The 144,179-nt window shown below is 37.6% G+C and overlaps 1 long non-coding RNA gene across 2 annotated transcripts; it reads right to left on the bottom strand.

Annotated features, from left to right (window-relative positions):
* Positions 1–39,403: 39,403 nt before the first annotated feature.
* LOC116411550 lies at positions 39,404–135,184 on the bottom strand. Of its 2 annotated transcripts, XR_004223192.1 has the most exons (4): positions 134,865–135,184; positions 113,621–113,653; positions 40,606–40,660; positions 39,404–40,142 (listed from the first exon to the last, which is right to left on the bottom strand). It is a non-coding gene; the product is annotated as an uncharacterized LOC116411550 (long non-coding RNA). The 2 variants fall into 2 exon arrangements; XR_004223191.1 differs by lacking the exon at positions 113,621–113,653.
* Between the last annotated feature and the right edge of the window lie 8,995 nt (positions 135,185–144,179).

The raw sequence follows: 144,179 nt of genomic DNA, 5'->3' as shown, positions 1-144,179 counted from the left end.
CTTCTTAAATGTGTATAACCATGTAAATTCATGGCCCAGTCACATTTTTCAACCCACCAGGTCTCAGTGACACCAATTAAATCATAATTTTCCCCTAATTTACCCGACAAGCTTTGCGCATTAGCCAGCATGCAGCAGAGATTACTACCTCTCCCTCTGATGTTTACATTAGCTAAAGGAGAGTTAGAGCTAAGGTGAAAATAAGTCTGTTTCCCTTGTAACAACGGAATGATAATTTAGTTACCTTGTTGATTCATTTGGCCCTGTTTGGCTTTTCACACTTCACAGTCGCCTAGCCAGACAGTCCGTCTCAGTGTCTTTGTGAATTACCCCTTACTGTGAAGGGTTTTCCTCAAATGTGGATTCCAAGCAGACTTTCTAACTTGAAAACTTGACCCTTTACTGCTCCAACATGACACTGGGGTTTTCCGGATAAGGGATCTTTCTGTAATTTGGATCTCCATAACATGTCTCGTAAAAATCATTTAAATATTGCATAAACCCAATAGTATTATTTTGCCCCCCAATAAGGGTTAATTATATCTTAGTTGGGATCAAGTACAAGGTTCTGTTTTATTACTACAGAGAAAAAGGAAATCATTTTTAAAAATTAGAACTATTTGCTTAAAATGGAATCTATAGGAGATGTAATTTCCGTAATTCAGAACTTTCTGGATAAGGGATCCCATACCTGTACATGTAAATACTTTATCCAGTATTATTATTATTACTGGATGCCAAAAGCAGTTTGGGAGAAGGTTGTGTGTTTTGCAAATCATGCACATCTTGCATATCAGTGTTTCTCAGAATAAACTACAATGCTATGTAATGTTTTTTTTAGAGATTTAAATACCGGTAAGTTAAAAAGTGAAATCTAAAAGGAAGCTACTGTGAGGACAAAGACCTAAGTATTGCTAAAACAAAGACCAGAATTGGCCTCTGAAATGTACATACTCTGTACTAGGCAGGAACTGGCATACGTTTACTCAGAGATGCAGCGATACAACTGACAGATCCTAGAAGTCAGTCTTGTTTGCAGGAAGAAATGATGACCAAAATAAAGAGGGTGTAGGTATAATTCTTCAAAAATATATTGAAATCCTCTGATGGAGTAAACTAATTAACAGCAGGCTAGTTATGGCAAGACTGAAAGGGAGATATTTCAACATATCCCTTATCCAGAGTTATGCACCAACCAGTGACAGCAAAGAAAATGAACAAAGACACAATCTCTGAACTGCTACAAAAAACAGTTGATGAGAAAACCCCTTGGCATGATCATGGTGAGTAACTTATATAAGATTCAAACCACAATTAATATGATTACAAAAAGACTCCATATTGCAATGCACCAACAGAAAAAAAGGGAAAATGAAGGATCCACTGCTGTATAAAAACATAACTTTTATTTGAATCGTTTAAAACTGGTAACTTCCCAAATAAAATAAAAGTAGTATTGGTAAATAATGTCACTCCATCTAGGTCCCTCACAAAAAGGCAGGGTATCAAAGAAATGCTCACAGGCCCGGATTTGTGGAGAGGCCACAAAGGCCCGGACCTTGGGAAGTACAAATTTGGGGGCGGCATGCCGCCCTGCCTCCCCAGAATGTTCAACTTTTGCTCCCATACAGAGCAATGGGGACCTCTCCCCCCACTGTTAAGTATCCAAGTGTAAAGTCCCACGCATGTGCACGCCCTCAGGGGGGGAAGGGAGGGATGGGGGGGAAGGGGGGGATGGGGGGGAAGGGGGGGATGGGTGGGTGCTGTCTGTGTGGTCGCGAGAGGGGGGAGGGGGCACGATTGAACGGGGGCGACCTCGAGGCAACCGGATTACAAATCCGGCGCTGGATGCTCAGCATCTTACTTTCCCTTATACTGTATTTAGAGACGTATAATACCAAGTAGACAAAAAGTAATAAGAGAATGTAATCTCTGCCTTTTAGGTATATTTAAGGATTCGGATTCGGTTTGGCCAGGATCGTGGATCCAAATCCTGCCGAAAAAGGCCGCCTTCCAAACCAAATCCTGGATTCGGTGCATCCATAATAATAACTCCTAACAGCTTAAAGACCTGTAAAGAAGGAAGTAGTATTCTGGCTATTATTTTAGATATCTGCCCAATCCAGCCTTAATAGATTACATTTTTGCCTAACTAACTATATTTAAAACATTTTTTATTCTGTGCAGTCTATCTATTTTTCCCAGTTTCATTTTTACACGGGAATGTGACCCAGTATGCTTGCAATGGGAGAGACAGAAACCAGACTCTACCAGACACTACCTAAGACACTTGCTACTTCAGGCCAAAGTGAGAAGAAGGGCTAGCATTGGCAGTGGCCATTACATTGACTCTGCTTGTGTGAAACTGAAAGAATTCAACAAAAAATTCAGGACACAGAGGATTTGAGGATGGGATATTAAGGTAAAATATTTATTTATTAGGTTAAAAAATAGGTTCAAAGCACTTCAGGACCCAGACACAGAGCCATGTCATAGGCTGCTATTATATTAATAGCAAATGGCACAGTACTGTCTACATTTACGGAACCAAGAGCATCAAGGAATGCTTGAGATACAAGCAAAAATGAAAACTAAGGAGTGGATTACAACTGAAAAATGAAAGACTACTGAAATTATCTAAGTCTGTGGCTGAAGCTGAATAATGCAAATTCCGTCACTACAAGAAAAACTTAACTGAAAAAGAACGAAAATCCACCAAATTAAACCAGGAAGCTGAAACCACTTTAAAATCAGCACAACACCACCAGAAAAAGAGTAGATTATAGTAACTGCGAAACCTTGAAAAGGTAAAGGCTCCTGGATATGATAATATTAATATTATTAAGTTTCTCAAAGCAGATACTTTGCTTGAATCCTCCATTTTATAAACCCCATTTCACCTAACATCTGGAAAGAAGTACAAGTGTCTGAGTAATGGAATAAAGGACTAATTAGCATAAAAACAGTCCCTTGGTGATTGTAACTATTGGCATGTTTCCAGCAAGATATTGGAAAAAATGATCATGCAAAGCAATACTGTATCTGAGACAGTGAATGGAAATTTAAAAAGATAGCAAGCTGAATTCCTCAGAGGAAGGTTGTGCTTGTATCAGATTTTCACTTTAAGTAGTAACATGATAGAGTAGTGCATGAAATGGCAAAGGTAGCTTTATATAAGTTTTGTTGATTTTAAGAAAGCATTAAATAGCATTCAGAGGGACAGTCATTTGCCTATCCTGAGAGCTTACGGCATATTACAACATTTGGCACAGTTTATTAAAAGCTTCTACAAGAACTTTACCTGTAGTTTGTGCTATAGCAATCAACACTTTGAAGTAAATTCTGGTGTCATATAGGGATGAATGATATATGCAGTCCTTTTAACCTTGTAATCAGCTGGGTTATGTGGCAGACAACTGATAATGTACCCAGAGGTATAAAGTAGTCTGTCCTTACAACATTGAAGGACATGCACAGAAAAGTTTATTTTCTAGCCAAAGAAGATTTTAAACCACTTCTTACTCATTGTCGCCTTGAGGATATGGCCACCATAATAATGCAAAGGTAGTTGCGGTGGATTGGACATGTAATAAGGCTTAATACAGACTCAACTGCCAACATTTCTCTTCACTAGACCCCAGATGGGAAGATGAGGAGAGGCCTGTACAGTTGAAGCAAAACATGGGGCACAAATCAATCAATTGCTCAATGCACACCTATTTAAACCTCAGGAAAAAGGCAAATGGTATTTTTAACATATAATGATCTTTATATAGTAGATGTTCACAAAACAATTAGCACAATTCCAATGCATAATATACATACCACCAATTGGCCTAAATACAATGAAGCAGAAAAGCAGACATGTATGGTTTCAGAAAACCCCAACGTTTCAAAACCCAGTCCTTTGTCAAGGGGATTCTAAAAACATGGGGCACAGTTATGAAATTAGCTAAAGATAGATAGAAGTGGTCTGTTCTTTGTTGTGGCCTTACACGCCAGTGGGTATAATAAGTGATGCTGAGTAACAACTAGATATTTTATCCCCATTTCCAACAGCTTTTTTTTTTTACTCGTTGCGGATGATAGTGGGTGAAACGGACCTAAAGAGTAGGGATGTAACGAACCTAAAAAAAAAAGTTTGCGAACATGTTCGCGAACTTACGCCAAAACCCGCGAATATTCGCGAACTTTGCGAACCCCATAGACTTCAATGGGAAGGCGAACTTTAAAACCTAGAAAAGCCATTTCTGGCCAGAAAACTGATTTTAAAGTTGTTTAAAGGGTGCCACGACCTGGACAGTGGCATGCAGGAGGGGGATCAAGGGCAAAAACTTCTCTGAAAAATACTTTGTTGGCACAGTGTTGCGCAAAAAACGCAAGCTATTCTAGCAAAAATACGCAGCTTTTTTGCTATGTCGCGCTAAACACCTTGAAAACGGGATTTGCGGAAAAACGGCATGTGTGACTTGTGCGGCGTATTGTACAATACTTTTGCGACGATAAAAAACGCTGCGGAGAACGCCGCGCGAACCCAAACTGCGAACATACGCTGAAAGTTTGCGAACATACGCGTTCGCGAACACCCGATGTTCGCGCGAATTTGTTCGCCGGCGAACAGTTCGCTACATCTCTACTAAAGAGAGTTTGTTAGGTGGTCACTCTATTATAACAACAGAACTGCATGAATAAGAGTGCACTGCACAGCAGGAATAAGTAGATATTATGCTATATACTTTATAATCATCTTTGTCACACACCTGTGTTTTATGCTAAATAAATAACAAAACATATTACATGTACTTCATTTTAAAATCATCAGGCCATGAAAACTTTAGAAATGTTGAATCATTTTGGGTAAACATGTCTACAAAAATGTGGAATATTCAAAGGGCATTTGAGAGGAAAATATATATCATATTAGCTTCTACTTGTCAAGATATGATAAGCAGCAATGCTATAAACTAAATATAAACAGTCTGAGAATGAGAACTTCAAAGGTTAGAGATACCATGGCAGGTCATGAATATATAAACATCATTTAATTTGTTTACCCCAAGCAAAACATAAGGAAGCGTATTGAGCATAAAGAAATTAAGTTAACATAGAAATGGGATTTGGTAACAATTCATTGAACAGAGCATAATTAGCTGAATGCACAAGTGTAATTTCTAGCAATGATACTTCTTAAGGCCAAATATCAGGTCATAAGATGTTGTGCTATTTTAAGAGCTAATACAAAATGTCACACCTTGGGTTCTGGCTGCAAAAGTTAAAATAAAAAGGTTTATTAGATGAAAGAGAGACATAAAATGTAGAGTACAGCTGGAAATTCTAAAATATAAATGACAAATTTATGCAGGATCCATTGTGTGAACTAATATAGCGTTAGAGAATGAGTATATATTCAGCAGCAGGGTGCTTCTCTACAACTGAAGTAAATTTACATCTTTCTCATTATGTAAATTTTCTTTTAATATACCCCTTGGAGTTCAAGATATTAGAACTTTTGTAGCCATATGTACAGGGTTTGCTAAGTGCATTGCAAACAAATAGTGCTTTGCTGTTCACGTCCTTTAAACTTTCATGCATTAATGTAAACAAATAATAATGGTTGTAGTCTCTAACCTTTACGCTGGAAAACAACATTTCACACAACATAGAAAATGTTACTAGCAGTTTGTTTTCCTATTTATGTTATACATTAGCAAGTTTTTATTGAAACAAACCTTTCCTACAACTAACTGTTATGTATTTGCATAAGCTGTCTTGTGTTTAATAAAGTTAACTGGAAAATGTTGCTGCCTTGGGAAATAGTGGGAGGAGACTAGGAAGTCAGTCTGTGTGTGTAAGAAAAATACTGTTAACAGTCTGTCTGTATTACTGTGAAATAACACTGATTTTTTTTGCGCCCCTTGCATCCTAAACTTAATTATAGATACAAGAGGATACTCCAGTAGAAATCATCCCTGCCAGTGCTACAACCATCATGCCATTGCTATCTAACATGTCAATATATATATATATATATATATATATATAGATAGATAGACAGAGTACCGCACACATAGAGACTTTGTGAAAAACAAAAAAGATTTATTGAAAAAGATCCGACGTTTCGAGCACCAAACTGTGCTCTTCCTCAGGGACAAACCAAAAGACTAAGATCATACACACCCCTTAAATACCCTAGTGTACAAAAATGGCGCCAAAATGTGCAGGTCGTCACCATAGTAACCAATATAAACAAATAGACATGTAGTAATACACAAAGGGAAAACATAAGTGAAGGAACAAAAAAGACATAATCAAATATAAAGCTGGTTACCAGGTGTAAAAGTAGACAGGAGGGAATGAAACAAATAAGATACATGTGGTCGATTTTCACAGTGGAAGTATCAAGTTAAATCAGATACCGTGTTGCAAAGCAGTGAAATAAGAAAGTTCCCACCACCAACAGGAGCAGCTTGCCATTTAGGAATAGCCAGAGAAGTGAATCCGTTAGTCGTTACTAAGAAGCAGTGAAGAGATCAGTAGTTCTGAGCACAGTAAAATCGCTGCTGAGCATAGGAGTTATTGCCGCCCAATACACTATCATTGTCTCAGTGGTATGAGACGTCATCATGTGGAGTCAGGTACGGCGCCGTTGCCATGGCAACGGCTAAAGCAGAATCGAGTGGGGGGACTAGCGCACCTCTATCAAAGAAAGCATGCGCAAATCATTAAGTCCAAAACAAGAAAAAAATATGGGAAAAAAAGGCAAATAGAATAGAAGTAAAAATAACGAAAAAAAGAAAGAGAATAAGCAAAAAAGAAAAAAAGGGTTAAAAGGTTAATGAGCTATTAATTGGGCAGAGTATAGGTCGCAAATAAGGTGCCAACAAGGGAGCTGATTATCTCCACAATTTCACTCGCACCGTGCAGGGAGCCCCAAGAAGGGACCATACATTGCCAAGGTTGCCAATAGGGAGTGCCACTACGGGCACGACTAGTACCTAGGTAAGTATAACAGGCTCGCACCACTATGGGCGCTAATCAATTGCACCACTGCGGGTGCTGAACAGTAATGATTCAGAGGGCGCTAGTAGCTGCACCGCAATAGGTGCTGCTCCATGCCACCTCATTTAGAGACTGTTCGTATTGGCACTATGTGCGTCGGGTAATTGCACCATTATAGGTGCTAACTCCACAACACCACTGCGGGCGTTGCTAATTGGACAACCAGGGGTGACAGGACTGGCACATGGTGCATGCATCAGAGTAGACTTTGTTAGAAGGCAACTGTACGGGCAGTGAGTATAAAAAAAGAACATTACGCAAAAATCTTTTTTGTTTTTCACAAAGTCCCTATGTGTGCGGTACTCTGTCTATCTATTGAATTTTTTGACCAGCACCGAGGGCATTTGCCTCTGCTTGATGGGTGTGCTCCTTTCTGTTTCTTTATATATATATATATATATATATATATATATATATATATATATATACTGTATATAACATGTATGTGTGCTTGATAAATACATATTATATGAAATATAACTCCTGGGCTGACTTGGATAAAGTACAACAATACCTATTAAGACTACCTATCCCAAAAGAAATTGTAATATAATGAACATATAGGTCAGTAAAAAAAATAGAAAACGATATGCAACAAGATATCAAAGCACTGGGAGAATCTTACTTTGATATCTGGTGGCACACTGTATACTCTATATTATTCATGCAATTAGAAGCAGTGGTGTACCAAGAATGCCCCAGGCCCGCTGCAAAAAAATGTTGTAAGGGCCCGGTGCACACAGGTACTTGTTTTTATGGGTTAGGATGATTTTAACCATTAGTCAATGTGATAATAATTGGTATAATTTTTGTATTTTTGATTTTTATAATATTAGCATTTCTATTGTGGTAGGGACCTCCATCCTCTTGTGTCTTTGACTCTTAACTTATTGCAACTGTAACTGTATCTTGTATTTATTTGTATTTATTGTTATACTTTGTATTTATCTATTATCTTATTAACCCCCTGTTTGTATTAATGTATTCTACTGTACAGCGCTGCATACATAAGTAGCGCTTTATAAATAAAATTATACATACATACATACTGTACATACATTTGGCCTTTATGGGTATAGTGGTATTTTATATCGATATTACTTTTCATATTTGCTTGCAAGTATTACAATGGAATCAAACTTCAGATGGGCATATACTGTATATTACTGGTAGGTGTTTAATGCCTCCAACGATGATCACATGATATGATATAATATCACCAGAGCAGGCAGGATTTTCACTGAAGGATTCTCACTGGAGAACTGCATGGATTGGGCCACTGAACATGATGGAATTACAACTGTAGACTAAAAACTCATTCTCAACCACTTTAGTTATTTACTGGTGGATTATAAATTCTCGTATACTGTCAAATAGTAAAAGAATGTGGGAGCTACAAGGTCCAGTGGTTCCATTAAAATACAATAGACTTTAGTGTGAATGTTACAGGCCCACAGTGAGGCTCTAGCAACAGTAATTCTGTAAAAGAAAATGAATTGAGACACAGAGCCAAAGTTACTGGTTTGCTGCTTCTTTCAACTGAAAGAATCATGGCTCTCTGTGTCTAACCTACATCCTGGTATGGGTTTATAAGCGACCTCTCTGGTGAGAGTGGAAATACTGTAGATACCTAAGATATACAGAACTGTCCTATGGTCTGATGCACATTAACTTTACTTCTTTTGTTTTGCTTGAAAAAAATAAATAAAAAACAAAGATGAAAAAAGAAGAGACAGAGCAAAATAAAGTAAACCTCATCCAACTCAGCGGACATTCACCAATCTTTCTCTAGTGAAGCCATGGAGTACTGCCATTACATGACATGCCTGCCCACATTAGGACAGTATCTGATTATTAAGCCATACCGAGGTAGCTGTGGGTGTGCCTATTGCGCACCAAGGGGCTTATTTATTATGCTGTGTAAAATGAAATTCGCTGAAAAAACGGTGTAAAAAGCTGTGTAAAATAAATGGAGAAGTTTTCCGTCCGAACACCAGATTTACGTTGTTATTTTACACAAGTTCTGGTGGAAGAAAAAACACGTAAAACAATTACACCAATTTTACATAAGTTCTGGTGGAAGAAAGAACACGTATGATAAGGAAATCGGTGCTGAGTTGATTATGTTGCAAGAAACCCACCTTGTGGGCTGTGCATCATGCTGAGTTCTTCACCTACTCCCATGGGGTGGTGATACTGATTAGAAAGTCACTTGACTTACATTTTAACCAGCTCATCTTGGACCAGGGGGCAGATACCTAAACCTTAAACCCCGCTTAAACAGCCAGATCTTTAAATTTGTTAATGTCTATCTCCCGCCCCCAGCCGATATGCAGCATATAAATACTATAACACAGAAGGTGGCGACTATGGACCAGTTTCCTACTATGTGGTGCAGTGATTTTAATATGGTCTTAGACCCCCATAAGGACCGTCTTCAGCCCCACGCCAAGGATATCCACGTATTAGTCCAGTGGTGGTTGCAGTGGGCCTCATTGATTCCTGGAGATGGTTGCACCTCAACAAGGTGTGCAGTTTTCCTGCTATATGGTAGCATACTCAGCACTATATCACAATGACATCTCTAGCCCCTAAGTGGATCCATAACAAAGGGGTGAAACAGATACTGGACCCTAAATTAGCACATTTCTGGGAGACTAATACGGGGTCAGCAGATCCATCAATGGTCTGGGATGCCAGTAAGGCATACCTTAGAGGGGCCTATGGGCCCGATTCACTAAAGTGCGAAATAACGTGCACTATTTTTAGCGTGCGCTAAAAATTTTACCGCTTCTTAATTTTGGCGACTTTTCGGACGATTCACTAATAGTACACTTGCGCTATTTTACGGGCGGTATTACATGCGATATCCATGTCGCGATAAATAGCGTGCACGGTATTTTCCGCATGCACGCTATTTATCGCATGCGATAATTGTCGCGACATTACGCACGCGACAATCGGCAGCATAAAAATGGCGACATTTTGCCCTGGGAGAGCACAGAGTGCAAGAGAGGTGCTGTATAAAAGTTTATTTGCAAAAAAACCCCCCCAAAAAATATAAGTAAGAAAAAAAAAGAAGTGTTAGAGATAATAAAATGGGGGGGGGGGGCATTTAAGAATATTTAGCCAAATACTTAGGGGTCCGTTTGCTAAAGTGCTAAAGTGGAGATTTTAGACACATAATAAATGGCAAATATGTTATGGGCACTTTATTAAACGGGGGCAAATATAATATTGCAATTATTCTGGCAACAAAACATTGGATTGGCAGTTATCACACTCGCCAGAAAATACGCTACGTACTAATTAACGCAAGTTTTACTATTCAGCAAAATGGGCTAAAGACAAAATTGTTGGCAGAATATTTGCAATCATTTAACCCAGTGCTGTCCAACTTCTACGGTGCCGAGGGCTGGAATTTCTCTAGCATACATGGTGGAGGGCCGCTAATGGAAGCCAGTTTTTACCACTCCCCTTTTTGAAACCACACCCACTTCAAACCACACCTATTTTATCACAATGGTGGTAGCACAGCAAAATCCCAAATGCTTGGTCCTTACTGTGGGGATATCAACCATCATTCATATGTGAAAGAATTATGTCATATTAATATATACCCTTAAATTCCATATGCCTCCTCCTCCCCTGTGGATAGCAGAGCAACCCCCAGTACATAATTACACACCTTAGGGACCATTTAATGGCTATTTCCAACTGCTAACAAACTCCCACAACAAACCCCTGCCAGGTTCACCTCCCACAAGCAGCATAGGGCAAGCAGTGTATGGCACACACAGGCAGCACTCTGCCTGTCCTATGCTGTCTGTGTGTGCCATACTCTGCCTGTCCTACCCTGCCTGTGTGTGCCATACTCTGCCTGTCCTACCCTGCCTGTGTGTGCCATACTCTGCCTTCTCTATGCTGCCTCTGTGTGCCATACTCTGCCTGCCCTACCCTGCCTGTGTGTGCCATACTCTGCCTGCCCTACCCTGACTGTGTGTGCCATACTCTGCCTGCCCTACCCTGACTGTGTGTGCCATACTCTGCCTGACCTACCCTGACTGTGTGTGCCATACCCTCCCTGACCTATGCTGGCTGTGTGTGCCATACTCTACCTGCCCAAGCTGGCTGTATGTGCCATACTCTGCCTAAAGTACCTATGTCTGAGGTGTGAAGAAGTGAACAATGGGAGTGATTACAGCCTGAGCCTGAGGTGTGAACACTGCAGGGGGTGAACAATGCAGTTATTAAAAGGTGTGAAAAACACAGGGGATTACATTTTTAAACAATACAGAGGGATTACAGCCTAAATCTGAGGTGAGAACCATGCAGGGGGCCAGTTAATCTCAGTACTGATACCATTTAATGCTTACTCAAAGGTAAGCCATCAAAGCAGCCAGACAGGTGGGGGGCCACACAGAGGGGGGTCGCGGGCCGCCAGTTGGACAGCACTGATTTAACCCATATAGCATATTGATGCTGTTACTGATAAATGTAAGAGTGTAGGGGAAACTACATGAAAGTATAGAATACCATATCAAGGAAGGATAAATAATGAGACATTACTCAGTTCAAAAGTTTAAAATCTGAAATTTTACTATAACAATAAAATATGAAAATAAAAATAAAAAAGGGGGAAGGAAAAAAAAACTTAGGGCTTGCTGCCCTTGAGTTCCTCAAAGTCCCTCCTCAGTTCAGCAACTTCCCCCCGGAGCTGGGGAGCTGGGCCAGCTCAGCCCTCATATTGTCCAGGTCCTCCTGCATGGACCGATGTGCTGGGCCAGGAGAACCTGGTGGCTGGCATCCGGGGGGCTTTGGGGGGAACTCAAGGGCCGGGGAAAATGGGGGCAAACTGGGGGAGGAGTAAAGGGGGGAGGTGTCCGGGGCCTCCATGGCCTCCATGGCCTCGGCGGCCTCCTCCGCCTCCTCATCCTCTGGGGCCTTGGGGCCTGGATCAGTCCTGGGGCCTCAGGGGCCTTGCTGGGTCCTGGAGCCTTGCTGGGTCCTGGGGCCTGGCTGGGTCCTGGGGCCTCTGGGGCCGGTGGATGGGCCTCGGGGGCCGCAGGTCGGGCTGCTGGGGCCGGAGGAGGTCGGGCCTCGGGGGCCGGTAGAGCCTGCTGTGCCACAGGAGCCTGGAGGGCCTGGGGTTGGGCCTGGGGAGGAGGCACCAGCTGAAGTTCTGTGAAATAGTATTGCAAGATGTTATTTTGTGTAATATATTATATATATATACATTCATACACCATCATAAATAACGGGGCCCCTCACAACAACATTTTTTGGGGCCCCCTCCTCCCACGCCCCCAATGGCCCCTCCCCCTGTGAACCCTCACATCAATACAAAGGACAAACAGACATTGTTAGCCAGGGCCCCCTAAAACATTCGTGGCCCTTCCCCAAATGACTCACACTATGGGCCGCTCCCTGCTGCTTCCCCCCTGCTTTAAACTTATTTATGCATATGTATTTGAAAATAGATGTGTATATATATATATATATATATATATATATACATATATATATATATATATACAATAGGAAGTGCTGGGAAGCTGCACACCATAAGGAACAAAAATACCTGGGTGACTGTGGCAAAACAAAATCTAGACAGGCATGGGGTGACAGCACACACAGGATTTTCACAAGGAGTCACAAAGATGTGAAATAATATTCAGAGGTTTATTGTGACCAACGTTTCAGTTCCTCACTGGCATTATGGTTGAACGTGATGGACGTATGTCTTTTTTCAACCCAACTTACTATGTTACTATGTTACTTTCATCATCCCTGACATTTCTTACATTTGTACCTTTAGTTCAAATTACTTGCTAAATCTTTTACTGAACGTATACTGTAAAAGCATAATAAAGTACAATAATTACCTTCCGCAATTTCAGCAACCAGTTCTGGGCTCCTGCGCTTCAGGTCAGACCACAGCCGCTGGAGCTGGTGGGGGTCCACATCAATTTGGAAGCCCTCACGCAACCCGGCTTGGAGGTCGCGCAGGATGGCTCTCTTCCTTTCGTGGACCCCTAAGTCCCCCAGGGGCGGGTCGTCATATCCTGCACGCAGAAGCATGCTGATGATATAGCGCCTCTCCCCTGGTAGCAAGTCAGAAACCCCAGGCATGTCCTCTCAGTTTGGTGGCTGCAGGCTCAATGACACAAAATGGCCCCAAGTCGCACATGTCACGAGATTACAAAATCGCCACAAAATGTCCGCAAGTCGCGAAATTACAAAATCGCGATAAAAAAAATTGCCAAAATATACATAGTAATGTATTTTGCGCGACAAAATATTCACCGCTATAGTACTGTATATTTTGGCGACAACATATTCACCACTATAGTACTGTATATTAGTAGCGAAATTCCATACATGCCAAGACTTTAGTAAAATTGAGTAAAAAGACCATATTTTATTGCCAAAAACTAATTTACTGTACTTTTCTATAATTTTTCGCCTGCCTGTAGTAGGTGTTAATTTTGAGTAAAATTGAGTAAAAAGACACATACTTGAATAATTACTATATCTCAGAAATAAAGGAAGTTATGCCGGTGGGGGATGAACAATTAACCACCGCAGCACAAACCTTATTGTAGGCTGAACAGATATTTTCAAATGACCCTTCGGACTGCAATCAGGCCAAATTAGCAGAAGCACAGCAAAATGTGGAACTCCTTAATGTACAAAAAACCTCCCAAAGTGAGCTTTACAGAGCAGCCAGATGGTATGAAAAAAGGGGACAAAAATGGTAAACTGTTGGCCCTGCTGTTCAGGGATGAATCCCCTCCTCATGTTATTTGTGAAATTCAGAAGGAGGACCAAACTATAACCTCCAACAGAGTAGAAATAAGTACTTTGGATGATACTACAGAAACTCTATAGTGTACCACAGGACTTAAACTTCCAAACTATGCCTGTTTTCTTAAATGGCTTATTATTTTATATACATTCAATGTCAAACTATAAAAGTTAATAGTGAAAATATATGGGGGGAGATGAATACAGTAGAGGGGAGAAGCCAAGTGGGAGTTTGTATTTGATTTTTTTACAGAGCAGTTAACATGCTGAATCTTAATGTGATCTATTTTATTCATAAATCCTAGTTTAACTGGTACAGGTATGGGACCTGTTGTCCAGAATACTTGGGACCTGGCGTTTTTCGGATAAGGGATCTTTCCATTCGGACCTCCTACCTTAAGTCTACTGAAAAAATGTAAACAGTAATTAAACCCAATAGGATTGTTTTGGCTCCAGTAAGGATTAATTTATATCTTAGTTGGGATCAAGTACAAGGTACTGTTTTATTATTACAGAGAAAAAGGAAATAATTTTTAAAAATGTGAATTATTTGATTACAATGGAGTCTATGATGACCTTTCTGTAATTTTGAACTTTCTAAATAATGGGTTTCCGGATAAGGGGTCTGATACCTGTATATCAGATTTTGCTTTTGGGGGTATACAAACTATTTTGGATATAATAATGAATTTGTGCACATCCATACATAGTTAGATGGTTAAATTCATAGAGAAATTATCAAGGGTTGTCAATTTACAAAACCTGTCAGGATCAGGATAATTGGGGAAATTGCTATTGCATTATTTTTAAAACTAGAAACAACAGTAAAGTCAGGAATAATTTCTGGGTATTGTGACTAAAAATATTAGTTTGGTAAGCAGCATGGTGTCATCACAATAGAATGCCTAGTTATGGGCTCTTGTGTGTGTGTGTGTGTGTGTGTGTGTGTGTATGTGTGTGTGTAAACATTGAATAATAAAAAGATTAAGGATTATAGATAATGGTAGATAGTGACAGCTATAGAAGAAGCTTGCAATAAACTTCCATACTTCCATTAAGGGCTCTGGTACACGGGGAGATTAGTCGCCCGCGAGCAGGGAGTTTTGCCGTGGGCGACTAATCTCCCCGTGTACCAGAGCCCTAAGAATTGGGTAAAAGGGGCAGACCTAGCACTGTAGACACAGGAAGGCTAATTTACAAATTTTCAAGATCTAAGGAAAAAAGTGAGTTGTTTGAGACAATTCCCATTGACTTCTATAAAAACTTGCCAGTTTTATTTTATATCAGTTTTTTAAAATAAATCTTGACAATTTAACTATTTTTCTGCAAGCAGAAGGAGGAAACTTGACTCTGTAGGCAAAAGTCAATAGTTTAGTATCCAAAAGAATAATCAGAAGCAAATTTGGTGATCAATAAAAGGTACGGGCTCATAGTGAATAGAATAGTCAGGAGGAACTGGTAAATCAGTAAATAATAATAAGAAATTTAGCTCAGCCATGATGAACTCAGGACCTATTGTTGGGCATTCAACCCATGTCATTGGTGTCTTTTTATTTTGAATTTGGTGCCAAGCCACAGCACTATAACATCAGCATTGTGTGTCCTTAAATCCGCCCTGAGGACGGTAGAATTTTAAATTGCACTTGGTATAAAATATAGAATACGTTAACTGCCATCACCAATTTAGTAAGCAAGGTTCACTATATGTAGAAAACATCCGGTACAGCCCTTGTACTATAGTAAATAATGAGATAAGTGTTTGTTGAAGCAAAAATAGTACTACAAAAATAAACATTATAACAATCAAAGACAGTAACAGAAAGATGCATAGAAATAATGGAAATGTTTACGCATGCCTTTTATTTTTATTAATAGCAATCCTAAAATGTACTTATTTACTTGACATGCCACTGTAAATGGAAATCATTAATCTGAGGAAAAAGTAATTATAACCTAGAACATTAAATATCACATTATTATACTGGCATCATTCTTTGTCTGGATTGATTACTTACATTAATGTATCATTTCTTACTGACATACAGTGGTACCTATGTGCAATCAGAATGTAATGGACAGTTGAAGAATGAATTAATAATTTGATATAATCATTCAAAATACTTCTGTTGAATTGCTTTCAGAGGAAAAAATGAATTGAAAAACAGCTTGATAGCATAGTTTTCACATCAGTGAGCTAAACAGCAAGCTCTGACCATTATTATTGGAGGAATTTATAATAATAACATTTTGATGAAACAGATAAACAGTCTTAAATAACATAAAGTGGTTTAAGTACATATGGCCTATCACATGCAATATAAAGTGCCAGGTTATTAAAAAATGACTGTTATTTTAGTAGAGGGGCTTTAAGGTGCCCAGAATATCCAAATTGTGATGCAGAGCTTTTGGATTAAAACTGTCACAGCAGTAGATAAGGGGAAGACATGTAGAGTAACTATTATCTTTCAAGAAGATGCTAGACAAATTCAGCATTTAAGAGATATAAAGAGATATAAACCCCCTCACAAAAAAATATAAGCAGTGAACAACCTTTTGGAAATCTTTAAATACCTGCCACTCCGGTTGTTCAAAGGTTAATAATAAGGCTGCAGCATCCCTTAATCACTTGGGATTCCTTCTGCTCCTCTAACCCACTCGGACCCCTTTTTTAGGAATTGACATGGCTGTTGGCTAACAGAGCATGCTTAATGGGAAGCGTAGACAGCACTTTTAATAAAGAATAAATGAGACCACACAAACTTATTGGTGGGGATAAAAGGCCGCAGCAGCTTTATTGATTTAAATGTATATTCACAAAGAATATAACTAGGTAATCGTTACCATATCAACCATCTATTGAACCAGCCAGCTCCTGATAACCAATAAACACAGCAGGCCGCCTTGACATATGAAAAGTTTCCTTCCACGCCAAGGCCAATTAACCCATTATATTGGCCTTGGCCCTACTCCACAAAAATAATGCCTTCTCAAGCGCATCCTGAATACCCATGTTAAATACAGTATGTCCAAGCCAATATTGGACAAATGTATTTTTAAACTTAATTCTACTAGATACTGACAAATGTATCCTATCGTCTGCATACAGGCCTTCCCCACCATTTTCCAATTCATGGTGCCTATGAACCAAAAGCTTAAGATTCTTAGCAAATTTCGCCAAGGCAAAATTTACCTTTCTGCGGCACTTCTCAAGTGGCCGTAGATATCCCTCCTGTAACCATAACAATCTCGGAATAACTTCAGACCAAACTAAGACACTGTGTGGGATCATGAAATAAATTTGGGCAAAATCTCGCTTCATGACCCTTATTAGGTCAATAATTCGGCACTTACCTATGTCATTGCCACCCAGGTGAATGACAATAACCGCTGGAAAGCCCCATTTTGCTTTCATCTGTAAAGTAATTGGAACCAAGTCCACCCATTTCAAACCACGGATACCCATCCAAACTATCTTAACATTGTGTAAGCCCAAATTAACTGAGTAATTGCGGGATTCAGCTCTGTTCTTCACCCAGTGGACAAATGAATGGCCAATCAACCAAATTAAAGGCGGCGAGACTGGAAAAGAGAATACAATTATTGATCAACTAAAGCTGGCCTAACATAGCACTGGAAACACCTAGAAGTCCACCTACCCAACTTCTGTATAGAAACATGACTAAATCCAAGAATGGAGGCTTGGGTAGCAGCACCAATACGAAAGGAATGAGTTTTGAACTCAGCGGGTGACAATCCAATAAAACTAATGCAATCATGTAAGACTTTGGAAAACTGATACTTAGTAAGGTAAGAGTCATCGGCATGAATAAAAAATGGGCCCTGAAAAGATGAATGAACTGCTAAGAAAGCCTCAAAAGCTTGAACTGGGCATATACTCTCGACCCTGCTCCTACCCAACCAAATAATCATGCCTTTCCCAGACTGGTCCGTTTTTTACTTCCTAATCAATAATCAAAAGTTTTTCTTTGACCATCTTGACATCATCTAAATAAAGGCCTGGCACCTTTTTACTGTTAGAAACAGCTTCACTGACTCTTAAAGCTGCAAAATAGGAAACAACAAACACAGTTCTAAAAAGAACCTGTTCATAAAATGAATAACATATTTGTGGCAATGCAGCAACTAACCGACATAGTTTCAATAGAGTAATTAGTTTTTTGTCATCGGCAGGTCTTCTGACCAATACCCTTAACAATTTGTTTTACCAAAAAAGATTTTGTGACATCTCTCTTGCTAAACAACTTAAGCCAAAACGAAATTCCTGACAACCTTTTCTGTATGGCTCCAGCCGACTGCTGAGCTTGACCTTGTTCCAACACATACCATAAAATGATTTGCTCATCATCCAAGCCAAATTCCTGGTAAATGTACTCCCTGAATGCCATCCAATCGCTCCAACTGAGTATATAGGACTGCCAAGTTTTCTCTGCTAATGAACAGCTCAACCATTACTGAACTCTGGCAGTGCAAGGTCCCATAAATAACCAGGACAGGCAGTCCCCTAACGGTCCAGGTTGCTGTACAATTCCCATAGCCTGTGAAACTGGAAACGAGACAATGCATTAGAAACATAGTTCAATTTTCCAGGGATATGCTTAGCCTTAACCCATATGTTCCATTTCAGTGCTCTAAAAACAACCTGCCTGAGCAAGCGCAAAACTGGTGGAGAGTCAGAGGAAAGGTTGTTAATAACCCTGACCACTCCCAAATTGTCACAATTCCAAAGAATTCTTTGGTTGGCCAATTGTTCACCCCATACTTCAAAGATAACCAGCAATGGAAAAAACTCTAAGGGGGCACATTTACTAATCCACGAATCCGAATCTGAATGGGAAAAATTCGGATTGGAAACGAACATTTTGTGACTTTTTCGTATTTTTTGCGATTTTTTCGTTGCCGTTACGACTTTTTCGGAAATTGTCACAACTTTTTCGTAGCCGTTACGACTTGCGCGAATTGTCGCGACTTTTCCGTAGCTGTTACGATTTGCTCGTATATTGTCGCAACTTTTTTGTATTGAGCGCTCGTAAACGGCGGGCAAACCTTTCAGACTTTGCATGATTTTGGAAGTCTCCCATAGGATTCAATGGCACTCTGCAGCTCCAACCTGGCCCAAGGAAAGTCACAATACTGAAGCTTGAAATAATCCGAAACTTTCGTACTCGGCGCAACGGCTACGAAAAAGTTGCGACAATTCGCGCAAGTCGTAACGCTACGAAAAAGTTGTGACAATTTACGAAAAAGTCGCAACGGCTACGAAAAAGTCGCGACAATTTACAAAAAAATCGCAAAATACCGATCATTACGAAAAAACGCATTCGGACACTTTTCGGACGTTTGTGGATTAGTAAATGTGCCCCTAAAAGTACTAAGTTTTTTGTAAGACCCTGCTTGACTCAACTAGCAGGCCAAGAATCAGCACACCATTGATTATTCAAACCTGCACCAAAACCCGCAGTAGCTGCTGCATCTGTGTGTAGTTGCAGCACACTGCTATCCCGAAACTCACCTTGCCAATAGGTAAAACCGTTAAAATCCGAAAGAAACTGATCCCATATTCTTAAATCGTTTTTAATCTCAACTGGCACCCTAAGGTGCCAGCTAGGGTTAGAAACTCCCGCAATGATAGAGACCAAACGCCTCATGAAAACCCTACCAATTGGGATGACCCTGGTAGTAAAATTTAGATGACCAATAAGAGATTGTACATGTTTCAGTTTCACCTTTTTAGCCGCAATTGTCGTTGAAATCAAGCTCCTCAATTTACTAAGCTTATCGTCTGGCAACTAAACTCTCTATGTACAGAGTCAATTTCTATACCAAGAAACTGTAACACTGTCGTTGGACTGACAGTTTTGGTAGCGGATAAGGGAATACTGAATTTTTGCGCCAACCAAATAAAATTCTGCACATAAACTGACAACAATCAGAGTTGGCTGTGCCAACAAAAAAAAAGTCATCTAAATAATGTACCATTGAGGTGCAACCAGTATCAAATTCCACTACCCATTGTAAAAAACTAGCAAATGCTTCAAAATAAAAACAAGACAGCGAACATCCCATCGGAAGGCAACGATCAAGGTAGAAATGCCCATTAAAATGAAACCCCAACAATTTATAACATTCAGGATAAATGAGCAAAAGCCTGAAGGCAGCCTCAATATCGCTTTTAGCCATTAAAGCTCCCTGACCACAGCTTTGAACAATGTCAATAGCACTGCCAATACCGTCATTGACCGAGCCTCCCGATGAGAAAGACAAATGGGGAATTAACCTATAAGATCCGACTTCCTTTTTGGGAACCAATCCCAAAGGTGACACCCTGAAATCTGAAAAGGGGGGTTTAGTGAACGGACCAACTACCCTGCCCAAAGCGACTTCTTTTTGGATTTTTTTAGCACCCAATTGTGGGTTTACCCTAATAGATATCAAGTTATCTGGAAAAGGATGAACATCCAACCAATCAACCGAAGGAATTCAAAAACCATACTTAAATCCCTTCTCTAACAAAACTGCTATCTGCCACTTTGGGTATGATCTTAGGTAGGGAAGCATTACGGCTAACCTCACTGGTGTTATCTGATCTATTACTGGGGTCCTTGGGAGATGACTTGGCTTGACCTGACACAAATCGCTTGACACACCGAAAGGCAGGATGCCCACCCCCACAATGTGCACATTCATGCTTAAACCGACAGTTGGCTTGCCAATGACATATCGACTCATTAAAGACCCAGCAAGTATTGTATTTCACAGGAGCTTTGGCTCCTGTAGGAGGGCCCTGCCCTTGAGGCCTGGGGACCAACATGCCCATCCAAAGGTCAATGTCCCTGGTCCCCCAAGGAATGGATCTTTGGATGGCCATTGTCCCTTCCCAGGCAGCTTCATCAGTGGAGGAGTTGGTACAGGAGCCTGCTTCCCAGAACAGGTGGTGGTGGCTGCAGGCATGGAGGCAGCTACAGATCTAATGGTGCCTGTACTGCTGGTGGAAGCTGTGGCAGGGGGAGGGGTGTTACAGCTCAAAGGTGCAAGGGCCCCCCTAGAGCTACTTGCAGCAGCAGCCGATGGGGTCCCATGCACTGGGGGGGACATAGATGGCCAGATTCCTGCTGCCTCCTCTGGATCCGACAGCACTTTCTTTGCTGGCGCCAGATTCAACGCTGGCGGCTTCCTCTTCACAGTCTTCTTAGACTGCGGTGCAGAGTGACGCATTGCCATGGCAACCCGACAAGCAGGCTTCCCTCTGCTGGCTCCGGTCGCGCTGCTCCTGCTTGATGATGTCATCGCGCGAGGGGGGAAAGTTGCTTCTTCTGAAGGCGGGCTTGGAGATCCCGGCTCTGCTGCCGCTTCCGCTGCTGAACGACACTGGGACCACAGGGACTGGATATCATCGGCGTCGGCTTTGGTCTGGATCCAGCGAATAATCTCCTGCAGCTTGCTGCTCTCCATCGCCGCTTGGTCTTGGACACCTCTCCGTCTCTTCACCAGGCTGTCCCACGCAGAATGCCAGGTATCCTACCGGAATTCTCCTTATATACCCCTGCTATTTCTGGGCTTTCTCCGTTGCTAATCAACTGACCCCCATAACTACCAATCACTTAACTGCAAATAGCGTGCCCTTGACACTAAGCTCCCCCTTCCCTAAACTACACAACACTGTAAACTTCACATTAACCCTTAACTAGCTGTCACTTTCCCATGCACCTGCAGGCTTATGGCCCCCAGATTCCATTCTTATCAACTTCTTACCAAACACACCCTCCAGTCTAGCAGCCAATGAAGAGATGACAATGCTGGTTTCCATAGAAACTCTACTCTAGCTGTGCACTCTGCTGGAGAAACATGTTTTGTCTCCTAACATCCTGTCCTGAGCTTAGTTTAATTATTACAGGGCACAATCCAAGCAGGATATTTTATCAAAGTACGTTGTGCCTGTACAAGCCTGCATGATTGCATGCACTTTATAGTGCACATGTGCTGTTTGCAGGTAAATGTCACTGAATATGTGGGAAAATGGGCGCCAGTTGAAAACTGTTATTTGTTTTAGGAAAATTTGATGGTGCTGTTGAATGGAGGGGATACTGTATATGCAATGCAATATTGTGCCCAACTTATACACATGGTAGGAAAATGTAGGGTTTACATGTCTTAGCCTATTCCAGTAGAATGAGTAGATCATGCATCCCAGCATTGTCTTTTAACACTTCCATTACATTGTAGTTCTTGGTAATTGCTGTTTTTCAGATTTTAATTTAAACACCCTTTGACTCATTTATAAATGCAAATGCAGTGCATTTCCCACAATTCTCACAATTCCGACTTTCCCGCAAGTAATTTCAGAATTGGGCCTGATGCGCCAAAATGCAATGTTGTTGATGAGGCTGTTATGTTTCTAGTACTGTTTCATTGTGCCACCTACTGGTTTAACTAATGTTTATAATTGTAATTGTTTTGGGAAATGTCCTTTCTAACCTACTTTAACATGTGACCATGTGTAATCCAGGTAAAGGATCACTATAGCTGCCATCTCTATACTGTTTGAAGCTAGAGATATTCAGTCTGCGATAATCCTACCCCATCCAGCCCCATGGTAGCATCATTAGTAGGCATAATCTTTTCCCAGTTCTGGTGCATCAATATATAGTTTATAAATGTTCATATGCCACAACCTCTTGGCACACTTATATAAATAATTGTCCAGGCATTAGGCCTTATTCTTTTACAGATGCATTTGTAAATGTTCCTTTGTTTAATAAACTTTGCAGTATTTGCTGCTCTATGTTATGCTGTATAGTAAGCACTGTCATTTTTCTATTCCCCAGTTTCACCTTCCCTTTTGTTAATAAACTGAAGCTCACCAATCTGTCTCAGTGACTTGATGAAGGAAGGAGTTTAGCAGCATGTCAAGCTACACACTACCTTAAGGTAACACATAGTGAGGCCAAAACAGGGGCTTTAGATTTATATTTTGCCCAGATTCCTGCAATAGGTGTTCTCTGGGCTTTATGGAGGGGTGAGTTCTTCAGTCCAGTGTACCACTTTCCCAGTCAGGAAGCTGTAACTGTGTGTGGGTTGGTTACCCAAATAAATGAGCTTTCAGTGTAGAAAGAGAAAGCAGGATATGCAAATCCTAACAATGTGTAACTTGGTGGGGAGGGGGGCTTAAATAAACTGGCTATGGACCAGATAATTATCTGCTCCTCTGTTATGGGTTTCTACAACAGTGCACAACGATCTACCCCCAAGAGACCACAATCCCTCTGCCTGAAATTGCTAAATGCAAAAACCCTGCAGAAGCAGGAAGAATAAAACTGCAAGCTTTTTTAATTTCAAAGGCTTCTAGAATTCTTTATAAACTGCATGGAAGGCTATTTAATTGTGCAAATGCTTTTTAATTAAAATGGATAACTGTACTATGAGGTAATAACCCAAGAAAATATTCTACAGTGGTTTCCCCATTTAGAGTAGTTGATCTGTTAGAAATGTAATACGTTTTTATTACACAATATCACAGCAAAATACCTATTTTGCCCTTTCCTTGAACTTGTAAACTTCTGCACTCTTGATAAATATAGAAGAGAAGGGGAACAAAATTCACATAAGACATTTATTTAGCAGGTATTGTTTTACAGAAACACTACTGTAAAATTCTCTAATCCATTAAAAACTCTTTATGGTTGAATGTAAAAATGTAATTTAGTTAACCTATTAACAAAGCACCAAAATGACTTTCAGTCTGCAATATCTTTGTAAGCCGACAAATTTTTCCGGTTACTGTGTATCAACATTTTCAGCGAAACGTGGGAATGATTTAGAGATATGGCTCACAATGCTTGCTGATTTCTTTATAAACCGATTTCAGGGGAGCATAACATTACATCCACACTTTTTTTTTTCATAAGGCATTTTCAGAAAACATTTTTATTTCATTTATTACTTTAATAATTTCTCCAGCATGTATAATGAAACCCTTTGATTGAGCACCTTTGTCAGATTTCCATGAAATATTAGAAGTTAGAAGGTATATAATATAATATAATGCAAAGTTCAAAAGAGCCATGCTTACTGAAACCTAGCCCAACAATAACAATATTTCTAATAGGAAATACCACAGGTATGGATAATGGACACTATGTTTGTGCAAAACTAAAAATACTAGAACATTAATCATTTGTAAATAGGCAACATAGTTTTTCAGATTCCCTGTTATTGTATCTTGCATAAATACATCTCAGTTAGGTAGAATGTAATAAATTCCTCATTAAGCTTTTATTTTGTTACTTCTTTCATTGCCATTCAGTTATAGAAAAAACATACATGATGAGTAAGATTAGGTCTTTGCAATGCCTGACTTACTGTACAGTTAATTTGCATCACAAAAATAGGTGGAAAGGTAAAACCGAGTATTGTTTATACAACCACCAGTGAAATCGCAGAAACATAAATGTAATTAAAGCTGCATCAAATTAGATTAGTGTTTTGTTAGAATTTTCTCATTACTAGTGAACTTAATGGACTTTACTGCAAATGCATAATGATAATGCTTTCAAGTGTACTATTATAGGGACAGTAAAATTATATAATGTAAAGCAGAATTTTACTGGTATGAGGTACATGTAAATGTTTTCATGCTCTGTTATAGATCTAGTTTACAGCAGGTTGTAGGGGCAAATTACACGTCATACTTCTCATTTAACAATCACTGAAATATCTAATTATGATCATGGGAAGGCCTATTTATCAACATTCTTATTTTTGTAGTTTTATGGGGGTATGTAATAAAAGTGTGCCCATGCCCAGTAACCTATAGCAACCAATCAGCAGGTAGAATTTTCTGGTCACATTTTTGTGTTTTTTAAAATTACAAAATAATTATTCTAAAACTATGAATGGCATGTGATTTATAGCCTTTAAAATAGAGCACAAATTAATTATTGTTACACAAATAAAAGCATAAAAAACACTGAAAATCACTAAAGCAGGGATCCCCAACCTTTGTTCCTTATGAGCCACAGTCAAATGAAAAAAGACTTGGGGGCCCATTTACTTACTCACGAACCGGCCGAATGCGTCCGATTGCGTTTTTTCCGTAATGATCGGTATTTGGCGTTTTTTTCGGAAAATTATCACGACTTTTTCGTTGCCATCCGAATGTTGGGCAAAATCTGGCGATTTTTTCGTAGCGTTAAAACTTGCGCGAAAAGTCGCGCCTTTTTCGTAGCCATTCCGAAAGTTGCGCAAAATGTTGAGATTTTTTCGTAGCGTTCGGATTCATTCAAGCTTCAGTATGGTGACTTTTCTTGGGCCAGGTTGGAGCTGCAGGGTGCCATTGAGTCCTATGGGAGGCTTCCAAAATCATGCTAAGTCTGAAAGTTTCGGCCGCCGCTTACGAGCGCTTAATACGAAAAAGTCGCGACAAGATACGAGTGAATCGTAATGGCTACGAAAAACTCACGTTTTTTCGCGAAAATCGTATTGGTAATGAAAAAGTTGCAAAAAATGTTCGTTTGCCAATCAGAATTTTTCCAATTCGAATTCGTGTCTTAGTAAATCAGCCCCTTGGAGAGCAACACAAGCATCATAAAAGTTCATGAACGTGCCAAATAAGGGCTAAGATTGGCTATTAGGTAGCCTCTATACACACTATCAGCTTACAGGAGCTTTATTTGGTAGTAAATCTTGTTTTTATTCAACCAAAACTTGCCCCCAAGTCAGGAATTCAAAAATAACTACCTGGTTTGGGGTCACTGAGAGCAACATTCAAGGGCCATGAGTCACTGGTTGGGGATCACTGCTCTAAAGTCAAAAAACAATGAAAGATCTTCCAGTTTTAAATAGAACACCTGCCATTGACTTCTTAGCTTCTTCTAAGCTTTTAGATAGCATAGTTTTACTTTCAGATTTGTTACCGTTTTGATGCATAATAAATGTTGAAAAAAAACACTGTTTGTAAATGCAAACTTTTAATTTGACATAATAGGATATCACACATCTATTTCAATAGAAAAGGTGTGATGTTAAAAATGTAAATGGAATAACACAATAACACAGTGAGACATTTAAACAAGATTTTTAGATAATGTTCGCTGTATCAGTATCTTCAGTAGTTTTCAATGATATACTGTACTTCATTAGCTTCACTGATTAAATATGAGCATCCTGCAAAATACAGAAAATTAGTGCAAAGCCTGCCTGGTTTTGTGGGTTTTTTTTTTTCATTTCTCACATTGTCCCATTTCTGATGTGCAGGTAATTGTTCTCCTAGAATTGATGGGCAGAAGCTGTGACTTACACTGTATGAAGCAGCATCAAAACTGGGCAGTAGGTGGATAGTACATAGGAATCCCTTGAAACACGCTATTATCATGGCATGATAATTCTATTATCAACCATGCAAGCTAGTAAATGCTGGGAAAGCAAAGGCCAGTACTGTTTACGGCAGGCATTAAGTACTGGGTTCCCTCTTACCTGACAATGATTTTGACTTCAAGCATGGCATTAAGTTGACACTGAGCTTACATCCAAAAATATAGAATTTCAAGGGAGATAAAATGGGGCGCATTTATAAACACTGTGCAAATTTGCACATGGGCAGTAACCAATCAGTAATTTTTTTTTTCAGCCAGCTGCAGGCTGAAAAACAAAAGCAAACATTTGATCAGTGGCCATGAGTTACTGACACATGCCTTCTTATGTCTTTGCAGAGTATGGGATTGTTAACAATACATATATAATCTTTTAGGAATATTATAGTTGTCATTGGGGACACAATCGCAGGAATGTGTAAAACATTGGGTACAATTAAATAAAGAAGAGGTGGTTTTGTGTGATACCATCCATAAACTTTCGATTTACAGTAGACTCTCAAGAAATTTCTTCCAGTCCAGTTGTTGTCACTTTTGACATTAACTGTCAAAAAGACATTTACAGTAGTTGCAAGTCTGTTGTATCAATTGACAGTCTGTACTAGGAACCCTGTACTGGATTTTACAGCTGTACTACCAATAAATTATGTCCCTCTTTAGATAGTAGACATGGCTTAAATATAAACATTTAAAAAGAAAAAACACATGCACCCATAAAATTCCACAATTAATACTCATTTAATAATGTATATGATCTTAAGTACTTTTAGTGGATGTAGATGCAGCAGCTAAATGTAGATGATTTCTTTGGATATCACATTCTGATATTCTACACTGCATCTCTAAGGGGCACATTCATGAAAACACGAGTTTGAATCCCGAATGGGATAAATTCGGATTGGATACGATAATTTCTTAAGATCGCAAATATCACGAATATGCTTGCAAAAAAATCGTATTAGTCACGATAATATCGTATTGGTGACCCGAAAGTCACAAAATTTTCATACCGAACGATTGTAAAATGCAGGAAAACCTTTCCGACTTTGATCCTTCTGTGCATGATTTTGGAAGCCTCCCATAGGAATCAATGGCACTCTGCAGCTCCAACCTGGCCCAAGGAAAGTCACGATAATGAAGCTTGAATGAATCTGAAACTTTCGTACTCAGCGCGACAATACAATTTTTTTCGCACAAATTTTGTCGCAAAGTCGCAAAAGTCCGAAAAAGTTGCGCAAGGTATGAAAAAGTCACCGAAAATACTCTCGGAGTGTCCGAACAAACGCTCGGAACATTCGTGGATTAGTAAATGTCCCCCTAAGAGTTCATCTTAAAAATTGAAATAGGATAAACCTAGAAATCGTTCATAGCCAGCCCTCCATTTGTATGCTTAACATACTAAGGGGAATATGCATTTTCATTTAATTAGAACATATAATCTATATTTCTCATTATTAATGGTAGTGTTCAGTTGTTTTCCTATACATTTTCTGTAACACCTTAACCCATTTAGAATCAACATAATTGCATGCATTTTTATTTCAAAACAAATGACTGGGACAACATTCCTACTGTACTTTTATTTTTTTATGTTAAACAGCATCAGTCTTCCTGGATGAAATAATTTTTGAGATGTCAAAATAAGCTTTCTTGCTGAGGGAAAATAGAGAAAAGGTCAATTCATCAATTAGTTATTCCCCTGACAAATTGTTTCCAAATGTCACATTTACTCTTCAGCCATGGATTAGCTGTTTAAAACAGTGAATCCCCTTGTGCTATTCTTAAAGACACATGAACTGAATCATTTCTTTTTAGATAAGGCATTGCTTAAAAGTTTGGAAAATGTATTTGAGATTTTCCAAATACCTGTATAAAGTTTTGACTATAATAAAATATACAATTAATAGTCTAATACAATTATGATTTCAGGTAGGCATTGTCCTCTCCACCCTTATTAAAATAATTTTTTTTTAATTTAATTCCATGGAGTACTGGCACCAAATGGTATTTAAGCTGTGCATTTAATGCAAAGAAGAAAACAAGACAGAACTAATCTACATTAAACAAGTTAATTTGTGTAACTTTGGGTAAGAAAGGGTAGTAAAAAAATAGAAAGGATAGGAAGTCAAATGTATATAGAAAAGGGGGTGTAAAGAAAGCAAAGGAAGAAAAAGAGAACTGTCTTTAGTTATTAAGGCATTTGCCTTAATAACTAAAGGCAGTTCTCTTTTCATTCCTTTGTTTTCTTTAATATTTTCATGGGCAAAAAAATAAATATAAATAAGGGAAAGCAAGAAATGGGAAAAATGTTACTATCGTTGTTACACCTGTTTGACACACGTAAGCGCTAACCTTTTACATGTGCCCATTTGGAAAAAGTGTTTATACTAGATGATGAAATGCTAGTGTTAACTTAGGGCATTAGAATACAGATGGTCGTGGGTATCTGTCCCATTTCTACCGTGTAATGGATATAATGGATTGTGGACTCCACAATATTATATTTAATTTAACATTTCACATGATATGTTCTTTAGGTTTGTATTATAGCTATCTGACCCTCTTGTTTTATAAGACATTCACACCTCCTTTATTATTTGAGTGTAATATTGTATAAAACCCATTGCACATTTGACTTTAAAAAGCATCATTCTTCAGTTTCCATCAGCCAATAATGCTAATCTTTATTAGAATGTGTGAGTGAGCAGTCTCTCTGCTGTCAATGATCTTCTCTCTTTCATGAATATTCTGTGCTTTAAACATTCCAAGATAGTGTCTATTTAGCTACACTTTATCAAGCTAGATACATTATATCACATACATTATATGCAACACATGCCTTTGAATATCTTTGCAGCAATTTGGGGTTACATACATAGTTACATAGGGTTGTAAAAAGACCAAAGTCCATCAAGTTCAACCTCTCAACGTGTACCCAGCACACATAATTTATCCTGACCTATCTATACACTCTGCACTATACAAACTGTGTATAAACTATATATACCAACATTGATACTACAGGTATGGGATCCCTTATCCAGAAACCCATTATCCAGAAAGTTCCGAATTACAGAAAGGCCATCTCCCACAGACTCCATTATAAGCAAATAATTCTAATTTTTAAAAATGATTTCCTTTTTCCCCATAATAATACCATCGCCCACCCAAATGTTAGAGATGTGTTTAGTATTATTAAATATCACCAGGTCCAAAAGAGAATCATTCCTAGCAGGTTCTTAAACTGCCTGAAATAGTCGTCATTTAGAAAAAATAAAAGTTGTCATTTAGCATATTTACAAACCTGCTAGCTTTTTCTGACTTGGCCACCCCATTACTCCAGTCAATGTCTCTACAGGTATGGAATCCCTTATCCGGAAACCTGATATCCAGAAAGCTCCAAATTATGGAAAGCCTCCCATAGTCTCCCATAGACCCAATTTTAATCAAATAATTCAGATTTTTAAAATTGATTTCTTTTTTATCTGTAAAAATAAAACAGTGCTTTGTATTTAAAGGAGAAGGAAAGGTAAAGTCACTTGGGGGTGCCAAAATGTTAGGCACCCCCAAGTGACTTAAATCGCCTACCTTTTACCCCGGGCTGGTGCCCCTGTTCGGAGAGAACAGCACCAGCCCGGGGTACCTGCAGCGCTTCCTCCTTCCTGCTTCACTAGCGCATGCATGCGCAGTAGAGTGAAAAGCTGAACTTTAACAGAGAAGTCGGCTTTTCACTCTACTGCGCATGCTCCTGTCGTGTAGTCCTTGCAAAACGAAGCCGGAAGGAGGAAGTGCTCCGCTACAGGTACCCTGGGTACAAGGTAAGCGATTAAAGTCACTTGGGGGTGCCTAACATTTTGGCACCCCCAAGTGACTTAGCCTTTCCTTGTCCTTTAATCCCAACTAAGATATAATTAATCCTTACTGGATGTGAAATAATCCTATTGGGTTTAATTAATGTTTTATTGATTTCTTAGTAGACTTAAGGTGTGAAGATCCAAATTACGGAAAGACCGCTTATCCGGAATACCCTTGGTCCCAAGCATTCTGGATAACAGGTCCTATACCTGTATAATTAAAGTCCCCCATGATAATAACTTGTTAAAAGAATAATCCACACATAGGGGCCGATACACTAAAGGTCAATAATGCTTACCGCCTACTGTTTTGCATTAAAAAGCATGCAATAAATAAGTACCGATTCATCAACGTTATTTCGCATGCGTTATCACTCATATTGAATGCGTTAAAAAGCGCATTATCGCAATGCATCATTTTTATTGCATTGCGGTAAATATAGAATAGAAAGAATACTAACGCATGATTCACAAACGCATATGAAGCGTTAAACGGGCAAAATATCTCGATAATCTGTGCTAATATTTACATATATATTTATATTAACACCTACTTGGGGTAGGCGGTACTTTAACAACATTGCGATTTTTGAGCGTTTGTGAAGAAAAGATGGCGTGTGCAGTCAGATTCTTGATGGAGTTGGAAAAAGAGGAAAAAGTATGTTAATATCCTAGAGTGATGCATCCTAGAGGTTTCAGGGAAAGGTCAACTCTAGAGGACTTAACAGAGGAGGAAATAGTGAGGCGCTACAGGCTAAATAGAGCAGAAATATACAGCCAGGCAGTTCTATGGTGTGAGTGGCATCCCCAATGTGTTAGGTACCATAGATTGCACCCACATGGCTTTAAATCCCCCCCCCAAGATAGGGAGCATGTAATTAGGAACCACAAAAGTTATATTCACTCAACATACAAGTGGTCTGTGATGCTAACATGAATATCAGGAGCATTGTGTCCAGATTTCCAGGCTCCTCACACGATGCTTACATCCTAAGGCAGTCTGGACTTTATGATGTTTTTCAAACCAGACAAATGCCTCACAGGTGGCTTTTAGGTAAGTACTTGTGTCATGTCTAGCACAACTTTGCCACATTTGCTTTCTGTCTCCCACTGTCAAACCAGGGCCTGCCTGTCATAAGCATGGTTTGCAATTGCAAAAGGGCCCTCTTTTGACAGTGGGAGAGTCAAAGCAGCTACTTGTAGTGTCAGCTATCAGCCTCACACTGTTACATCTGTTGCAAAAGGGTCCTCTTTTCACAGTGGGAGACTGGAAGCAGCTTATTTTATTCATCAACTTATTCCATCTTATTTTATTTCAGGAGATGCTGGCTACCCTTGCTCTAAGTGGCTGCTGACCCCCATTCCCAGGCCGCGTACAAGGGCTGAATGGGCTTTTAACGAAGCACATGTCAGAGCACGGTCTGTGATTGAGAGAACATTTGGGGTTCTTAAAAGCCTCTTCCGCTGCCTGGACAAGTCGGGAGGCAGTCTCATGTACAGCCCCACTAAAGTTGGCCAGATAATTGTAGCCTGTGCTGTACTGCACAATAAAGCTAACCAGCATGACTTACCTATTTTTGTGGCTGAGGACCTGGATGACCCAATTCATCCCATACATCCTGTCCAAAGTGCTGGTGACAGAGGCAATCAAGTACGGGCAGAAATTGTTACCATTACTTTCCCTGTAATTATCTACAATCTTTAATACCATAAAAAAGAACCAAAAAACAACAGTAAAAATAGTTGCACGCTTACAAAAGAAATGCTCATTTATTTTATTTCTCACAGCAGTAGTGAGTGGCAACTAAGGCTCATGTCCCTTTGAGCGGGTGATTCCCCCCCCCAACCACAACAAATAGCAAAAAGACAAATGTTTATTTAGATAGCACCATAAGCACATAGAACTAATGTGTATTAATATTATTGCTTAATTCCAAATTTGCCCCTGAAAAATATAAAATTCAAAGATTTCTTACAAATTGTAAAATAACACTTTTCTTTCAAATGGACAGTGAGGAAGTATAATTAAACAATTTAAACAAATCTGTCCCTCAGCACATCAAGAAAACATGGACATTTATTTTTTTTACGCAGCTGTTGGAGCTGCAGAAGTGCTTGCTGAACAATCTGCATGCACTAGCTTTAGTACCGAAGCGTGTTGGCAATACTCGACTGGTTTCTAGAACACTTGGGAAGTTTTTGTTTATTTCCTGTTGTGAATGACTCATATTCTCTAAAATGGAATTTTGTTTTTCCAACAAAGCAATTTTTTCCCCTGTACCTTTAACTGTTGCTTATGCAGATTTAACATAGCTGCCTCATATGAGGCTTGTCGTGCCTGACTGTCGTTGTAAGCTGTTGTGGCAACACACAAATCTAGGTGTACAATGTGCATTTTTTTATGAGTAACTTGTGATACTGTATAAGTGACTTGTGGAAACAATTTTTTTCAGCTTCCATTATTTGGGTGGGAAGCTGAGATATTGGGGTTTTGGCCTTATGTATAAAAAGTGGTTGTTGGGGAGATTCTGAGGGCTCATCATCTGAAAAAGGAGCATCATCACTTAAACATTCAGCAGACTGTCTTGCACCACTAAACATTCTTTTTTCAATTTCAGGAGCCTGCCAGTGTTGCGATTGGAGCTGACTTGAGGAGTGTCCAGCCGAGTGTCTTTTTCCATCCTTTTTTTTTTTTTTTTAAAAGTTAATTTCAATGTTTGTTCATGATGCCAGGAAAACTTTATGGACAATAATGTTTATCATTTCTTTTACAACATTATAAAGTTGATTTTGAAAAATGTATTTGTGGACATTGATTTTTTACAAATGAGCAAAAAAGGTAAAATGTTTGGCCATACAGAGTGCAAGGGAAAAAACAAGTTGGAAAGATTGAGTGGCCAAAAGTACAAGATGAACTGACTGCACCTAACCCAGGACGACACACTTGTCCAATAACACACCTAGCTTATTAACAATACACTGCACTTCTGTAATGGAAACACCTGCAATATACACGGACACAATTCACTCTCATGCCATTGCACAAGCCTGACACAAAACACATGTCCTCCAAAATTAGGAAACTATATTACCTGAAATGGTAGAAACTGAGGATTGTCTGCCTTTGCTTCTGACAGGTCATGGTAAGAATTGTATTCCATTAATATTAAGCTTCTCTGCAAGAGAAAATACACTTGTATTAATGTCATTACACCTACCTTTGCTGACATTTCTGTCCGAATCAAAGATCCCTGAGACACCAGTCATGCAGTCTCTATGTATAATTGACATAAGCTGCTCCTCGTAGCTGGTGTAGTAAACCTTTTTGGAAGGATGTCCTCCAGTTCCAGACCTAAATAAAATATATGAATGCTTTTATTGCGTTGCCTACAATAAGCAATCCCATAACAACGCAGTCACTTTTTGTTGTTGCCCCAATCAATCCCCTTTCTTTCAAGTGTAACAATACTAAGGCATGCTCTGACACAAACCCTACTAAAATGCTGCAAGTTGCTACTAAGTGGCTTCACTAACTCCCATGGATCTCCTTTATATTCTGTATTAAACAATGCTTCCACAATAATCCTACTTCATAAAGGAGAGTACAGGGCATTAACTATTTTGGGAAATATTATGTTAATGACCCCCCCTATTTACTGTCTTAATTTGTTGTTGTACTCAACAGCTTTTGGTACATAAGTAGCGCACATAATGATAGGCGTGTGTACGCACGTACGTACGTACGTACGTACGTACGTACGTACGTACGTACGTACGTAAGTACGTACATACATACATACATACACACATACATACAAGTAAAGAAAGGCGGAAAGAAGCAAATAAAGGAAGGAAAGACAGTAAGCCAAAAGGAAAAGCAGATTGAGGAGAAAAGCAGATGAGCAAGTGTTAAATAGAAATATGAATGTAAGATATTTACCTATATCTTGATTCTTCGGCAAGTTTTTTCTTTAGGACCCTTTTGATGTCCTGATATCGTTTTTTACAATGCTGCACACTCCTGAGACAGACCCCGACACTGTTCACATGGTCAGTATGTTTTTGCAGCATATTTTCCGATTATTCGGTCGTACACAGGCACTAGTTTCTCGTTTAGAGCCTCATTTTCAAATTCTGAAAATTTCTGCTGTCCTGCTTTTGTTTCTTGCTTGGTTTGGGTGTGGAGGGGGGGTAAAGTTCCTCACTTTCCCCTTCACTTGCTTCCACATCGCAAGATAAATAACGCAAAGAACATTGCTTCTTAATTATAAAAAGTGTCCTTTTAGTGAATCGATTGTTAAGTCACAAAAAATCGGCCCCATAGTATTTTAAGCATATGACAGGATATTTACAGTGCGCAAGTGCAATTTTTGAGGAAATTACAGGAATGCATATATATATTGACACAAATCAGATTTTGCTGAATAAAGAAGTGGGGTTTCAGTATGTTTACTGAACTTTTGATTTTTATTGTAGACCCTCAAGACAGTGTACCAAACACATATCTGAAGATTAACATTCAAACCACTATTAGCCTAGCCAAATCCTTTCATAAAGAAAATATTGTATTTTGGTGTTTCAGTTCTGTGTTAGTGTACCTAAATATATACATAACAGGTGACGTAATAGATCAGTTTTTTTAGCAGTTAGCAGCCAGCCCTTACAGGAAAAAAATCATCACTTTTACTAAATAATCTCAACACAAAATAAATGCTTAGTATAAAAATTACATTAAATAATTTGGATTATAATACAGTAAGTAGGAATGTATCCATCAACAACAATTTTCTTTGACTTTCTTGAAAGACCCCTTATCTGAAAAACCCAAGCATTCTGAATAACAGGTCTCATACCTGGACCATCTATCCCCATATGTATGATTCCCATATGTATGATTAAAAAAATATGAATAGGAATTATCATAGTGTGACTACATACATATGTAATAAATTTCAATGCAGGCTTCAGTGTGGTCCAGCATGCAGCACCCCAGGAACTGGTTCCTTTTTTTAGCTGAGCTAGTGTTTCAGTCATGCTTTATGATGATCCACATTTTTCTAAATAAGTACAATCCCTCAGAGTAAGACATAAAACCCTTCAAATCTCATATGCACAATCCTGAAAAGAAAGTACTGGGTCCAAACATTAATACAGCAGAATTAAGTCAGTCACTTTATTTTTTATCTGATTAAAACTGGGCAGAACTGGCAATGTCAATAATCTAAAAGACTCACTGGAGAAGTGCACTGACCAATGATCACTTTCTCTTCATTAGTTATATAACAGTGTGAGCAAGTCCATCACCCATCTTGTTGATGCATAGCTACACACATTGGGTCACATCTGTGCACAAAAAGCTATTACCCTGCTTGACTCGTGGTGAAACGATGGGTTGGTAAACTTGCAAACAAACCACAGTAACATATATTTGTTCTTCTTGCTAATGACTGAACAAAGCTAATTACTAACTAGTTGCTATTGGTTTCTGCCACTTACACAATTGCCCAGTGTTAATAGAAGGCCTATCTATGTTTAATTGTTCAATGTTAGAAAAGCAGTGCTAAATGCTTCTAGCTCCAATACTCATTGGAGAATCCTCTTGAATTCATTACACTTCAAAAGTTTTGGAGGGAAATTTTGCTTTAATAATGTAACCTTGATGTTATTAGATTAGAGCTCCCAGCATGCTTTAACCCTTCACGACATATTAGAATGTGTTGGAAGTTGTAGATCCCCTTGAATGCCTCTGGTGAGTGTTGCATGAACAAAAGACAGATTTCCTTGTGTACACTGAGTAGGTGAAATTTTTACTGGCAGAATGACTTGCATTAACTGAGCACTTGGTCTACAGATCTGGGAAAAACTGTTATTGAGCAGCATTGATTTTAGGGAATGTAAACGTGCCTGAAACTAATGGGCTGATTTATCAAAACACGAGTTCGAATCCCGAATGGGAAAAATTCGGATTGGAAACGAAAATTTCTGAAAAGAAAATTTTTGTACCGAACGATTGTAAACAGCGGCAAAACCAATCCGACTGTTTCGCGCAAAAAATCCGAAAAAGTTGTGCAAGCATTTAAAAAGTTGCGAAAGCTCCGAAAAAGTCGCACAAGGTACGAAAAAGTCACAGAAAATATGATTGGACTGATTGAATGAACGCTCAGAGCGTTCATGGATAAGTAAATGTGCCCCTAAATGTGCTATTTAACAGAAGCATCCTAAATTACTTACAGACGGTACCTACTAGTGCTACATCAGGCACATTATTCCAGACATGTAGATATTACCTATCATTACTGCTTCCCAATTTGATACTGTAAGGGAGTTCTGTACCTCTGTTCAGGAGTGAAAACCTTGCCTGATGCAGGGAAGCTGACGACTGGAGGCAGGTATGTAAGGAGAAGGCAGGAGAAAATTATGTCACACCATGCCTTCTGTTTCCTCTTGCCTGGAAACAGGAGCACCCTCCCCACTTTTTTTCCTTGTTATTTTTTATTTCAACCCTTGTTTAGGCTCTAATTGTTGCCACAGCTTTTCAGTCGAATGCTTGCAATGGAGGGCCCAGGGCTGAGATAGCTGCAAGTCAGTAGTGACTGTTTTATTGGGACTCTTCAGGGCTGGATCCTGAGAGTTGGGTGGGGATAAGTGGCCTTCTAACACATGCCCATCTAAAGCAGCTTGCTTGATATGGTTGCAAGCATTCCAGGGTGTTTAAATTACCCTTATGGTGTTAATTTGAGATATAAAATTCATACATTCAAATATATTTATAAATGAATAGTTATTTTGTGTTACAATTTGCTTTGTTTGGTAACAAAGCTTTGGCTTTTCCATATCAAAAATCCGGAGTGTTTATTTAAGGGTGTACACAATGAAACAGGATGCCAACAGAAAAGAAGGGTATAATAAGTAGCAGGCAGCTTGAGCCTGCACCAGACATTGAGCTTATTAGAAATTGTGTTGTATGAGCCCATGAAAAGAGAATGTTATGTCTTAACAGAGAGGGCAGGATTGTAACTGGCTTAGCCTTAGACTAAAAAAAAACTCAATAGTACAGTATTGCTTTAACAAGTGTTTTCTGTTCTTGATTTATCACTGCAAAACTACAGCTTTTTTAAATATTTGATTTACTAGAATAAAGAGTACAGAGAACTTTGTCTCTTGACACATTATAAGATCAGAAGGAAATTGGGGATTAAATAAAGTGAGAGTTGTAATAATTAAATGCAGATGCTTAAAACCTGTCTAAAAATCCTGCTATGTCTGAAGGACAGATAATCTCTTTCATTCCTGATTTGCAAGTTAACCTTTCATGTTTATTATTCATGTTCTTATTAGTAAGATAAGTAAATCCAGATGAGTAACCTTATTAACCTCTTTATTTTATTAGGAGGATCAATACAGTAATCACATCTTTATTATGATCTTTTCACATTCATCACATTACTAACATGTACTAAATGGCAAAATGTATAGAAAATGCATTTCATGCAGAAAAAAATGTAATCTGTTGTAAATGGATTAGGGAAAAAGGCTAATTTGACGATTATGGTTTTACACTCCAGATCATAAGTACACATTACTTATTTGACTGAGCCATACATTAAATGAAATAGCTTGCTATTACACTTTTTAGTCTTACACTATATTACACTGTGGATTGGTATCAGCACCCTGCTTAAAAATTCTGCTAAATCTAGGCTTCAACCATGGCAAAGTATGAGGCTGATGCCACACGGGCGTATTCTCTGCAACTCGAACAACCCTTGCAGAGAATACGCCCTGCTACTGTAGGTTTACCCTAACTTGTGCCTGCACCTGAATTAATGGAATACGCTTGGGTGCAGGCACATGTAGCCGATATCAGCCAAAAAACGTGAGACTTCACATCCTAAGCTCATATCAACTACATGTGCCTGAACCCGAACGTATTCCATTCATTCAGGTACAGACACAGGTAGGAGCGTATGGTGCTATTTTCGGCAAGCGATTTTCGGCTTGCCGAAAATATGCGCTATACACTTGTGGCATCAGCCTAAGGCTAATTTACAAATAAAATTGCATTGTACAAGGATAGATGATGCAATTTGTCATATATTTTAACTGCAATGCAGTGATTTTCTCCAGAATCTCAGTGTAAGGCGTTGCAACTTGAGCAATTGTTAAAGGGAATGTTCACCTTTAAAACACTTTAATGGAATAAACATATTTTCCCATTTAAATAATATTTGTAATTTGTTGTCATTAACAAAAATTAATTGTGAAATATTTATGTAGAAAGGTAGGGCTGAATCAACTTCAAAATCCCTCTCTGAGGCTTCATCGCCTCCTTTCCGGTTGTTCCTCCTGTTGTGACACAGTGTTCAGAGTCAAAGATTCTTGCAGCTATCCTGAACCAGTGCCACCTCAGTTTAGGGAATTTATATCCCTGGTTATTTGCATTGACACCAGATTAAAGGAGAGACAATCTCAGAAGTCACACACCCACAAACTTGTAGTTCCATCTCCTGCTATGTCTGAGTCCACTTCGATCCCATGTGGTCATCCTTAATAGTGATGTGCGAATACCTGTGACAGGCATGGATTTGCCCCAATTTGCTGTGAAAAATAAAAAAAAGAGCGTTTTCGTCAAAAAAGTCATGCGTGTCAAAAAGTAAAGCGGTAGCCGCGTTTCTCACATTTTTCACCATTTCACAATTTTTTTCTCAGTTTTGCAAATTTTTCTTCGAAGCAAAACGGGACAGATTTGGTCATCACTACTCTTTAAGTCTTGTCCTGGGAGACCTAAGCACCAGGGAAACGCTCCTGCCTAGGAGTGAGTAGCGAGTCTCCCATTATTCCCCCTGAGTGAGTGGGAGCGCCTGTGGCTCTAGTCCAGCCTACTTCTGAATTCCTCCGGAATGTCCTACTGGTAAGACTTTTGTACTTTGGGCGGCGGAGCTAACTGCCGAACGAGATGGAAGCAGGGTGACAGAGCTCCTGAACTGAAAACTCTGAACGGGACCCAGAAATATAAAAATCTAATGGGAAAACACAATAAACCAAGAGAACAAAGTGGAGAGGAGGGTAGGAAACACAAACCTTCAGAATCACAACTAATTGTGAAGCAGTTCTTCAAATCGGCAGAAAAGGAGCAGGCGTCACAAGGGACCAAGATAGAGCCGCATCCCGCCAAAGGCTCTGCGATGCAATCAGACAATGGGTCAGTGAGTTCAGATTTATCTACTCTCACATACCTTAAGTCACTCCCGACCAAATCTGATATGCTAGACATGATGACACAAATCCAAAGCACAGTAAAGGAAGAAGTTGTGGGCATTAAGGCAGAAATCGCTTAATTACTCGAGTCACAGATATTGAAAGCAGAGGCGACTCAACAGATAATGTAATAGAAGCACTGACACAAGCAAATGTCTACCATGTTAAAACTATAAATACCCTGCAACGCAGATTAGACAACATAGATAACAGAGGGAGAAGGAACAACCTCCGCATTAGAGTCCTACCCGAACTGCCAGATGGAAGTAGCCTGCACGATACTATAATAGAACTTTTTCAACAAATATTAAACCTACCCTCCACCCACACGATAGAAGTAGAAAGAGTGCACAGAGCCCTCAAACCTAAAAGCCTTCCCACAAATAACCCCAGGGATGTTATATGCTGTTTGGCACGCTTCAAAGTAAAAGAGGAGATATTGGCCAAAGCGAGGAAACAACAGACAATTAGATTTGCGGAAGCAGACATTATTATTTTACAAGACCTCTCATGGCATACACTATAGCAAAGACGAATGGTCAAACCCATCCTACAGCTACTTAAAGAGAAAAAGCTTATGTTTCGCTGGACATTCCCTTTTGGAATACAAATTACCAAAGATGCAAACAACACACTTTAACTAATCCAGATGACATCCCGACATTCTGTAAAGTCTGTGGTATAGAGGAACCCAACGTGGAGGAATGGAGAAGATATTATCAATCACTGCAAATCCCAGATCTTCCAAAGAAGGACTAATGGTCACTGGTTGCCACACCTAAAAACAAAAGGAAAAAACTCAGACAAACTTCTGAAAAAACAATGCTACTAATACCTGAATTTTAAAACATAAACGGGAAACTAAGCAATATACCCACTGATAAGTATGAAAATATACGGTTACTGGTAAATGTTGTATAACTTTAACTTGATAATGCTACAGTTCAGAGTTGTACCACTTATGAGTTTCTATCAATCCGTACTGCTCCCCCCCACCCAGGAGTACCGACAGGTTTATCCTGACGAAAATTGGTTCCACTTTGGTCCCAATCTATATAATCCCATATGTCTGAATAACGGTACAAACAATAACTTGCTATACAAGTGCTTTTTGACTGTTTTCATGTATATAGTTCAAGCCCTACAGGAACTGGTCTATCTCTTTGATCGATCTAAAGGTAATCTACTAAGTATGCACAGTAACTGCCTTAATTCACTAGCTAATATGAAACTATACTTACCTTTACCATGCCAAATGTAATTAATGATCAGTCTCTTAATGCCAATGGGTTAAACCTGCCAGAGAAAAGAAATAAAATCATTAGAGAAATCTCTAGAAATAAAGGGTATATAGCTATGCTTCAAGAAACGCATTTTAAAGGTTCTGATTTCTTTCTTCAGAAATTCGGTGAATTCAGTAATGACCCCGTTAATAAGGTCAGAGGAGTAGCAATAGGTCTGCATAAATCAATAGACTTCCAACTATTGGAAGAAATAAAAGATACAGAAGGAAGATATGTGATCGTTAAAGGTTTATTATGCCATACCAAGTGTACGATAGGATGTCTGTACCTACCAAATACTTACCGATATCTTACTAAACTTCTAAACAAAATAGAGACTTTTGCAGAAGGAGTGCTGTTTTTGGGAGGAGGCCTAAATCTGTCTCTAAACCCGACCATAGATAACTCTAAGGGCCATACTTATGTACCCTACTCAGCACTTAAAAAGGTTAAAAAAAAAAACACCATTGTCAATTAGTAGACACCTGGAGATACCTACACAATTCAGAGAAAGTCTGCCCAGCGACCACCCAAAGTGGGGGGTGGTGGGCCATGGCTGCCGGCCAGTGGGCAGGGAGCGTTCCTGGTTACTAGGCAACCCCCTGAACCTATCACCATCCCTTCTCTAGTACCTCGTGCCAGAAGAAAGTGATTCCTGTCAGGGAAAATGCAGCAGAACGGAGCCCCGAGGGTCTTGCTGGCCTACCCGAACTATCTATGGCTCAGGGTTGGGGTGACAGCGGGGGTAACACTGCAGACAACAACATTCAACACATGCTTTGCATGATTTTGGATAGGTTGCACACAGACCAGGGCAGTGGCACGTCTTCTGACCTTAGCTGGGAACCCCAGGCTTCTACCTTAAGTTCTGCTCTGTCCACACATACTAACATAGTCTATCCGGGGACGCGGAACCTCTATCAGTTATGCGAGGTCGCACTTTTGGGGATCCATTTAGATCAAGCGACAAAAGAAAAAATCTGGGCAGGTCAGTTCATTGATTTCTTTGCTATTTTACCACCTGAAAGGATTCGCTAGATAAACCATTCCGCAAAGACTACACTACCTAAAACCTTTGGGAATTGGCTGCAAGCCTTCACTATATACGCTAGCGTGTTGTGTGAAAAGTTCCTTGAACACGGGGCCCCGCTGTTCTGCTACCTTGACCTTATTTGGTCAGCATGTAAGATTTATAGCAGCAACTGCTGGTTGTGATATGATAAGCAGTTTACGCATAGGATGGCAGCGAGGTCACACATGCATTGGGATTGTCAAGACATGAACTTATGGCGTCTGAGCCATTTCCCGTGCACCCATTTCCCCATAGCACGCAGGTGCCATTTGATGCTTCAGGAGCAGCAGCTGCCGCTGCCAATAAAAGAGGCCTATGTTGGCTATACAATGAAAGCCAGCTACCGGTAAAGGCGAGGACGCCAGTGAGCATACTAAGGATGGAGCGGTGGCTAAAACACTACCCCAATTAGAGAGAGGCCCTGATCCTTAGGGAGAGTTTCCTTAGAGGATTCTGGATCCCCTTCACCCCTTCAGACCTACCTTCCAGTGCTGACAACTTGAGGTCCGTGCAGGATAGCGAGCACATTGTTTGGGAAAAACTCAGGAGGTTCAACTCAGCTGCATGGCTGGCCCCTTCCCAGATCCTCCCTTTCATAACCTCAGGGTCTCCCCGTTGGGTCTGGTTCCCAAGAGGGAACCAGGCAAGTTCCGCATGATCCATCACCTGTCATTGACAGGGATGAATCCAGGGTCCAGTAAACCTCATTTGACAAGGCCCTGGAGTTGGTCAGGGAGGCTGGAAAGGGGGCAATCATGGCAAAGTCTGATACTGAGCCGGCCTTCCGCTTGCTACCGTTGCATCCTGACTGCTCTCACTGGTTAGGATGTTTGGTGGCTATTACTTCTTCGACATCTGTTTACCAATGGGATGCTCCATATCCTGTTATTATTTTGAGTTATTTAGCACCTTCCTGGAATGGATGGTTGCACAAGAAAAAGGCCTGCAGGCACAAAGGGGCAGATTTACTAAAATTTAATTTGAAAATTTGAAAAAACTTGTTTCCATAGTCTTACAATTACTTAAAAGTCTGAACTGAAAAAGACAGTGTGGGAAAAGTCGCAAAAATCAGAAACATCTAAAGTTTTGAAGCAAAAGAAGGATCCTCCAGGGAAGTGACATCTGCCATTGACTTCTACATAATCTCAACAGGTTTTAGAGGGTGTATTTTAGCATTTGGATTTGTTGTGGTTTTGTCGCAAATCATGTGTGTTTTCCGCAACAAAATCTTATTTTGGGTTTAAAAAATACCAAACTGAAATAATAATTTACATTTTGTGAGTTTGTGAGGTTTTCACACAGATTTATACATCTGAAACAATGCCTGTAAAGAAGCATGTATTCATTTCATTTGGAGTGTCTGCATAATGTTGCATTATAATTTCAAAAATGCTCTACAATGAATAAGACAATCATCAATAGTAACCACACTGACCATTTCTTTTTTGCAAATCATACCTGTTATACTTGTCAAGAATGAAGCAGAAATAGCCAAGTTTATTATTTCATGTAGATCGTACAATAGAATTTGGATGTATTATTATTAAAGGTCATGAAAGAAGTTTTCTTTACCCAAATGGTTTCTAAAGTATTGAAGGTTAGAATTATTTTCCTGTCTAAAAAGTTCAAGAACATCACAGAAGGATCAAAGAATACTCTGGTCTCATTAATTAATCAAATCATGTCAAGCCAGATCTTGTTAATCCATCCTTGGAGAAAATACAAATGATGTTTCAATTCTCCATGCAAGAATAGACAGAATAGATAGTGATAATGCCATGCCAGCATAGTTCGAACTATTTAGCCGTGGTGGCAGAAGAAATTATGGCACTGAAATTGAATTAAGGTTTTTTTCTTCTTTCTCACAACTTTTGAAGTTGTAAACACTCTTGACAGAATTAAGAAGGAATTAACAAGGACATGTAGAGGTCCACCTATAAACATGCTCTTAAACGTTAAAGTAAATAGAAATATCAACATTTATTATAGCCAATATCAGTGTAAGCCTTAGAGCCTTAAATAACAACAAGGATTACACATACCTGAATAAACACATCCATGTTCCTTAATAGAAGATGTTGATTATGTAATACACAAGTCTGTCTAGTGTTATAAACTAAATTCCATGACTGTATGATATCTCTAAATAATGCTGGCAAATGGTACGTAATGGAGCCCTTGCATTAATGTAAGGTTACTTTTTGTTATTTTTCCTATATATATATATGTATCAAACAGACATTCAAGCACAATGTATATCTTTCCTCTTGTTGGTTTGTTTTCTCTAGCATCTATTATGACAACTTACAAGATAGTTAAAGTGGAAAAATCCAGAAATTAGTTTGTTATTAAGCATTTTAATAAAAAGTTTATTTTTTTTGCATTTTTGGCAGATGTTGGCTAAATGTGCCTGCACCCGAGCATATTCAATGCAGGGGGGATTTTTAAGCGTAGCATATTCTCGGCAAGCGTCTTTTGACTTTAGCCTTAAGGGGTTGTTTACCGCTGAGTTAAATTTTAGTGTGATATAGAGAGTAATATTCCAAGAATTTGCAATTGGTCTTAATGTTTTATTATTTGTAGTTTTTTTCATTATTTCAATAATTGTTCGACAACTCTCCAGGTTGGAGTTATAACAGCTATCTAGTTGCTAGGGTCCAAATTACCTTAGCAACCACGGAGAGACTGATATATGATTAGGAAAGGGACTGAATAGAAAAAAAAGTTATAAATAGTAAAAATAACGCTGTAGCCTTACAGAGCAATAGTTTTTGAGTATTGGGGTCAGTGACCCCCATTTGAAAAATTAAAAAACTGTAAGTTAAAAATAAAGAAGACCAATTGAAAAGTTGCTTAGAATTGTTCATTCTATGAAATATTGAACGTTAAATTAAATGTGAAACACCCCTTTAACTTAGATTGAAGAACTGCTAGTTTGAAGCAGTCGGGTGTGGAATATGTGTGTGTATTGAAACAAGTTGAAAAGATTTACTAATTTTGTACAGTACATTTCTATAGTCCTTTAAAAATTAGTGGCCCACAGGTGAAAAGATAATCCTAAAATACTCATAAATATGTGGAGCTAATAAGTACTGTGAATTTAAAGTTCAGACTCATTGGGGTTCGTTTGTAAAATTCATCCAGTGAATATATATATTGGACTGCACCCAGGCTATGATATTCTTCTTAAACCTAAATTTTTTAACTGTGTTATATATATAGGATAGGAGGTAGCAAGCACTTACAAATAAGTATCAGTTACTTGGTCAGAGTGCACCCCCTCCAACGGCCCCCTGCGGCCACCCAACCCCCTGACCCGAGCACATATACAATATAATTACTTTCGGATGTGCCGGGGGAGGGAGAACAGAAACCGGCGGGAGCTCCGGGGATCGGGCCAGCACAGTCTGGTCCTGAAATTATATTCCTTTTGACAATTCTGACTCAATTTGCTGTGATAGTGGACTTCTCTGCTTGGCCTGAGTGAAGCTTGTTGTGAGCAACTCACCAAACCCTTGGGATCCACAAAAGTTCTTTATTTAGGGTGGATGGACAAATGTTGGAAATTATGAGGAGTATCTTTTTCCAACCTCTGGAGCAGCTCACACTCAATTACTGTTTTGGAGACTTTAACCGTTTGGGGATTATTACATTGTGTTAGTCTGCCAGATAGTGCTATGCTAGTAAGTTATTCAGTCCCCTGATATTGCATTTATATATTTGCACAGTTGTAAAGATGCCTGTTACTCTTTTAAAAAGATTTTCATTTTTCTTTATTGTATTTTATTTTCTATATGGACCCCTTGTTATGTCTTACTTGCCTGAAGTAAATCGTAGAAGTGGAAAAGTGTATAATAAATTAATACATGTAAAAACTGCTAAAACATACAGGTACATATTCTATGACATACTCTTTCTTTCACCTGTACCTGTTTTTTATTCTATATTTCAGCATAAGACAAAAGTTTAGAAACTGATTATACTCCTTTCAGGAAATCCACATTGTAAATCCCCAGTATTATTTCTAAGTATATATTATACTGTATGTTCTTTGCTATTTTCTAAAATGCATTGAAAATGTAAATTAATAAATAAATCCAAATCTTTCATTTGTTTGTGAAGGGCAGAAAGCTGTGGGAATAAACCATTACAGCTGGAAATGTCCTGCTGTTACACAACACTTCCATTTCAGTCCACTTATGAATGAAACATTTTAAGAGTCCTGACTAGTGAACCATTTAAAATGATAACATAATATAACAAAAGTGCATAACATTATATTTGATAAATGAAATACAACCCTCTGCATTAAATGCATTATTAAAATTGGATATGATGTTGCATTTCATTTAAATATCTAGTGTTACAACATTTTAAAATATATTTGAAAATCATTTATATGTAAATATGTGAATTAAAAAGCATTAAAGACTAAATGGAAATATGTATCTAATATATATATATATACTGTATATATAATATATATATATGGTCTCCCCACAGACCTTTTTCAAGGTTACAAACAAATGTAAATATTACCCACAAGTGACACCGGCACAATAACATTTGGTGCAACATAAGCTATAAAAACATAAGTAAACCCCCAACAATACATATGAATATAAAGTGGATAAAATGGTAGGAAAGTTCCATAGATTCCAGTATCCTGAAGTTAGTTTGTGAAAAGAAAAATTCCTACATACTTATCTTGATTTTGGTTTCTCCTTTCCTTTCCCTGTTAGTACTCAGTGGCCATGCCTTGTAACACATACACCTTTCTGATGATGATCTTGTTTCATCTTAAAATGGTAGCAATAGAAGCTACCTTCATTTCATCCAGCCTGCTGGAAGAATAAATAACCTGCAGCAGTGGTAATGCACATGGGAACTTCCATGCATGATCCATCAACAGATGTATCAGTTTAGCAAACCATGGCCTTCTCGCCCACACTGGAGCAATGCAAATCACTTCTGCCTCATCTTCCACAATTTTCAACAGCACCTTCAGAATCAGAGGTAAAGGTGGAAAGATATAACTTTTAAGGAAGAGTCCACTGCCACTACCCCTTTTTTTCTACCCCTTACAATAAATCCCAGACATTTGGTGTTTCTTAGGCTATAATATCTATGCTGGGAGTACCCTAAAGAACCAACTCCCTGAAACACCTTGAATGCAGCTCCCATCTATATCTTTCCAGAGTCACAGAGTGCACCTGCTCAGGAACTCAACTTGAGTGTTTTTCATATGCTGGAATATAGGCCACAGTAAGATCCACCAATATCGCCTCTGCCTACTTGAAAAGAAGTTCCACTTCTGCTACCAGAGCTGCACTGTGTTTCCCCCTTGCCTTCTTAAATATGCCACTGCTGTGGTGTTGTATAACTGCACCTAATCTTACCCAATGTTTCCTCTAATCTCTTCTTGCCCATATGCAAAAAAAAGCTTTTGTGCATACTTTATTAAAACTGTGCCATCGGCATAACCAGGGTTTTGGAAAAGACCCTGGGTGCTGCAGTGAGACCAAACAGTAGGCACTGGAACTGGAAGTTATGACCCCCCCACTGCACACAGGAGATACCTTTGATCCACCCAAGACACAGGAACATGTTAAGTATACCCTGAGTGCATATGCAGTTGCCTGGGGAAATTGCTTCCTTTACAGCCTCAGTGACTCATCTGAAAACAGCCTTCCCACAAAGCCTTGTTAATGGGTTTGAAATCCAAACAAAACCAGCATCAAGGCCCTGAGGATTTCTGGTCCAAGAAGAACACTAAATACACTCCCTTTTTTACCTCCCACTGAGGCCCTGGAATGATCACTGCCTGCTTGATGGAGTCTATGTGAGATGGCCTTTCCATAATTCAGAACTTTCTGGATAATTGTAATTGCAACTGCACTAAGCAGTAAATGAGCTCTTTTTATATCTTTTATAAAAGGGAATGGGGGGGGGAATCATTCATGAATGCATTAAAATTTAAAAATGTATAAATAGGTGTATATTCTTTCATTCAGGAGGATCTTCTCTAAAAACAAATGTACCTTACTTCTTAATTCTAGGAGTATAAAGATCTGTGCTTTCAGGTGCAACCCAAGGGGCAAGCTACAAAACAAAAAAAAGTGAGTGTTGCACCCTTTTTTTGTTTTGTTCACTGTGACCTTAAGTTAGTTAATTAGGCTTTGAATCTTAAATTACAGTATCCCACTAATTTGCTTTCATTCTAATTTGTGGTTCTTTTCTCAAAACTAATTACTGAGTGGTTGCTATTGGGGTAATCACACTTGTCCAGTTTAGCATGTGCTGCATGTTAATTAATCAGCCCCTGTTTTCGGCATGTGAAGAACCTAAATTCAAAATCATTTATAAGAATGTTGCTCTTCTTTTTTCTTTGTGCACAATCTCATTTAACAGCAGCACAAGAATCCTTTCAGCCCTGTAATATATGAAATTAAAAAAGTTTTGGCAGAATCTAACCCTAACATGAATAATGGCTTTTCATTCTGGCACGGAATCTTCAGCTGTATGCTATTAAAATAAAAGGTGGCCAACAAGCATAAGCACATTTTATGAAACTGTAATATTAATGTGGTCAGTGGATCCAGAAAGAGATATGTCCAGTTCTTAAAAGCTATTAGCTAGAAGACGTTCTATACCTTAACTCAAAGAACAAACTCTTCCTGGCAGATATATGCATTTCAGAAGGAGAAACATAAGCATATGAGAATATAATCTGTCCATCTATCTACTTGACTGTCTCTCTGTAAAGGCTTGTAAAAGAGATTTCTATTTTTAAGCAATTACATTGGTGGGTTGCTTTCAGTATTATGCAGAATGTCCAGAATGCCTCAATATATATGGTACAAACAATAAAAATTACACTCCTTATTAGAGGCAAAACTGTTGGGTTTAATTAATGTTTAAACATTTTTTTTGGCAGGCTTAACATAATTACGGAAAGATCCCTTACCTGTACATCTATATAAATAGATTTCATGAACTCAGATGATCATTCTTTCATACAAATTCACTTTGTTTCAGTTTAAGGAATAATTTTACCCAGTTTACTTAGTAAAGTATGTAGTATAGTACTTCTGAAGTTAATAAGATATTTATAAATTCTAGTGTCGAATATAAAGGTGTAATTCATTGAACCTCTTTAGTTGTGTTGATGCCAAATTACTAAACAAACAATTCTTCACATACAATGACATTTTAACTTTTACTTTGCTCCCTAACCTAGCAAAACTTAAAATTGAATGAGTATGTGCCTATTTTTTATTTAAATTTATGCATCTGAAAAAAACTCTTGATGAAATGAAATAGTTCATACTTTTCCTGATGGCATTGTTAAACAGCATATAATTACTGTCAGTATTAGGAGAAGGTTTTCTGCCAGTACACTGTGAAATGTTCATCCAGTTGCAGAATTCTAGAATGTAAGTTCAAAAAGTTATTTTTGTCATATTTTATCTTTTGGAATGATAACTATATGTTTGCTTCATATACAGTGCCCCTGGTGAGAGCTAAAGTTGAATGTATTGTGCTTTCACTTGCTACACAAACAATATAAATATAATGTAAGCTTTCATTTTACATCTGACTTTTGATTTTACTAGGCAACCCTAACATTTGGGCAGTGGTTTATGTCATTATTAATGAAAGCCTGAATATAAAAAGAAATGTTCAATATCATGTCAATAAAAAAATAAGCTTTACTGGCTTCAAGGGTTGTTGGCAAGGTAACATTTTGTCTGTAATTTTAGGCAGAAATAAATAATTAATAAATATTATCAACCAATGACCAGTTTAAGTTTAAATAGATTGCATTCATGTACAGCATTCTTAAAGCACATTTAATTATTTAATTGACAATTTTTTGTGACAGCCACGCTAAATGGCATTGTGTTAGAAATTATTCTCAACAGCGACCTATTTATTGCTAAATATTTTATTGTGCTAATACACTTTCTTTCTTTTCCATGAAATAACTGATGTTAGACCTCACCTTCTTGTAAATTAAATGTTCCCTTATGCCTATAGTTAAGATATATTTTGCAACTCATCCATTGAGTTATCTATACTAGTGCCCAGTGGAGCTGCACTAAAGGCGGGAGGAATGGCAGGGGATTTTTATGTTGTGTGTATCTAGGGGGTCTGGGACCCAAGTGCACATCATGTACCTGTGCTACACTAATGCTGGTTAGACCACTGGACTTAACCATAAGCAGAAAACAACATTTTGCATTTTCTCATGTGCCCCAGTAAACAGTGTTCATATACAGTTAGGGGCAGATTTATAAAAATGTGAGCATAGAGCTTAATACATAAAAACTCACCCACTTTCTATTCATTCCTATGGAACCTTTAGAACTGTATTTATCAATGTGTTAGAACTCACCATTTGATAAATACACTTCTAAAAATCCCATACGACTGAATAGAATGTGGGTGAGTTTTTATGTATTAAGCCTTAAACTCACATTTTGATAAATCTGCCCCTTATTGTCATAGTTATTTTGCTCAAATTAAGGCTACTTTCAAGCAGGAAAAAAAATAGTTTTTACAATTAAAAGTGCAGTGTAATAAGTTGCCTAATTACCAGCATTATTACATGTTAAAATGTTTATGCTTTTCATAGCCTTTTTCTCCATTCTTTTGGCGGTCAAGAAAATTTATGTAATTTAAAAACTGAGCGCATATTTAACTAGAGCTTGCTGCAATCTTTATAATAGAGCTTGTCACAATCAACCAGAGGGAAATGTTATTGCTTTCTTTTAGTATAGTACAGTAAGTTGTGTAAGTAAGTTACATTTGGCAGCAGCCAAATCTGTGCTCCAGATTTTAAAAATAAATGTTACTTTAAGTTGTTGGGCTTAATGAAAACTCAAGTTCAGGCCAGTCTTATTGCTGTTTTCTCTTTCTTAACAGAAGAACAAGATTCCTGTTTCTCCCATCTAGTGACAAATTATATGTCCCAGTCTCACTGGTTACATGCTTTTGGGGAATGCAGTGTGTATAGCAACTTGAGTTACTGACACAGTATCAGCTACTGATGATAAGTCCCTGCATTTCAGCAGTTGTTTCTAAATGGTCTTTTCAAAATGTATGGTTTGCACATTTGTTATTCAAGAATGGCCTGTATTTGATTTTAGTATGACCTGTGAGGTTTTCCTGTTTCTGACTTATTTCTTGCTGTAATGAATTTCCTGACCTTGCCTCTGCCTGCACATTTGGATTTGAAGTTTCATGTTGCTGACCCTTTCTGCTGACTTTGCTTTCTGCTTGATTCTTTGTGACCTTTAGTTCGTCCTCTGTTCTGAAGATTACCAAATGTGATGATAGCTGTCTCTCCTTTACCTTTAGCCTGATAAATGACTCTGACACATTTTCAGTTCCCAGTCTTTGCTGTGCCGGTCAGCAGTGTCAGTGCTTAGCTGTAAATGCTAACTTCTAGTTGGTGTCGACAAGTTACACAAGTGATGGAAATATTTGCCCATTGAATTTTATTTTTATACTTTGAATCCTTTAGTGAAAATGGTCTGAGGAATTATTCAGCTACATTATTGTGTGCAGCACTATTGCAAGGGGAAAAAAAGCTTGAACTGTACTGAATCAAAAAACACATCATTGTCTATTATTTGATTAGGTTTAACACAGGAAAACAAATTGTTTCATTAAGATCTTGCAAAATACATAGATACTTAATATAAGCAATTTAAAGATAAGTGACGTATGTTGTAAAATATTTTGTGAGGCAGCAAATAGCAAGTTTAAAGTACATTAGTCCTGTTTCTTCATACACATAAAAATTACAGAATTGCTAGCCAAAGCCAATTTTTCTTTTTGTTTAGTTTTTCAAACTAATTTATTCTGAATGGTAGAGCATCATAAAATGTTACTATATTAGTTATATAGAGTTCACATGGTTTGTAATACTGCCATCTTATTTTTCTTATATTTCTTATATTTCTTAATGTTAATGAATTTTAATTTATTTGACTATTTCAGTAGAATTTTCACTCATTTGAGAGATTAAAAAATATCACAAATGTGTTTTTACCATTGTTCTTATTATAAGCAAAGATTTAACTAGCAGACCAGAAAAAACACATTGTATTTTTTACATAAAAATAAGGATAATATCTAAAAAATTGTGAAACTGTTAAAAAGTTTGTGAAACAGCAAAATATTTGCGAAAAAAAAAAAAAAATTCCATGCCTGGTGAAAAATATTGCTCATCACTAATAATATCCAATATAGGATAATATCCTATAATATCCAATTGTAAGACAAGGCAGCAACAACTTATTCAGCATTATAGTTTTTTAAAATGTATATGAATTCAATTTTAAATTGCGCTTACAGTATATTGCATTTGTTACGTTACTTCTGTAACTAATACTGGCCAAAATGCTTATTACTCACAAATGACACTAACTACCATCTCTTTCAGAAAAGAAGAATATTATGATTTACATTTAAATGAGATCTGAAATGTTAATGAACAGATTTACTATTCTAATTATCTCCACAAATACATTAAGATGAACTTCACTAGATGAATTACACTTTCGATCATATAGACACTTAAAAGGGCCTACACAGTTCATTTAAGTATTTTGAACATAGACAGATAAGAACATGAGCAAAGTAAGACTGCATTAGATTATATTATATTAACTGAACTGGAGAACAATGTTCTGTACCCTTAGGGAAACACAGCAGATCACATACATACACTGAGGATGAAACAGAGGAAAATGCAGTACATTTTTTTATGACCTTCATTCAAGGAATGGATTGGGGATTCCACAGGAGCTAGATTTAAATAAACTGAATAAAATATTCCAATACAAACTTCTGCTGCTACAGGACAATATAATTTTATATACCCCTCCTCCCCCTCTTGTTATGCTTTAGAATAAACAAGATCTGCTGTGTCTGGGGCTCAGGTTCCTCATACATTCCTAGCCTCTAGAAGAGAAGCCATTTAAGCAGGGGGTCAATTAGCAGTCTCTTGTTAGGAAATAGGCTTAATATTGAGAAACTTATGTTGACCTTTTGGAACTGACAAGAGTTGCTTTACATGTAAGGGGTTGTATGGGGATTGAAGGGCTGGGGAGGAATTCTGCGACACTGTGGGGGTGAAAGAGAGTGTTTTATATCTGTAAGGATAATAAATGGTTTGAAATTTATACTTGTGACCCTGACTCGCAAACCTTAATCCTGGGTATCAATCTAAACAAAGGGCTATTACCAGCCATTAAAGGCAAGAGCTAGTGCAGCAGCGAATGAGGCAACAGGGTTGCCACCAGGAGGCTTTGCTGTGCACAAAGAGTATTACTTAAAGAAGTATTGCTAAAAGGGATATTGACATCTCCTAATTATATTAAAATATTTATTTTTTTAAGGGTAGATGTGCTTGTTAAAAAAAGCCAAAAGTCCATCAAGTTCATAAGTTCCAGTGCTATAAACTTAATTATACAGATCTATATACACTCAACTATATACCAATATCTATATTAAAGGGGTACTGTCATGAAATTTATGGTGTACTTTTTATTTCGAAATTACTCTGTTTACATAGCAAATAATTCACTTTACCATTTCAATTTCATTCTTGAACCAACACATGGCTGTAGCACCCTGGGAAATAAAGAATATGGCTATCCCCATGTGAAATCTCAAAATTAAATATAAAAAAAAATGATTGAAATGCAGGATTCTGCTAGAGAAGCTCTATTAACTGATGTGTTTTGAAAAAAACATGTTTTCCCATGACAGTATTCCTTTAACTAACTGTAGATCTTAAAATCACAATATCCTTTATCAAGAAGTCACCTCACAAGCACCTTTTCCCTAGGGGCATCCCAACATTTAGATTATTTCCTTATAATTGAATTCTTCCTTTACTGTTAAAAGTTTGTGCACATCTATACTCTTTCTAGCTCAGTAATATCCTTTAAGAGGACTGGGGTCAAAAACTGCCCTGCATACTCAAGATAAGTACTTACCAGACATCTGGACTCACATTAGAATAATGGGAAGTTCCTACACTCACTCTTAGACATTAAAATGCAGCTTTTAAAAAGGCAAAGGAACTTTATAAAATATATTCAGGGGGCCACTTAAATAACTAGAATTCTACCTAACATACACTTCTTTTGCAGTGCAATTTTTTTCCCTTAATCCAGAATATGTGAAATCACAGAAGAGTAGTGACCAGGATGTGTATGGATGGAATTGGTACCATTGCAGCTGATGGATTTGGTACAACTGCAACTATGATCAGCTCTCTGTTCAGTCCATGATGCAGACAAAAGTTCTATTATGCATCATTTCCCTCTACTTTTATTTCTAGTCAATCTTTTTTACTGAGACATTTAGCTGCAGGTAATTCATGTGTCCTTCTACACTGCCCCTACGGTGTTAGCATTATGACTTTCCTAAGTAAGTATAATATGAACTTAATCCGTTTTTTACAATATAAAAGTAGAAAAAACATCTTTATAGCTCTTCTGCTAGCATTTTAAAGTGTAGTTTCAACTTATATAATATACTATTAAAATCAATCTTTGTTCAGTCTTTAAATCTGAAATTAAATCCAAAAATATATATGCACATAAACAGATAATAGACCATCAGTCACTGAAATCTATTGAAAGTAAGCTACACAAAACATTAAATGAAAATGATAAGATGTGTGGCATTGTAAAATTTCCAGTGTTAAATGAATAAACATCAAACAACTTTTTCTAAATGTAGATTATGATCCAAACATATGTATTTGAATAATAAAATAGAAATGTATCTGTGCAGTGAAATTAAATAATTGACAGGCAATCTGTTTTGATGCTGGAGATCAAGACTTCAAAATAAATATTAATTATGCATGTAGTATTGTAACTGCAGCTTGCATACTCATATTTACACATAAATGAATTTATTCAAAAGCAAAATGCATATTAATAGGATTTAGAATGCATTCTTGTACGCTACCATTGTTGATGAAACATTTTTTTTTTATAAAGTAAGAATTTAAAAAGTAGAACAGGGGAAATATGCAAGGTCCTATGAGTTCTTTGGAGACAACAGAAGAAGGTAAAGAAAATGGTTTATATGGAACATATACCTTTACTACAACAGACTCTTTTCCTAAGTTCTCCTAGTTCTCTAAAATAAGTATCTCAAATTAATTGCAGGTACAATAGAATTCTTTGGAGACATTTATCCTTACTTATACTACATTCCTTCTCCCATTTTTCCATTTTTCAAAACAGAATTTACTGTGCAATTTTTGCTTGGCTATGTAACAATGTGAGCAAATTTCAAAAGGACAGATATTGTGCTGTTTAGGTGTTCAGATCTAGAGACAATTTGCTTAATACATTCAGCAACAATGGATTCTGAATTCATCTACTACTGAAAAAGTTATTGTCTTTACTTTCTCTATATAGTAGGAAACCTGATAAGAGGGATCTCAGAGGACTAGAATTTTGGTGTAGAGTCTTAAGTCAACATTTTAAAGATAAAATAGAAGTACCAGTTATACATATATTTAAATATATATGTTAGCTGCCTTTTATGAAGGTAAGCTTGTGATATAGGGATTGCAGTGGTAGTCTGGATCATAGAAAATGATTGTTACAAAATATAAATACAAAAAATACAAAAGACTGTGGTCAATTTGAATGCTTTGAAATGATATAGCTTGATAAAAGCCGTAGCATACCTGATACATAACAATCATGGTCAGAGCCAATATCTTTTATATAATTATGTTTTTACAGTAAAGGGTTTTAATTGTATGAATTTAATGGAGTGATGTCCAATTTCTTTTACTGTCAGTTTGGTGGAAGGTGATGATCCCTGAAGGACATAAACTCATGTTAGCTGATATGCTTTTAGCAACCAAAGCAGCCTTCAGAGTTAAAAAAAAAAAAAAAAACTTAGGGCCTGGGTTGATTTAAAAATTAAAAAAAAAAAAAATTACTTGGTAAAGGGTCTAGCCCTATGTTGCCAATGTAAAATATTCATAAATATATACTGTATATAACAAAAGTCTAGAGTGGTGCACAAAGGGGCTATGCCTTGGTGTATGTTAACAGTGGCAGTAAAAGACTGCACTCACGGAACTTGTTTAAAAGGGAAAAAGTGTTTTATTCAGCGTTTTGACTCTAAACTTAACCCATCTTTAGGAAACACATCTCTATACAACACAATGGAATATATATACTACAAAAGCACCAAAACGCACCCTACTGATGCCATCCCTTAGTACTATCGCACCCACAAGTTGTGGGACAAAGGACTGGCGAAAAAAAAAGAAATTGCAGTTGCATCAAAATAGGCACGGGCGACAAAAAAGTTGTGCGACAAACACGTTTCATGGATTTTTCTCTGATTCGTGAAGTTTACTGTCATTTCGTGAATTTTTCAGCAAAGCAAAATGGGACAGATTTGCTCATCACTAATAATGACCATACGTCAAAGAGTGGTAAAAGTGTGGACCCCCCCCCCACTGGAGAGACTCACCCATGTCAACAAGATTCTCTTGTATCTCCTCAAATGGATGAATAAGTTTCTGTTTTCTTGCGCAACTAAACAGGTTTCTTTGACAGTCTAATGTGCCCTTTGTGCACCTACCCTGCCCCCCGGCTCCCTTAAGGCAGGTGGTCATCATGGTAACCTTCTGTTGTTTAGAAACAGACCTGATCACCATCAGAGTGCCACTTCATTTACACTCGAAGTCTCCTATTATTGGCCCATCGCTCATCTGTCAGGGGGCTGTATGGAGACAGAATCCCGGCATAGTGAGCTTCGAGCACAGGGTGACAGAGTCATTGACCTTAAAACCAAATAGCAATTTAAACTGCATTATGAGAAAGAGGGGCAAGAACTAATTTAGCATAAAAATGTTACATTATTACAATTGCTGAATTGTAATATTAAAATGAGTTTTTCTTTTAATATTACTTGTTTCCCTTTTAATGTTACTTGGTCTACTCTGTATTAGGTATAGGTATAAGATCTGCTATCTGGAATGTTTTGGACCTGGTTATTTTGGATAAGGGATCTTTCTGTAATTTGTATCACCATACTTTTAAAGATTAAAACATTAAATCAATCCAATATGATTATTTTGCTACCAATATGAATTCATGCAGCTTAGCCAGGATCAAGTGCAAGGTACTGTTTCATTATTACAGAGAAAAAGGAAATAATTTTTAAAAATGTGAATTATTTCCCTAAAAAGGACTCTATGGGAGATGGCCTTCATGTAATTGTGAGCTTTCTGCATAACATGTTTCCAGATAAGGATCCCATAACTGTATTTAGAAAGGTTATCTTTTCTTCATGAAAACATTTTGGACAAGAGAATGCATAACACATGTTTTATTCTTACAATGCCAGTGCTGTATATACAGTACTCCTTTCCAAAATAATTGTATTTTTCTAAAGTAAAGGTGAGTCTTAACGCCTGTGTACCCCTGGGGAAGTTAGTGATATTTTTAATATTCAACACTTTTTGGGGGCTATATTTATAATGTGATTTTCATCATGACCCTGTAAATAAAATATGATTGCTATGCCACAAATGATTTATGAACAAAATTTACATGTCTGGCTCTAAAGATGAAAGCGAACAGTTCCAGTTTATATGAATGTCTCAAGGGCTGGGAGATGCTGGATGTAAAACTCATGGGAAAACTGAGGTTTTTTTACTTGCAACATTTATATGCATGTTAATGCTTTTGCGTTCTGCTAATGGCAAAAAACTTTCTGAAATGGAACATGCCAGTAGAGATTAGCTTATTTTTATATAATTAAAATAGAATTTAATGACTTTGTATTAAAAAGAAAAACTTTTCACAGTTGGTTAATGCTAACATATTCTTTTTGTATTTTCATAACAACCAAACTGACACAATGAATTATCAATTCTCCTTAATATATTTAACATGTAAGAGACATTAAAGATCAGTCACTGGAATACCGGTCCTCCCTTACATACATTTATTACATGCAAGTTACTTACATATTCTGCCCATGAAAAACAACTTTATAAACCCACGAGTGCATTTCTGACAAGTTTAAAGTGTAATATGACTTGATTTGGGGAGAGCTCAGAAAAAATGCAATTGACTGCTGACTACACATGGTCACTTTGTTGAAAGATAAAGGGGAATTTGAAAATTGTAGTAAGTGTCTCTATGTGATCCTAAATTATTCACCTATAACTTGATTGTCTTCAGTATGTTACTAGCCTAGATTTCATTTACAAATACAGGTATGGGATCCCTTATCCGGAAACCCATTATCCAGAAAGCTCCGAATTACGGAAAGCCTGTCTCCCATAGACTCCATTTTAATCAAATAATTCAGATTTTTAAAATTGATTTCTTTTTTCTATGTAATAATAAACCAGTACATTGTACTTTATCCCAACTAAGATATAATTAATCCTTATTGGAGGAAAAACAATTCTATTGGGTTTGATTAATGGTTTATTGTTTTTTTATTAGAATTAAGGTAAGGAGATCCAAATTACGGAAAGACCCCTTATCCGGATTACCCTTGGTCCCGAGCATTGTGGATAATGGGTCCTATACCTGTATGTTTTATAAAGGTGTGAGTGTGCGACTTTCCAAAGTTACCATTTTCACTAATTTCCAGGAAGAAAAGTAGCTTTTTCTTTCCTAATAAGGTTCCTCCACTTCTCTACTAAGTCAATTTTTGAGGCATACTTTCAGTTATCTTAATAAAGTCTTAAAGGAGAAGAAAAGGCAAAGTCACTTGGGGGTGCCAAAATGTTAGGCACCCGCAAGTGACTTTAATCGCTTACCTTGTACCCCGGGCTGGTGCCCCTGTTAGGAGAAAACCGCACCAGCCCGGGTAACCTGTAGCGAGCGATTCCTCCCTCCTGCTTCCTCTTCCCCAAATGCTAGCGGTTGGCGCATGCGTAGTAGAGTGAAAAGCCGACTTTTCTCTTAAAGTTCGGTTTTTCACTCTACTGTGCATGCGCGCGCGAGAAAGAGGAAGCAGGAAGTGCTACAGGTACCCGGGCTGGTGCTGTTCTCTCCGAACAGGGGCACCAGCCCTGGGTACAAGGTAGGCAATTTAAGTCACTTGGGGGTGCCTAACATTTTGGCACCCCCAAGTGACTTTGCCTTTCCTTCTCCTTTAAAGGGCACCTGTCACCCTGAAATTGTTTCCCCCAGCAGAGGTGTGGGCAAATAGAGCCCACACTGCAGTTGGGGGATACAATACATTTGTTTTGTTTGCTTTTTTTTCAATAGCCCACACCAGTGCTGTCCAACTTCTGCAGTGCCGAGGGCCGGAATTTCTCGTGCATACATGGTGGAGGGCTGCTAATGGAAGCCAGTTTTGACCACTCACCCCTTTTAAACCACACCCACTTCAAACCACACCCATTTTATCACAATTGTGGTAGTGCAGCAAAAACCCAAATGCTTGGTCCTCACTGCAGGGATATCAACCATCATTCATTTGTGAAAGAATTATATTATGTCATATCAAGACACACCCTAAAATCCATATGACTCCTCCTCCCCTGTGGATAGAACAGCAACCCCCAGCATATAATTACACACCTTAGGGACCATTTAATAACTATTTCCAACTGCTAACAAACTCCCAGAACAAACCCCTGCCAGGTTCACCTCCCACAGGCAGCATAGGGTAGAAAGAGTATGGCATACACAGGCAGCACTCTGCCTGCTCTACGCTACCTGTGTCTGCCACATGCTGCCTGTGTGTGCCATACTCTGCCTGCCCTATGATGCCTGTGTCTGCCATATGCTGCCTGTGTCTGCCATACTCTGCCCTACCCTGCCTGTGTGTGCCATACTCTCCCTGCCATATGCTGCCTGTGTGTGCCACATACTCTGCCCTACCCTGCCTGTGTGTGCCATATTCTCCCTGTCCTATGCTGCCTGTTTGTGCCATACCCTCCCTGCCCATTTAAGACTACTCCTACTTTTACGCTGACAAGTCACCATCAGTTAATATCAATACATATATAAAAGGCTGTAGGTGCAGGACTTGCTGCAGGTGCACTTGTTCATTATGTGAATGTGTGTGACGTAAGCTTGGGAGGTGCATCCATCATTTTTAGTTCACGTGTGCGCATACTGATCAAGTATACGCCATCTGACGTGGACGCGGTGGATACATCTCACAGCTTACATCACGTATTCGGATAATGTGTCAGTGCACCTGCAACAAGTCCTGTGCCTACATCCTTTTCTATACACTGATAACCGATGCGGACTTGTGAGTGTAAAAGTAGGAGTAGTCTTAAAATGCACCTGTCACCCTGAAATTGTTTCCCCCACCAGAGGGGGGAGGGAGCTTCCGGTGTGGATGGCCATATTGTACAACAAGCATGTGCATCTGACCTACTGTAGATGCCTTGAAAATGATTTTCAAGGCATAATTTTCTGCGCAGAATCTATTGGAGTCTATGGGTGATTTTTTGCTGCAATTGTTTAGCAAAATACTTAGAGTTACCGCATTTTTTAACCAGTGAAATTTAGCAGCGGCCTTCTCAAAAATATTCGCAGATGGTAAAATTTTATCCATCCATATCTGTAGAAAAAATTCTACTACTCTACTCTACTACTGCTCTCTACTTACTATCTACTACAAAGTCTTGTACACTGTGTAACTCAAGGGAGCTAAGGCATCTCCTAATGTGCAAATTAAGTTGGGCAGCCCTAATATAATTGCATAAATAAGAGAAAATGCAATAAGGGCTATATTCTTAAAGCACATACATCTATGTAGACATTAGAAACAAAAACAATCCTTTTTACTTTTTTACCATTGTTTAAGGCAAGACCCTTTGATTTAGAGGGCAAACATGGCTTTGACTTTTGTACCTACAATCTAGCGGATCATATTTATCATCAGAGGTAAAATGCTTTATATACCTTGTCTCGGAGTGTGAATTTGAAAGATTTGTATACTACGTACAATGGAAAATACTTCTTTTTTATGTATGAAAATGTAAAAAAAAATTACATTTTTATTTAGATGAGAGTTCAATTGCATATATTGTTACAAAATGCATTATATGACCGAAGCAATTTTAATGTTCAATTTCATTTTTCTAGTCCATTGCTTTAATATCAGATTTATCAGCAAACTATTGAAATAAAATGAGCAATAAATCCATTGAGGAAACCCAGATACAATGTGATGACTGGAATTCTTATGCATTTCCATCACCCTTCTTATATTGACTGCCAAAAGGGACTGTATATTCTTTGCAGGCTTCACTGCTTCTTCATTGATTTGGAGTAGCAGACAAAATAGATTGGGTTGGAATTTTTTAAAAGGTCACAAGTAGAATATTCATCCAAGTAACTTCTGTTAAGTTTGGATCCAACTAGCAGATATAAATATAGTTTACATATTATGTATTTGAGTTATTGTACAGATATTAAAGTAATGCCTTATCAGAAATAAGAAATAAATTCTGGGCTTTAAAATTATCATGAGACACAGCTCATGATCTAACAGATCAAAATCAGATTGCAATAATTTTATGTTTTATATCCACCACACAACTAGGATGCTCTGAAATTTGACAAAAATATAGCTTATTATTTGTCCTTACAATAATGTAAGCAATACGCTTACATTTTAGCAATCTCTGAAGATTTTGACCCCTCGTCAAAATCACAAAACTTCAACAATTACAGTCAACATAAACCTACTTTGATATCTCCCTCAGACATTATTCTGTCTACTGCTTTTAGGGTTGCTTAAAAGGTGCTCTCCAACTGCAGTTACCCAGTGACTAACTCTGCAAAGTTTAGTGACACTAAGATTAATAGTTAAACAACGGCAGCAGTTTTCAAACCAGTAAAAATCAATAGGTAAATTGTGATTGCTGGTTGGTGAGTGTGCCCCCTTTTTCTAAACTTGATTCAAAGTCACTCAGTGACAACCAGTGGGCACCCTGCAATAAATACTGTGAGAATGACAGCATTTTAAATTTAAACCAATAAAATTCAATAGATGAAATCTGATTGGCTGTTTGTTGCCTAACCCACTTTAACTATTTTTGACTGACAGCATTTTACACGTCACCATTGAAAGTAAATAGGTGAAATATGATTGGCTATTGGTGGCTCCACCCACTTTTCCCAACTTTGAATGGCAAATACCCAGTGACTAACTCTGAAACGTCTAACAACCCTGGAATTAATATTTAAATAATGGCATCAGTTTAAATATAAACCAATGAAATTTTATGGGTGGAAATAGATTAGCTGCCCACTTGTTCTAACCCTGAATATGTAGTCAGCCAGTGACTGACTGTGCAAATTTAGGAACCCTGGCATCAAACCGATAAAATTCGATAGGGGAAATCTGATTTGAAAAAATGGGCGGAGCCACCAACAGCCAAGCTAAAACTTCAGTCCCCTTGTGATAACTGTGAAAAGTTTGGGGACCCTAGGGTTAATACTGTGAGAAAGGCAGCAGGTTGAATTTCCCCATTAAAAGTCTATAGGTAAAATCTGATTGGTTGTTGTTGGTGGCACCACTTACTTAAAAAAAAAAAAAAAACACAAAACCTTGAATGCATAGTCACCCAATGACTGACTGTGTAAAGTTTGGGATCTCTGGCATCAAACCAATAAAAATCAATATGTAAAATCTGATTGACTGTTGGTGACTCCGCCCACTTTTCAAAGTGCAGTCCCCTAGTGAGCAACTGTGAAAAGTTTGGGGACCCTGGTGTTATTACTGTGAGAATGGCAGCAGGTTGGATTATCACCAAGTCAATAGGTAAAATCTGATTAGCTGTTCACAGCTCTGCCCACTTTTGGGCATCCACCAATCATCATATTTTCATTCAGGCTGACCCCATGAGTATGTGATTTAAATGAGTGTAGCCTCAAAGTTGTAAGATTGGCAGCAGTTTCAATTTCCCCATAAAAGTCAAGGAGTAAAATTTGATTGGTTGTTGTTGGCCCCTCTCACTTTGCTTTTTTAAAAAACTTGAATGCGTAGTCACCCATTGACTGATTGTGCAAAGTTTGGGAATCCTGGCATCAAACCAATAAAAATCAAAAGGTGAATTTGATTGGGTGTTGGTGGCTCCGCCCACTTTTCAAACCTAAAACTGCAGTCCCCTAGTGACCAAGTGTGAAAAGTTTGGGGACCCTGGGGTTAATACTGTGAGAACCCAGCACTCGCTCAAGAGACACGGTCGCCCCCATAAGAGAAGAGGTGGGCATAAGAACCTGGTCCACGAAATTTGTGAAACCACGGAACAGGTAGTGTTCAATTTAAGCTCTCATACACTCACTACACCTGAACTTTCTCTACTCTCAAAGGGCTTGTCTTTTGTCCCCACAACTTAATCACAAACATTGGATGTAATGATTGATATACACCGTTTTCAACGAACTGTGAAACTCAGGGACAATTTTTGGAATACACAGGGCCCCGGCACCTTGTTTAAGGCCCCCGTCTATTACTCCTAAATACATCAAGGCATTTACGAGACTTCTCGTTGATGAAACACGCAAACAGCCCAAACCACATATTGCCCACCAAAATCTCACAAACTCCAAGAGGCTAGCGATCAAGAGTCTGAGCCAGAAGAGCCAGAACCCCAATATTATTATTTGACCTGCGGACAAAGGAGGGGCAGTGGTAATACAGGACTATGCTGACTACAGACAAGAAATTGTTAACCAACTTTCTGATACCAACACAAACCACAGACTTGAGAGAAACTCTACATGTACTTTCAAGAAAAAGATTGATGCCCCTTTACAACTGGGTTTGAATTGTGATTACATCAACAATGACACCTTTAATTTTCTGACTAATGAACATCCTAAATGCCTGATTTTCTCTACTTTACCAAAAATTCACAAACATCCCACTAGACCTCCGGGACGCCCCATTGTCAATGCAAGACCAACTACACCAACAAGTAGATGACCTCAGAGACAACTTTCTTCAACGTGGCAACCATTCCTGGGAACTTGAGCACAGTATCACCAAGGCCCTCGCACAGACACAAGAACAAGTACTTAAGAACAAAAAAACCCCTGCACCAGCACCACAGGAAGAACAATTTCCTTTTTTTTACCACCTATACCTCTCATTAATTCCATTTTTATCATTGGTCAGTGCTTGAGAAAGATAGAACCCTTCCACCTCTTCAGAACTCCTCCCTGGATAGCATATAGATGTGGAAGCAGCCTCAGGGACCTGTTGGTTAAAACTGATCCCACACATTGTTATCAGCCGCAAACCCAGGAGACGTGGCTTCCCTCCTCCAGGTTGGGGTGTTACAGGTGTCCTAACTGCACAACATGCAGTTCATTAATGACGGTTGCAACATTCAACCATCCTCACTCTGGCCACATCTTTCCAATCCTACACAGACTCACATGGACTTCAAAGTTTATCATTATTTTATCAAATGTCTATGTAGTCTTTTGTATATAGGGAAGACGATTACCACCTTCCGTGATCGCATGGCCAACCACCGGTCAGCAATCTGTACGGCATTGGCCACTGGCAAAGCCGACACACCAGTAGCGGCACATTTCCTGGCACATAAACATTCCTTGGGAGCCTGTGCTGTATGGTTATTGACTTCATACCCCCTCCAATACGTGGTGGCGATCGTGAGAAACTACTACTTCAAAGAGAATTGAAATGGATACACAGACTCAATACTGTTAACCCACACGAATGAAATGAAATTATATCCTTTGCCTCCTTTTACTTAAAATGATGGTGTTCCTCTGATGGTCCTCAGTCTTTGTTACAATTGTTGCTATTAGGTCCCACTCTGGGCTCCAGATGTATCCTTTTTTACTGTTGTTTTTTTGTAACTTTTGTGTAACTGCTAGTAGTGGCTTCATTTTGTCTCTGACTTTTAGTCTACATACCTAGAGTATGCTCCAACACTACTGTACTCTATTTCTGGCTTTCTGTTCTGCCTTGAGCTTTATTGCCCAACTCTTACTATGACATTATGTGCCCACTCTTCGTTCACGTTTCTTCTCCGGTGTTCCTAGCTAGAAACGCATGTGCTCACTCAATCACGCCTAGTTTTCCCTTTTCATCTACACAACCTTTTGTGTTATTAGTAGCAAGAAAATAAGAAAATATATATTGGCTTCCCCTCCGCTCAGGATTAGCAAGCACTCTGGCCTTGAGACTTTGTCTCACTTCCTCATTTGGGATGTTGACCCCCTAGTAGGTGACACGGCATCCATAGTAAATTAAGTACTGAGTTATGGACAGGTACCACTAACTGTTCCCAATCTCCTACTTTTGACAGCTGTGCCCTTCCTTGACTACATACTATTTACTGGTGTGAATCATTCTGTGTGAGGCATGGCATCATAGCCAGATTGTAGTTCTTTCTGCGTGAGATACAGCATAATTGGGAACACGGTACTGCCAAGTGGACCTTACTCAGGACAGGTTCCACCATGCGTACCAGTGGACCAGCCGTTTCCACACCCGCTGCCTTATTTTAGCCCGAAGTGGTTTATATACACCAGCACAACATCCTGAATTCGCGGACTTTTGCCGATGTTCGCCACTTTGGGTTCGCCGCGTTTTTTTTTGGCGACGCGTTTTTTCGCCTTGGTTTTTCCGCCTTGGTTTTTCCACCGCGTTTTATCGCCTATGCATATACATAGGAATAGCTTGCGGGGTTTTTTTGGCGTTATTTTTTGGCGTTATTTTTGGCGTTATTTTTTGGCGTTTTCTTTTTGGTGTTTTTTTTACAAAGTATTTTTCGGAGAAATTTTTGCTTGATCCCCCTCCTGCATGCCACTGCCCAGGTCGTGGCACCCTTTAAACAACTTTAAAATCAGTTTTCTGGCCAGAAATGGCTTTTCTAGGTTTTAAAGTTCGCCTTCCCATTGAAGTCTATGGGGTTCACAAAGTTCGCGAATATTCGCGAGTTTTGGCGAAAAGTCTGCGAACGGGTTCACGAACATTTTCGGCGATGTTCGCTACATCTCTATACACTATTCGTTGTTCTTTTGTTTTACACTGAACCTGATGTGTTTGAATTACTTCACTGCTTGTATTTTACTTTTATTCAACTTATATTTGTAAACAATGTATTTTACATATATTCTTCACACTGTGATGTCACTTTTTTGCACCATTTTGTGCACCATGAGTGCACATTCACTGTCTCACTTTGTCTTTGAGAAAGGCTGCAGTGGTAGCTGAAACGTTAGATGCAATTTTGTAATAAATATTTTTGATCTACTTTAAGTCCTGCGGGTGTGGTACCTTCTACTCTTGCTACATATATATATCATACATAGCATATACCACCAACACATGGTAGGCCTCACAGTGCCTAGGGCATACAACTACAACAATGTCAGAATGCTCGCCTTGTGGGCCTATGGCAAGGGTTGATACTGCTGCATAGCTGTAGGAGTGGTGACAATTGGCTGCCTGGTTGCACTTGCCAACCCAACCCCTAGCGGTTGGGTGGCTGGCGTGTCGGGTAGCCCAGGAAGGCGGATGGTGACTGATCAAGGAGTAAGGGTACAAACAAGCAAGAAATTAATGACAAGGTTATCTGTTATTTTTTTCTGTAACTAGTTGTTACTACAGTGACCATAGACCAGAGACCTTTCCCCTGAGCTGGTCCCTTATGAGCAAGACTTGCATGGCTGGAGAGAGAGCATAGTAGAGCAGCCAATTGGCCTTACCTCAGAGCTGGGGTCTCTGAGCTGGGTCTCCACAGCGTGGAAGGGCTGCTATGGAAGCAGCATAGTAGAGTAGCCACTTGGCCTTACCCTTACAGCTGGATCTCTACAAGATTTCTAAAAGTGGTTGGTTGACCTTACACTCTGAGTTAATGTACGGTTGGAGGGAGGTCTCCATAGAGCTGATGGGCAGCTACAGGAGCAGCATGGAAAAGTGGTTGGTTGACCTTACCCTCTGAGCCAGGTGTGTAAGGCTGGAGGGACATGGTAAGTGGTCAGTTACCCTCAGAATTGGGCAGGGACAGATGAGGGTCCCCAGAGCAGATGGGCAGACTGACTTATGCTCCATTTTTATTATTAGAATTGCACGTTTGTTATCCAGGATGGAATCAAATTGCCTTGTATGGTATGTTTCATGTTAAATGAATGTCAAATCTTTGATTCAGGGAATGTTTCCGATCGCCATTGGGGTCACAATGGAATTTTTTTTCTCTCCTGAGGAATGCCATTTTGCATAAGCTGTTATTTTGCATAAAAAAATTATGCCACCTTCACACTGATCTGAAGAGTATGCAACACAGAGAACATTTGCAATCTAATAAACTGCGCAGTGAACATTATTGTATTGCAGAATGCAAATTTGTTTTCTTATTTTCAGTTTTTTTTAATTTGGTTTATGCATTTTATTACATAACGCCCAAAGCCATTGGGTTGGATAGGCACCAAGCTCATGGTAGCCCTAAGATCTTATAACTAGTGATGAGCAAATTTTCTCACCAGACATGGATTCACAGCAAAATTCCGCATTTTGACATCTGAAATTTTTTCATGAAACTGCGGCAAAAATTAGCTGTGAAAATAATCTGTGAAAAATGCCACAGAGACAAAAATGTTGCAAAGACAAAAATATTTTTTTTATATTGCTGATACAAAAAATGCCCATCACCTTTAATGCATTTGGAATAACAAAAAAAACCACCAGCTGAGTAAAATTTGTCGCCTATTGACTTCAATGTGTTTTGCAAATTTTTTGCCTTTTTAGAAAATTTTCTGCAGTTTTGCAGATTTTTTAACGAAACAGGACAAGTTCACTCATCGCTACTTATAACAGCCAATCATGAATGAATATAAACCAAGGAACAGTAGTGCATTAACACAAAGTTTCCACAAAGAGAGGTGAGTCTAAAATGTTACATCATGACTAACTATACAGAGGTTTCCTTGCTCTGACCCCCTCAGCTTTCTCAAGGTGGCCATACTTGGACAAATTGAAGCTGTTGATTTGGACCCATAACCATTTGCCAGCTTATCTGCCAGTGTATGCAGCTCTCTGATGGGCCTACCCAACTGATATCTGGCAGAAGATGGGCCATATGTCAATTGACAGGTTAGCTTCTCCTGTCCACTACCACTTTGGTTCATTGATGTGTCCTTGCCCCTATGGCCTGTATCCCACTTGTTGCAATCATTTCTTCCTAGGACCAAGGTATTGGATCAGCCTGATATATCGGGAAATGGTCACTTAGTCAGCTTCATTCATTTAGTTTTAAACACTGTTATTCCCATGGCTTAAAATAATATTGCTCACATTATGAAAAGTGACTCACATACCCAAGTAATATAATAGTTTTCAGGATGAGATCAATTCTTTAATTTTCATTGTTGGGTCTCTTAAAAGGAAGCTTTTATTTAACAAGGCATGTAATGTAATTAGGTAATAAGTCCAGTGTTTTGAATAACATTATCATTTTATATTCAATTTGGCCATTAATAGTAATCAAGAATAATTACATAAAAGGAGGGTCAATGTTGAATAGGTGGATTAATGAGATTAACATTCTGAGAGGCTTTGTGACCGAACTGAAAAACGTATTATTTGGGTTGGCACAGGGGTTTGAATATTAATTTATAGCAGTAAAACCCAGAGAATATGAGTATTAAACATTATTAATCACCACTTTAACCTTCTTTAGCAGGCAAGAAGTCTGGGTAGGTGGCAAACCAAAGAATATCAGCGTGGCAGGTTGAGGTAAAACAAGAAAATTAGACAATCAAAGACAAAGATATAGTTATGGTAGGGATTGGAGCAAGAACAGGACTGGAGCAGGAGCGCAACGGGCAAGATCACAGAACTATGTGGAATAAATTGACACTTAATAATGTGATTACAGGCAAGGCCGGATTTCTCTCTGAGGCGCCCCGAGGCTGCCCCTGTGGGTGTCCCCCACTGCACATGTGCGAACGCACCCCCCCCGTGCGCATGCGCGAACGCGCCCTCTCCCAAGTGCACATGCGCAAACGCTCCTTTAAACTCCCATACGGAGCAGTAGGGAGAGGTCCCGACTGCTCCGTATGGGAGCCAAATTTAAAAATTTTCTAGCGGCGGGGCGGCATGCCGCCCTAGGCCAGGGCCTTTGTGGCCTCTCCACAAATCCGGGCCTGATTACAGGTACCTGGCATATGCACATGCAGATTAATGCTATAATTATAAGCATTACTAATTAAAGGTTTTAGTAACTCAACAGAAAATAGTTTTAACTACAGCCATCAGATAATTTTAAATTTAAGAAGCAGACACTAAAATCCTTGTTTAAAAGAATATTAAGTTCTGAATTTCCAACACTATAAAATGTTATCAATTTGAGATATGTTTCTGTATTCAGTTAAATGTAATCCAGAGAAGTGCAAAGAAGTAGCAGTCCTCTAATGCCTCTCAAATACAGTTCTTCAGCGTGAAGCACACAGTGATGTTGCATTTCCTAGCAATATATAAAATGCCACACAGATTTAGTAACTATGGATGCTTTAAAGTGTGATCCCATGACACAGCTTGCTTACATGTTATCTACTGTAAGGGATTTGTGCCTCGTTCAGTTTAATTAATTGGAAAGAAATATCGTTTTCAAGCACTTTACTTTGAAGTAGGATTTTTGAATGTCAAAATCCAAAAGCACGTCCCTAAATCGGTGACAAGTTATTAAAGGCAAGAGTACTCTGGAGGATTAAAACATATAATTCTATGAGACAGAATGGTATCAAACACTTCCAGTTAAAATAAGATTTGTAAAAATGAATCAGTATACATTTATATTTGATTATAATTATTTTCATATAATTTTTTCTTTGGTAAAGTTGACAGATTGATTTGTAATTGTTCTATTGTCTTTGTTGCTGCAAGAGAATTGTTAGCTTTTTAGCCCAAACATTGCTTTGCGACAATATGTTTTTTATTTAGATATTACTTCAAACAAATGATAAGCTTATTTCTAAAGAAGACCTGTCACTCATATTTACTGCATCTTAATGGAAAATGGAAGAGACTTTCTAAAATCCTGTGTCTAGTCTGCAGATTTCCTTTCAAAAAATACTTTTTGATTGAACTCATTTTCCACCTCATTATATTTTTATACTGCATATTCTATGAAGATTTTCATGACATGATCTACTTATCACTTGATTGACAACTATGACACTTTTAGGGATATGTGGAGGTGAGTTTTGATAAGGTTGTTGTTTAAATGAAAAAAATTACTACAGCAGTGTAATAGCATGTACCTGCAAAATAGCATGCATAAAGACATAAGATCTATCTATCTATCTATCTATCTATCTATCTATCTATCTATCTATCTATCTATCTATCTATTGTCATCATTGATATATTATGACACTGCTTTACAAGACAGGGGTGCTTGAAAAAAATATAAAAAAAAGACACAATAAATGGGTGTTTATTGCATTTTAGACAGGTTTGTTGTCCGTCCTCAAGAGTTTATAGAGCACTAGTGAACAACAACTCTAAAACCCTGAATGGCTCCCAAACCCTACTCCCTTGAGTAACAAAATACAAGACACACCCCACACTCTTTGACCAAAAAAAGAAAAACCCACCAACTCGATTTTTGATAAATCAGCCCCAAACGTCAAGTCTCCCAATGTATTCCTATTAGTTGGGCCACTAATGGGTACTAGCAGAGGTGCGACTAGACTTCGGCCCAGCACCAAAAGTAAATGCACACTTCACTTTGCAATATACATTTATTAAAAAATTGTAATTATTTTTGAGTTATTTGAATATATTATTACTATTAAAAGCAGTGTTTGCCTGTCCTTTTCTATTCTCTGCCCTGGTGGCTCCGACTGTTGAAACAATGTAACACAAGGCAGCAGATTGACAGACTTGACTTGCTGGAGGAGACTGACAGTTGCAACATTGTTTAACAATCAACAACCAGGAGTTCAGCAAATGCTGCTTTCAATAGCAATTACATTTACAAATAACTTTTAAAGCGCTACACATTTTTAATTATGCCCTTTAAAAAAGTCATTGTTCAACCCAGCAACAAAAAGTATTGAGAACATTAAGAAATGCAAACATAGATAGTATCCCTATTTATGTTTTCTTATAAAAGATAGATTAAGAAGACAGTATGTAGTTAAACAATAAAATTGATTCCAAATACAACGGCTTATGAAACAGACCTATTTATACAAAATTGTATAACCAAGTGCTTAGCATGGTTTTCTTCCTAGTACATTATAGTATAAGGTTCCCTTGTAGCTTGAATTATTGCTGCACACCCAAAATGATAACTAATGTGTTATAATATACAATTCATTTCCATTTACTAACATGGAGAGTATTTGGACTGGCTGAAGGCTTCATTGCCCCCTCATACAATTATATTTTGTTGTATTGTTATTTGTTTGTCAAAAAGTTTACCATCCTCTTCTGGGTATGTAGACAGTCAAAATTAGAATATATGGTCCGTGGCTTCAGTGGCAACAGGGAATACTAGACAACTGTCGTGAGGCCTTTTAACAAGGAGTTTGTTTTACATCTGTTGGTGACAGGATGCATAGGAATGGCCAGGAGGGAGAGAGGAATGGAAAAAAAAACTTTCTTTAGTAAGATTAAAACTAGTATTTTTTGCTGAAATATTCAGAAGGTATTGGCCTCAGTTAGATCAGCAAAGTGTATAACCCCTTCTACCTGCCCAGAGCTATGAGTTTGATTAAGATGATATAATTTAGCATCATGCCACAAAAGCACATGTAAAAGAATTATACAGGATTAGCTTTTAAAAAAATCTTAAACAACTTAATCCATTTAAATTCAGTTTACAATAAACCCAATGTAATTGTGCCTATGTTGGATTTATTCTGCCTATTGTTTTATTACAACAAGAATCTATGTTGTGAATTATTTGTTGCACTAAACAGAGCAGAAAAATGAAATTGACCTTTTTGGTCATTCAGAGTAATTTTGAAAAACAGGGGAACTGGTTAATTTAATTATTCTTTACAGTTAAAGCCCTTGTACAGTGAACACATGTTATCTGTACACCTGAGACATGAGCAGCAGCTGGGGGAAGGAAGTGGCTTGTTTATACATAGCTAACTTTGTATATTCCAAGAGGTGGATAGTAAGAATAAAAACAAAACTCTATTTAGTAATACTATAAAAACAGGCAGAATACAATTATACAGAATACAGTATAAACCCTATTATTTTAATGTCTATGAAGATTTTCATTCATCCAGGTCATGATATACAATAGTAGAAATAAGTAGTAGAAATAAGTCTAAAACATAAAAAATGTCCCATTGTTGACTAAATTCTACTAGATACCTATTCTTTTTTTTCTTGTTTATAAAAGTCTACCAGTGTTTCTTGATTGATTAGAAAAGCAAAAGAAGAAAACTTGAAGAACTGGAAAAGATTAAAAAAAGAACTATAAATGTAAATAAAATAGTGGGAGCTTTTACAGAGGTAGTATAGCATTCTGAAACAATAAAATAAGCATTTCTACGAAGGCTTTTAGAGAGAGGGGCTTTAGATTGCTAAAAAGGCTTCCCAAAGGTAACTGTGCAACAAGCAGCATGTCAGAGAGCTGGGACATTTTAAATGTACTGTTATCTTAGTTGTTGTTGAAAACTCATTTGAGAACCAACTTTAAAGTACAAAGCGGTATCCGCTGAAATAAATGGTACTTTTTGCCTTAGGAAAGAGACAGGGAGGATTTAATCAGTGTCTGAAGAAAAGATTACAAAGCAAAAAGGCTTTCCAGTGCTTTTCTAAAAGAAGAGGATTAAACCACAATTTAATATATTTATATTTTAGCTGAAGCAAAATATCACTTTTTATCAGTTTTGTAAACCTACTCACATGTGATTCATCTTTTTCACAGAGTACTTATTAACTGAGGCCATGTATATTTTGGTGGGGGGGTGTAAACAGTTAAGTGGAGGTATAAAATACTACAATAATACACAAATATTCTCTAATGATATCCTTTTAAATGGTGTTTAGGGATGTCATCAGTTATAATCGGTGCTTAGTGATGTCATTCCATATCATTCCTGCTCACTGAAATGCGTGTAATATAAATAATGTACCACCTGCTAAAAAATATGCGGATATAATAAGTTACCTTGGCATTTCATGACCTGTATAAAAGCAGTCTGCCTTCAGCCTTATGCTTTTATATGGCCATGGAGCTCCACGAATGTGTTGCATTTACTAAAAAGTCTGTACAGAAAAAATCAGCACAGTAACAATTGCAAAAAAGTTGTGAAAATTACAAAACCAATAAAGTTTTGAGGCAAAAGAAGGATCCTCCAGGGAAAGGAAGAGGCATCTGCCATTGACTTCTACATGATCTCAGCAAGTTTTAGCTGGCAAATTGCCAGATTCAGATTTTAATCTGTTTTGACACATAGTAAATATTGGAAAAGTTGCAACTTTTTTTCTGTGAAAAAAAATCAGAAAATATGGCCCCCATAATATCCTTACATTTTACAATAGGGGGTACATTATTCACATATATCACTAAATATATTGTATAGGTCTACATATACAAATACAAATTCACCCAGATCTCACTCTAGCTTACCATGCTGATCTTACTGTTTTATCTACCTAGGATTTATGCCACTGCTCCAAGCCCTCCAGTGCTCTAAATCCAACAGTTTGTGAACCATTATTACACATGATAAGGAAGAACATCTAGTACTACTGTTTAGTTGTTCTGTTCACCTTTTGTGAATAAATATACACTGTGCAAACATTATAAATGACCCCACTGTGTTTAAACTGTGTTACACAGATAGTGGATTATTTGACAATTTCTAGGAACCTATGGAGACATTTATGGAATATGATATCAGAATACATCACTGATGTTGCTGGACTACAACTGTAACAAAATCTTTTAATGCTTAAATAACCTGTCAAACTATGGTTAGATTTGTAGTCCAGAAACAATTTGAGTGCAATATGCTATATGCAATAGAACAACGGGAGTTATAGCTCAACATGTGGGCAGTGTAACAAATAAGCTATATAAGCTTAATGCACCTTTTAAAATTGTATATATTCCTTCATCTTTACCTTAAAAGTTCTGTTAAATACAGATGAAGCCACTTGGATTTGTGAGTTAAATGTGTCATGACTTGAGATAAACTGAAGAAACTGTGTTATCTTAAGTCATGTAAACTCATTTAGCGCATTTAGCCTTTCAAAGAGCACCGTATTGGGCTCTATTACTCGATATGCTTATTGTGCCTTTACAATTGTAAGTGCAATTTTTATTAATAAACTTTTTTACCTTGATTTTACACTATGGGAGTGCACCCTTCTATGCTTATATATGTTTAGAAACCAGTAGATTGACCTGCTACGTGAGGTGGCTGCACCCTACATTGAATACTTTTACATTACATTAACATTTATTTATAAAGCGCCAACATATTCCGCAGCGCTGTACAATAAGTGGGTTACATACATGGACATACAGAGTAACATATAAAGCAATCAATAACCGATACAAGAGGTGAAGAGGGCCCTGCCCAAAAGAGCTTACAATCTACAAGGAATACTTCTATATGAACTTTAACCATCCAACAGCTGTTGGTGGTACTCAGTGCCCCCTTCTTTTACTATATTATTCAGTTTACCTCACCGACCTTTGTCACATATTTGCTCTGTAGGCTCAACCATTAACTGTTTATGTTCACACCAACTTTAATCTATAAATCTTGTAAAAAAAAATCTAGTATTAGCCTTTTTGCAAGAAAATATTTTTTTTGTTAAATGACACTATGTAAACCAAGTTACATGTAGACATTTTACAAATATTTTAACTGTAAAAACAATTTAAATGGAATAATTTATACTGACATAGTGACTGATAGGTAATGTCACAGACATTCAGATCAACTTAGAGCTTCAAGCTATTTATTGAAAAATGGGCATGTAGACATTCTATTTCTTAGACCCATACAATAATCTGACTCATCAATAATCTGGATGAAACCCCCCAAAGCAACAATGTGTTTATCCTTGATATCAAAAGTAAATGATATAGGCCATACAAATCTAAAAAATTACTATAATAGTGTATGTATTGTAGCAGATTTTTTCTATACTATACCTTGTCATAGCAACAACAATGTCATTTTATAGATTTATAAAATGTATCCGGACTTTTCTTTAAAGGGCTGTCAAAAGAACTGTCAAAAGCAGATATTATCAGGTGAGAGAAATCTGAGAATAACATGGTGTAATGATGTAGAACGAAAAGGTCAATGAAACTGTGTTGGCTGAAAGATGCGTGGTACATGGCAATGTTATTATTAAGTCTGAAACGTAAGAAACAACTTTTCTGAAATAAAAACAAAATACTGTTCTAAAGATATCTGACTCCAGATGCCTTGAATTTTGGTCTTGACTGAGAGCAAGAGCTCTACCTAACTGTAAGCAAAATTCCAACTGAAAAAAGATTTAGTACAATTTAGAAGAATGGACAATTTAACAAATATTAGGATTAATTCGAAAATGATTTACCTCCTGTTTTTTGTCCATGCACATATACATTGAAATGCTCTGAGGAGGGCGCTAAAGAAAAACTTAGTTTAATCATTTATTTGATATATTGATTGTTTATTTTAAGGGTTCTACATTTCCATAAAACTGTCTTACTGTGCCCCTTAGTAGATTACCAAACTTGTAATTACACATACAAGAAAATTCAGCCCTGAGGATGCCACTGGTTTAAATCTTATTCCATGTTATTCTGCCTGCAACTGATGATGGAAGCTTTAAACACATTTTTTTTAGAACAAGACAACTACAAATCATATTCTATCCACCCTCCTCATGTTTCACTACACTATTGGGAAGCCACATTTGCTGAGTAGGGGTAATTTACAGCAAATGGGGAAAGAGCACTAATGGGTGCAAAACAACATCTGGCTGTGGTCTGCACTTTAGGGCAAAAAAATCTGGCGCCAAGTACAGACTACTAAGTCAGGGGTGTCTACTATCACACGCTTAACTTACTCTTTTACTTAACCAGGAAATTAAGGTACAAGGAGGGGGGGACACTTACCTGCCTCCCTCTGGAAGGGAGCACTTTCCCCACCCAATTCTCTCAAATACTGCAGGCAGCATTGTATTTCAAAGTGGTAGCCACAAGGACTGGCAGCACTCCTACATTGTGGCAATGTCACAGTGTCCTATAGTAAATTACCCCTAATAATATGTTATATAACAGCAACAGTGTGCTGGTAAGTAGAATTTTCAGTGGGAATATACTTGAAACTGTAGTTGCTTTTGAGCCACCTACATTACAACCTAATTACAGTGTTAATAATTTAACATTCAACCATAAGTAAAATGTAATGTTCAGTATAAGTAAAATCACCTTCAGCTACACAGTGAATGGAATATCCACAATATTTTATGAGTCAGTATCCCTTCAGTATAGAAAGGCAATACAATAAAATCAAAAGTGAATTGAAATTTGTGTATTGACAGAAAGCTCTTCACTTGTAGGTTTTAAGAATGAAAAGCTTCTTCTACATGTACTTCACAATGTTTATGTGTCATTGAAAATTCAAGGTTGATAATATTTTGATCATGAAATCCATTATTTTACAGTTAGTGGTGGTTGCTGCATTAAATAACAAACAACAGCACACTTGTCAAGGTCTTAATGTAAAATTATATGTACATCAGGGGATCAGGTAACTCTTCCCTCATTCTGCCTCTGACATCATTCAGCCCAATTACGGCAGGTGAACAATCTAATTGACTGGGAGCCCCAGTGCACCTCTGGGAAAATTGGCTTTGGAGCCAAATCCACAGGTTGGACAAGATGTTATAAAGGATTCTCTGCTGCAGCATCCAGCTAAAACTGGCGTGAAAGAGATTAGACAAGTTACCTCTTCATTCAGTGTCAAGCTTAGCCAGGAGGAAAGGCCTAGAGCCCCAGCTGTGCAGAGGGAGCCCATCCTGTTTCCTGCCAAGCTGCTAGAGATCTAGGAGGTGACCAGTGCTACTGTGGAGAAAATCTCTGCTGTATATCTGCCTCTGCAGTGTGTCTGCTTCTGAGAACCCTCTGGTGAGTGAGCCAGGCTACAAGTGTGGGGCTCCTGTGTGAGGAAAGTTTGTTTGTGTACCTGCTATGTGGGAGCGGCTACTAAGTCCAAGGAGAGGTAGCACTACCTGGGGTATAAGAGCTCTTGGGAAAGGGCAGTTGCATTGAACTGACCTGTGCAGTATTTAATCCTATTCTGAGTTGATTGTGGGACTGTGCTAGTTAGACAGTTAGAATGTAATCTGCTAGTTTGACAGAGAGGTCCCCATGTGTCCCTAGTATTGTATTGTTGTCTGTATTAGTTGCTTATACTTTATATCTCTATATAGTTTGCCTTTGTTGCTAAAAACTGTGTGTGCTTTATTTTTCCTAGTGGAATTCCCCTAAAGTGTTCCTCAGTGCCCACTAGGTGGAGGCACTGTGCTGTAAATCCCAGTTCCCAGTTGCTTTCATGCAAAGCTGGCCAGCCTAATGGATTCCAAACATAGGTAAACACCAGAGAAAAAAAAGGTGTGATCCGATTCTACAGAATAAGGTTAAGAAAAGGGTTAAAATTATATCAAACAAATCTCAGATTTCTAGATATTGTAGCTGTCAACTTAAAGCAAAACATTAAACAAAAAAACGAATGTGCATCAGAAAAATGTTGCGTGCTTCAAAAAAAAAATGATGCCATTTCGCAAATCTTTTCACAGTTTCGCAAATTTTACAGAGAAGTGAAATGGAACAGATCTTTATTAAATGTGAGTTTAGAGCATAATACATAAAAACCCAATCACACTTTAAAAAATCCTCTGGGAATAGAACATGGGTGAGTTTTTATGTATTAAGCTCTACACTCACATTATAATAAATCTGCCCCTATAAGTAGAAATATTGGTAACAATTTCCAACATGAAAAAAGAAGAAAGCATCGTACCTTAAAGCATACACTGAAAATTGCACTTATTTATATTTGTAAAACTAGTTGAGACTGGACAGTTAGCTCATATGACAAGCGCTTCACTATACCAATCTAGTTGCATAGTAATTAATGTGAATGTGATGGCCTGGGGCCACTAGATTTAGCTAGCAACAGGTAATTACTGTACATGAGACAGGTGCTAGAATCTATTGAAAGACCATGGAACTTTGCAGACAAGTAGAGCTGAGCACTGTAAATATACTTTACTTGGCCTGTTTGTCCACATGTAAAAACATGTAGAATATAAAGGCAACACCTCTATACACAACTGCAACTTCTCCTGCTTATTATATAGATTGATTTTGACATCTATGGTAAATCTCCAAAAAAAGGTCATGTGTATAGACAATATTGAAGTTGTTTATTTTGCTTGCAAGTCTTTCTTATTTTTCTGTCCCTTGCAGAATGATACATTTATTTCTTACACCTGTAGAATCTCTGTTATTAGCCTATTATGTGTCGCTAAATAATTTGCTAAATTTTGCTAAATTATGGCTATTTTTTTTCGCATCAAATTCATTGAATTCAAGGTACCTTCTTTCCCCCCCCTGTTTTATCCTAGTGGCAAAAAAATGCACAGAGAAATTCTAAGGGCTGTTGGTATTTGGCTTAAAAATCCTTTTTTTTGGCAAATATATGCCACTGGCATTTTTTCTCATGTTTTTTATACCACCTGGAAAAAACCTTCTATCTGGCAAAAAAACAAATGCATGGCAAAATTCTAGCACATATTCTTTAAAATTTTTGCCACTGGTGAAAACATCTCCGCAAAACTGTATCGAGTGAAAAATTTGGCTCATCACTAGTCACATGTGAGTGCACAGACAAATATGCTTGTAAAGACTATCACTTTGTCATAAAAACAAATATACACCTGAATAAAGCTTCATTGAAAAAACAGCATTGAGTGCTGTCACTTTTTGATAAGAATTTTAAGAATTTGTCCCATTGGCTTCAGTTGTCACTGCCTGGCCAGACTGGTGCACCATTCATTTTAGACCATTAAAGGAGAAGGAAAGGGTACCTGCAGCGAGCGTTTCCTCTTCCTTCTACCTTCTTTGCGCAGTAGAGTGAAAAGCCGACTTTTTTGTTCAAGTTCACTCTACTGCAAATGCGCAAAGAAAGAAGAGGAGACCACGCTCGCAGCTACCCTGGGCTGGTGCGATTTTCTTCTAACAGGGTAATCAGCCCCTGGTAAAAGGTAAGCGATTAAAGTCACTTGGGGGTGCCTAATATTTAGCTGGGATTTGAGTTCTCCAGTATTGTGATACTGTGTCCTCTTTTAAATAATTTTTATATAATTTCACAGTTCAATATAATGAAAAGCTTTCTTAACTGCTTTCTTATACAAATTCTTATCTGCTTCAGTTTGAAATAGAGGATGTATTTAAAGAAGGAACAACCTATTATCTAGACATTTGTCTCAGAGGGCTTGCATGCCCTACTATATCAGTATATTATTAGCATTATTAGTATTATTATTGTTTGTCTAGAACATATGATATAGTATAGTTCAAAGTAGCAAACCACTTAATATGAACCAAGTGCAGTTTAGTCAGAGAACCAATCTCATTATTTATATTTAAAGTGCAGCAGATAAAAAGTTCTCCATCAACAATCAAAGAGAGACAATTAATTGTTTATACCATTACATCCTTTGATCCAAGAGAGGAGAATGACAGCTGTCTCAGTAAAGGTAATTAAGTGTTTTCTAGACTTGCTACCTGTTTAAATTAGAGGTTAAACCTTGCATCAATTAAGAAGAAAGTACTATTCACAAACTGAGATATAATAGAACTAACAGAAAACTTTTTAACGCAATTTTTAGCAAGAGTTTTAAGGACTGAAAAGAAAAGGGCTCATTTAAAACCGAAGTTGCAGTTGCAAAAAATGGATGCAGTGTTTTGCGCATTTCTGCACCATTAATTAAAGGGACTTGCGTCTAAAAACAGTCCCTGCAAAAGTGTGTATTTGCACCTAGTGCCATCATGCCTACTCAGTTTGCTGTAATGGATCAAGTGCACCTTCAATTGATGCAGGGAAAATTTGAAGCTACTGTAACCTCATAAGTGATGCTAATTCCAGGGTTTCCATTTCTCACTACATCTAAAAAGTGCAGCAGATTTACACCGTAAAGGAACAGTAACACCAACAAATGAAAGTGTATAAACGTAGTTACAATATAATGTATTGCTGCCCTACACTGGTGCAACTGTTGTGTTTGTCCCAGAAAGACTACTATAGTTTATATAAACAAAGCTTCTGTGTAGCCATGGGAACAGGTTACTTTAGCAGATCACAAATAAAACCCCATTATATTCTACAGAGCTTATCTGATATGTATCCTGTGCCTTTTATTTTTTTTCCAGCTTGAATGACTGCCCCAGTGGCTACGCAGCAACTTATTTATATAAACTATAGAAGTGTTCCTGAAGCAAACTCACCAATTTTACCAAGGCAGGGCAACAGTACATTATATTAGAATTACTTTAAAGTGATACTGACACGAAAAAACTACTTTTCAAAATATGAATATACATAAAAAGTTACCTATAGGTTGTGTTGACTGTTTTTCGCTGACAGGGCTGGTTTTGTGAGTAATTGTTACTTGAACCTGAACCTGACTGTTTTGCCAACCTGACTGTCCCTTCTCAGCCTGTCAGATATAGCTTCCAATGCTAACAGACAAATATGGCCGCCCCCTCATAGAGGAACATGGGGGATCAAGCAGGTAATGTAAATGCATCAGGCATATATTTTTATGGCAAAATTATAAAGTTCTTGCAAAGACAATGTTGTGAAAGATGAAAAAAAAGATTTAATTTCTGGAGTCAGTATCTCTTTAAAGTCCTTTTTTTGTGTTACTGTTCCTTTAAGAGCTACTCACAGTCATGTTTTTAACACAGTGGGACATAAATGAAGCCATCCGGACATTTTTAAATTGCAAGCATAATAGGTCATTTTAGTGCATCTGACACAATTGTAGTGGCCACCTATCTGCTTGTGGCATTGTGTGTAAACACCTGCACACTTCAAGTACAGAACACTGACATCCACAGAAATCAAAATATTATTAACCAGACCACTTTTTACTCCTATTACTATAAGGCAAATAGTTTCACCTGAAAAGGAATGGAGCATTGGAAGTACATTCGTACCACCATGTATTGTAGTGTGTCATTTGTGAGGTGCAAGAAGAAGCACTTTTGGGTTTTCTGCATCATTATATGGTTAATTTGGGTTGCAGAAAGACACCTGCCTATCATGTTCAAGCACTTCAAATGATTCTCCAGAACATGTATATAAAATTGCACAACATGTTTGCAGCACTCTGCAGTGGCTTAGGTACAAAAAACAAAGGACACCAGCACTTCTCAATTATTCAAAAATTACTTTTTCTGTAATAAAACAGTACCATGTACTTCATAGTAACTATGCTGCACAAATCCATATTGATGGAAAAACAAGAATAATTTCTGCAGGTACCTGAAACAAATGGTTATCATTTAGCATTTTCACATAACTTTTTGCTTAATCTATTTGGCTACTCTATTTTCAAAGTTAATGCAATGAACTCCACGTGTCCTACTGACAAGCTCCAGGTATGTGCAAGCACTTGTCAAGGACACCTAAGCAACAGCTAACAAAAGGAACTACACTTTTGTTCTAAGAAAAAAAGTCCATTAAATTCCCAATGGTGATAGCATGATCTCTACCAAGCTGAAGCAAAACTGGTATTATATACTGTTAAAAATAAAAACTCTTATGCCTATTGGACTCTATATCAAATACTCCAACATCCAGATCCAGCTATTAAACCCAGAAAGAGGGGACCTTTCACCCACTCTTAGGCCAAATTGCTCTGCTAGTTCCTTAATTTTGCTCCCTTCAGACTCTGAGCAGAAGACACAAAGCAGACAAGGTAGGAATTTTAACATTAGAATTTCCACCTCTGCTATCTGTTTGGACTGTGGGTATTACATTCCAGTTTTTTTTTTAACTTAATTTTTAACTTTTAATTCCAGAAAAATGTTATATCTGGGAAGTTTTGGACTAGATAATTTTAAATTTCACACTGTTTTATCTAATATGAATGATAGACAAAACTGCACATTTATACTTTTAGGGAACAGTGCCAGTCCCACATCAAATAAGACCACTTCAGGAGAAGAATGTTTATAAAGACATGAACCATAAGGAACACTTGCAAGGAAGAAAGTAAGCAGGAGGATACAAGGACAGTGCAAAGATTCTCAGAAAGCAGAGGAACTTTAAATCCCAGAATCTTTCATTCCTTCAAGGGACAAGCTAAGGGGAGGGTTGAATGATTCTACCATGCTAATAGGGAGAGGTGGGGGTCAGGGAAATGGTACAGAAATAATGTATATATTTCAAAGAGGACAATGCTTAACTTTTTCACATGGGTCAGCTTAATGAATTTTGACATTGGCATCTACAGGAACCACTATGTTTTGCCCACAATGCAAAATTGTACCTGAAAGAAAATAGATCATTGACAGGTGCATCTGCACCACCTTGTATTAGCAGCACAACAGGGTACCCCTTATGTGTTTGTCATATGTGAAGCACAAAAATAAGCACAGGTGAGAACCTATCCCATAGTTATCTAGTACATTTGGTTTAAAAAAAACAACTGTCAATAAAGTTCAAACACTTCAATGAAATGTGTCTGAATATATTTTATTAATGGACAAATGCCTAATTAAAATTAAAAGGAAAAACAATAATTGTAATAATTGTAATTAAACATATAACCTTGGGTCAACATTCACAGGGCTCATCTGTGACAGCTTTATTTTACTTTTACTTTTTTGCTTACGGAAAATCAATGTATTGTATATATCCCAGCCAAACTGGAATGCATCTGACAATTACATTTTAACCTCTTTATTGATGTAATAATAGTTTTTTATTTATTCCAAGTGGTTTTTAAAAGTTGTTAATAACGTTGCCTAATAAATGTCTAAAGTGCTGATGAAGTGTTTGAAAGAAGATTCTACTAGTGTTCTAGGAATCATATTTCTTTTAGTGTACGGAAGTGGCTACAATAAGCAGCATGCAGAACTGCTCTTACTAGCTATTCCAAATGTAATTGTTTATTAATAGCTATTGTTTCCCACACACCGTCTGTTTCAAACTCCTAAGAGAATAACACATTTCTTATGCAGTACAGTAAGATTCTTTCCCAGAACTATTTAGTAAATCAATGATCCTTAACTCATTCAAGACATTTAGTCAGGAGCAAAATGATACAATTAGTTCTGGTAATAGAATATAATACACACATGAAATATTGTGGTCCATTTGATGTAATTGAGAGCATAGCTTATTGTAATAACTGTTCTTTTCTGAATTTTTTTTTTTCGCAAGCAAGGGGTTAAGCTGTAATTTGCACAGTTTTAAAATAAACAATATCAATCTAAAGTCAAATTAAACTTTATTTTGTTGTTTTTCTTTTGTTACATATAGTTTGGCATAGCTTAGTTTATGTTGATTTCTGATTTGTTAACATTTAATACACAGCAATTCAGTGAATATTGCCTTGGTATTTAAAACTGTATTTACTGTAGTTAGTCTCTATGTGATGCCGGAAAGAGAAACGGTTCAAAACTGATTAATTTTTGGGACTGTATTGCAAAAGCAATATGAATTTGATGCAAGGCAAGGTGTTGTACACCTTTAAAGATGGGATACAAAATAAATGCCCTGAGTATTTTTATTACAAACACAAGAAATATTTTATTCTTGATTGTATGTGTTCAATATTTACAGTTACATTATTAATGTTTATTTTCATTAATCATTGGCATTCATTACTGCATACCATCTTTATAATGATTGCAATTAATAGTTAAAGCATAGCATCCCTATACAGGAATAAAATAGGAAAATGAGCATCATAAAAAAAAAACAAAAAAATGATGTTATGGTGGATAATGAAAATATAAAATATCTTTGTAACATATATGGTGGCAAAAAGATTTTTATTCTTTACTACAAGCAAAACTGCTAGGTTTAGTTAAACTCTACAGATATTTTGTATTACTGTATTAAGAAATGGTTAGCATTACATATTGCATGGAGTGTCATATGCAGGACTTTTCATGAATAACATGTACACTGAGACTAGAATAGAGCTTGCAATCTTGTTTTCTGCATGAGAGACAAGCAAATTAAACACCTTGCCCCGAGTAAGTGATAAAACCTTTGTCTCCCTGAGTCAGAATCTAATGACTTGAATTCCGAGTCATTACTCCCTGGGGGAAGGTCATATTCTTGAGGTGAGACACAGATCAAAACAAGATGCAATGCAAACCTTATACAAATAAGAGAACCATTATTAAGGTGAAAAAGATTGTATAAATCAGTAACCCTGATTACAGTGCAGCAGGGCTGTTAATTTCCTAGTATTCAGTTTTCCTTATTTCCTTTGTGATAAATGAACTGATCCTTTCTAATTTGCTTCACTGGTGAACAAATGAAACACCTATTCAAAACTTTTACATATTACGATACATACATACATATATGCATATAAATACATAGTTCTTACTGCTATTTTGAATAATAACTTGTGTAATATCTTAAAATGTTCAGCTTAATATGTCAAATAAGTGCTTTAGTTTGTTAGAATAAATGGCAAAATTACGGTATAAAGAGTAGTATAAAACTCAACAAGAATGTCTAATATTTGTTTTGTGTGTAGATATTGCATAGGTGGTCCTTGAGTGCTGTTATTGAAGAGGGGTATCCTTGTATCCTTTAATGTGAAAGAATGAGAGGTGTCAAAAGGTTCTCTTTTACCCAGAAGATCAAGCCACATTGGGTTAAAGGGGCAGTATACTCCCTTCATTAACAAGAGTTCAGTGAATAGAGGTTGTACCTAACATACTGTATGTTTTGCCTCTTCTTTTATTCATAAAAAAATATACATTTTTGTTAATTCTTCAGCTAGACAAGGTTAACGGAGACATTAAAGCTACTTTTCCTGTTTAGCGGAAGAAATAACAAATAACATTGCTTTTTCATCTTTTTAAAAAAATATAGACAAAAACTTATTTAAGAAGTTCGCTAAAGGAAAATAACAGAAATGGAAATTCCACTGTTAGTCATAGAAGTTATTTGTCATTTAAAAAAGGCTAAGCATATCCTTAACAGTGTTGACTGAAAGGCAGAAAAGCCTACTTGTCAAAATGTTAAGGGCCCTCTGTGATTATATTCATACATGGTAGGTATGGTATAAAAATGTGAAAGATTACCGGCACTTACGTGTTTCAGAAGTACCATATCTAAGTGGACTTTCTGCTTTAATTTTTTGCTTATCAAGTTAGTGTTTCTCTTATTGCTCAGACCTCTGCAAAGACATCATTTGAGAGATGGCTTATTCTGACATGGTGCTGATGGGGAGGATTATCAAAGGTGGGATTGTTCACCAAAGATTTGCATTATGGGAGTGTTTACCATCCCTGGAACATTTTTCATAAATGACAGCTTAATCTGCTGAACATTTATGAGTCTTATTTTACTCCATATTAAATTTGTAGAAAAAGATTTCCACTGGCACTGCAAATGATGCATTGCAAAAACAGCCTGAAGGACAGAGCTTTTTAGGTCAAAAAAGCCTTAGATATCATTCAGATGAACATTGTATTTCTTTTTTTACTGCAACCCTTCTGGTCTATAAATTTTCAACATCCTGATAGCATACCATGGGTAGAAATAATATGCCTTTTTCTAGTACATCTGAACAAAGTGTACATACCACACAGTCATCCCAAGTTAATACAACAACCAAGGGTCTTGATCTGCTATGGGAGTGGAAGTAGAGCATTAATACCATTATTTTGGTTTTGTACATGACAAATAATTGATTAAGATAAAAAATTTGTTGTGTGGTTTGCATATAATACACTCTCTTTTGCAACATCTTTATTAGCTTTATATTGCCAACAGGTCTGACTACATAGAAAATTAGAAGCACCAGTACCACAAGCATTTCTATGTTTATTCAGTGATTTGCTAAGTGCATAATGCTAATGAACGGAAATCCAAGCCAACCATATTCTGTTAATTTAAAGGTGCAGTTGAAAAATATATAAAAATATATTGAAAGTGGATTCAATATCTGCATTGTCTCTGCAGTACTGTGTCTTTATCTGTAGCTTAAGTTAGTGCTTTTTATATGGTATATTGCATTTTTTGTCTATGAAATGACAAGATACATTTTAGGTTGATTAATTTCCTATCACTTTTGTCTTCTGTAGAATGTCCAATGATTTGGGCTGAAATTTCATAAGCAGCAAAAACAAAAAGCACCAGATATTAAATAGCTATTAAATATATATATTATTTTCTTAAAAATGTATGGATCAATCAGAATCACTTTTTCCATACTGATTATTCAAAAGCTGCCTTTAAATTTTCAAGATACCTTTCAGAATCATGCACAGGAAAATAAATAGTTTCCTTATTCATTTCCTTCTAAGAACTGCACACACGACTTGTCAGCTGGTTCAGGTTTTCTTTTTCTTTTTTAGCTGTAGCTTGAGGCATGATCATGCATAGTATTTATTTGGTGTCCCACAGTGCATAATGAACTGCTGATACTATATCATTAGATCAAAGTCACCATGCCTTGGAACCAAATATCTGAAGCAGATGAAACTAAAACAGCATGGAATTTCAGGTGGAATTTAATCTATAGACATATTGATATTGTTTTTCTGAATGGAAATATTATCAAAGGAGGATTCTTTCACATATCTGCACCTGTCACCTACCTACAGTGTCTAGATATATAAAAACATAATCAAAATTTCTACTGCGTTGGTAATACTGTAAAATTCCCATAAAGAACTAGTTAATATTAGTAAATTGATACATAGGCTGATATAAAACTAAAACCCAGAGTAGACAGATAGATTGACTGACAGATAGATAGACAAAATGCAAACAAGGGGTGTATCTAATACATAATAATAATAATGCATTGCATTTCTTTAAAGTTTTAAAATTATTTGAAATTCTGCTGGATCTGCTTACTGCAGATTTTTCCCCTGTAATCTCCTACATACCAACCCTGTTCTCTAAAGGCAACCATTGACAATGAAGAAAAATGATTAATGTACAATCAGTGATCACTAATCTATCATTATAAATTGTAGATTAATAAATATTCTCCTTACACTTTATTAAATTTAGCATTAGATACCTATACCTTTGTATCAATATAGTTTGAACCTATAATCCTCCACTTTGTTTTATCTAAAAATATCAATTGATGCCCCCTCTATCTTCATCAGTTTTACTTACTTATACCACTACTACTATGTCACTATTGCTTTACATTTGGCCTGCTAAGTATAGTGGATATGAGCTGAATCTTATATCTTGGAATTGTCCTCTTACACACATTATATCATCTATCTTTAACCTGTGTGCTTTTGACACTTATTTTTAATGTTTTTTATATTAATGAATTAATAGTATTTTTTTTTTTGTTTTCTGCCTACTAAAGACTTGTGGACAATAAACGTATGTAGATTATGTCATGGAGGATTGTTGGTAGATGCACTCCTAGCAGTGGCCCCACGGGAACAAATATTTGTTGAATATAAATACATCTATAATTCTGATTTCCATGATGAGATATACCGTGCTGAAAAATCAGGCTGTTGTACCAACTATGGGCCTGCCACTGCTAGTCACTGTTGGTGTAAGCCCCACACCTGTTGTTACAGGCAATCTTTGAGCAACCAAAAAAGAACATATTACATAACAATAAAGGTGCTTATGACCCGTAGGACATTTATGTTGAGAGCTAGGTTGAATGCATTATACTGCTGATAAGGGGTACTTATTAAAGGCCAGGAATGCCTTATTATTCTAGTTAAATATATATTTGTCAGTAGGGTTTAGGCAGCACATTAGATTTCTGTGAAATGTACTCCACTGGTCTCTGCACTTATATGTTGTTATGGCAATGGGACACTATGGGGCTGATTCATCAAAGTACGACTCCAAATCTCGAAATGGGTAAAATTCGGATTGGATACGATAATTTCTGATGATTGCAAATATCACAAAAATACTTACGAAAAAATCATATTAGTCACGATAATATTGTATTGGCGATCAGAAAGTCACCTTTTCGTATCTGAACGATCGTAAACGGCGGGAAAACCTTTCTAACTTTAATCCTTCTGTGCATGATTTTGGAAGCCTCCCATAGGACTCACTGGCACTCTGCAGCTCCAACCTGGCCCAAGGAAAGTCACAATAATGAAGTTTGAATGAATCCGAAACTTTAGTACTCAGCGCGGCAATATGATTTTGTCGCACAAATTTTGTCACAAGGTACGGAAAAGTGGAGCAAATATACGAAAAAGTAGCAAAAAATACGCACAGTCCAAACAAATACAAATTTTTTGTATTTTGTACTGCAATCAGTCAATAAAATCTTACAGATTTGGCGAGCCAGGCAGGAGAGCAATGCACGGCATTTAATTCATATTTATAAGTGTATAGTATTGTGTAGCAAACCAATCAATTGTTTTGTGTTGTTTTTTAAGTTTAAAAAAATGGATGTCTTAGTTAAAAAAAATTGCCAAGGTCACATGCTCAGGGGAGATTGCTAAGTGTGTGCAGGGATCTCCAGATCCATGGGCTAAGGCTCAGGCTTATGTGACCATGGCAATTCAGGAAAAGTGCATGTCGAAAGCAAAAGGGAAACATACATTGGTTTTTGCTGCCTGCTGGATAGCAGAACAGTATAAAACTCTAGCAGTGCAGAAAGAGAATCTGGAGGAAAAAAAATCTTTAAAAAATGTTCTGTTGAAAATGCTGCTGCTATGTCCATTAGCAACCAGCAAACAATGGCAGAAAACAAGAAGGTATGCAAAGAGAATGAGCAGCTCAAACACAGGCTGAGGGATGCAGAAAGCACCATTAAAAGTTTAGTTGCAACCTCCAGCAAAGTAGGGGCTGATCATTCAAATGTATATCGGAGATTAAAGAGTTAAAGGCTCAGTTACGAGCAAGAAGTCCTGTATCAGCTGTTAATTGGCAGAATAATACTAATAAGGGTAGAGATCTCTCTGATAATGGTATAAAAGAAAGCAGTAGAAAATGTGTAACTGCGATTGAAGATAATGTGGCTAGTTTAGAATGTGCTAGTCAAGCTAGGCCTTCTAAATTGATTATTAATTGTGCAGAGTACAGCACTGATAAACTGAAACATAATAGTACAGAAAAACAGGTCTCTAACCCCCTGCAATCTAGAAAACAGCATAACAATGACAGGGTGTCTGCAATGCAGGCTTCTCACCCTGCAAAACAGACTTGTAACAATTCAGTTAAAAAACATGCAGAAAAGAAACTGTTTAGATGCTACACGTGTTCCAAAGTTGGGCACATAGCCAGGTATTGTACCATGAAAAACTATTATTGGAATAGTAATAATTGGTACAATGAAAGAGGGCGATTTCAAAAGAAAAGTAGGTATGGGAATACATGGATTCCATATCAGGTTCTTAAAACTCAGAGGAAAGGCTGAGTGAAAAGAACTCCAATCTCCAAAATGCATGGGGAACATTTAAAAATCAATTGGAAAGTATCAAATTAGAGCTTTCTCAAATTAAAGGAAGAAGGGCTAATGAGAATAGAGGAAAACAAAATGGGAATATGCCCTAACTTTTTTTCCTTTCCCCAAGTTTGTTTTACAGGATAAACAAGATTTCAAGATTATATGAAGGAGAATTTCTGTGCCTTACCCTGTCCAGTGGGAAAAAAATTATAGAGGACCTTACTTATAGTATAGTATATGTTTTTTTTTCTCTTTTCTCTTTGTTTTTTTAGTTAGAATGACCTGCACTGTGATGGAGTAAAATGGTTGCTACTTTAGTTTAATAGGAGAGTAAAAAGCACTGAGGTACAATTTGAATTTTATTTTTTTTATATGGTTTATATTAGTCAGATTGTTTTTTTTTTTTACTCTTTGCATTAGCAGCAACATGTTTGTGACATTTTTACATAGACTGCATGCTGCTTGATTACCTCAAAATATGTCATTTGTTTCTGTATCAAAGCAGTATTCAATCTACAGTTTTTTTTTTCTCCAAAGTTTGTCTTTCATTGTTTGTATCTTAAATTTGATGTATGTAACATTTTCAAGGTGGGGTGTTTTAAAATCAATTAATTCTACTAGTCTGCATTATAGAGTTACCAGTCCGGTTTGCCCTATACATTTCTAGTTACAGCAAATGTTTTACTTTGTTTATGTTTTTGGTCTATCTGTCCAAAACAACAAACCAACTAGACCTAACAATGATGCTCCTTATATCTATATTGCTCTATTTTAGATGATCAGGCATGAAACTGAGGTGGAAATACTGAGACAAAGATGACAAACAACTCACTAGGGATTTGGCTAAGATAGTGCTGCACACTTTAGTGTAGTATATCTTATCTATTTAATTTCCTGAAGCCAGTATTGGTTATGGTCATACCTATCCATGAATTGAGGTGCTAATCCCAGCTCTGCTGATTAATAAAATGTGCCACAGAGATTCTCACCCTACCCCACAACAATAGTGTTTTCCCTGTTTGGTCTCTTTTATATGGTAACCGTGGTAAGCAAAATGTGTTTAAAGGCCATGGGTTACTGCAGAGGCCTGAGATGGGATCCAGCCCAGACATGTGTGGAGCAGAATAATGGGGGGAGGGGGTGTGTAGAGCACACAGACAATGCAGCAAAGCAAGCTGGAAACAAAGCCTCTAAAACTGGCAGAAGGGTTCAAATTTTGAGTAGGAACAACTGTGTTATAATTAGGTTAAATATTACCTCACAGTACCCCAAAACTTAAGCATGTGTGAGTGTTATATAATTTGGGTCTCAGTAATCCTTTCATTTTCAGCACAAATACATATTATACATTAATGGGTGTCCCTGAATGTTATACCTTTTTGGTATTTTTCCTTCCCCCTCTAGGTGGGGATTTGTAAGAAATTACTCATCTTGGGTGCCATTATTTGTGTTATATACATATGTGTTTGTGTCTCTATACATATTTATGTGTTATTCACTGAGTATGGGGGAGTTCTACTGATTACTAAAAACCAGTTGTCCAAGTCCCACCCAAAGCCAAATCTCCATATCAAAGAGTTTTTCTGTGGATGATGGTGGGACAGTACATCTGCTACAGGAGCCATAAAAACTAATTACTGTATGTGAGAAGCCCTCTCAACAGTTACTGAACAATGGGCAAGGTGTGGTTTTTATCAACCCCATCTGATCAGTTGGTATGTGGGGCAGTGGCTGAAAAGGTGTATAAAATGTGGACTAGATAGTAGTCAAGGGAAGAGCACCTGGGGAGGTATCCAGAGAGAGCATCTTGGAGAGCAGGATGTGAGGGCTACAGACCAAAGGAAGCCATGATCAACTGGTTAGAGAAAAGGAACCAGACCACCATGTTCTGTGTTTGTCGGTAGCTATGATGATGTAGACTTTGTGATTATTCTGTAAAAGTAAATAATGTATATATATATATATATATATTGTTTTGTGTTAACTAATCCTTTAATTGTAACAATCAATTGATTTGCTGTTCAATACATTTTTAATATACACTTATTGGTGTGGATTATTTATCTGCTTCTCAAAAGAACCGTAACCCTAGTAAGTTGGGTGATTATTATAATATTATATTATTATTACTATAAATAGTCAAAAAATCTTACAGTACTTTAATAAATAGGCCCCTATAAGTTACTAAAGATCACTGCTTGCTTTGTAAGATATCTGTTTATTTTTCCAGTATGATTGATGCGTGATCATGTTATATTATTCTTCTTGTTTTTCCCTTTTATTTTTGCGTTTTATTCAGCATATTGCAACTGTACCTTTATTTTTGGCTTATTAGGATGGGGCAGGGTAGTATTTCACTGTTGGTTTGTGAATACACAGGTATTTGAGAATAGTCATGCTGTATCAACAAAAAGTTGGAATTGTCATCTAATTAAATAAATATTGTTAATTATTATTCAAAGACCTGTAAAATGTAGACCCTTCTTCTTTTATTTTTTGTTTTCTTTGTGACTGAGCAGATGTTTTGCACTTTATTTGCTGTGCACCTCAGTGTTGGGTACATAATCTTTCTTTACTTTAAGAGATACTGACACCAGAAATTAAACCCTTTTTTTTAAAAAAGGGTTTAAGGGTTTACAAGGGTTTGCATGCTCTTTATAACTTTGACATAAAGGTATTTGTTTAATACTTTTACATTACCTATCTGATCTGTGAGAGGGCTGCCTTATTTGTGCAGCAGTAGGCCGTTAGCATTAGAAGCTATAACTGACAGGTTGAGAAGGAACAGTCAGGCTGGCAAAACAGTCAGGTTTAGGAACTTCAATTAATAGTTAGAGGTATATTTATCATGCTGTGTAAAAAATGGAGTAAAACATTACTGGTGATGTTGCTTAAAGCAGCCAATCAGATACTTTTGTTTGTTTCTCTAACTGTTGAAATCTAATTGCTGATTGGTTGCCCTGGGAAACATCACCGGTAATGCTTCACTCCACTTTTTACACACCATGATAAATATGCCCCCTAGTTACAAAAGCAGCCCTCTTAGGGAAAATGATCAACATGACCAATAGGTAACTTTTTACATATATTCAGATTTTAAAGAGTAGACTTTTAGTGTTAGTATCACTTTGAAGGTCATTTGTAGTGATGAGCGAATCTGTTCCGTTTCGCTTCGCCGAAAAATTTGCGAATCTTTGAAAAGATCCGCGAAACGGCGAAAAATTTGCGAAACGGCGAAAATGTCGTGCGACAAAAAAAATTGTCGCCCGCGGCTATTATTTTGTCGTGCGGCTATTGTTTCGTCTCCCGCGGCTATTGTTTTGTCGCGCGGCTATTATTTCGTCGTGCGCGGCTCTTGTTTCGTCGCCCGCGGCTCTTGTTTCGTCGCCCGCGGCTCTTGTTTCGTCGCGCGGCTCTTGTTTTGTCGCCCGCGGCTCTTGTTTCGTCGCGCGTGTCTCTTGTTTCGTCGCCCGCGGCTCTTGTTTCGTCGCGCGGCTATTATTTCATCGCCCGCAGCTATTATTTTGTCGCACGACTATTGTTTCGTCGCGCGCGGCTATTGTTTCGCCGCGCGGTTCTTGTTTCGCCGCGCAGCTCTTGTTTCGTCGCGCGCTATTTTTGGACGGCGGCGAATTTTCCCGCGGTGAAATTTTTCATCCATTTCGCGGAACAATCCGCCAATGGCGAAACGCGGAAATTAGCCGCGAATCCATGCCTGGCGAAACTTTTCGCCCATCACTAGTCATTTGTTGATACACAAAGATGACCATTACTTCATACAAAACAAATCATAAAAATAACTCTTGTCCTCTGGGAGCTACCTTTATACTCTGTACATTCAGTGAGTTCCCTCACTATTCTGGGCCCCTTGTGAGCTACCAGTAACAACACACATTTATTTAGGCTCGCTCCCTGTACTTACTCTACTTGACTATTCTTGGGGGGTTGGGATTGTTCAGCCTCCTGGCTTTGCACTCAAACTCTTCAGCCAGTCATTTAGGCAATCACTCACTCTGCTCCTTGCTGTGACAGACAGCACCCCCAGCCATTCTGGGAGTTACTTTCACAGTGTACGCAACTTTAAAGTGCTTTATAAATGCTCCCCAGCAATTAATAAAATGACCAAACAAGTTAAAGTACATGGAACAATAATCAAAATGCATAGATTTACAAGTTGGTCTCATACAATCCAATTTAGACTTGTTCACCTTATTGTTATAAATGCCAGAAAGTAAAAGGGCAAAGTGTGGCTTGGACAATATCGGTTTCCAGAGGCAAGGTGAAAGAAATACAATAGGTGTTTAACTTTGCTCTTTTAAAAGAAGAATCTTCACCTTAAGTCTCTAGTCATTATTCATTTAATATAATACAAAAAGTCCATGGAATCTTATCAGTTAATTTTGAAACCATCATCATTCGGACTGACCCATTATTAAAGAGGTTTACAAACCATGAAAATTATTGTATTTTACGGAATACCTACCAATATCATAAAAATATTTGGTCATATTACCCATGTTTCCTGAGGTATCAAATTGCTTTAAATCAGGGGTCCTCAAACTATGGCCCGTAGCTGGATACGGACTAACTATAGTCCAGTCCCCCCAAAAGTCTGACGGACCGTGAACTGGCCCCCTGTTTAAAAAGTCTGAGGCCCCTGTTTTAAATTCTCCATGTTAGTGATGTAATGGATGAAAGGCTTATCAAAATATTAATTAGTGTGACTAAAAGCTAACGAGTATCAATACTGCTTAGGCGCAAGTATGTCGATGCACAAAAAGGATCCGAGCAGAAAGGACTTAAACGTCACAAAATGCAGGTACGTTATGTTGATGCACAAAAGGTATCCGCATTTTCAGGACAAACATATCAGAAATTAGTGTTTATTGCTAGTATCCAAAATAAATACCATTTTTTAAAATTTAAGCCATGTAAGGGTGGACCCCCTTTCTGCATCGATATATGTATATAACTGTTTTTGTTATTGTTGTTATTGTACACTACTATATGGTCAGATTAACTTCCATTTTATGGCAGAGTTGTTTCTATTTGGTCAAGGGAATAAAATAGTTAATTTAGAATAATTTCATCTAGAAGTATTAGAAAAAGGATGAAAGTCTAGAAAAAGATATAAAAACTATTCACTATTTTTAAGCTCTGAGTCACATTGGTGTGACAGAAGAAAATTCCAACAACATAAAAATGCATTTACACTATAAACAGCTAGCTGAATTTATGATGCGATTTGGGGAAAAACTTCAAAAACCCAAGAAACCTAACTTTGCACAAAGTAGTAAGAACACTTTATATTTGAAAAAATGTTTCATTTAATGGTTTCCAGTGTTCTGAACTGAACGATCTTGTAATAATTTACACCAGCTGGAGCTTTTTCAGATTAAATTCTAGTTTCTGAATATAAAGTATGTCGAAGGAATAGTGCTGCTTTAATAATTTTATATTGCTTTATAAGCTCACCAGCCTTTTTTCATTGAATGTAATAAAAAATGATTTTTCTTCCCAATCTGTCAAAGGATAGAATTATTCTTTACCAGCAATTCCTGTATTTTATTTTGTTTCAGGGAAATTTCTTACATATTATATAAAAACTGCTGATGCCTGTGTTTTTGTAAAAGATGCATTCTACTCCAAGAAAAAGCCAATTGGATATACTCTATGTGCACTTACAAAGTTATGCATTTAACATTTATTTAATATCAGTTCATGTTTATTTTACACTGTCATTTTTGACAGTTAAGGGTATTATTATACTACATTTCTCAGTAAAATGAATCATTTTATATATAACGGTGGGTCTGACTTATAAGGTTCAAAAGAGCTATATGGGCTAAAATATTTATCCTTTTTAAAGGGGATCTTAACCCTCTATAAAACTGTCCTACTGTATTCCTTGGTTTTCCAAGAAGATAACAAAGACTTAGCGGCATCGTTTAGGCGCCAAACTTTTATTATTTAAGAAAGCTCGCTGGGGATTAGTGATAAGCGAATTTGTCCCGTTTCCCTGTACTCGCGAAACAACAAGAAAAGGCATTTGCCGCACTTTTTTTTTTTTGTCGCCCACGTTTTTTTTTTTGTCCCCGCGTAAATTTTTTTTTGTCGCCCATGCTTTTTTACGTGACTGAGCCTTTTTCTGACGCAACTGCAAGCTTTTTTGACGCGACCGTCACAGGCAGGAACGACTGCCTGTGACTTTGCAAAGCCCAGCCCACCCTATGCATATTCACTGCACTTTAAGTAGCTCAGTTTCCAAGTAGTTATGGACATATTTGAATTTGATATGTTCTAGAATACATTGGCCCCAAGAAGCAGTCGAAACCTGACATTTATGGAATAAAGCACTTTGAGAGCCTGCCTGCATCAAATAAAACACTTAACTTAGTTAAGTGGTTTTTGTTTTTCACTCCAGATGAAGGTTTCTGTGTGACACCGAAACGTCGAGTAATAAACCTTTCTATTTTTGCATTTACATTTTGCTCACAATTCTATAAATCCTAGGAGCGTTGTTCTTGTTCCAGTGCATTATTTTGTACTAGCACCCAGGTTTTGTTGCTGCAAATATATATATACACACATACAAATGCACATGTATAGATATACATGCATATATACAATATAAAGCTGTAAACCTTGAGATTACTGGATGTTGTTATTTTTATTTCTATTTAAAAACTTCCCCTTCTAGCTGTTTATAATGTCCTCTAATTTACTGGTACTTGTTCTTGTTCTTAATACAAAACTACAAAATGTCTCAAATAAAAAAACAGACCTCAATCCATCAGAAAGGAATTGCAGGGATATACTGTAACCTTCAAATGTTCTCCGAAGAGAATAAAAGCGACACATTATAATAAGGACAATAGAGCTTCCTCCATCCTTATTCAAAAGCAAAGTTCAATTTCCACATTCACAATGCGAATAACCAGAAAGTTACCAACTCATTGAAATCACAAACTCTTTTGTTAATTATCAGCCTCTTCAGTCTAAAAGAGGGCTCCAACCTCCAGCCATCTACTATGGAAAATATAGATAAATTCCTATGTTATGTAATAAATTGTCTTAAATTTTTTGGGCCATGGGTTACTAAGTAATGGCAAGTCATGGACACGTTACTATGGGTTACTAGACAAGTAGCAAACATAAGACCATTTTTTATTATTATTTATGTGATTGCATTTCTCAAAAATCACTTCAAAGCTTCCACTTACAGCATCTTATCTATCACACATCATTAGATATCAAGATAAAAGACCCTAAATATGAATGCCAGGGGTCCAGAGAAAAGGTTGATGCCAAATGTGTTAAGGTTTACCTAAATATGTGGCATTTAGGGGCCCCAAGGTGAAGATACCCCATATCATCTATCATTTCTGTTTTTTCAGCTCCTTCAAAATCAACACATTTACTCATTTTATGTGGGGTCAAGCTAATTAAAAATAAGTTCAGCCAAGAAAACCATATATTTTTGGAAAGTACCCATTCCACTGAATCCAAACTGGTACACATGTCTTTCTACTCCAAAGTACCAAGCCGCAAAGCTCTCCAAAAACTGGCGATTTTGATGAAGTTCCTGAAAATCGCCTGAAGCGGATGTTTGAAAAGATTATCAAAATATCGAAAATGCCGCGCAAATTTTTCCACAGCTGGTAACTAGTTTTAATGACTTTTCTGAAAAGTGCCTAAAAATGTTGCAATTTGCCATATTTATCTTACACAATTTCTTACAGACATAGGTAATTCACATCAAATATGAACTCCAAAGGTCTACTGAACAGTTTGATGCCCAATATGCATAGATATACCAAAGTATGTGGTTATGTACAGACCCCAAATGAAAATATTGAATCTCAGCTTCTGCAAACAAAACCCCCAACTGTGTATTATGCGCTGTAAGACACCCTAACTGTACAGAGACCTCCAGAAAACCATATATTTTTGAAAAGTAGACTTTCTGACAAAATTAAAACAGGCAAAGACCTCTTTCTACATCAAACTACAAAACTGCAAAGCTACGCTAAAAAACATAACAAACAACAATGCAAGCATAAAACTGCAATAGAATAACAAAAGTGAAAAACAATAAAGCAAATCAATTAAATACCAAAATCATGAACTGACAATGTGGTTAGTGGCCAGAATACCTGATCCAATAGTCACACTGTGAAATAAATAGTTTTCAGGGGAAAAACAAAATGATAAAATGAAGAACTAAAAAAAAGGCCAAAGAAAGTATATGTGTCTCTGTGTATGATTGTGTGTACTCCTCTAAAAAGTGTGTGTATGTGAGTGTGTAAATATGTGCCAAAGTGTGCAAAAGTATGAAAAAGAAAAAAAGCTGCCAGTGCAGAGCCTTTACTATGAAGCACAAATATAATACATGCTTGACAGTTAAAGCATTTTTCTGCAAGCACATATCAAATATGTGCTTGGCAGTAAAAGCATTAAAATTATGTTGAGGGTCGTTCTTTAACTCACCTGAGCCTATGGCATCAGGCAAACCCTGATTATTAGTTTGCTTCTTCTGTGCTATTTTTTATATTCTCCATTTGTCTGTCCATTTCTTCAATGTGGAATTTTGGTGAAGTGAAATGTCTTTAATTGGGATAGAATATTATTGCTGTTTAAATGTCCAGTGTTTCTTCACCATCTATGTCAGATGCTTGGTGCAATTCTTCTTTACCATCTGGGTTCTTGGAGAGATCTTTGGTGTGCAAGGTATGTTGTCCACCATGTTAGTCACTGGGGCAGTCATTTATAAAATTTGTGCACCGTAAAATTATTTGCATAGTGAACATATTTGCCATGCCTGTGTTTATATTTATTAAGACTGGTGCATGTAATGTGCAAACATAATTGCAAAATCTTTATTCGCGGTGCAAATGTCCTCAAAGCTTTTTGAATATGGCTTATTTGCAAATTGCAAATATTTATGCACACACTCTGCGTCCGAGATGCACCACTACTTAAGTTGCAGAAAAGCTATTCGCTAAAATGATTTTGCAAATTCAAATGTATATTCACAAAGATAAAACCAATTCTATAATAAATGCACACAGAAGGCATGCTCATGCAAATCACAACCTCATTTGAGAATTTTTGTGCGCAATTCACACTTCACTGCAAAATCATAAAAAAATATATATATATGTGCTGTGCAAACTTTATAAATGACCCACACTATTTTAGTGTTGGTTTAGTAGCCTAGAAGCTGAACTGTTATGTGAATTTAGTACTATGGCTGGGGATGCCCCCCCCCCCCAGCATATATAAAATTACCTGCAAATAAAGTATTACTTTAATAGCAAAGAAAGCAGCTGTGCTGTTTTATAAAGCACAGTGTTTTACTAAATGCTTAAACTGCATGGAAACAAACCACAAACGAATATACAAATGGTACTTCACACTATCCCTAATCCCATATATATGGTTGGACTGTCCAGTTATAAAACCAGTGTGGACCAAAGTTATCACTAAAATAACACACTTTGAAATTATGTTTAACATATCTAGGAAAAGTCTAGACCTACTTTAAACAGTTCCCAAGCAGCACACCTTTTTGACCTGGGCACTTTCAAGGCTTTTTCATGACCCTCCATTTCTTCATTATAAATGAAGACACTGGGACACCTATATGGATTTGAAAAGGCTGTAACCAACAATTATTTAACTGGAATGCTTGGCCATAGTACTTCTCTGAGTGAACAGACCACCGCCAGACATCCCTGATCTGCTGCATTCGGATGGTCAAGTAGAGGCAAGTTAGCTAAGAAGCACCCACCAACTTCCAGGCTATCATGGGTTGGAGGGCAGGATGCTGTTCCCAACAATGCTAGAAAGGAAATGAAGCTTCCAGCCATGTACTTCCTTCTTTCCCGCTTTTTCTTCTGGACAGCTCTATTACCACCAGGTTCAGTTTTGCAAGAAAGTGGAAAAGTTAATTAAACATTAAATTATGCCAGGGGGAGCATTGCGGGAATTACAATCTAAATAACAATGCACTTCAAAGGACTACTAAAGCTATGTATACCTTGGCATGTGGGGCTATGACACAGCTACAGTATGTCACCAGTTGTAAATTACAGGCAGTAATATTCCAGAAAAGAGCCCTTACATTGCAGCATGTTAAAATTATTGAGTGTGTCAAGTGCATAATTGTGAAAAAAAATCACTTTTAATGACATACGAGCAGCAATTCCAATGCCCCACTAAGAAACGGCATTTTGTCACCCAGAATTTCAAGCAAAAAACATAATATCCTATGTATTATACCTAAAGTTAAATATTTAATTTCCTACATAAAATTATCACAGTTCTCTCAAGGCATATGAGGTACATATTATTGAAACCTTTTGTGAAGTGAATCACTGCTCTTGCGATGAGTAGCTGAAGACTGTTCATATGTAAAGCTGTCATTAAGGGCAATGACACATTACTGTGCTGGCAGCAAATTTAAAATTAAAGGGCACAGAAGAAAATGCCCCTAAGTAGGTATTTTTTGCAAACTTTCTGTATATGCTGTAATTGCAGCAGTATTTTATCATTCAATACAATGTAGGGGCAGTTCCAAATGTTTTTCTGCCCACCCATTGGGAGTTGCCTTTTTTTGCTATAAGAGTAAGTATTGTTATTTCTTCTGATCTGGGGGACCCTGGCCTTATATTGATTTTTAGTATACTTTAACATAACAAACCTGTGTGTCTCAGTGTATGGGGATAGACACATAAAAGAGATCTAATCACTGTTGCTAAGTCTCATTTTCTGTTGCTAGACTACATTACAGTATTCAGTGACATTCTTCAGAATTGCAGCAGGAATAGTGTTACTTGACTTATCTTGCTGAAGAACTCCAAATTCCCAAACTTATTAATGGTAGCTATGGACCAGTAGCTGTAGAGATAAGAGGGCCCATTTAACATACAGGAGAAAGGGTGCAAAGTGCAAAAAAATGGGCACACGTTGTCATGCTTTTGATACTTTGCATCATGCCCTTTAAGGGAATGCCCTCCCCCAATGCATATAGAGCTTGTATTCATGAGAAGCGGGCCGGTGGAAGCATGCAGACTAGGGTTTGCCGTGGTTACAGAGTGCAAAAGAGCCCTGTCCTTGTCATTTTACCCTTTGACAGGTGATAAGAACAGGGATATCTTGCACCTGCCAATGCACTTCACACAAAGTGCCCTGGAAGCAAGCGCTTTTTAAATAAACACTAAGGAGAGTTATTTTTACCACTTAAAGGAACAGTAACACCAAAAAATTAAAGAGCTTTAAAGTAATAAAAATATAATGCACTGTTGCCCTGCACTGGTAAAACTGGTGTGTTTGCTACAGTAACACTACTATACTTTATATAATAAGCTGCTTTGTAGCCACGTGGGCAGCCATTCAAGCTGGAAAAAAGGAGAAAAGGCACAGGTTACATAGCAGATAACAGATAAGTTCTGTAGAATACAATTGTGTTTTATCTGTTATTTGCTATGTGCCTGTGCCTTTTCTCCTTTGAATGGCTGCCTCCATGGCTACATAGCAGCTTATTTATATAAATTATAGTAGACTTTCTGAAGTAAACACACAACTTTTACCAGTGCAGGGCAGCAGCACATTATATTTTAGTTACTTTTATACACTTTCATTTTTTGGTGTTACTGTTCCTTTAATGCTCTAGCACTTACTTTTGGGACATTGTTCAATGCAGCCTGAGTTCTTAAAGCAACATACTTTTTCTTCAGTGTCAATGAGCCAGTTGATGGTATACTCCATTTACCTTATTTTCTGTTTACATTTTAACTTGCTCTTCTTGTCTTCATATAATCTCTCCACAATGCATAAAACTGTTTTTGTAGCACTGAACATATTAAGCACCTTTGAATCAGAAGGGAGGGAGAAACTGGAAGAAAAACCTAGGAAAATGAATAAATCAATGCATCTTAATTATTAATTTAGGAGTTTCATAAGTGTTTTGTGAAAACTTTTTAAAATAACCATGACCAGAAGCATTTGTGCCTTATTTTTTTGGTGACAAACTCATGACAAGGGGACTCAATTGACCCTTCACTTTCAACCATCCTTCTGAACCCCATTGTTACATAGCTTGTTATACTGTATAATGTTATCAAAACCACAATATACAGGAAAACATCAACATGTTATTAATAAATAATATGAGAACATAAAGAAGAGAAACTCCTGGCTTTTTACAAAATATGCAAAAAAGAGGGGAAGGTGGGTGGGATGTTTCTACATGCTCAGAAGATAAGGAAGTGAACTGCTTCTCTCGTGACATCACATCCCTATCCTTCTCCACCCCCGGCCCAACTTTCCCCCACCTTGACTCATTCCTTCTCACCCAATCACAGTTACATCTAATTCTGTCAATCTTTAAACATAAACCAGTGTAATCTGGCTGCTTTTCATTCAGTTCCCTTGCCATGCAGCCCCTGCATTTATTGCTCCCAGGCTTTCATTAAATATCAATTTCAAAGCTTGCTTAACTGATAACTAATTATATTTTGTAGGGGTATTTTCTAAATTTGCTGTATGTTTAAGTGCCAACACTAACTAGCAAGGAGAACAGGATGGGCAAATTGTAAAAAAACACAATGTTATGTGGAATGTTATGGACAAATTAAACCTTAAAAAGAGATATCAAATTTAGGATTTGATAGAGATTGTAATATAGAGGTAATTTACAAATTCCTTTGATAAGAGAAATTACAAGTTATTTTTTCAAGAAACAACAAGCCAGCTCAAAATTTATATTCACATTTTAAGATCAAGAAAAAAACATATCCAGATGTACTATGGCTTAACGATGTGTAATAATTTTATGCACAAAACACGTTTTTGTTATTGTTATTTGCATTCTTGTATCCAGAATGAGTTAAGATGCATTACACTTATTGCGCATTCACATTTGCATTGTGTCTGTTTGCTGGTTCATACTATAAATTTGCAAAGACAGTGTATATGCACTGTGAATACAGAGGAGTTTTGCAAGTTATTGTGCTATTTGTCATACTATGCTAACTCAAGTAATCTCAGGAGCTTCTTCGAGAAACAAAAGTAACAAATGTAAATATTAAACATCAGCATTTCTAAGGCTCAGATTTCCAAGGTTGGTCGTTTTAGGACTGTTAAAATTAAAAGCAAGGATACATTGTTAATTTCATTAATACTTACACCAAATGCCAACTTGTGAAATACACCGTATTACATGGCTCATGAACACTATATAGCTTTCTACAAACCAAAAATAAAGTGATCATCATGAGTATTGACTTACATATTTACCTACCTGGAGGAAAGCAAAATGTTATTGCGATTTATAGAAAATGTGGCAGGTGTTTCTTTAAATTGTGTTTATTTTTTTGTGTCATTTATATTTTAATGTTGAGTATCCACATCCAATCTGTAGTATGACTGATGCATAAATCTGTCTTCCAAAGACATATGAAACACTGAGACATCCTCACAAAGCATGCACAACTTGCTAAGCACGTGAATGGACACAAACTAAATCCACATTCATGGTTTTCCGAAAGGTATTTGACTTGTGATGCACAACAATGTGCTTTTGGCCTTTAGGACATATAAAAGTGCAAAGGAATGCACTTTGGTAGAAATAGCACACATTTTATTTAAATGGTAGTGTTTTGGAGGTATCATCAATTGAGAAGGATCTGGAGATTTTTCTACAGTTATCTTATTCCAGGTAGTTTCAATCTGTGACTACGGAAGCAAATAAAGTACAGTCTTGTATAAAAAGGGACATTAACTAGAGGAACAGAACTTTCATTTGAAGCAGGGTAGGTGGTTCTTCATGGTAAGGGCAGTGAGGTTGGCAGGGAGGTTGTGGAAATGCCTTCCAAGTGATGTTGTGATGGCAGATTCTGTTAATGCCTTTAAGAGGGGCTTGGATGCTTTCTTGAACAAACATAATATTAAAGACTATTGTGATACTGAAATCTACAGTTAGTATTGATGTTGGTATATATAGTTTATGTCAGTGATGTGAGTTTATGAGAGTATGTGAGTGTATCGAGAGGTTGGTATGGGTCTATGTGTGTGCACTAGGGTTGGCTTGAAAGGGTTGAATGTGATGGACTTTGGTCTTTGTAGAATGCTTGGAAATCAATTAAAAATTAAATAAACTTAATAAGATTTTTTGCTATAATTTTGCCACTAATATGGATTTGTGCCGCTTAAGCTTAAGATCAAATACAAGTAAATCTTTTATTATTACAAAAAGATGGAAATACTTTAAAAAAAAATTAGAATTATTTGCTTAAGATGGACTCTATTGGAGATGAACTTCCCCAGACCTGATGGCAATTCTAGGATTCCATCAATAGTCAAAAATGAATTGTCAAGTGAATCAAATACTAATGTTGTTATCAACACTGAACATAATGTGATACCATTGCAGGGGGGAACTGTATGGTCCAACTTGAGCATGATTACCTAAGATAGAAGCTTTTTTTGCTTCCATATTGGTGCATCATGTGCAAGTTGCAATAGAGTGCAAAAGAGTGTGCATCCTCAATTACACTGGAATTCTGGTGAAACATGGGGATCATTTGCACCAGAATTATGCGCCCTACACTTTGTTGGTAAATTAGCAAATTAGGCATGGATTTGCAGCGTGTCAAAAAATTGTCGCAAGAATAGTCGCGCGTCCAAAAATTGTCACAAGAATAGTCGCGGGCATCAAAAGAATAGTCGCAAGGCCAAAATTATCACAAGAATAGTCGCAGGCATCCAAAGAATAGATGCACGTCTAAAATTGTCGCAAGAATAGGCACGCATCCAAAAATCGTTGCAAGAATAGTCGCGCCCATCAAAAGTATAGTCGCGCGGCCAAAATTGTCACAAGAATAGCCGCAGGCGTCAAAAGAATAGTCGCACATCCAAAATTGTAGCAAGAATAGTCGCAGGCGTCAAAAGAATAGTCATGGGCGCAATTTATTTTTCCGAGCGACATTTTCGCCATTTCGGCTAAGCAAAACGGGACAGATTCGCTCATCACTTGCAATGATTGTCTGTTTTTAGGGACCACAGATCTTCTAGTTGTTAGATTTCATTAGTATCAACTAGGATGCTACTAGTAATCGACAGGTACTAAATTCTACTAATATCTACTAGTGTCTACTTGATTCTACTAGTAGAATGTGGCGATTCTGTGCAGGCTATCCACCCTTGCAGCTTTATTGCAGAAAAAAATTAACATTTCGGGGATTGTCCCCTTCATCAGACGTAACCATTCAGTGAAGAAGTAAATTAATTTATAACACACAGGTAGTGGTGTCACTACATCTATTCCCCATAATGAAGGAATTGAATGCATATGCATGTATTTATTTCGTACAAATGTACCTAATAACAGAATTTGTTTTTTATGTAACCTGCTAGAAATGGTACCGGTCAATAATTATTTTTGTTACAAGTCTAATTATTTTTTACAATTGCAAGGTTGTGCAATGGGTGCTAACATGGCGCCTGCATACGCAAACATCTTTATGGATCATTTTGAGAGGTCACATATATTTGCTAATTAAATGTACCAGCCGTTTATTCATTCAGGCATGCGCTATGTAGACGATTCCTTCTTTATTTGGATGGGGTCAAGAAATGAATTGGATACGTTTGTACAAAACTTGAATAGTGTGCATACGTCTATTAATCTGATAAAGCCGTAATCTGATTAAGCCATACAAGCCAACCAGCATATGAGACAGTTTGGTAATTCAAAAGGGACGTATCCATGTTACAATTGTGGACATGTAATATTATTATCCCTGGGGAATTTGTAAGTCATCCACATAAAGGCACCCTATTGAAAATAAAAGGAGTATTTACTTTTGACACAAAGGGGGTAGTTTATTGTATTAATTGCCCCTGTGGGTTGGCCTATGTGGGACAAACCAGCAGGTGCGGTAAAAACCCGAACAAATGAGCACAAGTCCACCATCCGTAATTATCAGCCTGGTAAGGAGGATGAAAAGACTGGAAAGGGAAGGTCAGAGAATGCCCAAAAGAGAAAACATTTCTTTGATCAAGATCAGTGATCCACAACCAGTGGCTTGTGAGCAACATGTTGCTCACCATCCCCTTGGATATTGCTTTCCGTGCCCCCAAGCCAGAAAGTTAATTTTGAATTCCTTACTTTGGTTAAAAAAAACTGCCAAATAAAGCCCCCTGTAAGCTGATAGTGTGCATAGAGGCCATTTAATAGCCAATCTAAGCCCATAACTTTCATTATGCTTGTGTTGCTCGCCAAATCTTTTTACATTTGACTGTGGCTCACGAGTAAGAAAGGTTGGGAACCCCTGATAAAGGCCATAAGCTGTCCCAATTATGGTGGCAGATTTTGGAAAAAAATTTATCCCAGTGCTGAGATATAATTAAAATAAATTTTTATTACAGCATGAATGTTACTGGATATGGGCCTTGCAGACTAAAAATCCACTTGGCCTTAATGAGGAGTTTAGCTAGCCTGCTACTTATAAAGTCAATATAACAGTTTGACAGGAATCTTACTAATACATTTTGGTTTCCTTTTCAGAGATGAATCTTTTCCACAGACTAGTGTGGTAGGGTAAGGTAGCGTTAAATTTGTTATTTTATGTTTTTTTGTCTATTTTGTTACATTTGTGACAATTTTGTTCTAAATACATTAGGGCTGATTCACTAACGTGCAATAAATTTTATCGCGCGCTTTTTTGCGTTAAAATAGACGCGATAATTAGCGTGCGATTCACTATAGTATTACCGCGTGCGTTAAGTCGCCATATCGCATGCGTTAATTTTCGCGCAATTTTGTAATCTCGTGACATGTGCGACTTGTGCCCATTTTGTGTCATCGAGCCTGCAGTCACACTACAGAGAGCATCATGCCTGGGGTATCTGATCTGCTACCAGGGAAGAGGCGCTATATTGTGTCATTTTTCCTGCGCTCAGAATATGACAGCCTGCCGCTGGGGCCCTTAGGGGTCCACGAGAGGAAGAGGGCAATCCTGCGCAACCTCCAAGACGGGTTGTGCGACGGGTTTGCCCTTGATGTGGACCTCCGCCTGCTCCAGCGCATATGGTCGGACCTGAAGCGCAGGAATTCAGATCTGGTCGCCGAAATTGCGGAAGGTAATTATTGTACTTTATTATGCTTTTACAGTATACGTTCAGTAAAAGATTTAGCAAGTAATTTGAACTAAAAGTACAAATGTAAGAAATGTCAGGGATGACGAAAGTAACATAGTAACATAGTAAGTTGGGTTGAAAAAAGACATACGTCCATCACGTTCAACTATAATGCCAGTGAGGAACTGAAACGTTGGTCACAATAAACCTCTGAATATTATTTCACATCTTCGTGACTCCTTGTGAAAATCCTGTGTGTGCTGTCACCCCATGCCTGTCTAGATTTTGTTTTGCCACAGGCCCCCAGGTATTATTGTTCCTTTTGGTGTGCAGCTTCCCAGCACTTTGTATTGTATATATATATATATATATATATATATATATATATATATATATATATATATATATATATATACACATCTATTTTCAAATACATATGCATAAATGAGTTTAAAACAGGGGGGAAGCAGCAGGGAGCGGCCCATAGAGAGTCATTTGGGGAAGGGCCACGAATGTTTTAGGGGGCCCTGGCTAGCAATGTCTGTGTGTCCTTTGTATTGATGTGAGGGTTCACAGGGGGAGGGGCCAGTGGGGGCGTGGGAGGAGGGGGGCCCAAAAAATGTTGTTGTGAGGGGCTCTGTTATTTATGATGGTGTATGAATGTATATATATATGTATAATATATTACACAAAATAACATCATGCAATACTATCTCACAGAACTTCAGCTGGCGCCTCATCTCCAGGCCCAACCCCAGGCACACCAGGCTCCTGTGGCCCCCGAGGCCCACTAGGCTCCAGAGGCCCCCGAGGCCCCAGCACCCGCCCAGGCCCCAGCGCCACCAGAGGCCCCAGCGGCCCCCGAGTCCCCCGAGGCCCCGGGCACTCCCCCCCTTCATTCCTCCCCCAGTTTCCCCCCAGTTTCCCCCCAGGCCCTTGAGTTCTCCCCCCAGGCCCCGGACTCACCCCAGGCCAAGCGCTGGGCACCAGGTTCTCCTGCCGACGAGGGACCATCACGCCGGTCAATGCAGGAGGACCTGGATACCATAAAGGCCGAGTTGGCCCAGCTCCGGGGGGAAATGGCCGAAATGCGGAGGGACATTAGAGAACTCAAGGGCAGCAAGCCCTAAGTTTTATCTTTCCTAGTTTTTTCGATTTTAAAAGTTTTTATTGTTAAAATAAAAGTTTTTATTTTTTACTTTTGAACTGGTTAATGTCTAATTATTTTTCCTTCCTTGATATGGTATTCTATACTTTCATGTAGTTTCTCCTATACTCTTACATTTAGCAGTAACAGCATCAATATGCAATATGGGTTGAATTTTTGCAAATATTCTGCCAACAATTTTGTCTTTAGCCCATTTTGCTGAATAGTAAAACTTGCGTTAATTAGTACGTAGCATATTTTCTGGCAAGTGTGATAACTGCCAATCAAATGTTTTGTTGCCAGAATAATTGCAATATTATATTTGTTCCTGTTTAATAAAGTGCCCATAACATATTTGCCATTTATTCTGTGTCTAAAATCTCCCACTTAATTGAAGCCACTTTAGCAAACGGACCCCTAATTATTTGGCTAAATATTCTTAAATGCCCCCCCCCCCCCATTTTATTATCTCTAGCACTTCTTTTTTTTTTTCTTACTTATATTTTTATTGTTTTTTTGGGTTTTTTTTGCAAATAAACATTTTTACAGCACCTCTCTAGCACTCTGTGCTCTCCCAGGGCAAAATGTCACCAGTTTTATGCTGCCGAATGCCGCGTGCGTAATGTCATGACAATTAGCGCTTGCGATAATTAGCGTGCATGCGAAAAATACAGCGCACGTTGTTTACCGCAACAAAAATATCGCATGCAGTATCGCGTGTAAATTAGCGCAAGTGTGCTAATAGTGAATCGTGCGATAAGTCGAAAAAATTTCGAAGCGATTACATTTTTACCGCACGCTATAAATATTGCATGTTATTTCGCACTTTAGTGAATCGGCCCCATCATGTTTAATTATTGGGTTTTTGTAACCTAATAGCTATATGTTAACTTTATGCTAATGGCTTAAGTGATGTAACGTGCAGACTTTGCCAGTTTAAGGGCATCTCTGCAATGTGTCAACTGGGAAAGGCTTTTCATGGGGTTAGACACAGAAGGAAAATGGAACATCTTTAAAACATTGCTTTGCAAGTATACACAACAGTATATTCCCCTTGTAAGCAAGGAGAGGCATCACAAAGCAAAACCTTTATGGCTGAATAAAAGTGTTAGTGTCGAGGTTGGTTAGAAAAAATGTGCTTTTAAAGCATTCAAGTTAGCTGGGACAGCAGAGACTTTCATCAGGTACAAGGAAGCAAATAAAGTATGCAAAATAGCTATCAGGCAAGCTAAAATAGAGATGGAAAGGGATATTGCAGCTAGGAGTAAAAAGAATCCAAAATTATTTTTTAATTATGTGAATAGTAAAAAAATTAAGCAAGAAGGGGTGGGAACTTTATTATCACGGGGGGTAAGTTGGTTGATGAGAACGGGGAAAAAGCAGAAATTTTGAACTCTTATTTTACATCTGTCTATACATCTGAGGAGCCAGATAATGAAGGCTTCCCTTTTAATATACCCAGTGCTAGTAATTTAGCTACTGACGCGTGGGTCACTCAGGAGGAAATTCAAAAGAGACTTGAACATGTAAAGGTAAACAAAGGTCCAGGACCGGATGGGATTCATCCCAGGGTATTAAATGAGCTGAGCGCTGTTATTGCCAAGCCTCTTAACATAATTTTTCAGGATTCGTTGAGGTTTGGCATGGTACCGAGAGACTGGGGGATTGCTAATGTGGTGCCATTATTTAAAAAGGGATCTCGTTCTCAGCCTGAAAACTATAGGCCTGTTAGTCTGACATCAGTAGTAGGAAAGCTTCTGGAAGGGGTAATAAGGGATAGGATAGTTGAATACATTGCAGTTCACAATACTATTAGTTTGTGCCAGCATGGTTTTATGCGTAACAGATCTTGCCAGACTAATTTAGTTGCCTTTTATGAGGAGGTGAGCAGGAACCTTGATGCTGGAATGGCAGTTGATGTCATCTACTTAGATTTTGCTAAAGCGTTTGATACAGTACCTCACAGAAGGTTAATGATCAAATTGAGGAATATTGGCCTAGAACATAATATTTGTAATTGGATAGAGAACTGGCTGAAGGATAGAGTACAAAGAGTGGTGGTAAATGGAACATTTTCTAATTGGGCCAGTGTGGTTAGTGGAGTACCGCAGGGGTCAGTCCTTGGTCCTTTGCTTTTTAACTTGTTTATGAATGACCTGGAGGTGGGCATAGAGAGTACTGCTTCTATTTTTGCTGATGACACTAAATTGTGCAAAACTATAAGTTCCATGCAGGATGCTGCCACTTTGCAGAGCGATTTGACAAAATTGGAAAACTGGGCAGCAAACTGGAAAATGAGGTTCAATGTTGACAAGTGCAAAGTTATGCAATTTGGTAGAAATAATATAAACGCAAACTATCTACTGAATGGTAGTGTGTTGGGGGCATCCTTAATGGAGAAGGATCTAGGGGTTTTTGTAGATCACAAGTTGTCCAATTCCAGGCAGTGTCATTCTGTGGCTACTACAGCAAATAAAGTGCTGTCTTGTATAAAAAAGGGCATTGACTCAAGGGATGAGAACATATTTTTGCCTCTTTATAGGTCCCTGGTAAGGCCTCACCTTGAGTATGCAGTGCAGTTTTGGGCTCCAGTCCTTAAGAAGGATATTAATGAGCTGGAGAAAGTGCAGAGACGTGCAACTAAACTGGTAAATGGGATGGAAGATTTAAGCTATGAGGTTAGACTGTCGAGGTTGGGGTTGTTTTCTCTGGAAAAGAGGCGCTTGCGAGGGGACATGATTACTCTGTACAAGTACATTAGAGGGGATTATAGGCAGTTGGGGGATGTTCTTTTTTCCCATAAAAACAATCAACGCACCAGAGGTCACCCCTATAGATTAGAGCAGTGCTGTCCAACTGGCGGCCCGCGACACCCCTCTGTGTGGCCCCCCACCTGTCTGGCTGCTTTGATGGCTTACTCTTGTGTAAGCTTTAAATGGTATCAGTACTGTGATTAACTGCCCCCTGCATGGTTCTCACCTCAGATTCAGGCTGTATTGTTTAAATATGTAATCCCCTGTACTGTTCACACCTTTTAATCTCTGCATTGTTCACCCCCTGCAGTGTTCACACCTCAGGCTCAGGCTGTAATCACACCCATTGTTCCCCTGTTCACACCTCAGGAGCAGTAGAAACCCACAAATAATCCCTGCATACTACAAAAAGAACATATACTGAGGTGGTACTACAATTAAAAAGTTTTTTAATATATAGTATAGCAGTATAGCAAGCAGAGTATGGCACACACAGGCAGGGTAGGGAAGGCATAGTATGGTACACACAGGCCAAGTTTGGCACAAACCAGCCAAGAATGGCACACACAGTGAAAGTATGGCACACGCAGGCAGGGTAGGGAAGGCAGAGTATGGCACACACAGGCAGGGTAGGGCAGGCAGAGTATGGCACACACAGGCCAAGTATGGCACAAACCAGCCAAGAATGGCACACACAGTGAAAGTATGGCACGCAGGCAGGGTAGGGCAGGCAGAGTATGGCACACACAGGCAGGGTAGGGAAGGCAGAGTATGGCACACACAAAGGCAGGGTAGGGCAGGCAGAGTATGGCACACAGGCAGGGTAGGGCAGGCAGAGTATGGCAGGTTTTTGCTGTACTACAACCATTAATATGGATATGGTCATGTGATAACATGGATGTGGTTTCAAGTGAGTGAGGTTTCAAAAAGGGGAGTGGTCAAAACTGGCTTCCATTATCGGCCCTCCACCACATAGGTCGGAAAAATTCCGGCCCTCGGTACAACAGAAGTTGGACAGCACTGGATTAGAGGAACAGAGCTTCCATTTGAAGCAGCGTAGGGGGTTTTTCACGGTGAGGGCAGTGAGGCTGTGGAATGCCCTTCCTAGTGATGTGGTAATGGCAGACTCTGTTAATGCCTTTAAGAGGGGCCTGGATGAGTTTTTAAACAAGCAGAATATCTAAGGCTATTGTGATACTAATATCTACAGTTAGTATTACTGGTTGTATATATATAGTTTATGTATGTGAGTGTATAGATTGGTTAGTATAGGTTGTGTGCTGGGTTTACTCGGATGGGTTGAACTTGATGGACAATGGTCTTTTTTCAACCCTATGTAACTATGTAACTATGTAACTACCTGTGTGTTATAAATGAATTTACTGCTTCACTGAACGGTTATGTCTGACAAACCCCCCGAAACATTAAATTTTTTTCTGCAATAAAGCTGCAAGGGTTGATATCCTGCACAGAATCACCACATTGTGCCAGTATTTTGTCGAGAATCCAGATTGGGAAGTGGGTGCTGTCCCCTATAATCACTGAGCACCAGGCGGAAATAGAAAGTGAGGCCTGGGTGTGCAGGTGAAAATATTTTAACCTGATTCTACTAGCCATAACTATATACTAAATTCCAGTTTAAAGGATTCTTCTTGAGAAAAGAATATAGGCAAAAGGTTTAAATATACGCTATGATATTTGTTTGTCTCTTGATTTCCATCATGTAAAAAATATTGTATTTTGTGTGACCATAAGAGGCTGTCATTTCTGTATGATAATGAATCACTAAAATATATCACTCCAACTCTTCCATCAAAGTACATTAATCTTGCAACCATTTTAACTTCTTAACTTTTATCAATCTACATCAAAGAGAAATCACAGAGAAGCTATTTCACAGCAACAAACTCAAGCAAAAAAGAGTGACAGCCTTTAAAAATGTAATAACCCAATAAGTTGGAGCCATCGCTAGATACGGAAGGTTTATATTAGTCTGTATTATAAATTATACACAGAATAAAAACACGCTAAAAAAGTGGTGCCGTGAATGGGATATATAATCAGTTCTGTCAACTCACAGAAGAAAATATATTTTTAATATTCTAAAACATGTATTAGTAACTGACTGTGAAAATGAATATAATATTATCATTCTATAACATTTTTATAACCAACATTTTTCTTATTTTTATTACCAATTTTGTAAATAATTAAAGGGTCACATTTAGGGATCAGTGAATTGTTCTGCATGGTAAAGTTTTACAGCAAAATATTTTAATATTTTTGCAAATCTGCACTAGAATGTCACTATGCACAATTATTTGCACTGGAAAAAACATGGGAAAATGCGGGGGAACCACAATTTACAATATTAGAATTTCTTTGTGAATTTTGTTTTTGTGGGAAAAAATATTTAAACTGGGAAAAAAATGGAACAAAGCTAAATGTCACGTTTTCTAAGCCGTCACAAAATTTTCAGCAAAGCAAAATGAACCAGTTTTACTCATTACTAATCATATTTATTAAATGGTGATAAATACAGCTCACCGCAATTTTCCAAAGAAAGTCTACTATTAAAGATAATAAAGATCACTCTACAATGAACTCTATTTTCAACATTCTTTGCACAGTAAATAAATATTACATAAGGGGGCACGGGTTAATGATGAATAATTTTGCAAAGCATGTTGACTGAATGCTTAAGCTATCAGAAGGGAAATTCTAAATTGTACATATGGTTACAATTATCTGTGCATCAAATAATGTTTGCACAAACAATTTTAGAGTTCTAAGAACAGATGTAAAAGATAGTAATGCTTTCACTTTTCATGACAATAATGTCATGACAATGTCAATTCCCATATATACTGATAACTTTAAATATTAAGGCCTTATGAAAGTTTGATGTAATGCACAAAGTCAAACTACACCTTGCTTATACAAACGTAGATGTTTCCCTGGGAGAAATATTATGCTGAGTTTAAAAGTAGCCTAAATAAATGCAATCTTGAAATCAGGAATGCCTTGTGTAATACTTATGAAACGCTTAAAATAGATTTCTCTTTCATCGTGGCTCACCTCACTTAACAAATGCAACCTTCCACCTTGGGACAAAGAAATCAATACACATGAGGAAAATGGGCTTGCGTTACTCACCTTGCAGAGTAGAGTTCCAAAGTCTGGCTCAGACTGTAAATAAATAGGTCAATATATAATGATAGTTGATAATAAGGTTAGAAACTCTATCACATTGCAAGGTTCTCATAATTGTGAATATTAAACAAATATTAGAATTTATAATGCAGCCACATAAAATGCAGGCCTATTTTAGTTTCCAGTACTATAATGCTATAATGCTTTATGTCACTAGTATTAGTAGGAAATTAATGTTTCTTTGAAACTTCAACAAAATACTAAGGGCATTTTTAAAACTGGTGTAGTTGCAGAAATGTGTTGAGCATAATTATGATTCATCTTAGTTGCAACAACTGCTATACCAACCTATAGTTTCTGTGAACTGACTTTAAAAAGCATTTACAAGGTATTTAAAGAGTCATTAGCCAGTTCAAACTCTGAGTTTTCAAGGGAAAAAGAAGGAAAAATACAACTGAAAAATAAAAATATCTAAATGTCAAAAATGGAATTATATGGATAACGTCAACTTAGATCGCAATGCATTGAAAAGCTTTTGTAAATTAAACAGAGACAGGTCAAGATTAAATAAATGCGTCTCTACACTGTGAACCTTTGGTACGACACTATCACTTATTGGATATGCTTACAATTCTTCCTAGACCACAAATAACACTGGGCAGTGATATAGCATTCACACACTGTAATATTATTACCCATGATTTCAAGAACTGCATTTGCAGATTTATTATGCTGTGTAAAAAACAGCGACAAAATTTGCCACACATTGCCAGGCTTCGCTGTGTAAAATGGGAGTAAAATCTGACGTTCGGATGGCTAACTTCTTCATTTATTTTACACAGCTTTTTACACCAGCTTTTTGTCGAATTTCATTTTGCACAGTATAATAAATGGGCCCCTTTGTGTGCTTAGCTTGTACTGATATTTTGCAATATGAGTCAATACATACAGGACAGAGCATGTGGTGTCAGTTACAATGTTTGTATACCACTAAACTGGTTCCAATAGAAAACCCACAGCAGGGATAAACACGTTTCCTTCTACTCACACCCACATACAAAATAGTCTATATTTTTCTAAATAAAGGGCCCGATTCACTTAAGTCCGAAAAAACAAGTGATATTTATAGCATGCGTTAAAAATATTATCACTTCTTATTTTTTGTGAATTACCGATCGATTCACTAAAAGGACACATGTCAGAATTAAGAAGCGATGTTATTGTCGTTATTTAACTGGCAATGACAGATTTGGAAGTGATATTTTAAAGCATGCAATATATTTATGCAATATTTCGTAGCACGCAATATCAGCGCACGCTATTCCGCACGTAACTGTTACGTGCCGCGTACCACATGACTTCCGCCATTTTGGGCATTTCCACTGTGAGTCGCGAGATGGAGAAGTTGGAAAGTGTAGCTGCGCAATCACTGTCTGGAGCGCTTAAAAAAAAAATTCTTGGCGAGGCAAGTGATGGAGAGGAGGGATGATAGCGATACTGAAGACAGCAGTGGCGGTAGTAAAAAACTGAAAAAATGAAGGATTAGCAAGGTAGGCTGGGGCATGAGAGAGCTGAGAGGAGATGGAGGCATGAGGGCTCACAGGTGCCAAAAACCAAACAACTCAGTACAAAACACTAGCAGAGGCCAAAACTCACAATTGCAAGCAGAAAGGAATAATAATAAAAAAACAACAAAACACAAATACAAGAGTATTGTAGAAATTATACCTATATTGGCTAACAATAAAAATACATTGCAAGCTTTCGGAGCTCTAAGGCAGAAAGAAAGAAAGCAGCTTGTATATGAGAGAGGTTGGCCAAACCACCAAAGATTCAAGTGAAGGGACACTTCAAGTACCTATCCCCCTTACAGAGCAGTCAGAGTTCTCAAACTCAAAAGAAACAAAAAAAAACATGTGCAAATATTCCAACTTCTGCACCTTCACATTTGTCCAACACTGACAGTGAGGAAGAGAGGCCTGGCTACATTAAGCAGCCCACAATTCTCTGATTTTGAAGGTACAGATAAAGATTATCTTTGAGAGGAAGCAAGTGAAGTGGAAAGTGAGGAACTTCATACCCAACTTCCTCACCCAAACAAAGCAAGAAACAACAGCATGAGAGCAGACTGAGAAATCTGAAATTTTCTGAATTTGAAAATGAGACTCTTATAGAGAAATTAGTGCCATTTTATGATCGAATCATTCTAAAATATGCAGCTAAAACTGCTACCGCTGTGAAAAATAAATACTGGACATAGCTGACAACAGTGTTGGGGTCTTTCTCAGAAGTGTGCAGCATGGCAAAAAAAGATATCAAGACATTAAAAATAAAAAAAAACTTGCTGGTGACTCCAAATATAGGTACGCATCTTACATTGATATTTTTATTTAACACTTGCTCATCTGCTTTTCCTTTTGGCTTACTGCCTTTCCTTCCTTTTTTGCTTCTTTCCTGCTTTCTTTACTTTTATGTTATGTATGTATGTATGTATGTATGTATGTATGTACACTGCTCAAAAAAATAAAGGCAACAATTAAACAACACAATGTAACTCCAAGTCAATCACACTTCTGTGAAATCTAACTGTCCACTTAGGTAGCAACACTGATTGACAATCAATTTCACATGCTGTTGTGCCAATGGTATAGACAACAGGTGGAAATTATAGGCAATTAGCAAGGCATCCCCAATAAAGGAGTGGTTCTGCAGGTGGTGACCACAGACCACTTCTCAATTCCTATGGCTGATGATTTGGTCACTTTTGAATGCTGGCGGTGCTTTCACGCTAGTGGTATCATGAGACGGAGTCTACAACCCACACAAATGGCTCAGGTAGTGCAGCTCATCCAGGACGGCACATCAATTCGAGCTGTGGCAAGAAGGTTTGCTGTGTCTGTCAGCATAGTGTCCAGAGCATGGAGGCGCTACCAGGAGACAGGCCAGTACATTAGGAGATGTGGAGGAGGCCGTAGGAGGGCAACAACCCAGCAGCAGGCCCACTACCTCCGCCTTTGTGAACGGAGAAACAGAAGGAGCACTATCAGAGCCCTGCAAAATGACCTCCAGCGGGCCACAAATGTGCAGGTGTCTGCTCAAACAGTCAGAAACAGACTCCATGAGGGTGGTATGAGGGCCCGACATCCACAGGTGGGGGTTGTGCTTACAGCCCAACATCGTGCAGGATGTTTGGCATTTGCCATAGAACACCAAGATTAGCAAATTCGCCACTGGTGCCCTGTGCTCTTCACAGATGAAAGCAGGTTCACACTGAGCACAGGTGACAGACATGAGAGTCTGGAGACACCGTGGAGAATGTTCTGCTGCCTGTAACATCTTCCGGCATGACTGGTTTTGCAGTGGGTCAGTAATGGTGTGGGGTGGCATTTATTGGGGGGACCACACAGCCCTCCATGTGCTCACCAGAGGTAGCCTGACTGCCATTAGGTACCGAGATAAGATCCTCAGACCCCTTGTGAGACCATAATCTTCAATATAGTAGAATCTGTGTGATCGTGTGCTGCCTCCTCATAAGAACAACCATCCATTTTTAGATGGGTCTCAGATGTGTGTAATCGTGTTGATGGAAGCGCATGGAATTAGAGAAAAAACAAAAGCAAAACTAGTGCAACACATACAAAACTTTCTTTGTGGCTAAAACGCTAAAAGATTTTTAGCGTTCAAATTTCGTGCACAATGTGCAAATATATTAGGCGAATTGAACAATCAAAAGTGCTTATACATCAGCCCAATGCAGTGTATCACACCCACACAATGTGTCCAAAGTAAATGTTTACCAGATTTGATTGAAATAGGAGCATGTAGAGAAATCAATTCGGCTATTGATTGCAGTGTATCCTTAGTCCTCAGAGTATATGGAATTAAGAGGAATTGAAAATAGTATAAAATCGTTTAATATGTAAAATAAAGCCCCTGCACAATGCAGGCTACTTACAATGTAAAGCAGTATATCAGACACAACAAAAAGCCCAACGCGTTTCGCGTGCTCACAGCACGCTTCCTCAGGAGCCATTGTAAGTATTGCACTAGTTTTGCTTTTGTTTTTTCTCTAATTCCATACCTACAAACATATGCACTCCTATCATTATGTGCACTACTTATGTCCCAAAGGCTGTTGAGTACAACAACAAGTTAAGACAGTAAATAGTGGGGTCATTAACATAATATTTGCCAAAATAGTTAATGCCCTGTACTCTTCTTTTTGAAGGAGGATCATTGTGGAAGCATTTTTTAAAACAGAATATAAGAGAAAGCGATGGGAGTTAGCGAGGCCACTTAGTAGCAACTTGCAGCATTTTAGTAGGGTAAGTGTCAGAGCATGCCTTAGTATTGTTACACTTGAAAGAAAGGGATTGATTGGGGGAACAATGAGTAACAAAAAGTGAATGGGTTGTTATGGGATTGCTTATTGTAGGCAACACAATAAAAGCATTCATATATTTTATTTAGGTCTGGAACTGGAGGAGGTCCTTCCAAAAAGGTTTTCTACACCACATATGAGGAAATGCTCATGCCTTTTATCCATGGAGACTGTGTGACTGGTGTCGCTGGCATATTTGATTCAGACAGAAATGTCAGCAAGGTAGGTCTATTGACATTAATACAAGTGTATTTTCTCTTGTAGAGAAGCTTAATATTAATGGAATACAATGTTTTGTAAAACAGATTCATCCTTACCACCTGTCAGAAGCAAAGGCCGACAATCCTCACTTTCTACCATTCCAGGTAATATTGTTTCCTAATTTTGGAGGACATGTGGTTTGTGTCAGGCTTGTGCAATGGCATGAGAGTGAATTGTGTCCGTGTATAATGTAGGTGTTTCAATTACAAAAGTGCAGTGTATTGGTAATAAGATAGGTGTGTTATTGGACAAGTGTGTCTTGCTGGGTTAGGTGCAGTCAGTTCATATTGTACTTTTAGCCAGTCAAATCTTTCCAACTTTATTTTGCCCTTGCACTCTGGATGGCAAAACATTTTTTTTTTGCTCATTTGGAATGAATCAATGTCCACAAATACATTTTTACATCAATTTTGTAATGTTGTAAAATAAATGAAAAACATTATTGTCCATGAAGTTTTCAAAATAAGAGAGTGCAGAATAACTGGAATCCATGTTGGAGACTGTCGGACTATTTCAAACCTCTGTACGACCCAAAAGCATTGTCTTCAAATAAAGCAAGACCTTATACACCTATACACACTACAACATATAATGTGGTCTAACAAACCAAATGTCACTTCTAAACAATACAACCCCACCTCATGCCACCCCTCATGCACTACTCCCACCTGCAGGAAAAAAGTCACATCCATGATTAACAAAGAGCCATATCTTTTTTGTTAATCACGGATGTGACTTTTTTCTTTTAAAAAAAACCAATAGAATGTTAAGTTATTTGAGAAACTACAGTCTCACCACAAAAAAGTAGTATTTTTTATAAATATATTCAAATCAGATACTTTCTAATGTTACCTTAAGCACATATCTTAGCAACCAACCCCATATAAAATTATTTGGTTCCAAAAACAGGTCTTGTAAAGAATAATTTCAGACCTAGCCATAAACACAAATGAGAACAGGATGTGAACATGAACTATATGTTACCACTATGGAATCAAGCGGCAGGTTCAGCCTTCAAATACTCCAAATGCACTAACCATATAAAAATCTAAAGAAAAATAATAAATAGATGGTACAAAACACCAACATACTCCATAAGATGAGCTTACCCTCTTCTTGAAATGCTTGAGATGCACAGTGCTGACAACACACAGTGGACATGACCAGTCCTCACCCCTTTCTTAAATGAGGTGTTGCAACCTCATAACTCACTCATAACTTCAGCCCTCGCTCCTTAACCATGACCAACAATCATATCCTACCAGCTACGAGACATTGTCCATCATATATTGACTAGTTATGAGCAAAATTTTTCACCAGGCATGCCTTCACATTTTGCCATTGGTGGATTTTCTGTAAAACGGGCGCTAAAATAGGCAGCAAAAAAAATTTGCTAAGTAAGGAAAAACTTGCGGTCGTGTTCAAAAAAATGTGGTCGCATCAAAAAAGTTGCATGATTTAGCAACCTACCAAGACATCCCCCCACCTTAAAACTCATAGACAGGAATGTATGCATTGAGGATGCAATAATAACTATATATGATGATGTACATAACTGAATTGCATTCGAGCAATATTACAAAGTAGCAAGAACTTGTTGTCAGCTAAGGAACAAAAGATTATGATTGTAAAATATACTCTGCACCCCTCCCTCCCCCACCCGTCCTTTTTTCTGTATATCTTCCCCCATTGCTGAATTGCAAAAATAAAGAATTTATTTTTAAAAAAAGGTTTTTTTTAGCTGTTTCACAATTTTTTCACAGTTTCATGAATTGTTCGATAAAATGGGACAGATTTGCTCATCACTAATACAGAAACCCTGTATTTAGCAAAAAACGTAAAATGACATAGAGATAAAAGTGTCCATTGAAATTTTTTTGAAATTCTTTTGAATCTTGTTCAGAAACATGAACAATAGGCAAGAATATTTTTAGATTCTCAAAACCTGCAAAAAAAAAAAAATCCAAACCTATCCTCTAAGGTTAGGTTTGGAACTTTGCACAAAAAGGAAATTACCTAATACCTATTTATACAATAAAGAGAAATTGTGGAATGGCTTTGCGACTTGCCTAACCCAAGACATATTCAAAGGTTAACAATGAGCAGTCAGGCTTTACAATGACACCTTTGAACAATTCATTCAACCATCAAGACAGATACCAATAGTACACACTTTTTTCACTCTTCTAAAAGGTCAGTCTCAATCCATCAATATCATACTAAAAAGTTTTCATATGTATGTCTTTTTCCAAAAATCCCAAGAAACATTTAGGCCATATTAACATTTACATAGGAAGATTGTATATAATATGATAATATGGTCACCAGTAACCACCACCAACAAAAAAAAAATCATTAGCAACTCACTCAAACTTACAACACATAAAAGCACACCCATGTTTATAAATGTGCTATAATTCTTTACAAGATCTTTCAGAAATGCAGTCATTAATGTTTGCTCAAAGCACCAATAATGGAACTAGTTAGCCATGACTATTCTTTTGGGTACTGAAGCAATATCCACAGATTTTAAATGACTTTCATACAGTGAAAACTAGATATCTAATGGCATACCTGTAGGAAAGACATATTTTGATACGAGTTATTGCAAAGCCCTGCTGTGGACTGCTTTATGATAACAAATATTTTGGTTTAATTTTAAAAGTAGTGGGTGTTATAGCACCATAAAAACAGTTTTTATAATTGTGTATATATATATATATATATATAATAGTGAAAACTATTGTAATTACATAACATTTTAAAAAATATGTATTTTATATTAAATGTAATTTTTTTTTCCAAGGAATAAGGCCATAAAATGTTGTTTGTGTATTATATAGAATAGTTTAGTATAGAGATTTGCTTCTTAATGTTCTAAACTGTGTAATTTAATGAAGTATAAAAGTATTTAAAAAATGACATTCAAAATGAAGATAATTTTTACTTTATTGCAATAGAATTCTACATTATAATTCTAAATAAGATACTTTCAGATAAGGTTATGTACTCAGTACTTTTTATTTTTAGCATTCTTTGTATCAGATGAGGGTCATTTATTTCATAAACACTCTTTCCTACTACTCTATTTGTATCTGCACACAGATGTACTCAATGAAGGTCATTCTATACAATAAAGGACTGAGGGCAAAATCCAGAATTCCATGCTATGCTTCTACGCCACTGGGGAATGCAATGCCAGTCAGCTAGAAATGACATCTATATTAGAGATACATGTAAACAGTATGTACTAAAATGTACAGAATGTATATCTGGAAAGAGTCAACAGTATCTACTGGTTGCATTATGATTTTTTTTTCTCTCTCTCTGTATATATAGATATGCAAATATGTTTAGATATAATGAAATTTGATGTATAATTCTATAAATTATATATGTTTGTTATATCATTTCTGATACATTAAATAAAATGCTCATGATAACAATGCTGCCATGCTGCCACATAACAAAAAATAATGTAAAGAAATCAGTCACTTCCCATAATACACCTTCCTAACTTAATGGGTTACAAGTTGTCTACAAATATATATAACAAGACTAGCCTAACTGTTGTGGGGGGGGGGGGGAATGCAATATTGCATTACATAAAATTATTAATCTGCAGCAACATTTTTAACATTGTATGAATTCAATATAGCTTTTGTGAAAGTGTATAGCAACCTTATCTTCCAGTGGAGCCAGTGGAGGTTTAGATTACAAACTAACCCCAGCACAGCAAAAGCAATAAAAAGTTATTTTTGCATTAAAAGAGTAAGCTATCTTTAAGCAGGCCTTAAAAATGTGCTATGTGCAATTTAAATTTGTAATGTAGTAACTGTCTAAACAATATGATTAAGAAAGTACAATAAGTATATTACATTGCCAAATGTAAATGTTGTTCTTATTTATGCATTTTTCAACTTTTATAACATTTACCAGTTGGTCAGTTTTGGATTGCTTAATCAGCAAGGAGTTGTTGCTTACATTATTGGGTATATTTATCAAAAAGTGAAGTTAGAGCTCGCCACAGTCTGCAAGAGTGAAATTCCGCCACTCCATTTATTACTATGGCATTTTTAAAGAAGAAAGAAAGGTAAAAACTAAGTAAGCTTTATCAGAAAGGTCTATGTAAATAAAACCATAAGCACTCACAGAAACGCTGCACTTCTCTAAAAAAAGATTTCTTGTGTCTGCAATTCGTGTGCCACAGACACACGCAGCTCTCTGCTGTCTCCCCTTTCCTGCTCCCCTCTCCCTCAAGAATGCTAAGAACTCACTCGCCCCCTTAGGAATGTGGATCTAAGCCAATCAGCAGGAAGCTGACTCATAGGGGCACATTTACTTACCCACGAACGGGCCGAATGCGTCCGATTGCGTTTTTTTCGTAATGATCAGTATTTGGCGATTTTTAGGAAAATTGTCGCGACTTTTTCGTTGCCATTCCGAATGTTGCGCAAAATTTGGTGATTTTTTCGTAGCGTTACTACTTGCGGGAAAAGTCGCGACTTTTTCGTAGCCTTCGCGCCGAGTACGAAAAATTCGGATTCATTCAAGCTTCAGTATGGTGACTTTTCTTGGGCCAGGTTGGAGCTGCAGGGTGCCATTGAGTCCTATGGGAGGCTTCCAAAATCATGCTAAGTCTGAAAGTTTCACCCGCCGCTTACGAGCGCTCAATACGAAAAAGTCGTGACAAGATACGAGTGCATCGTAATGGCTACGAAAAACTTGCGTTTTTTTGTGCAAATCGTACTGGTAACGAAAAAGTCGCGACAATTTCCGAAAAGTCGTAAAGGCGCCGAAAAAAATCGCAAAAAATACGAAAAAGTCGCAAAATGTTCGTTTTCCAATCAGAATTTTTCCAATTCGGATTCGGATTCGTGGGTTAGTAAATGTGCCCCATAGTCTTACTAACTGAGCATGTTCACTTGGTCTGGGTGTCTGTGCAGGAGTGAGGCATTATGGGAACTTTCTTTACTTAGCTCAGCGTTTTTTCTTCCTGTTTGGCTTCTGATCATCTGAAAAGGTGAAATATTAGGAGACTTAAGGGCACTATTGAGATAACTGAAGGTATGCCTGCAGCTTGAGATTAACTCTTTACTAGCCTTTCCCTCTCCTTTAAAAACATATTTATAAAAGTGTAAAGTTTCACTTATTGATAAATAAGCTTTTAACTGGGGCCATACTTCTGCTGGACAGTGTTACCACTGGGTTAATTCTTTTAGTTAGAGATAACATTGCCAGCGTCTTAGGAACATTTTAAGACATAAATATAGAAAACTAATATAATTGGTAATGAGTGAGCAGCCCACAAATTGAATAAAATAGTTATTAAGTTTTGCAAATATTTTGCATGATTTTGTGTGCATCACCCCAATACAATAATCATGGATAATTGTAGCATTTTTATTTTGTTATATATGTTGATTTTTTTTTTTTTATTAAACCTCTTCATCTCTCCTCCATCTTTTGATTTCTGTGTAGCAAGCCAAAATGCTATTACCAGTTTCTGTATTGATTTGTAAATCATGTAACATTTCTCTATTTCACAAGAGATGCACACATATCAATGAGCAGTATAATGAAGTATACAATTTAGTCAGCACACTGGTTTTTTGGGGGTTGTGTGCTTTATCTGGTGCATTAAACTTGAGGAGGTAGCAAACCCAAAACTCTGCAGAGTGCATGTCAGAATAAAAAAAAAATTAATTGCTCATTCATGAGCATGGATTTTTTGTATATCAGAATGTGCACTGTTGCTGTTATGTAGTGTGACCACACATTACATTGAGTGCATTACGCTCTAATATTTATTTTTATATTAGGTGTAAGAAGATGTATAGTCACAGAAACCTGTATTAATTACAGTATACACACATTATTAAAATTCCACAAACAGAATTTAGGATTTTTTTTTAATATAGAGGTACATATCACATATAAAACGGCTAACATTGAAGTCTTGTGCAGACATGGAAACTATAATAACAGCTCATTAAAGGAGTAGTTCACCTTTAAGTTAACTGTTGGTATATTATAGAATGCCCAATTTACAAATAATCTTATTTTTTTTAATGTATTTCTTTACAGTTTTTACATAGGGGTCACTGACCCCAGAAGCAATGAAGGTAATGCTCGTTTGTTACTGTTGTCCTTTTTCATCCAGTCTCTCATTTAAACCCCAGCAGCTGGATAGCAGCTGAAATTCTAAACAGGAGAGCTGTTGAGCAAAAAGCTTGGCAACAAGAGCGTTAATATTTGCCCCCTTCTTTCAACATATTCCCACCTTAATGCTTATCTTTTGTCCAGCATTCGCACAATAAATGACAGAATGCATGATTTGGACCAAAAAAGGCCACGTCGTTTATTTGATATCATAGGTTGATATATTAACAAGGTACAACTTCTGTTAACTAATTAACAGTGAACTTCCTGACAACAACTCCTTATTTCTCCTTGGTGGATGGCCCATGGAAATCACCAGCCCAGAGGCAACTTGTCAGCCACCACCACACGACTCGTAAAAGCGTCCCTGCCAACCTCACTCTCTCATCACTGCCCCACCTGCGAACTTCACCCAGAAGGGACACGCTAAAACCTAGTGGAGTTCTTAACTGTGGGAAACCTCACCCATTATCACCACTATTCACATGAGCCACTGCCACCTGCAGTGAGGTTGGACCCCCTCAAACCTTCCTACACCACCACATTGACAGTGCCAACTTTGCTCCCTCCATTCAAAATGCAGCATGTTATAACCTATAGCTGTTGCATGCACTTTATCAGCACTGAACCATATTGCCTTATCCACCTCAAAACTTGTGTATGAAATTACACACCCTTAGTTAAATCGCTGAAAAACAACAAACATTAAAAATGACTACCAATTGGAAATTGTCTCAGAATATTACTCTCTTCAACATACTACAACCATACTGTATATAGCCTGGTATATATAAACCAGTTTCCTGTCGAAGTTATTGGACTCCCAAGAAGATTCTTTGATTCACTGTAGACTGTAACTTCAATGCCAAAGCTATGGGGTAGAAGAAACAGAAATATATAATATAGTGAAGTATTTTTTATTAATTTGAGGTACACCAAATTATAAAGTGTATCTCACTTCTATATTTAAATATCAGTGTTGATCAAATACAACAAGGGTCTGTAAATATATATATATATATATATATATATATATATATATATTCCAGAATTTGGTTCTTGTTGAACTAGAACTCTGAAATGTGTCCAGCACCCATATAGGTGAGTACTTACAGATATCAAGGTTATGGCAAGATCTTCAATAGATGCCTTCTTCCTCTGCAATGCTGTATATTCAGTTTTACTGCTGCTTTAGTGATGACTAAAGTTGGATGATAAAATTATAAAGCAAAGAAAAACACACATTCAACAACAATGTATGATTTAGTAAAAAAATTATGTAAATTCCTCTACTATAGTTACCTAAATGTGGCACCATATTAAGAAACACTCTATAAAATGAATGTGAATTTTAAATTAATTTTGATCTTCAAATAATTCTGCATATTTGTATTTATTATTTTAAAGGGCACATTAAGAATTTTTCATATGTGTGAATAAATAGAGTTATATAAATGGATGATTGTTAGATGCTTGCCAATCACTGTAGATTATAACGATATACTAGAAAGGGAAGTTTGAGAACAAACTTCATGTTGGGTTGAAAAACATGAAGTCACTGAATAAAATCTTTTCAGCAAGATCTTTTCTTTCACAATCCCTTCCCAGCCCCTCCTGCTCACTGCTGAATTTGACAGGAGGTGCTGGGTAGGGACAGAGAGAAAAGATTGTGCTTTTTTAACTCAGTGTGGTATTTGACAGGAGGCCCCATCGGTGAGGGAGCAGGAAGGGGCTGGGAACGGACGGAGAGAAAAGATTGTAGACAATAATCCACCTGCAGGCAAGCTTACGCGAGCAACATGTTGCTCGTGAGCTACTTCAGACAAAGCGGGACATTAATAAACCATTTAAACCAACAAAAGTCAAAGTCACCCAGTGACAAACAGTGGGCAACCTGGCAAAAATAGTGTGATAATAACAGCATTTTAAATTTAAACCAATAAAATTCAATGCATGAAATCTGATTGGCTATTAGGGGCCCAAACCACTTTTCCTATTTTTGAACTGCAGTCCCCCAGTGACCAACTTTGCAAAGATTGTGAGACTGACAGCATTTTACACTACACCATTGAAAGTAAATAGGTGAAATGTGATTGGTGGTGGCCCCGCCCACATTTTTCTAACTTTGAGTGGCAAATACCCAGTGACTAACTCTGGAAAGTTTAACAACCCTGGAATTAATACTTATATAATGGCATCAGTTTAAATATAAATCAATGAAATGTGTGGAAAGGGATTGGCTGTTGCTGGCTCCGCCCACTTGTTCCAACCCTGAATATGTAGTCAGCGAGTGACTGTGCCAGTGACTGTGCAAAGTTTGGGAACCCTGACATGCATAGTGTGAAAAAGACAGCATTTTAAATTTATACAAAAAAAAATCAATAGGTGAAGTCTGATTGGCTGTTGGTGGCTACACCCACTTTTTTTAAAACCTAAAAATGCAGTCCCTTAGTGTTAATACTTTGAGAATGGCAGCAGGCTGCATTTCCCCATTGAAAATCAAGTTAAAATCTGATTGGCTGTTGGTGGCTCCACCCACTTTTTCTAACTCTGGACTTCAGTTACCTGGTGACTAGCTCTGTTTGGGGACCTTAGTATTAATATTTAAAGAATGGCAGCAATTTAAATTTAATTTTCAAAACTTAAACTGCACTCCCCTATTGACCAGCTGTGAAAAGTTTGGGGAACATGGTGTTAATTCTGTGAGGATAGCAGCAGGTTGAATTTCCCCATTGAAAGTACAATCTGATTGGCTGTTGGTGGCTCTGTCCACTTTTTCTAACCTTGAATTGCAGTTACCTGGTGCCTAACTCTGAAAAGTTTGGGGACCCTGGTGTTAATACTGTGAGAATGGCAGCAGGTTGAATTTACACCAAGTCTATAGGTAAAATCTGATTGAATGTTCACAGCTCCACCCACTTTTGGGCATCCAACAATAATCATATTTTCATTCAGACCAACCTCATCACTATGTGATTCAAGTTTGGGGAGTGTAGCCTCAAAGCTGTAAGAATGGCATCAGTTTCAATTTTCCCATACATTTGATTGGCTGTTGTTGGCCCCTCCCACTTAGCTTTTTTTTAAAAAAGAAACATGAATGCGTAGTCACCCAGTGACTGGCTGAGCAAAGTTTGGGAACCCTAGCATCAAACCAATAAAAATCAATATCTAAAAATTGATTGGCTGTTGGTGGCTCTACCCACTTTTCACAACTAAAACTGCAGTCCCCTAGTGACCTACTGTGAAAAGTTGGGACCCTGGTGTTAATACTGTGAGAATGGCAGCAGGTTGAATTTCCCCATTGAAAGTCAATAGGTAAAATGTGATTGGCTGTTGGTGGCTCTGCCCACTTTTTCTAACCTTAAACCAAAGTTACCTGGTGCCTAACTCTGTAAAGTTTGGGGACTTTGGTGTTATTACTGTGAGAATGGCAGCAGGTTGAATTTCCGCCAAGTCTATAGGTAAAATCTGATTGGCTGTTCACAGCTCCACCCACTTTTGGGCATCCAACAATCATCATATTTTTATTTAGGCTGACCCCATGACTATGTGATTCATGTTTGGGGAGTATAGCTGTAAGCTGTAAGATTGGCAGCAGTTTCAATTTCCCCATAAAAGTCAATGGGTGAATTTGATTGGCTGTTGTTGGCCCCTCCCACTTTGGGGTCATCCAACAAATGTTCCTGTTTCATTTGGGTCACGATTATATTATTCAAGTTTGGGGGTGTAGCTTCAAAGCTATAAGTGTGGCAGCAGTTTGAAAATCTTCCCTGTCAAAGTCAATGAGAAAATTGGGGTGTTCGGATCGGTGCCACAAAAATACGGGGGGGGGGGATCCCTTAGAAAAGAACAAGCAACCTGCTCTGCTATAGGGTAAAGAAGTGTGGAGAGTTTGGGTGTTGTACCCCTAAAACTGTAGGAGGAGTAGCGTTTAGCAAATGAGGGGCACTAAGAAGAAGAAGAAGAAGAAAAAGCGGAAGAATAAGCTGAAATCGAAGAACAGTAATAAAGTTAGGGTACCTGCTCTTTGGATTGCTTCACATTATAAACATGCTAACATGAAATTATAAATAAGCATAGAAACCTTTCATAGCATTGTTCACAGCCGTTATTTCATTTCAGTCTTAAAATATCTAGAAAAAATTATCTGTTCAAGCTGATTTTTCAGCGGGAAATAGCTGCTTTTTTCTTTAATTGTTTAGCTTATAAAGATTGAGAAAAATTGTTTTTCAAGCTGCAATGCTAATAGGTTTAAAAACCTTCACTTATGGATGAGATGAACAATGAAATTATATAAATCAATGTGTTTAAACGATCAGACTAATAAAACACTCTTTTCTTGATGTATATTTTAATGTTATATCAATTATACAGCTATACTGCAGATGAAGATACCCCGTAGAGTTTGTAATTAAAATAGTTTTTATAGGTATACTAATAATTTTGCTCTGGCAGGAGTGTTAGGTTCAGGTAGAATAAGACTGCTTAGCAACCATGTAGAGATAATGAAAGTGCTGCCCTTGTTTCCCCATACATCTAAAGTGTGCAACAGGGATTAGACCAATTAAAATTCTGGACCCTTCTAAGGTGTGTTGGACTGATGTGTATATGCCACAAAAGCTGTACAAACATGCAGAGAGGCATATGTTAAAAGAGAGTTGCAGCAAATATAATAAGGCCATCAGGGACATAAAACTGCAGGAGAGTCCATGCTGCATGGAATTATGGGACTTAGTATGCCGCAGGATGGTTCATCTAAAAAGGCTTATGCTGTTGGTGAGTAGCAAGTTCTGCATACATTTGTGTGTTTACCTCTTTATGTAGTAGAAGCAGCTCCTTTCACAGAGGATTTCAAACACAACTTTGCTTTTGTATTTCACATAGAAGATTAGACTGAAGAAATTAAAGTTCTTGCATCTAATTCCGCAGTCAAGCAAGCAATTAGAAGTCTTGCTGGCAAAAAGACTGCAGCCACAAAGGACCCGCAGCCACAAAGGACCCGCAGCCACACGCAGGCAAATGTATCCATTACAGCCAAATAAATGTTACACTCCCAGTCTTTAGAGAATTCCTGTGCTCTCTCAGTAGCAGCTTGCACCCCACTTCCCAGTCTTTACAGTAGCAGATAATAGCCACATAAGAAGTACAATAATATGAATTCCACAGTATGTTAAAGGAACAGTAACACCAAAAAATTAAAGTGTATAAAAGTAGCTAAGCTATAATGTGCTGCTGCCCTGCACTGGTAAAAGTTGTGTGTTTACTTCAGAAAGTCTACTATAATTTATATAAATAAGCTGCTATGTAGCCATGGAGGCAGCCATTCAAAGGAGAAAAGGCACAGGCACATAGCAGATAACAGATAAAACACTATTGTATTCTACAGAGCTTATCTGTTATCTGCTATGTAACCTGTGCCTTTTCTCCTTTTTTCCAGCTTGAATGGCTGCCCCCGTGGCTACACAGCAGCTTATTATATGAATTATAGTAGTGTTACTGTAGCAAACACACCAGTTTTACCAGTGCAGGGCAACAGTGCATTATATTTTTATTACTTTAAAGCTCTTTCATTTTTTGGTGTTACTGTTCCTTTAAGTAATAAATGTTTTTACAATGAGTAATTTTTTAAATGTACACAAGCCCCAGACCCTCAGCAAGGGGAGTGTAAATTGTATATATTAACACACAATGGAGTTAGGCACTCAAAAAACCACATACGTTAGCAGAAAAAAAACGTTAAAAACAAAAACCATCTCTATCGCCTCAAGTGTTTCATGTTAGTAGCAGATAGTAGCCAGCCCTTGTTACCAGGGTATCCTGCCTTTTTATGGACAAATTTAATTAGTCACTAAAGTTAACTGTTTTTCCAAAAAAGTCCCTTTGTCAATCAACTCACTATTTCACATAATGTTCTCTTATTTCCCTAAACACTTTGAGATGCTCACCATTTTCTTAGAGCAGAGAACCTACTCTGAGAGCTAATTACTGTGCATGGGAGATTTTGTAGAATGGCATTGGATCGGCAGATTGCATCCTACAAGTCATATGTAGATGCATGGGTTAAACATTTATGGCTGACAGGGTGTGTGTTTGCTAAAAAGAAAATAATTATACATGTATTTTGAATTATAAATGGTCTATGTAACAGCCATACTGGCTAATTTTAAAAAGATCCCAAAACTTAATCCCAGTCTATGGGTAGTAGAGAGGTAGTCACTAAACAAAGCCTTTGTGTCAGAATTGAAGTAATTGAAGTAATTGAAGTAATTGCCTGCCCTATGCTGCCTGTGTGCCATACTCTGCCTGCCCCATGCTTCCAGTGTGTGCCATACTCTCCCTGCCCTACCCTGTCTGTGTGTGCCATACTCTGCCTGCCTTATGCTGCCTGTGTGTGCCATACTCTACCTGCCCCATGCTGCCTGTGGGAGGTGAAACTGGCAGGGGTTAGTTCTGGGAATTTGTTAGCATTCAGAAATAGTCATTACATGGTCCCTAAGATATGTTGTGGGTTGCTGTGCTACCCACAGGGGAGGAGGAGACAAGGTGTGGCTTAATATGACATAATATAATTCTTTCGCATACAGGCTGATATCACTACAGTGAGCACCAACCATTTGCGTTTTTGCTGATCTACCACCATTGGTGTGTGTACGGTCTTAAAAGCTCTTGTGATTGCATGGGTGTGGTTTGATGTGGGTGTAGTTTTAGGCCCTCGGTACCACAGAAGTTGGACAGCACTAGTCTAGACGAACCATTAATAAGAGCCGCCAGAAAAGTAGAATTTACCACTTGGTTTGTTAAAAGGAAAATGCATTTAACCTACCTTCTACATTAATATGAAAAAACCTTATATGTAAATAGTATTGTAATAACCTGTAAGATATAAAAAAAAAATTGTCATGCAATAGAAATGTAGTATGATTTCCAGCGTGGGGGTACAGCGTGCAACTGTTCTCCCAGTATCTTGCTGGGTTTAGAGGGACCTTAGATTATAAACTCTACTGGGGCTGGGACTGATATGAATAATATCTGTAAGGCAGGAAATGTGAAACCCTGCTTCATAAAAATAAACAATTTTCTAAAAATATACTTTTCTAGTAGTATTTGCCATAGGGTTATCCAAAATAGAAATTTACCATTTTAAGTATTAAGAGCCGCCCCCCTGGGTGCACACAAACAAATCAAGGGCACACATACATGTTAGATCACGTCAGCCAATTAATGGACAAAGTTCTGTCTTTTACTCTCCTGTTACAATTAGAGCTGCATTATTTCCTGTTATGTGATTTCTATAGGAGCACACAGCCCATCACAAAATGGTGGCTCAAGGTAAATATGTATGAGGGATATATATATATATAGATCTGGGTAAAATTTATATAAAGCAATATTGCTTTAATGATACAACCCTGATGTTACTGAACTTCAGCTCCCAGCCTGCACTAACTTTCTTAATATGTTAACAGAATTTTGTGATTTGTAGTTCGGTTGCACAGTGCATATTTTAGTGCCCCTTTAAGATCACATAATGGATTCAAGACAACTCACATGGCTACTAAGTACCTTTTACTCTAAGTATATTTTTCTACATCGGCTTGACAACACCATTTTATCTAAAAATGTGTTTCTCTACAGGAAGAGATGGTAGTTTTGTAGGGCAAAAACAGGCACCAACACTAACATTATTGTTACTTTTTCAGTATTCCATCATAATAACTATGCATGCAAATGACAAAGTGAAGCACCATTATTAACAATGATTTTTACAAATTTCGCCTTTGCTTTCTTTGAAAAGAGAAAGGTTTTAAATGCTTCAGTTACTTTGCTAGAAATTACTATTCTGCTTAAAGTGATCGGAATATGAAAATGTCTTACTTCTGAAAGCTATATTATTGTACTCCAATGATAATGATACTCAACTGCTTCTTAATAATAGTAATGCTTTTTATCTTCCTTTATAACACTTTAAAAATACAAGTGATAATTATTTTACTTTCCTTTTAAGTCAAGTGCAGAGTCCTAGATACTGACGATGGTATACCTTTTTTTAAAACTCATCATATTCTTGACTTCAATTGTCAGATTTAGATTTACTGACAGTTATTACTAAGAAGCAGTTAAGTACCATTCATTGTATTATGTAAAATGTTACATGATGTTAGTTTTAGGGGCTGATTTACTAATCCACGAATCCGAATGGGAAAAAATCAGATTGGAAACAAACATTTTGCAATTTTTTTGCGTTTTTTTCGTTACCGGCGCGATTTTTTCATGAATTGACGCGACTTTTTCGTAGCCGTTATGACTTGCGCAAATTGTCGTGACTTTTTCGTAGCCGTTACGACTTGCGCAAATTGTCGCGACTTTTTTCGTATTGAGCGCTAGTAAACGGCGGGCAAACCTTTCCGATTTTTTCGCAATGGCTAAGAAAAAGTCGCGACAATTCGCGCAAGTCGTAACAGCTACGAAAAAGTTGCGACAATTTGCGAAAAATTCACGACGGCGACGAAAAAAATCGCAAAATACCGATCATTACAAAAAAAATGCATTCGGACTCTTTTCAGATGGATTAGTAAATCAGCCCCTAAGTGTTGCTTTGTTTTAAGTATCCAAGATTAGTGAATATTGTAACTTGCACCATTACTTTCTAACCCATAGTTCATTGTAGCATGTTGCTGTGTTTTTTTTTTACACTTGCGTGTAAATGCGTGTGTTGTTATATGACACACCAAGGGCCAGATTTACTAAAACTCTAACTGTAAAATTTGAAAACCCATTTCGACAAATGTCTGGCATTTACTAAAATATCTGAAATGAAAAAACGTGTGGGGAAAAGTCACGAAAATTCTGAACTTTTCAGCTTGTTTTGTGCTTCGAATTGCCGCACAAAAAAACAAAAATCCAAAACCTCCAAAGTTTTGAAGCAAAAGATGGATCCTTTAGAGAAGGGAAGGGGCATATGTCACTTACTTCTACATGATCTCAGCAAGTTTTAGATGGCGAATTGTCGTATTCTGGTTTTTAGCTATTTTGATGCATAGTAAAAAGTCACAACTTTTTTTTGGCAATTTTTATCACTAAAAAATCCCATTTAAGAATAAAAAAAATCAGACGGTTGGTAAATAATAGCTGCAAATTCATTATTCAATTTATAAACTGGTTATAATCAGCTAGATGAGGAGCTAATTAATAAAGCATTAGCTACTGCTAAACCAGGCATTTTCTCTGGTGCTACATGTATTCCACAATGGCGGAAAATACACCAAACAGTGTTCTTACTGTTTGTATCTCTCACAATATATATTTAGTATATTATAGATTGCCCCATTCTGAGACAATTTACAGCTAGTACCAGTCAAATATTATTATCCACTGCAACACTTGCTTTGATACCTACAAAAAAAAAGCTTCTTATGAATGTGTTTTTTGTTCCTGATGGCTGTTTAAATAGTGGATAGGCAGGGTGAGTCTGTTATTTCCAGAACCAAAGGTGTCTAAGCCACCCAGTTCCTGCTCCTCATGAAGGGCTTGTTTCTACATACCCAGTCTTCTCAAACTGTCATTGTAGACTGATCAAGGGTAATTTACCAGTGAGCACACTGACTGGTCTGAAGTCTGTGACAAGTAAGCATACAACAGTTACTTCCCTTGAAAACTTAAAATGTGCTATGTGAATGTGGAGAAAGGGAATATTTATGATCCCTCAAGGATCATGGTCAAAATAAAGGCAGGAAACAAAAGTGAGATCAGGCACCCATTTGTGTTTTCTGCAGTCCATTGCTTTGTTTTTTCCCCAGTTAAAAATGGATTGCAGTTTTTTCTGCAAACTAGTTCATAGAAAAAACAACAACTCACTTTTCTGCCTTGGCTTATCCTGACCACAATCCTTAAGGGGTCACAAATATGCCACTTACTGTTGTATTTCCAACGTGCTTAAACTTTACCTGTCATATTTAATTAAAATATATGTTACTGTAATCATTCATTATAGATCGGTATTTTAATAAGCCACACATCCTTGCAAAAATGTGTTGCGAGTTCAACGATTACAAAATTACAAATCTTTGTTTCTAAGGCTTAAGTAATTCATAGCAATTACGGGAGTTATGTGATTCATAATTCCCACAAAAAAATATAGTAGCAAAACACCCAAATTCACCCCGTACCATCTGTGAGACTGCCTACTATTTTTATTACTATATTGTTTATTCAGGGTCTAGGACAGCATTCACATGAAAATCAGGTGGCTTAAACCTAAGTACTTGCTATTATTGATTATTGTAAAAATATTTGTGCCCAAAACCTATATACAGATTTTTCAGCGTTCTGACTCAGCTAAACCATCAATTTACTTAAAGTGGACCTGTCACCTTTCACAATTCCAAAATAAACTTTAGAAATATAAACTATATCGTTTAAGAACTTATTCTAGATCTCTGCTACTTTTGTAAGCAAAGCCATTGTATTCCAACCCACTGCTGCATTTTTGCTGGGTGCGAGCCTTCATATTGATCCGCCATCTTTATGTTTCACGTGTGTTCTGCACTTTAATATCGCGCATGCGCTGTAAATGAAGGGACACGTATAGTTCCTCGCATCCAAATTGAGAAACTGTCACGCTCCTTTGCGAGTCTGTGCGCCCCCAAGAATCTCAGGATAGAATCGGCCCATGTAATGTAGAGAGCTCGCTCACAATAGTTAGGCGCGTCTCTACCATAATAACGTGTGCGCGTTCTCATTAAAGTTACGTGAGACTGATAGTCTGTATAGGGAGGGGGAGAATTGAAGGAGTGGTGACGTAGAATACAAGGAGACGCCTCTATGCCTCTAAGGCATAGAGGCGTAGCTGAATACTTTTGATTGACAGGGCATAAAGATAATAGGCAATATCTGCGGAAAGACACAGAAAAGGAAAAAAAAAAAAAGAGAGCGCTGCTTTTCTGCACTCTGAACCAGTAGCTGAATTTTCAGGTGAGAATGACAGGTCCGCTTTAAAAACTATTTTTTTTTGTATCTGTTTAACCCTTTGATGATCTGAAAAGACAGAAAATACAGAATGACAGGAACAGAACTTAGGAGAAAAAGGACAAAGTATAAAAGTATGCCTGCTGGAGGCAACAGAGTGAAACAACGAGAAGCAAAGAGCTGCTATGTTGAAAGCATAAAGATTTCCTTTCCTATACAGTTTGGTGATCCAACCTATTTCTCTGTTCCCCTCAAAGAGGTAATTTATTAATAGCTCAAGAAAAAAGTACAGCAAAAGTTTTATTCTGTGATTGTTTTAATTTATTCTTAAATGCTAACATATTTAAGAAAAAATTTTTAGACTAAGGGGCACATTTATCAATATATACAAATTAGTAAGAATGGGAAAAATTCTTATTTTTTCTAATTTATAGAACCTTGCATATTTTCCACAATATTTTCATTAATTTCCACAATTAACACACATCTGAAATTATCATATTTATGAATGTTTGCCAATCATACTTTAATTAGCCGAAATTCGGACTTTGATAAATCTGCCCCTAAAAAGTCGCTTGCAAAAACACTGTTCTATGCATTTTCAGTAAATGAGCCCCATAAACTTGTGTCTGTTTACCTAATATGATGATTAGATCTTTCCTTAGTTAGCATTCTTAAAAAATGCTTATATTTCTGTTATTCTACAGGTTACTAATTAAGAATATTTGCTGGTTGCCATAGAGCTTGCGGTGTGACCTGTAAGTGCAAGGAATTTCAAGTGTCATTTTGCCTATATTTTTAATTTTGCAATATGTTATAATGTATATTTCTTTTTAGTCTTGAGGAAGGCTTAAGTTTATCCAAAAGAAAAAAAAATGTGCATAAATGGTTTTACAATTTATCATATTTATCAGTTATTTATTAGTCTGGAACTAATAATAAACAATTGGCTCTGCACACTGCGCTACATTTTTACATAATAATTTGTGTATTTGTGTCCAAAATGTTAAGCAACCCCCAGTGATTGTAATCACTTACCTTATACCTCCGGTTGGTGCTCCTGTTAGGGGAAAACCTGCACCAGCCCAGGGTAGTTACAAATAAGCGATCCTCTTCCTTATCTTATTTTCGCAATCCCAGGGATGTCGCATGTGCAGTAGAAGGAAATATTCTACTTTTTTTTAAAGTTCAGAATAACATGTTCCTGCATCATAAACTGCATATAAATTATTTATTGCTAAGCTCAGCACTGCTAATTTCTAGACAAATGGTGGATAACCTAGGAAATCCTGTCACAATATCTATATACAGTATACTCTGCAGAGGAATGGTTAATAGCCCTCCCTACAGTATGTAGCTGTAATGGTACCTGGGGGTCTAGGGGGGCAGTGGGGGTTTCGTTATACTGAACACTTACCAAATTAAACATTATATTAATGCAAAAAACAGTAAATCGGTCAAACAAGTAGAAAACTAAAAGACAGAATCAGAGAACATATTCTGTAACATCAACAAAAAATGTAACACCACAATAGCGAAACATTTCTCTGACTGTTCCAACAGGTCACTGTCCTATCTAAATGTAACAGGAATTGAATAAAAAAGGAGACTAAATGGATATTTTTTCTAAAAACTAGACAACCATATGGTGTAAATTATGACTATGATGTGACTTGCTATGTATAAATTTATGTTTTATAAAACTGTGCCTAATTTAAGGATATCCACTATCTCAATAAGAGATATACTACATATCCCTATATAACTCTTTTTTAACCACTCACTATTTGTCATCTGATTGTACTTAACTATATGATGATTGTGATTGGCCAATTTCGGAGTTTCCCCATTGGCTACTTTGGCTTTAAATACTGTGTGTGCTGTAAATGAAATGTAGCCTATGATTAAGTACCCTATTGGTATGAAACACGCAAGGCTTCTCTTTATTTTTTATATATGGATTAAATAAAATGTATACTTTTTTACTTATAATATGGCTGCTTTTTGACATATTTTTGTGTAATCGGAGTGCCTGCCAACAACTACTTCCTTTGTGATTTTCTCTATTACGGCTCCCTAAGCTGAAGGTCTGGGACATGAGCACCCGGACCCACCTATACAAGAGGTAAGATTTCTACACTTATTGGCTTTAACTTTGATACCCTGTATAATGTTATGGGGCAGTGGGGATGCCCACCATTTCCCGTGCAGGGATGCCCCACCATCTTCTACGCGTGTGCTTGCGTCCTTCTGGTTTTGATGTGCGTGCCTTTTCGCTTGGTGTGCACTGTATGACGTCCTTTATGGCGACAATATTTAAAGAGCCTGCTTTCTTATACTCATTGCCCAACGTAGGTCAATTTTAGATTGTTCCTGAGTGCATTCCTTTTCTGTTTTCCTGTGTTGTGACTGAACCGACCTTTGCCTGTTTTTTGATGAGTCTTCCTTCCTCTGATTTTGTACTGCGCTAATAGATTGTTGCTGATCTTGGCCTATCCTTCGATCATGCTAACCTGTTCCCTGTTCCTCCTAAACACGATTTGGTTTCCCTGACTGCTCTGAACTCTCACCTTGGGTCTCTTATTATAAGTCCTGGTAGCATCCGAGTAGCAAACAGCTTCTCCCAACGTGAAAGCCGTATCCCTACACAGTATCTCTACAAAGAGTGAGTCCCCTTAGATTGTGTTGATAACTGTGGTCATGTTGGTAAGGTTGTCGTCTGTATCTTTTTTTTTTTTTTTAAAGGTTATCGATCACATGAGATCGTAGGATTAATGGGAAGCTGCTGCAGATTCTGTTAATGCCTTAAAGAGAGGCCTGGATGAGTTCTTGAACAAGCATAGTATCCAAGGCTATTGTGATACTATCTGCAGTTAGTATTAATGTTTGTATTTATAGTTAGGTAAATATAGGTTGTGTGTGCTGTGTTTACTTGGAAGGATTGAACTTGATGAACTCTGGTCTTTTTTCAACCCTATGAAACTATGTATTAGGTAGCCTCTATGCTTACAGGAGGCTTTATTTGGTAGTAAAACTTGCTTTTATTCAACCAAAACTTGCCACAAAGTCAGGAATTCAAAAATAACTACCTGGTTTGGAGGCACTGAGCGCAACATCCAAGGGGTTGGTGAGCAACATGTTTCTCACAAGCCACTGGTTGGGGGATCACTGCCATACGTGCTTCCCTTGCCACCTGTGGTCCATACATGGGATGGGAATCTTAATAAAGAGAGTACCCTTACTGAGCTTTTACCACCTACTTGCCAGTTGAGTGAGGAGTCATAGGTGGGAACCTGGGGTCAGGAACTATAATGCCCCATTAACCTACCAAGTGAGTTAAAGAAGCCAAACCTAGAGCCTAATGCCTGAAAAATATTGATCTGCTCTAAGAATATTGCTTATCGTGTTATCGAAATTATTGTGTAATTTTAGTTGTGTCACGATTTTACACCTGTAATCAAACTCAAAACCAGAAATGGGAATTGTAGTCCTTAATGGAGAGAAACTGGCTATTGCTGTATTTTTCAAAGTTGTGTGCAGTCAGAAGAGCAGCTTATTGTGCAAAGTTGTTTAGGATTATGTTTTTTTTATTATGCAAAATTATTATTTTAAGTTTGCATCTCTTTAAATTGTTTGAAATAGTAAAACTTTGATGACTCCTTTTATAGCATTGGGGTACTTGGTAGGTGTGTGTAGGTATGTAAATCCAGAAATGTCAGATATGTTTTTTCTGATGCTTTAGAAAGTATAGGAATTTTAATGCATATTTGAGTTTAATAGTTTTTAAGTTTAAGGGAAAAAATCACTTAAGAAAAAGCCACAACAAAACTTTTTTTTTTTTTTGCAACTACATTTTATTTTTATTCTGGAGAACTAGCATATTAAAAAAAAAAATAACTCGGGCACAATAGTTGCAGTCAAATTTGGTGCAAGAACACAATCACAAATCATATTGTTATCATATATATCAAATCATATGTTTTTTAATAAACTAAGATAAAAAATAATAAAGTGTGTTCTCAAATTTTTAAAAATCTGCTTCTTAGAATCAGTGACACAGTCAGTGTCAGGGCCTGCTCAGCACCTACCGGGAATGGAGTATGTACCAAAGAGAAAGTCTGGGTACAAACAGAACAAGTCCAAAGTGTGGTATCCAAAGGGTTAATGAGAGTCTCTAGTCCAGGGGTCCCCAACCTTTCTTACTCGTGAGCCACAGTCAAATGTAAAATGACTTGGGGAACAACACAAGCATCAAAAAGTTCATGGAGGTGCCAAATGAGATCCAGGTCTGGCTATTAGTTAGCCTCTATTCACACTATCAGCTTACAGGAGGCTTTATTTGGTAGTAAATCTTGTTTTTATTAAACCTAAACTTGCCACCAAGTCAGGAATTCAAAAATAACTACCTTCTTTAGGGGCACTGAGAACAACATCCAAGGGGTTGGGAAGCAAAATGTTGCTCACAAGCCACTGGTTTGGGATCACTGGTCTAGTTGATATACAGGCAAAGATCAGTTCAGGCGAAAGTCAGCAGAATCAGGCAAAAGGTCAAAACCAGCAAACCAGTCCAAAAATGCAATTAACAGTACACCCAAGCACACTATCTAGGAAGACATCCTATATTTGGGCATTGAACCAGGGTGCTTTGCAAAGGTTTTTAAAATTTTCACACCAGGCACGGTGTAATGATGTCACGCACCTGTACTCCGACATCATCAGCTGGCGGAGAGAGAGGAGTGCCATTGGGCGCTCATTACACACAGTACTCAAAAAACATATGTGAAGTAGCGTTAACTGTTGTATGATATACAAGTAAAATATTTTAAAATAACATAAAAACACTGCAGAGGTTCATCTATTTCATGAATAATACCATCTAATACCGCTTAATAAATATTAAGAAAGGATACCTATCTTTACCTATGACATTAAAAAAAAGGTATTTCTACAATTAGTACCTTCAAAACATAGTATGACATGCATAATGATCACATGAGACACAAACTTGGAAAACATAATATTCACACTGAAGCAATCTGAAATGTCAAATCAGTCAGCATGCAAATTTTGTTTTCCAGTTAATCATCTAAAGTATTATTAGAAGCACAGAATGAATAGATAAAAATAAATTCCCATCCAAGCATATTGAACTGAATATTCAGTTTTTTCCTTAGCTGATGAAATGCATGCCTACATAAACCTGGTCCCTCAAATTGGATACTACAACATCTCATAGTAATCTTTCCTTTTATTTCAAAATGTGCAAAATTATGGTTGTATACTGCAATGTTGTGAAAAGCTATCATCAGTCTAATGACACAGAGCAACTCCATTTTAACCTTTTTTATTTTTTTTTTAATTCCTATTTTGAAACAGAGTCTTTTGTGTAAAATAAAAATAGGCACTGATTTAATGGACAAATCTGACTAATGGTTTAAATGAATTTAATTGTGGAATTCAAAGAGTACATAGAATCCATCTCACCCTCTCTCTTTCATATGACAGTTATTGAAGCCGAAATGGGCAAAAATATCCTGTCCGATATGGCTTACCAGGTGATGTGGCCGATGACCTGGAGGACCCCATACATCCACAAGATCCTGTCCGAGGTGCGGATGCCAGAGGGAATGAAGTCTGGGGACAAATTGTTAACAATTACTTTTCCTGTAAATTGCCACGCATCCAAAAATTGTCGCCTGTGGCAAAAAAAATTGTTGCATGTGTCAATTCTTTGACGTGCAAAACAATTTTTTTCCCGCGTGCAAGTTATTTTTTATTTGTTAGATAACAATGAGATAACAGGCAAAGCTTTGATGACAAATGCTCCTCACTTGAGCCTCGTGCATCTCTAACTTAATTTGGGATATCCACTTTGGAGAGTTTCGAGACACTATAGGGTTGATTGACTAAAGTGCTTTCATTTTTATTGTACACTTTTTTGCGTTAAAGTTGACGCAAAAAATTGCGTCTCATATCGCGTGTGTTAATTTATGCGCAACCGCATGCGTTAATTTTAACGCAACGCGGTAATTAGCGAATGAAAAGAATACTTACGCATGATTCACAAAAGCGCCTAAAGTTTTAAATGTATTAATTAGCGCACAAATGTGTGCTTATTTTAATGCCTAATAGGGGGAGGCGTTGGGCAGAGCACGTTTTTCACTTTTGAATTTAAAAAGTTAAAATGGAGTATGCAATGGGGTTTTTGCTCGATTTGGAGGAGGAACATCAAGTCCCTGAACCCTCAAGAGTGATGTGGACTCGCTTTAGAGAGCTTAAGTGAGGATGAAGTGGATACAGGCTCAATAGGGCGGCAATATCCAGCCTGTATGAGCTGCTTCCCTGCAGCCACTAACTCGCAGAAGCCGTGCTGTCCCATGCTGGGATGGTGAAACTGCTATGCTCCCTGCACTTTTTGTCCACTGGAAGTTTCCAGAGGGTTGGGGGGGTTTACAGGGGGGTGTCACAGCCTACCTTTTCACTGTGCCTTGGCCATACGCTCGGTGTCCGGCAATTTCATCTCGTTCCCCCAACATCGGAACGAGTGGAACACCGTGAAAAGGCATTTTTATGGGGTAAGTGGCATCACCAATGATTGCACCCATGTGGCGTTAACCCTCCCCCCAAGACAGGGAGCACATTTTTAGAAACCGAAAGGGTTACCACTCCCTCAAAATACAAGTGGTGTGTGATGGCCATATGAACATCATGAGCATCGTGTCTGGGTTCCCCAGCTCCTCTCACGATGCTTACATTCTAAGGCAGTCTGCACTTTACTATGCTTTCGAGACAAATGCCTCACGGATGGCTGTTAGGTAAGTATTTCTGTCACATCTAGAACAACTTGCCCACATTTGCTTTCTGTCTCCCACTGTAAAACCAGTCCCTGCCTGGCATAAGCTTGTTTTGCAATTTGTAAAGTGCCCTCTTTTGCCACTGGGAGAGTCAAAGCAGCTACCAGTAGTGTCACCTATCAGTTTCACACTGTCCCATCTGTTGCAAAATGGCCGTGTTTTGACACAGGGAGACTGGAAGCAGCTTATTTGTTTGCAGCATCTTATTACATGTTTTTTTTTTGAGGAGATGCTGGCTACCCATGCTCTAGGTGGCTCATCACACCCATTCACAGGCTGCGTTCACGGGCCGAGTGTGCTTTTAACAAAGCACATGTGAGAGCATGGTCTGTGATTGAGCAGACATTTGGGGTCCTTAAAAGCTGGTTCCACTGCCTGAATAAATCAGGAGGCAGCCTTATGTACAGCCGCACTAAAGTTTCAAACATTGTGGCTGGCGAACCGACATGGCCTACCAGGTGATGTGACCGATGACCTGGAGGACCCCATACATCCACAAGATCCTGTCCGAGGTGCGGATGCCAGAGGGAATGAAGTCTGGGGACAAATTGTTAACAATTACTTTTCCTGTAAGAACCTACAATCTTTAATCCCATACACAAGAAATTCCAAACAACTTCTCCAATAAAAAAAAAATGATTTACAGGGAACCCACTTCCAAAAGAAATGGTTTTGAGCAGGTGATTCCCCCACCCACAACACAAATAGAACTAATGTCCCATGGTAAGATTAATTGCTGCGATTTTTAAAAGTGGGTTCCAGCGACAAGTCGCTCATTTTGTCTCTAAATAAAGAACAATGTGAATCTCCAGTACCTAAACTGATGATACTTTGAATCGCATATTGCTCCGAACAGAGGAAGGTAATTCATACCTATATATAGGATTTTTAAATTATTTTTTTGTTTTGTTTATTTGTGTACATTTTATATTGAAATGACCACTCTAAAATGTGTACCAGATTGCACCCCTGAAGCTCACTTATTACATGGTGAATGATGCTAGAGGGAAAGATGGGATATGGCAGAAATAAAACTAAATAAAAACTAGGAAATTACAGAGGCCAGATGCATTCTTAGTGCCAATGATGGAGTAAGCAGCCTGGAAAATGGAAATTATTGTGCATTTAAATATATTTGCATTAATATGAAATTACCATGTGACTTTGTATAAATTAAGATATTTATAAGGTATTATAATATTAAGTTCAATGGAATATGTTCTGATCCATGTGATTTAGTTTAAAGAGAACATTAGCTTGAAGCTTGTTTATACAGGTGTAGGTTAATTAAAGTTATGGGTTGTAAATGTCACTTTCCGTTATGTAGTCTTCAGGGTATATAACCATATAAACAAAGCTTGATGTGAAATCTACGTAATGTTAAGTAAATGCTTGATGAACAAGAACAAAAGACATAGGAAGGGGGCCTATTTATGAATTTTTGAGATCCAGGAAAAAATGGTGACTAAACACATACTGTTAACCCAGGGAGACTTGCTTGCGTCATATTTCTATTAAATAGAATGTGCGTGTATTTTATATATATATATATATATATATATATATTGTAACTTGTGTATTTAAGGATGTTGAGTAATTAACATATTAGATATAATTAGGTTACAACAGATGCCAGCTTCAAACACATCCTATCTAGCACACAGTTGCTAAGTCTCCTCCCCTTTGACCAAGTGTGGTTGGAAATTCAATTCCCTTTGTCTCCAACTGCAATTCCCAACTTCCATTTGTCCAACCTGCCTCAGGAATCTATGGCCAACTCCCTAAAGTTAACTTAATGGTCATTGACCAATCAGAACTTGCCACATCAACTATGACCAATCTCTAGGTTAATAGCATGGGTTAAGTTTTAGTAGTGTGTTCCTGGAGTTCCTGAAGTGAGGACACAGATGCCTGACTCAATGGAAGGATGAGTATAAGG

This window comes from Xenopus tropicalis, chromosome 6 (genome assembly GCF_000004195.4).
Source record: "Xenopus tropicalis strain Nigerian chromosome 6, UCB_Xtro_10.0, whole genome shotgun sequence".
NCBI lineage: Eukaryota > Metazoa > Chordata > Amphibia > Anura > Pipidae > Xenopus > Xenopus tropicalis.
Note: the sequence above shows the minus strand (reverse complement) of the source record. Positions and strands in the feature narration are given on the sequence as shown.